This window comes from Ascaphus truei, chromosome 5 (assembly GCF_040206685.1).
Source record: "Ascaphus truei isolate aAscTru1 chromosome 5, aAscTru1.hap1, whole genome shotgun sequence".
Lineage (NCBI taxonomy): Eukaryota > Metazoa > Chordata > Amphibia > Anura > Ascaphidae > Ascaphus > Ascaphus truei.
Genome location: NC_134487.1, coordinates 179,883,777 through 180,027,955, shown reverse-complemented (window position 1 = coordinate 180,027,955; position 144,179 = coordinate 179,883,777). Strand labels below are relative to the sequence as shown.

Sequence of the window (144,179 nt, the reverse complement as noted above, 5' to 3'; positions counted from 1 at the left end):
ACTGATGCAGGATGTCTTAAAATTACCAGAGGTCAAGTCTGTTCGGACATCGGTCTACCATCCACAGACTGACGGATTGGTGGAAAGATTTAACCGAACTCTAAAAGGGATGCTGAGGAAATTTGTAGATTCAGAGAAGAGAGCCTGGGATGAACTTCTCCCTTTTCTGCTGTTTGCAGTGCGGGAAGTTCTCCAGGCCTCCACGGGATTCTCTCCATTTGAACTGCTGTATGGCCACCAACCCCAGGGTATCCTAGACCTCCTAAAGGAGTCCTGGGAGGAACAGCGGTCCCCTTCTAAGAATACCCTGCAATATGTATTGGACCTTAGGAAGCGCCTAGATGTGGTCGGCCATTTTGCTAGGGAGAATCTTAGATCAGTCCAGGACAGTCAGGAGAGACACTACAATCAAAATGCTCGTAAGAGAGTGTTTCACCCAGGAGATCAGGTGATGTTGTTGTTACCCAGTTGTGAGAGCAAACTCCTAGCCAAATGGCAGCGCCCATTTTGAAGTACTCCGCCGCACGGGTGATGTGGATTACGAGATCGCTCAACCAGGGTCCAGGAAGGGTAAACAAATTTACCATGTGAACTTGCTGAAACCCTGGAAGATGCAGCGGTCTCTATTCATCCACCCGGTGGATGTGGAAACGGACTTGGGTCCTCAGCCCCCACGAGAGAACATCGTGGGTGACGATAAAATCCCAATGGGTAGACAGTTGTCCTCTGAACAAAAAGGGGACTTGTTAGAAATACAGTAATTACACAATTCCATGATGTTTTTTCTGATTTGCCAGGGCAAACTAATTTAATTTCACATGTGATCGAGACAGCACCTGGGGTAAAAGTACGTTCCCGTCCTTATAGGTTGCCTGAAAGTCGTAGGGCCCTGGCAGAGAAGGAGGTACAAGAAATGTTACACTTAGGAGTGATTGAGGAATCATGCAGTGAGTGGTGTAGTCCACTACAGTAGTTATGGTCCCTAAACCCGATGGGAAGGTAAGATTTTGTGTGGACCTCCGAAAGGTCAATGCGGTATCCAAGTTTGACGCATATCCGATGCCAAGGGTGGACAAGTTAATTGACGCCCTTGGTAACGCGGAATATATATCCACGCTGGACTTAGCAAAAGGATACTGACAAATACCTTTAGAGGAAAAGTCCAAGTGCAAAACAGCCTTTGCCACTCCCATGGGTTTATACCAGTTTGTGACAATGCCATTTGGACTGCATGGAGCCCCAGCCACATTTCAGAGACTCATGGATAAAGTGCTGAGACCCCATAGGGCTTATGCCGGAGCCTACCTAGATGACATTGTCATTTATAGTAAACACTGGCGGGCCCATTTAAATAGGCTGAAAGCGGTCCTCAAATCTCTAAGAGAGGCAGGGCTCACAGCCAACCCTAAGAAATGTGCCTTAGGTAAGGCGGAAACCAAATTCTTAGGGTATGCAGTGGGAGGTGGAAAAGTAAGGCTGGCAAGGTAGTTGCCCTGAAAGAAGTTCCGAACCCCCAAACAAAAACCCAGGTACGCTCTCTGTTGGGTTTAGCAGGGTACTATCGGCGGTTCATTCCCAACTACTCGGAAGTTGCAGCCCCATTAATGGACATCACAAAAAAGTGTGCCCCTTCACAAGTGGTATGGTCAAGGGAGTGTCAGAGAGCCTTTGAGGACATAAAAAGGTGTCTATCAGAGGGTCCCGTCCTTAGAAGCCAAGACTTCAACAGGCCTTTTGTAGTGCAAACCGATGCATCAGAGATAGGGCTAGGGGCAGTATTGTCACAACAGTTTGAGGGAGTGGAACATCCGATCCTTTTTCTGACTAGGAAATTGTTCCAGAGGGAAAAAGACTACTCAGTGATTGAGAAGGAGTGCCTCGCAGTAAAGTGGGCAATCGAGGCTTTGAGGCATTACCTGGCAGGAGTCCATTTTACTCTGGTGACGGACCATGCTCCATTAAAGTGGTTAAATAGTATGAAGGACTCCAATGCTAGATTGACCAGGTGGTATATGGCCCTGCAACCCTTCTCATTTGAGATTCAGCACAAGCCTGGAAAAGAAAATGCAAATGCTGACTTCTTTTCTAGAGAAGGGGTGGATGGTCATGCTTCAGCCGTGTGTGACCCCAGCCACACACTAACAGGGGAGGAATGTGACAGGGTGAATGAACGTCACCAGCCATATACCTGGCAAACCTATGTTAAGGCTTTCAGTGCAGCAGTGATGAGGTTAAGTTTCAGTTGAGAAGGGTTGCTTAATTATTCTGACCCCAGCTGCATAATCAAGGTGTTTTAAAACCCCCATGCTGTACACACATGCAGGCTAGCTGGTCAGGAGACAGGACTGTAATACTGAAGAGATTACTGATATAAGGTCTGTTTTTCATAGTCCATGTGTGATGAACTGTCTGTGTCCTGCATGCTGAAGAAAAACTGCCTTGTTTTTGTATGCTGAAGAGAAGCTATGTTGTTTTTGTGTGCTGTATATTTTTAAGGCTCAATAAAGAAGCCTTATCAAAAGAACCCGCGTGTATGGTTGCATGTACCTTGCAACGGTCCCCTAACCCCTTTATCACCTTAGCTGTTAGTAACTGCTAGAATAATTAAGGGGTTAACACACCTGGGTTAGTCCACCCACCCCCACTACCAACCTGGTAGGCCTAACCACCCATCCTTGGGGACAATACCCACTTCAACCAACCCCGCTACCCACAATAAAAACTATACACACAACAGCCCCACTACCCACCTCTTAGGCCCCAATAAACATTACCGTATTTAATAAACATCAATACATAAATGCCCCCACATAAAAAAATGATTTATTATTTTACATGCAGGATTAATACCCCATGCCGACGGGGGTCCCCAGTGGGCCTGATGGGTGTCCGCAGGTCCCACAGTGCACCCCGGGGGGTGCCCACAGGTGTTTGGGGCATCCGGGTGGTCCCCGCTAGGCGCTGTGGGCCTCCAGGTGGTCCCCGTGGGCCCCAATGGGATCCACGGTGGTCCCTGCGGGTTTCTGGGGGTCCCCAGGTCATCCCACATGTGTCTAGGGGCCCTCAGGTGGTTCCCATGGGGGTCTGGGGGCCCTTAGATGGTTCCCTTGGATGGTCTGCAGGTGGTATCCGTGGGCGTCCGGGGGTCCTTGGGTGGTCTCCAATCCTGTATGTAAAAAATAAAACATGTCCTACATTTAAATCAATACACCCGCCCCACCACCACCACCACCACCAAAACACATGCAGTACATTAATGTGCAAAATATATGTTACCACGTCATAAATTCTTCCCAGAGAGGCCACTGGCGTAGAAAAGATGAAAATTGATATCTGATCCAAAAAACACACCTCTGCTGAATTCTAAGTTCATAACTCTTTGGTAAGACCTACATACCATTGTTCTCCCATTGAAACAAACATAATACAGTACCACTCCTGTCATCAATCAGCCATTTGGTTGACATTGTTTTGGTTTAAAAGAAAACAACAACTTTCCTAGTGACTTTTACGTTTGACTCAATATATGAAAGACCTCATAACTTTATTCCTATAATACGTGGAATAACGTGATTCATATCAATAGGTTCAGGCGAGTTTGCCACCTACTGTTGTAGACAGGTCTCCCATTCCTCCCCCTTACCTCCGCTGATGCGAGGGATGGGTAGGGAGGTTATGCAGGGCGAGGGAATCGCCGGAGCTCCGTGGGAAGCGAGCACTCAGGGCGCCGCCATATTGGTTATGCGCGCACATGCGCAGTTAACTACTGGGAGTTGCGGCAGCCATTACACAGTCGCGCAAGTGCAGTGGAGCACTCAGGAGGCGGCCATTACACACACAAGGCTCTGCAGGGACTACATGCCCCACAATGCACAGGGGCAGATGGTCAGGTGCAGGGAATCAGCCAATAGGGCTGCAGCAATCCCCTGCTTCAGGATTAGATACATTTCGTGCGCTCTCACCACGCTGGCAGTCGATGCTGGGACAGGATAGGGGTAAGGGGTATGTGCATGGGTCTGTGACTCCTGCACTAGGCCAGACATTCCCCGTGGCCCTAGCTAGGCCCCGACTCATATACCAAGATTGTGGCTGCTACAGGGACAAGCCCTTAGGTAGGGACACTGCCCCATTAGCTGCTTGAGTTTAGGGACACAGCTGCAACGCTGCACAACCCTGAGGATTGTGATCTGGGACCAGATCACTCTGCAAGGGATAAAGACTATCCATACGTGGGACACTCCAGCTGGATACCACCCACACAGAGACGGACACATCGCGGATGACATCGCTGGATCGGCGGATCCCATTGGTCTCCCAGTCAGTGCGCCCGGGTGCTGGAGCATGCGACACGTACCTACATCACTAAGTTCACCAACCAAGTAACACACACCATAGTGGCAGCGCTGACCACATATAGGGGTGGAGGTTAGACTCTTGTGGACACCAGGGTGGTTGGGTGCCCGAGGGCCCTGTCAGGTACTGTGGACATGGTGTGATGTAACACGGTGGAGGAAAAAGGCAGTGCGAGGCTGTATGGTAGGATTGTAACCAGTAGTATTTTTGTTATCATTGTTTGTCATTGCATATATGCCCAACAGTAAAGTGCTATTGTTTTATTGCATCCTGCGAGCCACAGGTAACGCATACACACACCGTAGATGCCTTATCTCCCAGGGGGTAGGGGAAAGTGCGCTACACTGTATAACAAGATTAATTTTGACCGGCTTGCTCCTAAGTTTGAGCGACTCATGGATATATGTCTCTTGCCGTCTCCTAAACATGAAGGGTTTGGGCCTTATTGCATTCGTCTCATCTCAACTGTTACGAATATCTATTCAATATTATTCAGAATAGGTGTCAGGCCAATGATATATTCATATTTAATACATTTACTCTTTTTGGAATACGTTCTTAGCCCCACCCCCTGAACCCTTCAAGGAATATCTTTGAAGGTGCATTTAAAAGGGCCTTGTTTATTTTAGTATCAGGAAAGTCATATTTTAATCCCATCTCTAGCAAAACAGATGTTGGCTTCAGATAACCTCAATCCTGTACAACACAGGCCTGTCTTGACAGGCCATAAAAACAATTCTTGTCTTTTAAGGCGCTTATTGTGCGATTGATTAAATTACTCAATATCTTTTGCCATATTCATTTCACATACATACTAAGATACAGAAATGCTTAAATAGGTTATATAAAGCAGACATTGTAGTCTGTGCTTATATATATTCTACACCACTTATATGTTATTTTTTATTATGTCCTAAGTGGTACTGTCCCCTTTAATATTCCCAGTCAACTACTGTAGGTAGGATAATCTAGCAGATAACAAGCAATGACTAAATACATTTCTCATCTCTTTAAATCACCACTGGCATTTTACGGAGATTGGCCTCATCATTTTCTCTGCAAGCACCAGTTTATACAGCCTGATCCTGCATACTTTTTATTTAGCTGTATCATTAGGCGAGCAGCGGTGATATAACAGAGAGAGAGAGAGGATAAACGGCAAGCTGAAGAACATCAAATAAGAAAAATGATGGTCATCATTCAGTGTTTCCTCCAGAAGACAAGAAGATTGAACTTCGGTTTGCAAATACGTTAAAAAAATGTTCATTTGTTTGCTCTTGGAAAGCAGATTTTCAGGTTTATACTACTAATACTATTTTTCTCTCATAGAGCACTGCATTTTGCTCGCATAGTTAATCCCTGCCCTAAAGAGCTTACAATCAATTTTTTTGATGCCTGACACACAGTGAGATAAGGTGACTAAACAGAAGCAGATGCTGGGATGTTACTTCAGCACAGGTCTGTGAAGGTTAATCTGGTGGTTATAGTGTACTGTATCCCTTTCTTTTTTAGCATGTCCCAAGTGGCCATATTCGTGTGCAAGTCCCCTGGCAATGATGGGTCACAGAGAAAGAATAAACCATGTCTTTTACCAGCTCTATGTTGAATATAAACTCAATTTTAAGCAGTGATCACAATACTTCAATGAACATGCTTAGAAATGAACTAGAGGTTAACATTCTAAGCAGATACACAAGGAACATATCTTTCCCTGACAATCCAGCTTAACATCCTCTAAAAAAACATGAATCATTTTTTTTTCTTTGGCTTAGTTTCATCTGATTATTAAATACCACTTGTGTTTTTTTTTACCCTTTTCTCTGGAGAATTGGTTTCCAATTGGATATTGATGTAGCCACAGAAAACAAGGTTTCAAGAGTATATCGGGTTTATTACGTACTCTAAATAGTAGTTATGGGGACTATGTATCAATGCTCCAATTTTTGGAGTCGAGGCATATGCATGAATAGTTTCTTACATTTGATGCAGAATTGTATTAACAGAAAATAGAAGGGAAAATGATTGGCACACAGAGGCACAAAATGTGATATATTTCATTATAATATGTTTAAATTCCTCCAGCTGCTCACTTTTGTCTGATGTCAATGTGTATTCAACAAGAGTTAGCACAGGCAGAGCCCCCTTTCTCTTCCTCTCCCTTATCTTTATTGGCTCTCTAATAAGGACAGGGTGGGATAAGATTAAAGAAAACATTTGGTTGACAAAAAAGTCCCCAATCAGAAACCCCAAAGAAATGCAATTTGTCATTAACTTCCAGAAAACGCAAGAAGCCAAATCTTTTCTTTTATCATGGTTATTCGTTTAAGGAAACCCGTTAGATTGTTAGATCGTTTATAAAAGATTGTTTTTGTTTTAATAACTCTGTGGTGTTTTCTGACGTATTAAAAAAACAAACGTAAACAACGTTGGTTACAGAAAAAAAAGAAAAGGGGAATGATCAGAAGTACATTTCCTCTTTGAACAAGGTAAAGCAGATGCTGTTCCATTGTAAATCATCATAAACACTGAGCAAAAAGAAATTCAATAGTAATCATATATTATCTTTTTTCATTTTGTACTTTTTTTCTCCCCTACAGTATGTCTCCCCAGGTACAGGAATTTAAAAGGTGAGTAACAGGGGAGGAGGAGGGGTTCAAAGGGAGGCCTTGAAAAGGAACAAGAGCTTTTTGGAAAAGACAATCTGTAACATCTTCTTTCCACAAAAATATCTAACATTCGGATACTGTGCAGCAGAGGGGTCTAAACACAAGAAGTGTTAAACAGATTTTATTTCCATCAGAATCCCAACTTGTTTTGTTTATTTAGATAATAAAGGTTCCCATATTTTTTCAAATCTGTGTACAGAGTCGTTAATATAGTTGTTAAATAGTCATTCATATAACTTGTTAATTTCTCCATCATCATGTAGCCACCCCTTTCAAATTACTATGGCCTTAATGGGTTAAATGGAACAGAGTAATGCCCCATTCCCATCACATGGTGCTGCTTAACTAGGCAGAATCATAGCCCTGTCCTCTTCTTCCCAGTGATAGTGACGTCATGGCAGGATATATATAGAGGGGAGAGGCTTCTAGAAGGTCAGGTCCTTGGAGAAGAGAAATAGGTGGGACCTCACTGTGTATGATGTATAGAGTGTATGTTGAGTGTATAGATAGGGCTAGAATAAGGATCCCCTTTATCGTTTTCTAGTGAAGGACAGTGCCCTTAGCTTTCCATACATGGCTTCACACTACTCTAAAAGATCACATAGAGGCAGGCTATGCCCAGAGGGTGGCTCCACAGACCACAGACCTAAAGCATATCTGGACCAGCCCCATCAGAGGAACCATAGTTGACTCAAACCCAGAAGGCCACATGCTGGCTCTCAGTACTCATGATGGGGTTGCTGATCATAGACAGTTAGAGAGAAGTACCAGGCCCACCAGGGGCCCAGTGGATATGGAACACTACTGATGATATAGAGCAGAGGGATCCAATAGATAACAAAGAAGTATAAAATCTCACATCCCTAGTGGGCCAAGAAAGTGGCAGCTAGGGAAGCGGCATAAACGGTATAGTCAAAAGTATGTAATATATCTGAGATTGTGTCTAATAATAAGGATAATAAAGCTGCTGTTGGAATGAATAAAGTTCCTGGCACCTGTGACAAGGTGAAGTCAGGTACAAGCAATTATGCCTGGGAAACATACATCTGAGTCCTTGATCCAGCACTCAGAAGGTTAACCCAGTAAGAATACTTAGACAATCAGGAAGTAAGGTGAGACAGCTGACACACAGCTTGATAAGGAGGCTACTGCTTGTAGTAAGTAGCTGACTCAGACAACAGAGCTGTCCTGTGCAATATCCTATCGAGAAGGATTTCCTAAACTCTCTCTAGGGACAGAGATTCCCAAACAAAGATACAGTAAGGACTTTCATATTGTTCCATAAATATTGTGGTATATGTTTAGGGGTTGGAAACTGGACACAGACTTCCAGCCAGCACGATAGATAGGGCCTGGAATGTTTAGCAAGATCTCCACATGTGGAGTATGTGTTCTTTTTATGAGTTTCATTTTGCCTTGTATTGTATTGCATGTCTTTATTTATATAGCGCCATAAATATACATAGATCTTCACAGTAGTAATACATGTTGTAATCATATAAATAACAAATAATATAAATAACAGGTCATGGGAATAAGTGCTTCCAACATAAGAGTAACATTAAAGAAGAGGTGTCCCTACTCCGAGGAGCTTACAATCTAATTGGTAGGTAGGAGAACGTATAGAGACAGTAGGAGGGAATTCTAGTAAGTGCTTCTTTAAGCAAATGTGTCTTAAGGTGGGTCTTAAAGATGGATAGAGAGGGTGCTAGTTGGGTATTGAGGGTAAGGGCATTCCAGAGGTGCGGGGCAGTCAGTGAGAAAGGTTTAAGGTGGGAGAGGGCTTTAGATACAAAGGGGGTAGAAAGAAGACATCCTTGAGAAGACCGCAAGAGTCGGGATGGTGCATAGCGAGAAATTAGGGCTGAGATGTAAGGAGGGGCAGAGGAGTTTAAAGCTTTAAAAATGAGGAGGAGAATTGAGTGTGAGATGCGGGATTTGATCGGAAGCCAGGAGAGGGATTTCAAGAGGGGAGACGCGGAGACAGATTTAGGATAGTGTGCCCAAATGTTTATTTGTGTTTTGGAGAAATAAAACCACTGAACTTTTTGTTTACCCTTAAAATGCATGTGTGGACTCTTGTATGACCTCGCCTAGAGGCCTTCCTGCCTTCCTGCCAGGTGTCAGAAGTGGGATTTGGACGCCATCAAAAGGGCCACACATTGAGAAAAAAATTTTTTCTCAGTTCCTGGAGCAACAGGTCCAGCTAGGAGAGAAACAGACCCAGCGAACAGAATGGCTGATTAAGCAGCAAGCAGAAAACCAGGCCCAGCAAGCAGAAAAGCTCCTCCAAATTCTGGATCCAGGTCCAGGCTCAGGCAGACCAGAGATTCCAAATAACCCACCTGTGATGCTGCCTAAAATGAAGCCAATAGAAGACCCAGAGGCATTCCTCATCACTTTTGAAAGGGTAGCCACAGCCCATGGCTGGACAGTTGATCGCTGGGTAACGACTGTGGCTCCACTACTCATAGGAGAAGCTTAGGCAGCCCACCAGGCTTTTCTGGCAGACGAGGCTATGGATTATCAGCGACTAAAGGCTGCTATTCTGGATCACTCAGGCCTCACCCCAGAGACCTACCGACAGTGGTCAAATACACAAACAGAAACAGACCCGGGTCATAGCCCACCGCTTAGTAGACTTATGTACCAGGTGGATACAACCAGAGAAGCATACCAAGGCAGAGATCCTTGAACAGTTTATGCTCGAGCAGTTCATACAGATACTGGCCCCTCCTCCCACTCCTGAGTAAAAAGGCATGCTGTAACTTCCCTAAATTCAGCGGTCCGCTTGGTGGAAAACATTATTGGGGAGACAGTCAAGAGGGTAGATGGGATCGGCCTGAACAAACACCAGCTGTTTCCGGTGATGCCAGAGGCAGGAGTGCAGACAATCGAGGGATCTACCACCTGCCAGCTCAGGATGTCCAGTGAACCCCATCAGAAGACCCTTTCCCATCCCGGAGGGGTCCTGGTACAAACTCTCGCAGAGACACCCATCCCGGATCTGAGGTCATTGGATCACCAAAGTGAGGACGCCACTCACAGTATCCCATGAGACCTTGAACTTCTGTCACCCATCCGGAACAGAACAGAAGGGAGAATCACTTCCCACAGCAGAGATGTCTGAACAACGATCCCCAGGTGAGGATGAGATGGACTGTTCCTATGGCAGAACCACTGCCACGGCTTCTCTCCAAGGGGACCATGATCTGTGGTTGGTCCCAGCATTGGTGGAGGTGAAAACAGTAAATCCCTGGTGGACTCAGGATCTGGAAAAACCCTGATCCTAGAGGGCCTACTCCCAAACAACCGACAATCCTATGACTCTACATGGACTATTGAATGTATCCATGGGTACACAATAAAATACCCCACGGTGAACATCCTCCTCCGCATCAACAATCGAGAGGCTAGACTGCTAGTAGGAGTTTCACCCTACCGAGCTGCCCCTGTTCTACTTAGCCGAGACTGGCCTTACATCACAACATTGTGGCCCCTACTCACAAAATCTACTTCTCTGGTACCGGAAAAGCCTGGGAACTTTTTCCCGTTTTCCCAAGAGCTCTTTCTCCATTGACACCGCGTCCCAAAGATGTGTAAACAGAGACATGTGGAAAAAGAGGACTGGTTAAGAAAAGCTGTGACTTTAGGTAACCTTACCCAGCCCAACAGACAGCAAGTCATGGTGGGATATGACCAGGATGGGGAACGTGCAGATGTGGGAATTTTGCCAGACCTGGCTCTTCCTGACATCCATCAGAGGAAGAGTGAACAAATCGAGCAATTAGAAGCTCCCAATCCGGTGCTCTAGAGAACTCCTCGTGTGTGTGAGTAGTGTAAATATCACAGCATAATAAATTTCCTCTGGAGATGTCAGCAGGAGAAAGTAGAAACATCATATAGTCCATATATAAGCAGTCTCAGTGTAAACAGAACTCTCAATGTTAGAGTTAGAGATACTCATGTCTGGGTGAAAGAGGGGTGTGTGAAGTCCCGTTGCACCACGACCTGATGCGTCCCCATCACCCTGCAATTAGAGTCTCAGGTATCAAAGTGACAGCAGCAACTGGCTAAACTTAAAGCACAATAATGTTGAAAGCTGTATAAAACTCACGGAACCGCTGGACCATCTCCTACTGCGCGTGCTCACCAGGCGAAGTTGAAGTAGAATAGAAGAGATTCCAAATAAGGAAAAAAATGCCGGTGCACTGATTTCTCAAAAAAGGAAATGCTGGGACATTATGACCAAAGTACTGGCACAAACACTCTTACATGTTTCACACGCAGGGTGCTCCGTCATTGAGAAGGAGTGCCTTGCTGTAAAACAGGCAATTGAGGTCTTGAGGCATTATGTCGTGGGGGTGCATTTCACCCTGGTCACTGACCACGCACGCTTGAAATGGTTAAATACCACGAAGGACACAAACTCGAGGTTAACCAGTGGTATAAGGCCCTCCAGCCCTTCTCTTTTGATATCCAGCATAGGCCTGGGAGGAGCATGGAAATGCAGATTTTCTATCGCGAGAAGGAGTGTAGGGTCGGGCTTCAGCCGTGCGGGGCCCCAGCCACACACAAACAGGGGAGGTATGTGACAGGGTGAAGTTAGGTACTGATAATTACGCCTGGGAAACATACATCTGAGTCCTTGATCCAGCACTCAGAAGGTTAATCCAGTAAGAATACTTGGACAATCAGGAAGTAAGGTGAGACAGCTGACACACAGCTTGATAAGGAGGCTACTGCTTGTAGTAGGTGGCTGACCTGTGTCGTTTGTACTGCCCTTGGGATGAATAGTTCTTTTGAAAGCTCCTTGTATTGTCCCCAAATATATTTGTATATAGTTATCATATCCCCTCTTAGACGCATCTTTTTTGATGTAAACAAATCTAATTTAGCTAGCCTCTATTCATGAATAATATTATCCATACATTCTATTAATTTGGTAGCACTTCTCTGCACTTTCTCTAGTTCCATAATTTTTAAAGGGGCATATATATGTTTAATTCTCTTCCATTCATTGCCTGATAAGCAAGATAATATCTTGTTTGCCTTTGCTGCTACTGTTTTTGCTTTGGGCACTGTTAGTAAGCCTGCTGCCTACAAGCACTCCTAAATCCTTCTCCATCAAGGATTCTCCTAATTTATCCCCATTTAATTTATCCTGTAAATTATCTGTTTATTCTTGTTTCCTAAATGCACAACCTTACAATTATCTGTATTAAACCTCATCTGCCATTTACCTGTCCAAGTTTCCAGTCTATCAGAGTCCTTCTGGAGAGAAATTACATCCTGCTCTGATTCTACTTCCTTACACAATTTAGTGTCATCAGCAAAGATGGAGACTTTGCTCTCGATCCCAACCTCAAGGTCATTAATAAACAAATTAAAAAGCAGGGGTCCCAGTTCCGATCCCTGAGGTACTCCACTCACAACTTTAGCCCAATCTGAAAAAGTTCCATTTATGACAACTCTCTGTTGTCTATCGTTCAACCAGTTTTCAATCCAGGTGCAAATATTTTTACCGAGTCCAATTTGCTTTATATTGTACACTAACCTCTTGTGTGGAACCGTATCAAAAGCCTTGGCTAAATCTAAGTAAACCACATCAACTGCATTACCCTGGTCTAAATTCCTACTTATATTCTCAAAGAAATGAATAAGGTTAGTTTGGCATGACCTATCTATCATAAATCCATTCTGACTATTACTACTAATTTTGTTCTCCATTAGGTATTCCTCAATATTATCCTGTACTAAACCTTCAAGTAGCTTTCCCACTATTGATGTCAGACTTATAGGTCTGAATTTCCCTGGTTGTGATCTAGCTCCCTTTTTAAATATAGGCACCACATCTGCATAATGTAAATCTTGTGGTACTGAGCAAGTGGAAATTGAGTATTTGAATATTAAAGGTAATGGTTTGGCTATTAATGAACTTAACTCCTTAAGAACTCTTGGATGTATGCCTTCGGGGCCCAGGACCTTATTTACTTTAATTTTATCAACCTGCCTATGACGTCTTCCTCAGATAACCAATTGTTCGTTAATGTAGAGGTTGTGGCTTCCTCCTGCGTTATTACTATTGCAATTGATTCTTCACTGGTAAATACAGAGGCAAATAATTTGTTTAATACTTCTGCTTTTTCTTTATCTCCAATAATCTGCCTACCCATCTCACACTGAAAGGGTCCTATATTTTCTTTTCTACTTCTTTTGTTATTAAGGTACTCAAAGAACTTTTTTGGATTGATCTTACTTTCTATTGCAATCCTTTATTCATTATCGATTTTTGTTAATTTGATTGTCCTTTTGAATCTTTTGTTACATTCCTTATAATTCTGATACGATACCTCTGTCCTTTCTGACTTTAAGAATCTAAATGCCTGCCTCTTCTTTTCCAATGTTATACACTGATAAGGCTAAGGCCCCACTTCACTTCATGCCTGCCTTGCATCCTGGCGGCGAGTGCACATCGCTTTGACACGATCTGGAGTCTTTAGGTAGCTTTTTTTAGGTGCGGGCGTGGCCGTGGCCAAAATGGGCCGGGTGGGCGTGGCCATGGCAGGGGGCAGGGCCATGACAACTGATATGAAACTGCAGAATATACTGTATGCACACATACTGTATTAACACACACACACAAACACACACAGGGCCTCATGCAGTAAGCGACGATTATGTGAAATCGGCAAGCTTATCGATTAGTCATGTTATTGGCGTTTTTCCCTCTCCGTATGCAGTAAGTGCCGAATACATTCAAAATCAAGCCGAAAACAAATCCGCCCACTCTCACGATGATGAGCCGATCACACACAGGTGTATCGGCGTGCGTGGCGGGGTGCTGTTAGGTTGCACAATCACAAATCTTGCTGAATCAGGCGAAACAAGCATGTTTTTGATTGCGCGCCATATTTAAAGGCAACGTGTACTGCTAATCATTCTCTGTGTTGTTGGGAGTGAGAGAGAGAGAGAGACGCACAGAGCTGGACGATTGAAGATTTGCATATTGACTGAGAGACTTGTTGTGTATTGGGAGAGCTTTGTCCTTTGTTGTTTTGTTTACATCTTTGTCTTGTTTTATATGTGGAAGTGGGTCGTGTGATTGCCTGTACATTTCTTGTCTGTTTTTTGTGAGTGCTGGAAGTATGCCCGCAAAGCGTGGGAAGAGTGATGCTGGTGGGAGTGGGAGTGCTACTCGTGCGAGTACGCGTCGGAGTGAACGTTCTGTTCAGGGGAGTGATGTTGCTGGTGCACCGAGTGGTGTTGCTGGGAGTGGGAGTGCTGGTGCTGGGAGTGGGAGTGCTGTTGTTGGGAGTGGGAGTGCTGGTGCTGCGAGTGGTGTTGCTGGGAGTGGGAGTGCTGTTTTTGGGAGTGGGAGTGCTGTTGTTGGGAGTGGGAGTGCTGTTGCTGTGAGTGGGAGTGCTGGTGCTGGGAGTGCTGGTGCTAGGAGTGTGAGTGCTGGTGCTAGGAGTGGGAGTGCTGGTGCTAGGAGTGGGAGTGCTGGTGCTGGGAGTGCTGCTGGTGGCGCAGTTGCTGATGGGGTGTCTGGTGGTGGCGTGCTTGCTGGTGGCCAGCTTTTGGAGGCTCTTCCATTGGAAGAAGGAGAGTCCAGTCAGCACCAGCCAAGCTCTGACCCTAAACCTGCTCGGAAGAAACGTGTGGAGAAGCCACGTAATCCTCGCTTCAATGACCAGGAAAATAGGGCTCTTGTCACTGGCATTCTGGAGCACTATGACAGTCTCTATGGACATTTAGTAGGTAAGTGTACCTTTACATTTATTATTCAAATACATGTGATCCTAGGTCATCTGAGTTTTGTTCATATGCAAATATGGGTACACAATATCTTTCTATGTTCATTAGTGTGGAAACACAGCTTTTTATCATGCCTTACAAGGACAAATAAACACAGGCGGTCAATTTGCCAGAACTGCATACAATATGAATGCAACCTTGCTTACATGTATAGGTTTAGTAGTGAATGCTCATGTGCTTCACATATTACACATAAAACAGCATGTTTGCTATCTCTTGGAACAGCTAGCAGTGTAGGAAACTGGTGCTTATATTATTATTAATTTACCTCATATCTTTTATATGTTTTTCAAGGGCGGACAAGTGCAGCAAGCAAAAAAGAAATGTGGGACACAATAGTCATTGGTGTCAATGCCTGTGGGAATAGTGTCAGGGACAAGTATCATTGTCGGAAAAGATTTGATGATATTAGGTCCAAATTGAAAAAGAAAATACAAGACCAACGCGTGCATGCTACTGGCACTGGAGGTGGGCCCACACCACAACGTCTCATATTGACTCCATTGGAGGAGCTGCTTCGGCCAAAATTACTTACCGTCGTCGTGGAAGGCTTGGCTGGTGACCGTGACATTGGAATTTATCCGTCACAATTTCCAGCAGGTGATAAATATTACTGTACTAGGCGTGTCGTTGCTTACAGTTATTTTGCATATTTACACTGCTTTTTATACTGTCTTCACAATATAAGCATACCTGCATCTATATATGTATATGTCTGATTCTGTATATATATATATATCTCAAAATAGACATATATGTAGTAGTCCTACTAAAAGCAGTAACTAATATAGCACGTGCCATTGCGTGCTCATTTACATGTGAATTCCCAAAATGCATAGCTGCAGTGGAAGCAATTGATGGTGGGCGAAGATGGGGAACAACAGGGTAGTACACATGTGTAACACATGTTCATGAGAAATTATTAGTAGCTACAGGTACAGAACAGAAATATGTATCATATTATTGTGTATTTTATTTATTTTACTCCGACAAACATGACATTACTGCCTATTTTAAGCATGCATCAAAGAAATTGCATGTAACGGCCTACAAACATCACTGGCACTAACACATCTATAGTTGCTTATGAAAAGGTCCATTTTTGCTTTATGTCATATACAGACAGCATAATGAGGCACACGTATCATATGTTATGTCATTGTTTTCATAACTTAAACACTGCAGATGACTACTTAGCTCATCTACCATTGTGTTAAAGCAGCTGCAATTAATATCTCATCACAGCATACACTTCAACAGAGGGGGTGGGGTTCAGCACACACACTAATTACAGCCTCATTTCACGGTCAACTTAGTTCACACCATTTTCACCTGTTTCAAGTAATTGAAAGGTGTGGCTGATTAGGCTTTTTGGGGAAGGGAATACCTTTCTTACAACCTGAATAGCACAACTGAAGTTAATCACACTCATTTGAAAGCTTAACTCTAGCTACTAAATGCCCCAACAACTCATTACTTATCAAAGCGTACGTCACACATTAGTTCACTCATATCTATAGTTGAACTACTATCAAAGACACATTATCACACACTGCATGTGTTGTCTTGTTGAGTCACAGCCACATTCAGGTGTGCCACATCTTCGATTAATGTACCACACATATCCTCTACCAAAAACAACACTTTTTGCAATATGACCACCTTCATGATAACCATTGTGAATGGTCATCTCATGATAGTTATGTACATTATGATACTGATATCACTACACAACATATGATTTTTATGTACTAATTTAATCTATTTATCCTCACGCATTACTGCAGAAACATAGTATGTTGTATGTTAGGGAACTCAAAACTTCTAAGTACACAGGCATGTACAGTGTTATTACAACTATTTATGTTCACTTTCACACACATTTTCGGTTAAGGAACTGATGTTGTTAGTTAATCATAAATACAGAACATACAATAAGTGTTTGTTCAATATTTACACATGTAAATGTAAAACTTATGTTATTGTTATATATAGTTGCCCCTGGAGGACATGTGTCACCTGAGATGGAACAAGTGTCTTCACCTGGGTCAGCCAGCTCAACACAACTAGAAGGTGAGTGTATCATTTGCTGGCCATATAATATGTGCTCTTCTATATGTTATGTTGTCATGTTCATTATTTGTTTTGCACATCTTCTTTAAATAGGATTACTTAGTGTCAGTGCAAATTAAGTGTAAGGCAACATGTATTGTGTTAGTGATGTGAACTATCATGTAGGACTTCTGAGTTTAGAGCAACTTTTCATTCATTCATATTTCATACTGAGTCCAAACATTATTCGTAAGTCAAGGTAGTTTTTAATGTGAGGTTATAAAACGTATGCTAACATGTTAGGTGTTACTTAGGACACAGTACAATTACATAGTAACACAGCATACATTAACATGCCATTTAATAATGTGTACATTTCTTTTTAGAACATCATGGTGATGAGGATGATGAGTATGATGAGGATGACGCCGCAGAAGAGACTGAAATACAATCATGTGACCATGAAGAGGTGCCAATAGAAACTGTTGTACCGCCAAATCGTCCATCAACTTCCACATACGATGCAATTGTAGCTTCAGAGGGAAAAATAGTGGACGCAGAAAATCGTCGCCATTCAGACATGATGACAGTGCTGGAAAGGATGATTGGACTGCAGGAAGAAACAGTATCACAATTGGCACATCTCCACAGAGTCTTCATTGAAGTGCCTAAACAGTTGCAAAAAATCAACACCTCATTCGAAGCATTAGTTGTTCTGCAAACCCAAGCTAATTACTTGAGAATGACTAATGTACCCCAATTCAACACCTCACAGGCTGGATCATTATATGCTGGCAAATTCTCACCACATTCATCTGATCTTCAGTCACCAGGTCCCAATGTTACCGGTCAAGTAGCACACATTGGTGTGCATGTTCCTGACGACATCCTACCGCTGCCATCTGTACTACATCAGCAGCTGACACCTACAAAGGAGGCCACAAAAACAAAACACAAGCAGTTACTACTGACCAGTTTTTGGTCAAAAACAAAAAAAGACTCACATGAAACAGACCGACCATCACTTGTGCAGTGTCTACCAACTTGCTCACATGTGTCAGTGGGCACAAGCTCTGTCGGTGAGTCACTTGCCACAAGCCCTGTCCGTGAACAGTCAGTACCCACAAGCCCTGTAGGTGAGTCACTGCCCAAAAGCCCTGTAGGTGAATCGCTGCCCAAAAGCCCTGTAGGTGAATCGCTGCCCAAAAGCCCTGTAGGTGAATCGCTGCCCAAAAGCCCTGTAGGTGAATCACTGCCCAAAAGCCCTGTAGGTGAGTCACTGGCCACAAGCCCTGTAGGTGAGTCACTGGCCACAAGCCCTGCCCGTGAAGTGCCAGAGGCCACTCAAAGTGGCTCTGTTGTGCCTAAAGTTGGTGGCAAAAGAAAAAGGAAAATTCAAGAGACAACAAGCAGGCCTGTTACTCGCTCGCAAAAGGAACAAAAAAAATAAATGTTATAATTCAGAAAATATGTCTTTGGCCTTGTTTTGTTGACTTCAGATTATCTAATTACTATTGTATGTATGCTGAAGACTGTGTTGTTTCCAAACTTTCAACTATGTTCTTGTACACGTGAAGTTTTGGAAATGTTAACACTCATAATTAATTGTGTTATAAATATTTATGTTTTAATCGTCTGTTCAGTAATGGTCCACCAGGAGCCAGTTGCTAAGTTTAGAGAAGCTGCCATTGACTTTGCAGCAAAACATTGCATTTGGGTGTGTTAATTGATGTAAGAATTGCATATGCATATTAGTCACATGCAATTATAAAAACACCTAAGTAAGTGCAAACATCTTTCTTGTACGTGTACAGCAGGATTATGTGTAAATTCTTACTTACCTTTGCCTTGCTTGGCCATTGTAATTTTGTCCTTTAATCATTTGTGTGTTCGTTTCAATAACATCTCAGAATGTATAATAATATATATACACACACACACACACTGAGTGTGTGTGTGTGTGTGTGTGTGTGTGTGTGTGTGTGTGTGTGTGTGTGTGTGTGTGTGTGTGTGTGTGTGTGTGTGTGTGTGTGTGTGTGTGTGTGTGTATATATATATATATATATATATATATATATATATATATATATATAGTACTATATAAACTGGTATACATGTATTTTACAAACTAATACACTTCATGCTTCCTTGTGAAAACACTATTTTAATAATACAGGCCTAATGTTTGAGAAATATCCTAAGTATGAGACTCTAACAGTATTGTGCTTAAACAAATGTTTATTACTTAATTCAATCATGTTTCTCACCATTTAAATAGGTTTCATACAAGGTATACTTAATGCCATCAATGTTGTGTGTACTCCTGCAATATTAAAAAAAATAAAATATAATATATAAATATATATATATTTTTATAAGAGAGATATATTTATATATATATATATACACACGTATTTAAACTCATGCAGACAGGGAGTTAACCAGACTTTCACATACACACAGAAATGTAAGCGGGGAAAAAACATTTCTTTTTGCAGGTGTGTGTTTTTACTGATATGCCTGGCTAAGAAATATTTTCACACAGTGGTCTTTGTTAGTTTTCAAAAAAACACTATGTGAACGCATTCAAAGTCTAGGGATGTTTTTCACAAACGAGATAAAAGAAGGAGAAATGTTTCTCCCACAGTCCCATATCACGAACCACAACTGTTAACCCAATTAGACAAACAAATCCAATTGGCGTTTGAAATAAGGAGTCAAAGTAGTTAGTTTTGTTGACCTTGACAAGGAAAAACAGGAGTTTGTTAGCCATTCAGCACATTCATTTTGATGAGCAAATAACACAGACCTGCACACAGCTTTTGTGCTACTCAGACATGGCTGATGAATTCGTTAACAATATTAATCCCCTTTTAGGGTATAAGTACATGATCTGTGAAGCCATCTTGAACAGTCGCGGACAGAAAGCAAGCACACGCCAAATCGATGATTTCATTCGAGCAAAATATCCTTATTACCAAGACCGTAAGCATGCACGGAATTTTAATTCCTCAATAAGATTCACTTTATCAAGTAATGACTTTTTTGAACGTGACCAGGATAAGCTACAACACACCTATGGTTTCTGGAAGATTGCCCCGGAAAAACAATTTCTCCTGAAAGACGGCACTTATATTGTCGTGAAAGGCATATTTATTCCTAATGGCAATAGCAATGTATCCGCTACTACTGATCCGTTTGAATCGATACGTGCTGCAATATCTGCAGCCTCCATTCCTGAAACCCACATTGTACAAGAACAAAAGTACTATGATTATGTACCAAGCCTTTCAGCTGAAAATGCATTGGAATGGGAACCCGAAGAAATGAACCTACCTCCCGACCAATTATTTGAAGAAAGCAGTGGCGATTCCTATGAGCGCATCCTGGAGGAGATATGTGTCATACTGGATTCAGCGGTTGGGTCAAGCGTGGATGAAAATGCCTTGCATTTCTGGAGCGACCAGTTGCAGCCAGGCGAAGAGTTAATTCTAGAAGAATGGTAAATATAACAATCGTTATGCGTTGACTCTGCGTTTAAATTTTTTTTTTTTTTGTAACCACCATTTTCACTTTCAATGCGTGGATACAGCGTAACATTGCAGACTGCATAACATGTAGCGATCACAAACAAATTGTTTCCTAATACAATATAGTAGAACCTGAAAGAGTAGTACACATTGCTGACGGAATAAATATACGTACTTTCCTATCCCTTTAAACATATTAGCAACATTTTTCCATTACTCTAACACATACCTGTTTTGTTATCATGCAACATCTACAACATTGAAAACCGGGTCCACCACGTATGACGTGGGACCCTTGTCATGGGCCAAGGCGTCCTTAAAAAGGATTACTGATGTAAGTCCCGCCCCCAAGCGACGTGCGCGCCTCAAAGCCTATTGGCTGTCATGTTTTGTTATAGTAACGGTAACTGCAGTGTGTGATGCGTGCGGCTCAGTGTTTGTAGGCGTACCCTGGGCGTTAGCCGAATGTTAATTGAGTGGGAGGAGTGTTAGCGTGTGTTTCACGCTGGCTTAACATGACGTCACACGTATTGCATTTGCGCATTGTGTTATCGGCCGTGCTTTCTGTTCAAACACGTCTGTTTAAAAAGAATACAGATGTACTCGTTTAGAACGAATGTAGTTTCGTCTTCATTGTATTTGAAATAAAGATGTTATGTTTACTGGTATTTTCAACATGTATTGAACGCACAACGTACGCTTTGTTTTGCGCATGCGCTAACAGTTAGTGGAGCCAAGCGTGAAGTGCGTGCGCACACAAAGATGTGCGCGCACATCTTTCAGTATACAGGCAACGTTCACTTCTTATACATAGTTATGCCTGCTACAAATTTAAAGAAACATTACATACTGATGAACAGTTTTACTTCTAACATATAAGTGAGTGACGTGTGTATCTACACAATCATATAGAGCTGCGTAACGCGTTGTCACGGATGCATATCTAGTAAGGTGCCATCTTTGACCATCATGTGTTTGCTGTATTTCAGAGATGTCGGGGAAAATACAATCGGATCAATGTATGATTTCAGAAGAGTCTACCTTTATATGAGATGATTGTGAGGAGGAGCCACCGACTACTATACTACATATGGAACTAATTTTATATTGCTTGCAGCGCTTATTAACAAAAAAGTAAAAATGTGATACCCTTATGCCTATATTGCATAAGCACTTAATTAACATAATGATGTTGCAAAAGAGTGCCTCATGAATTTTTATTGAGTGTTCTTTAATGACTACTAACATTTTATGACATGGTGTGTTTTATATATAACAACCATTCCCACTCTGCTAACACATTTGTGTATTCTAATATGTAATGGAACGTATGACTGTCGAAACTATGTAACAATAATAATAATAATATGAGCATGTTCATGTATAGGGCTGCTAGTTGTACGCAGCGATTTACAGACACATGTTTCAGCCTGAGGTCCCTGGCCCGTGGAACGTACAAATGTTTTTTTGCCGCATGAGGCACAGGGCGATAAAGTGACTTGGCCAAGGTCACAAGGAGCCCACACCGGGAATTGAACCAGACTCCCCTGCTTCAAACTATCAGTGCCAGTGTGTGTCTTTACTCAGTGAGCCACTCCTTCTCCCAATGTAAAGGACACTTACAACCAAGTAGCCATTTATTTTTAAAATCTCTTGTTACATGGGTATGTAGATAAAATGGTTTGGGACTGTAGCAAATAATGTTACTGGCCAGATGTTATGGTCCCCTCCAATGCATGATGTTCTGAATATGACATCACCATCATGTTACAGTATGAAGTACGTTTCTGTGTATATTTCATTAACCTAACTAACTATAGTTTACTGTGTTTATTAATCGTTTAGAAATACATAGTATAGTCAATATGATGATATAAGCTACCATAATAAAGCTGGTGTTATCATTTGTCGGTGTTATACATGGATCCTACACCAATTGATACACACACAAACAGTTGTCTTAAAAAGTGTGTCTATGCTAGTGATGAATGTGCTCCCGTAAGTAAACAAATAAGTACAGTTATCCCCTTTTCTCCAAACACCTCTATATTACATTAATGGAAATTATAAGGAAACATACATAAAATGTGATGAAATGTGAGTAATCATTTTGTAATACAATGCACATGAAACCTCAAGAGTAGCTAAATGCATATACATGATACAGAAAGTACATATATGTAACATTTGTGTTTAAACCAATATGTTGGGTTTTTAGTTCCAATAATTATAGGAAGATTGAGGTAGCCACATCTTATGAGAGATGTCAGCAAATATACATACCATGATCAGTCATACTGCAAATATACCTATAATGCAAAGGAACAATATATAAATTGCAAACATTGACATGCCATCTTCAGTACCGTAAAGAACACATCAAAGTGTGTATTTGGTGTTAAATGTGCAACACCATGTATATTTAATGACATTCAAAATGTAAATCAGCCTGGTGTACACATCATCTGGATGTACATGTTACACTGCACCAATAACATTGTATGTAAGCATACTAGAAGCATGAATGATTATGGGCATAATATGTGTTTTGTCTTAGCATAAGGAATAACACAATGCTAAAATATTATTGCTTTGTTACCCAAGTTGTATTCACATACACACAACTAAAGTACAATTGAAGAGGGATTATATAACCTGTGCAACAATAACATACCGGTGCCACATCCCTTTGTGCACACAGCAGAGAAAAGAAAGGTGTGCAACCCATATTCATCTGTGTCCTAACAGAAGGTTATATAAAGAAACATTATTGTTAATATAACATAATTAAACTATAAAAGTAGTACTAGGAACATATGAGTTTGTACTTACAAGAAAAAAATGAATTGATGAGATTCTGTCGTGTCTGGCCACCACTGGCTGTTTGTTCATTTTCAGCAGCTACATGGGTGGGATGCTCGTCTACCAAAGCCTCAGCTAGGTCTGACTGTACATTGTGCCTGAGTGCAACATTGTGCAAAATGCAACAGGCAAGGATAATATCAGACACTTTTTGAGGCTTGTATAGAAGAGCCCCACCAGTTCTGTCCAGACACCTAAACCTGGTCTTGAGTAGGCCAAATGTCCTCTCTATAACAGATCTTGTAGATATATGGGCTGCATTGTACCTCTCCTCTGCTTCAGTTTGAGGGTTTAGCACCGGAGTCAAGAGCCACGGCCTAATTCCGTATCCTGAGTCACCTATAATGAATGGAGCACACATAAGCTGACATTAGTGATCAAATTGTACAATGCCAACATTCCTAAATCAAAATGTGTTTTGTGTTAGAGCATGTAAATGTGTACTCACCCAGCAGCCAACCAGGTTCAAAATGACCCTCTTCGAACGCATGGAAGACTGAAGAGTTCCTCAGGATAGAGGAATCGTGACTGGAACCAGGGAACTTGGGTACCACATGCATTATCCTCATCGTGGCATCACATACCACCTGTACATTGAGTGAATGGTAGTGCTTCCGATTGCGGTACACATGCTCACTCTGACTAGGTGCAATCAAAGCAACATGTGTGCAATCGATTGCACCCAGCACAGATGGTATCCCTGCTATATTATAAAAGCCAGTCCTGACTTCCAGCCACTCTGTTGCCTCTGTAGGAAAATGAATATAATTCCTAGCGCGTCTATTGAGTGCATAGAGAAACTGGGACAAGGCCCGCGAGAATGTAGATTGCGAGACCCCGCCCACTATGCCCACAGTTGTCTGGTATGACGCGGAAGCAAGATAATGTAATGAGCACAGCATTTTAACAAGCCCAGGGACTGCACGACCTCTGGCTGTGAAAAAATCTAAATCCCCCCTTATCTCCTCATAAAGAGATAAGATTGCTGCTGAACTCAAACGATAGCGACTTACAATCTCCTCCTCACTCATCCCATCTAACAGGGTTCTCTCCCTGTACAGACGCGGACGAGGCACAAGTTGTCTCCTCTGTCTTCTCCTCTGATCTCCTGTCCCTCTACCTGTCCCTCGGCCTGTCCCTCTCCCTGTCCCTGTCGTATCCGCGTCACTGTCACTGTCCCTCGGTGTGTCCCTACCTTGCCCTATATCATTCTCTTGATCAGCAAGCATGTCATAGAAAAGAATGTTCCTGCGTCTCCTAAACATTCGCAACATTTTGAAATGAGTAGCTGTGAATGAGCAGGTAATGTGCGTCCTTTAAATAGGTATGTGATGATGTCAGGTGACATAGTAAAATGCAAGGTGTTACATTAACATAATAAAGTACTTCTGTGGCAAGCTGTGTGCACTTGTTGTTCTAAGTATTTGTTGTGTGTATTCTGCAGGGAATGATGATATTTGGCAATGATGTGACGTGAAGCTTTGTACAAAGATTGCTTGCAAATAAATAGTTGCATGTGCAATGCATGTAACACTTGTGAACGCAAGAGTCAGTCATGTAATGAGACAAAAAGGCTGAGATTGACGTGGGAAAAGTTTTGTGTAACATGTGTAATTAGCCATGTTATTGTCACATGTTGCCAACAATGAATAGTCGTGTGCATATGCATGCATTTCTGTAATGAGGATAGTTGGTATAGAATGAGTTTACAAGGTGTCCCAATGATGAATTACTGTACATGTGTGTATAAGTTAGGTTGAAGTGCTTGTAATGCAACGGTTACAATGTAAACATGCAATGTGATTGAGCGTCCAATAAGTGACGTCATGAAAATAGGGAGGACCCAAACGTAGATGTAAACATGAGAATTTAGATGTACATGAAGGTTTAAAGATGCGTGACACATTACAAGCATTGTGTAATGTAAAGGAACATGAATATACGGTGTATGTGTGACATGTGTGACATCATGTAAATAATTGTCGCTGAGTTGAGTAAAATGTGTGATATGATGTGAGGTTCTCCTTTAAGAGTGTAGTATAGTATTTTCCCTTGCCACATCATCACATGATGAGTAATGTGACCCGCAAATGCTGAAAACATGTAAAAGTCGAATGTTATGCAAATAAGACACATCAGCTGTGACACAATGCAGGGAATGCCCCCACACTGTAATGCAAATCCCCCTTGTATTGTGAGCAATGAAACGTAAACAGTACTATACTGTTATACGTCCCCGCTCCATTGACTTCCATTGATGTACAGAAGATTTTTTTTTTCTAAGTGCCGTTCCGGCAGCCTTAGCGATCGTTCTCCCGTCCAAAATGCCAACTTTAGTTGGCGGGAGAAATCGGCCATAACATCTCAATTTCGTAGTGCCGATCAGCCCCGATAAGCTGTTTTTTTTTGTTGAATCCAGCCGATTTAAAAAAGTGGCGATCAGTGTCGAAAACAGGCTTATCGGCAGGCGACTGGCCATAACCAAATTATCGGCTCCGAAACCTGGCGATATGAAGCACTTATCGGCGCTTACTGAATCTCAAACCCAATTTTGGCTATAAAATGGCCATATTTCCCTTATCAACGCTTACTGCATGAGGCCCACAGTCGTTTTTATATGCACGATATCAGTGTGACCAATACATATTTTACCCGATCAGAAGGATATGTATCTGAAACTGCCGCTTTGCTCGCACTGGAGCACAACGTTTGTAAATATAATCGGAATACAGTTCTATGTATTTTAGTTTAATACAATAGAAAGTGTATAGCTTGCAACAATGATACCAGAACTCTGAACAGAATTTTTTTACAAGTATATGCATTTTTTAAGATCCCTGCATAGACTAACTTGTGAAAGTTTGTTAGACAGGTTTTGATACAAAATAGTGCTGCCGGCGATCTCCCGTCTTCATTGGCTCCCTGCCGCACAATGTGACGCGTCGCTGCACGGGAACACAATTCAGTTGTCATAGTATGCAGTGAGCCAGGAAGCAAGGAGTCACCGGGAACAGCTAGGGAGGATGTAAGGGGCTGGTGAGAGGTGCGCATGCTGCCGGATTCAGCAGGGACCTAGCCTAAGAATGCTTTTGTAACAATGTTTTAAAGAAGGACCATTTATCCCACATTTTTCCCTGCAAAATAATTATCCCAATTTATACTTTGCTGATTAGTCCTCAGTTTATTCAAATCTGCCTTTCTAAAGTTTCAAGTCTTTGTTGAACCCAAGTAATCTGTTTTTTGATCATTTATTTCAAATGAGACAATGTTATGATCACTGTTATGTTCCTGTACTTGAATATTTGTTATTTCTTCTACATTGTTTGATATTACCAAATTCAGAAGTGCCCCTTTCCTGGTTGGTTCTTCAATCATTTGGGTCATATAATTGTCTTTAAGCACCACCAAAAACCTGTTTCCTTTTGTTGTAATGCTAATCTCATTGCCCCAGCCTATGTCTGCATAATTAAAATCACCCATAATGCAAACATGACCTAGTTTTGATGCCTTCTCCATTTACAAAAGTATTTTGGCTTCGTCAATCTCATAGATATTTGGTGGTTTATAGCATATCCCTACAAACATTTTCATTGTATTTTTACTTCCACTACAAATTTCTATCCACAAGGTCTCTACATTTTCATCGTTCCCTTCATAAACATCTTCCCTTATAACACGTTTTAGATCCGGTTTAACATACTCCACCTCCTCTTCCATTTGCTCGATCCTTACGGAAAAAGGGAATAACGCTCTAAATTAACTGCCCAGTCATGGGTTTCATCCCACCATGTTTCAGTAATGCCTATGATATTATACTGCTCCCTTCTAGCTATTAATTCAAGCTCCCCCATTTTATCTGCCAGGCTTCTTGCATTAGTGATGGTGTTTCTCATCATTATTGTAAGTTATTGTTACGCCGGTGCTGCCCGCAGACCAGACTCGACCCTTATACTGAGGTGGGGACGTATATGTGCACGCACCCGCAGCAGAAGGAGCGTGTCCGGAATGTGGTGTTTTGGCGTTGCCAGGCCAGGTGTCAATAGGTGTAGCAATACTTGCCGGTACCGGTACAGAAGAGGCGAAGTCGTTGCCGTTAGCCAAGGTCGGGGAGAGAGAGATCCGGGAGGTCGAGGTCCAAGCTGTGGTCGAGGGATGAGAGAAGCTGCAAGGTCAAGTGGGAGCCGGGGTCTAGAGCCAGATAGGAACATCCGCCAAGCCGGGTCGCAACCTGAATAAACGAAGACAAAGGAAGAGTCAGAATAGACGTCTGTAGCAGAGACTATGTCGAGCAATGTGGGAAAGGCAGGACAGGCATTATATAGTGCGGCTGGCGAATAGGAAGAGGGGGCAGACCTGGAGGAGTGCTTGGAGCTGTCCTGGATAAGCTGCCTAAGGAAGAATGCAGGTGAGCAGTCTTGTGATATGATTGACGCCTGTGTGTGTGTGTTGGGGGCGAGACCTCACTGCAGGAGCAGTGAATAAATTAACTAGGTCCGGCGCGCGCTCCGTAACGAGGGGGAGCGCGCCCGTGAGACAACACCTCCACCGGAGTCCCAGCCACCCGCGGGACAGCGGCCACCCACCGGGGATGAAGGAAGAGTCTCCCAATCGCAGGAATCGGACGGGACCGGCGAGGGGGGCGTCCAGCAGCAGCGGGTACATCAAGAGGTAGGAGGGGTCACGTTGCGACCGCCGTGACCCCCGAATCCTCACAGTTATACTGTATATACACACGTTATTCATTATTTTTTGTAGCACTGTTACTTTTTGTCTTTTTGTAATATTATTGTTTTATTGCATCTATCACATTGTATGTGTTTGTGTGTGCAACCTCTAATTTTGAGGTTGTTTTAATAAAGATAATTAGTGTTTGCTCAGTGCGCTTTCTGCCTATGTTTTTCACTGTTTTGTGAGCTTTCTGTAAAGGAGCTCAATTTTCTTTAGGGGGTGTGGAGTCCCTCCGGCAGACAGCTGCAAGAGTGTAACCCTATCAGTGCAGCATTGCAGAGTGGCAGCACCAGTGCAGAGCATTATCTGTTTATATTATGTTTACACAGTGTAATATGTCATGTGTTGTTGTTCATCTGAGGTTCTATTTACCTGTTTGGCTCACGGAAGACCAGAGCCTCCGCTGATGGGAACCTGGGGTGTATCCTGGAACGTCTGCTCGTAGCGCCTCAACCTGTGCAGGATTCTAGTGTGTAGAATAACCTCTGACACAGGACCCACATACAGTAACCAATACACAAGGTTATGGATTAAACAGTTTACTATATGCAGAACAAATATAACAATAGCATCACTCTTAACACTAAGCCTCGCAGGGCCATAACCAAACCCTATTCCCCCACACCCACCCAAGTGTGAGACAGCGCTGCCCACTAATTTGAGTTGATGGTTGGTGCACGTGTTGTGGTGAGGTACCAGCCGGGTGTGTCCACACCCGGGCATGCAGATGCTGTACTTGGGATCCGCTGATCCAGAAGGGTGATCCACGACGCCTCCGCCTCTACGTTGGATGTCTCCCACGTGGAGTGGTCCACCTTTAGAATGTCTCTGACTTCTGATACTGCAGAGGGTGATCCAGTCTGAACACCAAGGACCAGGATATCAACACTTCCTGGCTGTGACCCTCACGTCTGCTAGTTATACAGGGCCGTGTCCCTATCCTATGGACAGATCCCTGCAGCATCCACAAGCTGAGGGGAGTTGGGGCCTAAGGGGGATCTCTGGCCTAGTGCAGGGGCTACTGGCTCCCTGCACATACACACCCTACCTTTACTCTGTCCCAGCTCCGACTGACTAGCGTGGTCTGTGTCTAATCACTATATCCTGTCAGCAGGGAAATCCTAAAGCCCTATTGGCGGTCTGGCTGCATGTTAACGCCCCCGAGGCTCATGGGATATGTAGTCACTGCGCGCGATTTCTCCTGCGCATGCACGACTTCCTGCGCAGGCGTGACTCTCGTGCCAATCCCAATATGGCCACCGGACTGTCTGTATCCTTCTGCGCATGCACAGACAACCAAAATGGCGGCCCCCGCTACTCGGATGCGCCGTGGAGCCTCCGGAACGCTCCCTGTAACTGACCCCCACCTTCCTGATGAGCCGGTGGATCTGCCGCAGGTGCCTTCGGAGTCCGAGCAAACCCCCCACAGCGGAGGTAACGAGGGGGGCCAGGGGAAACCCTGCTACACGTATATACAGTATAGTATATATATATATAGATAGATGCGTGTGTTCAGATATACTCCTCATATCCTCCGCACATTTTGGTTTGTGTCCGATCTTTATGATCAGCTGTTAACGATTCAGCATGGACACACACCGACCAAATCACGATCGGGATTGGCGCAATGGTCACTGACACGCCCTTTAAAGAGTATTTAAGAATAATGACTAATCCACATACTTGACTCCTCCACCCCTGAAGAAGTGAGCGTCAGCACATGAAACGTGCGTAGGGTTGTAGGGCGCCACAACGGTGGCGTCATCGAGGTAGGCAGCTCAGTACCTGGAAGTATCCTGTGCCTAAACGCCCAAAGATACGGCTGTGTAAGTGGTTTCCTGCAACTGAACTGTGATTTATTACAATCAGTATTGCTGTTCATTGTCTGACTGAACCTCTATTTGTGTCAGCAGGGTATTTGCAAACACACTTGACACACATAGATATACACTGTGTCATACAAGTTTATGTAACCTATTTTCCTTATAGACTCATTAAGGCTGGTAACTCTGAGTAATCTAGTCACTCGACTCCTCTCTCACATTTTCCCCTCACATTCAAAACATTTCTAAAACCTGTCGCTTTTTCCTCCGCAATATAACAAAGATACACCCTTTCCTCTGTTGCTCGACTGCTAAAACTCTGACTCAGGCCCTCATTCTCTCCCGTCTTGATTACTGTAACCTCCTGCTGTCCGGCCTTCCTGCCTCTCACCTGTCTCCCCTACAATCTATCCTTAACGCTGCTGCCAGAATCACTCTACTCTTTCCTAGATCTGTCTCAGCATCTCCCCTCATGAAATCCCTCTCCTGGCTTCTGATCAAATCCCGCATCTCACACTCCATTCTTCTCCTCACTTTTAAAGCTTTACACTCTTCTGCCCCTCCTTACATCTCAGCCCTAATTTCTCGTTATGCACCATCCAGACTCTTGCGTTCTTCTCAAGGATGTCTTCTTTCTACACCCTTTGTATCTAAAGCCCTCTCCCGCCTTAAACCTTTTTCATTGACTGCCCCTCACCTCTGGAATGCCCTTCCCCTCAGTACCCAACTAGCACCCTCTCTATCCACCTTTAAGACCCACCTTAAGACACACTTGCTTAAAGAAGCATATGAATAGCACTGTGGATATTCTGAACACATGGCACATAAAGCTTGGCCCCCTGCAGATGCACTTATCAGAACTCCCTCCTACGGTCTCTGTACGTTCTCCCTACCTACCAATTAGACTGTAAGCTCCTCGGGGCAGGGACTCCTCTTCCTTAATATTACTTTTATGTCTAAAGCACTTATTCCCATGATCTGTTATTTATATTATCTGTTATTTATTGGATTACCACATGTATTACTGCTGTGAAGCGCTATGTACATTAATGGCGCTATATAAATAAAGACATACAATACAATACAATGTGGCTATAAAATAGCACCTACCTGATTATTACCTAATCTGTCATGATCCATACAGGTCAGAGCGTCAAACCAAAGATACTTAAGAAATAACAATGATCTATTTGGTTACATATCTATATAGACGCTGTAATACCCCTATGTCACTATTTAGCTACTGATTTTCCCAAATATCGGTTAGCTATTACCTGAGAGACATCTTTACAGGTTAGCATTACTGCCAATTATGTAGTTTATTATGTGATCGGTTTTTATTACAGTATGCTCATCAATAGACAAGGCTATATGGTTACTGTATGGTTGTACTGTAGGTATAATTATTACCAGTCTTTATCTAGCTAGTACTTATGGCTATATTATCATACAACTGATATTTAAATGGAATTGGACTAATACTATATATTAGTATCTTTATGTAGTGGTATTATGTGGGTCGTTTATATTTTTCCTATTTAAGGATCCAGACAATCCCTATTTACCAGTACATTAATTGAGCTGCCTACTCTGGGGGTTTCACTGTAAATATGTTAATCACTTGCGTCGTTGTTTCTACAAATGAATTATTAAAATTGTATTATTTTTCTTAACTTTACCGTACTCTCTCTGTCAAGTGTCATACTAAGGGGGTTAACTGTTACCCAACCAGTGGGAATATTGGTATTCATTGACTTACTAAGTCACAAAACATGATATACAGTACTATACTCTGAGTGCTATAAAAATGGATCTAGTGTAAGCAGTTTGCATTTCACTTTTTGTTGTTTCTATACTTTGAGTATGTAGTTTTATTAACGTTTTTTTTTTTATTATTACTTATTTTTTATTAACCATTTTTCAAAAGTAAGAGGGGTACAAAAAGAAAAAAAAGGAGGGGAACAATATAACGGTACAATATTGCAAATAGTCTGATTACACATTAGGAGGGGAGGAGAGTATGGGAAGGGGGGAAGGGGACAGCATTTGAAATCATGTAACATATTCAATAACAGGTTAAATACAACATAAATCATAAATCACTCTGTTCCAAATAATCTAGTCTAAATATGGGGATATACCTGCATGTCTAAACCAAGGAGCCCATGTCTCTGAGAATTGTGAAGTGGAACCAGTTAGGTAGGCAGTGAGTTTTTCCATGTAGACTATGTGCCAGATTTTGTTATTGATTTGGTTTAAGAATGGGGGAGTCAGTTGTTTCCAGTTTTTGGCGATGGTGCATCTAGTAGCATTTAGAATTTTGGAGATAACTTTCATTTATTTTTTGTTACAATTGGCCATTGGCTTTCCCAATACTATATATTGGGTCCTGGGGGACAGTGATGCCCAAAACCCTGTGTATTAAAGCAAACACATCCCTCCATGTTTGCTGAATTTTTGGACACGACCAGAATATGTGCAGTATATTCCCCATTTCGCCACAACCACGCTAACATAAAGGAGAGACACCTGGGAGAAAAGAGTTCAACCTGGTAGGAGTCATATACCATCTATATAATAGCTTGTAAATATTCTCCTTAATCACCACACAGGAAGAATTTTTGGAGGCGGCTTCCCAAACATCTTTCCAAACATCAAGGTCCAAATTGGTATTTAACTCCTTCTCCCTGGACACCATATATTTATCAGGAGTTTGGCTATTTTTGACAGGAGTCAAACTATGGTATAGCCTGGAAGTAATGCCCTTCATAAGAGGCTGACGTACACACCAGTCTTCATATAGCGTTAACACATGTGGTTGGTTTGGCTTGTAAATGGATTGGATATAGTGCCTAACTTGGAGAAATCTGAAAAATTCAGAAGACGGAATTTCGTGGCTCGTTTGTAACGAAGTGAACGGAGGGACCTTACCTTTGATGAGAATATCATTAACTCTTAGGAGTCCTTTTTGGACCCAAAGGTTAGATTGTTGGTTATTAGTGTAAAAAGGGAGGGATCTGAAAACAGGGGTTGCATGAGGGATGGGGTACCCGTAAGTTGGAACCTAACTTTAAGGGAGTCCCAAAGATTACATGCGAAAGATAGCACCGGGTTTGTGTAAACCGCAGATGGTCTGGATTTTCTATTAAGCCAGAGGAGAGTCTTAATTTCGAATGGGGAGCAGATCAATTCTTCTAGTTCGACCCATCTTTTTTCGGTTTTGTTTGAATGCCAACTAACTAGTTGCACTAGTTGTGCCGCTCTATAGTACTTTTGTAGGTTTGGAAGGGCTAAGCCTCCTAACTTAGATTTATAAAGGATATCTTTGCGGACTCTAGGGCGTCTATTTTGCCATACAAATTTCAGAATTTTATTTTGAATGTTATTTAGGTCCTTCTGACAAATCTTTACTGGGAGAGTTTGGAAGAGGTACAGTATTCTAGGTAAGATGTTCATTTTAATAGTGGCGATCCTTCCGAACCAAGAGATAATGTATGGATTCCAGGTGGACAAGTCCTTTGCAACTTGGTCGAATAAAGGTTTAAAGTTTATTTTGTATAGGGATGAGTAATCTTTTGTTATTTGAACCCCTAAATATTTAATGTGGGTCTGATTCCACTTGAAGTCAAAATTAAGTTGAAGTAATTTTACCATATCCTTGGGAAGGTTTAAGCCAAGAGCCATAGATTTAGAGTGGTTAATTTTGTATCCTGAAAGGGAGCCAAACTCAGATAGAGCTTGGAAAAGGTTGGGGAGTGAGATAAGGGGATTCGAGAGCGTCAGTAGTATGTCATCCGCATAGAGAGCTATCTTAAATTCCTTCTGTCCAACATTGATACCCGTGATATTGGGGTTCATTCTTATCTGGCAGGCTAATGGTTCTATTGCCAAAGCAAACAACAAGGGGGACAGTGGGCACCCCTGTCTGGTTCCGTTCGATATTGGGAAAGGGTCAGACAAGGAGTTATTCGTTTTTACTATGGCTGTCGGAGCCGAGTATAGCGTGTTTATGCTGTTTAAGATTTTGGGAGTAAATCCCATTTGTGAGAGTGTGGCGTTCATAAACTGCAAATCTAGCCGATCAAAAGCTTTTTCAGCGTCTAGTGAAAGTAATAATGGTGGGCGTGTGGTTTGTTTTGCTACATGTATTAAGTTCACCGTCCTCCTTGTGTTGTCAAGGGCTTGCCTGCCCAGAACAAAGCCAACCTGGTCCGGATGGATCAATCGTGGAAGAATATTGTTTAATCTAGTGGCCAAGATTTTTGCGTATAATCATACTGAGGGGTTAACTGTTACCCAACCAGTGGGAATATTGGTATTCATTGACTTACTAAGTCACAAAACATGATATACAGTACTATACTCTGAGTGCTATAAAAAGGGATCTAGTGTAAGCAGTTTGCATTTCACTTTTTGTTGTTTCTATACTTTGAGTATGTAGTTTAATTAATGTTTTAATGTTTTAATCATTTTTAGGTAGATATGTTTAAATGCTGTGTTTATATGTGATACTAATTGTTATTTGTTCATGTGAGAGTAATTGTCCAGTGACTGAATTTTCAGTGAATATGTCTGGGCTAATAGAATCAATCCTGTCTTTTTATAGAGGGCAGTACCCAGTACACAAGATACCTCTTCTGAAGAAGCGTAATGCGAAACGCGTAGAGGAAGCTTATGTCCTTGCGGAGGACATTGTGACATCACACATCAGGACGTGGCCTCATTCCCTCCCCCCGGCGACTTGCGAGATCATTGCTCTAGCTGGGCAGTTGCTCTCGCGTGGATCTTGGGACAGTCTACTCCGGTTGCTTTCGGTTTGGCGCAGATCTGTGTTCTCAATTGCCACATGACCTGTTCTTTGTTGCTGTGTGCCACACACAACTATTTTGGATATTCTCTGGAGTCAGGACGCGGGTGCACGCCTGAGGACACACAAAAGAACACAGTGAGTACTCTCATTTATTATGGGCCATCCCAAGGAGGAAAGGAAGTTATGACATGTTCACCCCATATCCCCAGGGAATTATTGAGCCAATGCATGTGAAGATTGAGAACTACACTATAATTGAATATATTCCTCTTGTGTGGTTACCTCTATATGGATGAATTTATGGGACCAAGCATGTGTGCTCCTGCAAACACCTATATACGTAACTGTGCTAAAGAAATCTCTCTCAAGTGTCTCACATGAAGGTCTTTCACAGAGCACTGATTAGTCCAGGTGGAGACTGTCTAATTGAGTGGCTACAGTTAACCAGCTCCATGCTGAATTCAGAGCTCTGAGGCAGCTTTTCTCTAAAACAGGGATAATTCCCTGTTACAGAGATGATAAATTGACTTGTGATGCCAGGGTGGTACTATTTATTTCAAATTTTGATAATCGTTGGCTACCAATTGATACCTCTTGGTTTATGATTGTCCAAGGTAATTTAATAATCTCTGAAATTAGAAATGTTTACATTTAACAGTGCCACTTATAGGACAAATTTATTTATTTATAAAATGTTTTACCAGGAAGTAATACATTGAGAGTTATCTCTCGTTTTCAAGTATGTCCTGGGCATAGAGTTAAGATGACAAATAATACATGGTTACAAATACAGTTACATAAGTGAACAGGGTATACATTATATACAAGACATTTCATGCACATAGAGATAATACTGTATATACTATAGGCGTATGTAACAGTTACAGACCAGATTAAAATGTGAGACAGCTTTAGTTTTGAAAGAACTGGTAAACTGGTGGTGGCTGTGAGAGTCTTTGGTAGATTATTCCAGTTGTGAGGTGCACGTAAGAGAAGGAGGAACGGCCGGAGACTTTGCTGAACCTTGGGACCATGAACAGTCTTTTGGAGTCAGATCTCAGATGATAAATGGTGTATTTATTTATGATTACATTTTTTAAATGATCTGGTTCTATAAATTGTCAATGTGTGTCAAACTATTAATGGTGACTAATGTTACCATAATCATTTAGTGTCTCTTCAGTAAATGCTACACTAAACAACTGACATTTGGCATGTACATTGTAAAATATGTTTAGTTTTCTTTGTCTTCAGAGATTATAAATCACGTTGACATTATGACAATGTATGCAATGACTGGGTAGACAATGTCAGAACAAATTAGTTATAAACGTGGATAATTTGTAATGGCTGGTGTATTGCTTATTTGAAATGTGAACAATTCAACAAAATTGACACAATATTTACCTACATATTTGATAAACCTATTTGTTTTATATCACTCTTCATGAGGATATTAATTATTTACCAATAACATTGTATATACTCAGGTTTAGTGTAGCATACAGAAGGCCACTACACAGCTACTGTAGGTAAAATGTAAAATGTTTATGTTAAACAGCATAACAAATTGTTATAATCTCCTTCAAATATTTGTTACAGTATGTAGGCAAGTGGGGAAGTTTTTCTCTATTAGGGAAAGCCAGAGAATAAGTGAGAAGGGACCATCGCCATTATAGTTTTTGCTGAGACTTATTTTTCCGCTTTATAGAAGCAAAGAGGGGAGGGGGCAAGGCTTTGTCTATTCTACGCATCCACCCAGTCGATAGTGTGGTCCAATCCCAGCACTAATGTAAACACGGCATGATGTCTAATTTAAGAATGAACCACTTTCTTACGATTTGCAATGATTTGCATTTACAATGTTTTTAGTTATGTGAACCATACACAGAAGAAGCGCGAGTCCCGAGGAAATTATTTATTTATTTATTTATAAAATATTTTACCAGGAAGTAATACATTGAGAGTTACCTCTCGTTTTCAAGTATGTCCTGGGCACAGAGTAAAACAAAATAATACATGGTTACAAATACAGTTACATAAATGAACAAGGTATACGTTATATATACAAGACATTGCGTGCACAGTTAAAGAAAATATATATTATGAGAGTATGAAATAGTTACAGACCAGATTAAAGTGTGAGACAGCCTTAGATTTGAAAGAACTTAAGCTGGTGGTGGATATGAGAGTCTCTGGTAGGTTGTTCCAGTTTTAGGGGTGCACGGAAGGAGAAGGAGGAACGTCCGGATACTTTGTTGAGTCTTGGGACCATGAATAGTCTTTTGGAGTCTGATCTCAGGTGAAATGCCGTTGGGAGTGCGGAGGATGGTAAGACGGGAGTTGGCCGAGGGCGGCATGACTCCCGGTTCATTACACTTGTCTTGGAGATGGTACTCCCAAGAGACGGATTTGCCTCAGGTCTGCTACCTGTCTGAGATATTTCCGCAATAATTTAAATTCGCCAAGGTCACCGAGTTAGCCAGGTCCTGATCGCCTCTAAGGGTTCTAGTCCAGGGTTTTGCTGGAACTTGTCCTTACGTGTCTGTTGTGGCCATCTTGGTTCCTGGCAAGCCTCTTCCTGAACTTGGTTATTGGATGCACCTGTTTCAGGGCTTAAATAGCAAGTCTGTGCTTTAAGATGGTATGCTATTCCATGTGTTTTTAGCCCCCTTGAGTTCCTGAGCCTGCCCTGTTCCTGATCCTGCCCTGTTCCTGATCCTGCCCTATTCCTGAGGCCCTACCCTGTTCCTGAGGCCCTACCCTGTTCCTGAGGCCCTACCCTGTTCCTGAGGCCCTACCCTGTTCCTGAGGCCCTACTCTGTTCCTGAGGCCCTACCCTGTTCCTGAGGCCCTACCCTGTTCCTGAGGCCCTATCCTGTTCCTTAGGCCTACCCTGTTTCATTAGGCCTACCCTGTTGCTGTAGCCTTCCCTGTTGCTTTGGCTTCCCTGGTGCCTTGACCTCAGCCTGTATACTGACTTGCACCTTTGCCGACTGCCTTTACCTCTGCCTTGATCCCGACTACAAAAAGAAGAGCGAAGAGAAACAACCGTGTCAGAATTAATTCACTTAATAGCATTTAGTACAACTGAAAAACGTACATATGTATAGTATAAATTACGTAGATGGTGCGCTTCCCCCACACCACTGATGGATGGAGAAGAGGGACCCAGAACATGCCCTCCAGGACATATTAGGACATATTTCCTCCAGGAAATATTAATTGAAGCTGCATTAAAAAAAACGGTGGAGGGTACAACACTCTTACGCGTTTCGTGCTGTGAGGCACTTTATCAAGGAGTTGATAAAGTGCCTCACAGCACGAAACGCGTAGGAGTGTTATACCCTCCATCGTTTTTTAATGCAGCTTTAATTAATATTTCTCAATTGCCACATTACCTGTTCTTTGTTGCTGTGCTCCACACACAACTACTTTGGATATTCTTAGCACAGTTACAACTGGGCTAACAGAAGGGGAGGAGAGTCTTGAGAGCACAGGAGGGCTGTGTTTCTGAGAGCAAGACACAAGGGGACCAGACCTCTATGCGTGTGCCCCCAAGCAGACAACTATGTGGACACCACTGACCTGAAGGGCCACCTGCTTTAAAAATACTGGTTTAGACTTTGGTGTAATAGGTGGGTAATGGGGCTTCCCTTCCCCTCCAACCCCCCAGCCTTGCAGAGAGGGACTGGGGAAGTAAGCTAGCCCTTGTTTATTCTGTTTGTATATTTTTGTTTGCTGTGCTGTTAAAAGGGACAGGCTCAATAAAGCCATATGTTAATTTCACCCTAAACGGTCTCCATTAGCATACATCTGCACACATCTCTTACATATGGTGTCAGAAGTTGGTATGAGAGCTAGCCCTTGAATTTCAAAGGGGCCCTGGAGACTGCCTGTGAATTTTTTCGTGCTTTGTCTGAATACAGTTCCTGCAACAGTCTGAGCAACAAAACAAAGAATCACGTGCAGAAGTGACCAGAATTAAAAGGCTAAACATCCAGGCAGGAAATCTACACTGCACTGGAGAAAGCCACAATGCCACAGTTTCTGGGAGGACTGCAACAGATGGTGACCCACACAAGGTACTGATGCTGTATCCCATGCCCAGCAAAGGATGAGCTCTTAGATGAGTTCGCAGGGGCAAAGTATCTGACCACCATGGATTTGTCCAAAGGGTATTGGCAAATCACTCTGACCTAGGAGGCTAGGGAGAAGTCAGCATTTATTCCTCCAAGTGGTCTCTATGAATTTTTGGTTTATGCCATTTGGGATGAAGAATGCCCCGGCTACCTTCCAACGCCTGGTCAATTGGTTACTGGAAGGGATGCAAAGTTTAGCAAGGGCATACTTGGATGACATTTCTGTGTTCAGTAACTCGTGGGACTCACATTTCGTGCATGTAGCTGCGGTTCTGACAAGGATAAGGTAAGCAGGGCTGACACTGAAGCCTGCCAAGTGTCTAGTGGGTATGGCGGAAGTGTTTTATCTAGGGCACAGAGTGGGTGGAGGGCACCTTAAGCCGGAACCAGCTAAAGTGGAAGCTATAGTGCAGTGGCCGGTACCTAGGACCAAAAAGCAGGTCATGGCTTTTTTAGCCACCGCAGGCTACAATAGGAAGTTTATCTCTCAGTATAGTGCCATTGCAAAACCTCTGACTGACAACACAGAAGCGACTCCCAGTTCTGGTAGCCTGGTCTCCTGCCTGTGAAAAAGCTTTGCTGGCACTGAAGACAGCACTGGCTAGTGCTCCGATTCTGGCTGCACCAGATTACACCAAGAAATTCCTGGTACAGACCTCCGACTACGGTATCGGTGCTGTACTCAGCCAAGTAGGGGAGGAGGGGGATGAGCATCCTGTGGTGTATTTAAACAGGAAACTTTTACCCCGCGAAGATGCTTATGCCACTTTTGCAAATTTGCCAATTGGCCATTGTTTGGGCTCTGCAGAAACGGCAGCCCTATTTGTATGGCAGGACATTTACTGTTATCACAGACCACAACCCCCTAAGTTGGCTACAAAGGGTGTCGGGGGAGAATGGCAAATTGCTCCACTGGTGTCTTGCACCGCAAGAATTTGATTTCACCATACAGCACAAGAAAGGCAGCAAGCACGGAAACGCGGATGGACTTTACCAACAAAACATTCCTTGCGAGCAAAAAGCCTCAAGAGGTGTCCGGTAGTGGCGGTTGCAACCGAGCCTTCATCTTGAGGGGGGAGGTGTTGACCGTGAAGGGGTAACCAGGCCATAAAAAAAAGGTATTATGCCTGGCTGGTTACCTCTGACCCGGTTTTAGAGTGTCAGCTCTTCAACCTGGGTATTGGACCTGCAAAGAATGTAATTGTATGGCAATAAAAAATGTATGTGTGTTTTTACTTTTCCAGGAGTGCTAACCAGTGGAGATCCTCAGGCTAGAGTTTCAAGAGGGGTTTTGTGGTAAAAGTATTGTCAGATTGTGTCTAGGTAGCAGGGGTCCAGAGTTGCTGGCTGCCCCAAAAATGTATCCGGGAATCAGGTCATATCCTGGGGACATATAGACACATCAATCTGGTCAAAATCCTCCCTTGAAAACAGTTACGCGACTCACCGCCATGTTTCCGTGCTTCAGCACAGACCAGAAAGGTAAAAGGGGGCATAGGGATTTGTGTATCTTGGGTAAAGTCAAGGGTCCCTATGTTGGTAAGGGTTCCCCACTATATGCCCAGGCACCCCAGAATCAGTATAGAAATTCTGGGGTTCTCCTCCAACTATATATTAAGTTGCGAGAAGTTTTATGAAACCTAAGTCCGAGTTTCAGTAAAGGAAAGAGATACAGCCCTGGGAGTGTGCCTAAGCCTTTTTTGGTTCTAAAGAAAATTAGGTTTCCTTAAGGGAAGTAGCTACAGCTCTGGGATTACGGCTAAGCATCTTTTCATTTCACTTCAGGATTTAAAAAATATTTCCAATTGTTCTTCTATATTTCATAAAATGTTTAATAGCCAATGTGGTTTTAAAGTTTTTACAGTCTAACTCAGGTTTACAGTGTATGAGGGATATGGCAAGTGGGAATAAAAGTATATAGCCCCATTCTACCCCTCATAGCCCAAAAGCTTTATACAAAGTAAAAAGTATATTATTATTAAACTGCCATGTTTGTAAATGTATTATACTTATAAGCTGGGACTTTCAAAGACGATTCTCTGAGGGGGGCTAGTGGGCTACCAATTTGTGGTGCCACTAAGTCTGCCCTATGTCCGTACTTCAAAGTCACAAATGCTGCCAGAGGTGTTAAAGCCATTTGGACAGGATGGTTAGGTGGAGTACCCTCGTCCGGTAAATAATGCCAGCCATCGCAGCCAGCATTTGCCTCCCCAGACTTGGAGGCACCTAACCCAGTGGGTGGCTTCTGAATAACAAGTGCATTGGGTGACAACCTCATGCATGCCCTCGTTATATTCACAGGAACCGCTTGCCCGGCTTTGGAAGACTGGCAGCCCTCTGATTGGCTGGTTGTAAAGTCCACGGTGTAAATACCAGATATATAAATGTGGTTCAGTCAACCATTCGGTACAGGTAAGCAATCGCTCCCAACATTGTGAGAGGACGGTTGCCACTAAAACGCTATGTGGCAAAAATAACAAATCATTTATTAGTATATAGCTAGACAAACAACATAAAGCGCACACTCTAAACTAACTTAAAACCAATTAAAATGTGAATGTAACGGGGGACAGTCAAACTGTCAAGTGGTTCATGTCTCAATACACTGGATAGACATATATCTGCTGTTTATGCAGCAATATACTATTGCTTGGATCTTCCTGAGAAATAGTATCAGCCTCTCCACATGCAAGAGCACAGTTCTATACAGTATCAAACTAGTACGAATTGACTAAACCCATAAAGGGGATCCATGGTATACAGTGTAAATAAGCATACGCATTTTGCTCAAACAAGGTGCTATATATTTCAAATAAACCTACCAATATGTTTATGCATGTACTATGTCTACATATATACTTACCAGCAACAATATACTGTGTGAGTACATCACAAAGTTTATGCATGACTACTATTAACCCCGGTAATTAACCTGCTTGTATCATCAATTAAACAACAGCAACGGACATATACTGCTGCGGCCGAGTTTATTCGAGCATTTGCCCGTTCTCGGCCGCAGCAGTTACCTGGCGCGCACCGGAGGGTGCCGGGCGCGCGCCGAAGCAGCGGAGGAGAGGCCCGCCGATCGCGGCTTCCCCCTCTCCTTTCCGGGTCCGCCGGGTCCCCCGGAACCCCCTGCCGCCGTCCCCCACATCGCGGGACACCAGGGCTCCCTCGGGGAGCCCTGGAAGCGCGTGCAGGGGGCGCAGGCACCCGATGACGCATGACCGCGCATCGGTGACGCGCGGCACGCCGAGGGGATGCCACTTGCAAGCCGGGAAATCTCCCGGCTTGCGGAACCGGCCGCAGTGCAATAAAGTGTGTCGCCAGTGTACAGGTCTCCTGGAAATTAAGACCCAATACACACAGGATTAGGGCCCTGCAATTAAATATGCGGACCCCTATTACAGCCTTACAACCTGAATTGCCTTTGATACATGGAGTATATGTATTTCTGTTACTATGCAAAACATGGGTCTGGGCAGTAATCAAGCATAAGCATCACATATAACCTGCCACAATACGCATTAACAGATTGATCCAGTGATAGGTAGGCAGGCGAACTGGAATTAACACACTCACTCCTCATCCCACTCAAAACATTCAATAAGTAGACACTTCTTACTTTATTGAGGTTCAGAATAGCTGTCTATAGCTTTAAAAGGGAGGTATAGACACCCCCCACCGCTGGTCTGTACTGGCACCTCCCACCTTGAGAAAGCGCTGGTCCCCTTACGCGCGAAACGTACGTCGGCATGACGTCATCGCGTTGACGTCGTGGAGGAGGCAGTAATCGGGTGAGATCAGTCCTTGCATCGGGCAGCTGCAGGGAATGCATTACACATGTTCTATCTATTGATTTGTATCAGAATTTACGTGTGCGTGCCCTGTGTTATATTAGAGCTGAGGGTTACCTGAGATTTGATATATATTGATTATCCACGTATACACTGTGAGCTGCAACATGTGTAGATGCCCCGCTGTGTGAGCGACCAGGTGTGTGCAGCTCATATCTCCGTCTGAGAGTTTGTGAGCAGCATGGTGTCACAGATATTGTGTAAATTTTCCAACATAACTAGAGGGACACCTGAGTGTTTGGTTACAATTAGAAGCCCACGCGATTGATATTGTGGTATCAACCTCACAGCCTCACCTGCACACCATAGCTACCATCGTGAGTAGAGATTAACTCTACAGCAGTCATTTACCTGACCTCTATTAACTATCTGTGTGCTGTATATACTCACCTATGATTTAGATGGTAACTATTCCTGATCGCTACACTTGTGACTGTCCCCCGTTACATTCACATTTTAATTGGTTTTAAGTTAGTTTAGAGTGTGCGCTTTATGTTGTTTGTCTAGCTATATACTAATAAATGATTTGTTATTTTTGCCACATGGCGTTTTAGTGGCAATCGTCCTCTCACAATGTTGGGAGCGATTGCTTACCTGTACCGAATGGTTGACTGAACCACATTTATATATCTGGTATTTACACCGTGTAATTTACTCCTAGCCTTGTGTGCTGCCAATGAGGATCTTTGAGGAGGATTCTATGCCTCCTTTGTATGTTTTTGTCTGTTAACACTATCCTCTTTGCACCGGCAGGTAAAATATATATATACCCTAACTGACATATACATTATACATCAGGGTGAGCGGTAGATCACAAGTTATGTATACATGGTTGTAAAGTCCCCAGGCTCAGATTGGTTGTAGTATTTCATGAATTAATCTGAAATACTATATAGACCCAGCAGCCAATCCGATGTCAGTGAGCTGGCTTCGGAAATTTCAAGGTGAGAATTTTTCTAAGTCCCACTTTTCGGGGCCAAGTTCTCAGAATACTTTGTAGCAGTCGTGGCTGGAACTGCATGCCGAAAAGAGTACCATGATGTGGTGGCGTCAGGAACCTCATGCCGATTTCAGTTCCTGGACTTTTCGAGCATAGTCCCGGTCATCTGAAAGACTTTGTAAAGATTTTGTTTTCTGTGCTATTTCAACTAGGAAAGGTTAGTTTGGGAAACCAGACACCCAGTAAGTGTGTTTTCTCTTGTTTACTGTAATTCACTGTGTGTACGTCTGTTTCAATGGGCTAAATTACAATTTGTTTTACTTCTTGGTTTTGCTCTGTGATATGATCCCTGTATAAAGGTGTAGTAGCTTCGATGAGTTTGCTGCTATCTCACAAGGTTTGGCATGTTCCCACCGAGTGTTTTGTAATTTGAGTTATCACGGTATTCAGAAAGAATCTGAACCCGTCTCAAACCATGCGATAGGAAAATGCCAAAACTGTTCGGCGTAGCAGCAAAATCACCTGAGATTTTTTCCAAATTCTCCCCCTGCGATTTTATTGCAATCTGAGTGGCACAGGAAGAACCGCCTCTCCCTGCACAGATCTCGCAGGTGATCGCCGTGTTTTTATTCAAATTTGAATACTAGTGTGAGTGAGCAGGAGGTCTCCGGAGCAGAACAGCATTGATTTCAGGTCCAGGGACCCCCTGCTTCCTGACATACAAGCCCAGGTATGGGGTGCCAGTATCTCCTATGCCTTTAAATGTCCCGGTCACGTGACGCGGGACATTTAAACATTGCATGGGGATACCAGCACCCCATAACAGGGCATATATCTCGGAAAGCAGGGGGTCCCCGGATCTGAAATCAACATGGTTCTGCTCCGAAGACCCCCTGATTGCACACAAGTATTAAAATTAAAATAAAAACAGTTTCATTACCTTAGTGGTTAGGCGCTAAGGCAATGAAGGATTTTAACTTAAATAGCCTGTTTATTGGGGGTAGAGGGGACGGATGAAGGGGGTAGTTGCCCAGGGTGGTTAGGCCTGTCGGGAAGGTTGCGGGAGTTGTTAACCACTTCACTACCATAGTGGTGGGAACCAAGGGATTAACCAATCCTGCTACCCACCCGGTAGGTCTAACCACCCACCCTTGGGGCAACTACCTCCTTCACCCAAAGCCTCTACCTCCAATAAACATAAAAAACACAACAACCCTAAAACTCACCTCCTCTACCCCTAACAACCCCCCCCCCCCAACACATACAGCACAGTAATGGGCAAAATTATTATTATCCAGATGTGGATAATAGCTAATTTGCCCATTAAAAATAAAATATTATCCAGCCAGCATAAAGTAAATAAAACTTGCACTTACCCCTGCCAGGATGAAGGTCATCCTCATCATGATCCTCTGTGTCCATGTCCTCCGCTGGCAGGAACACAACAATAAAAAATACAATCTAGTGGCCCCAAACCCCTTAATCACCGTATCGATTAGTAACCGCTATTGTAATTATGGGGTTAATCCACCTCCCTTGCTACCCATCCGGGCGGCCTAACTACCCACCCCGGGGCAACAACACCCCCACCTCCCTCTACCCATTGATTGGCACAGTGGTACATCATGCCCATATAATATGGGCATGATTAGCCACTATAGCAGCAAATAGGCAACCTAAACAAAACAACTGCACCAGAACAATAAAATAAATCAAACCTCTAAACACAACAATAAAATAAATCAAACCTCTAAACAACACAACAATAAAATAAATCAAATCTCTAAACAACACAACATTAAAGAAATCAAATGCCAAAACACCAGAAGAATAAAAGAAATAAAAAGCTTAAAACCCACATCAATAAAAGAAATCAAATGCCTAAACAATCTAAACATTTATTGAAAACAAGCCCTACAAATACATAACAAATAATTAAAAACACCAAAATGCCAAAAAATGCATTGCTTGTCAAAGTATTTATCTATATCCTAAAGGGGTACAGATTAGCAGTCAATAGACAAGCAAAAAAATAAAAATGTAAAAATACAATAAAAAAAACCTGAAAAACAAAAATGACATATATTCATTTATTCAATATTTTTCTTACCTATAGATGTCTTCACCCTCTGAATCCCGGTGTATCTGGAAGCTCAGCGTGCACGACTCCATCCTCAGCAATCCTCCGCGATCCTCAGCATCAGGTAAAATCTTCTTTCTTCAATGTTCTTTCTTAAATCTTCTTTCTTTGTAATCCATCGGGCGATGTTGTCTCGTCGGCTTCTTAAGATAAAATGAGACGGAACAGGCCTTATATAGGTGAGATACAGTGAATAAACCTGCATAGAATAAATCCTGGACATAGGTGCTATACAACCTGTGATATACAACCTTTAGTTGTCTGAAAAGATGCAGAAGCAGGATAATGTAATTAGCTCATCATTTTAACAAGGCCAGAGACTGCACGACCTCTGCCTGTCAAGGTTTCTAAACCTTCTCTTAACTCACCATAGAGTTCGAAAATAGCTGCTGAGCTCAATCTGTTCTGACTGATTATCTCATGCTTGGTCAGGCCCTTCAAGGTGGTTTGGCCGCGATCGGATCCCCATCAGCTCCAGGCTCTCCTCCCTCTTCTCCCTCTCTCTCTAATTCAAAATGAAATCCTGCGACGCATCTCATCTCAATCTCGTAGAAACCCACTAACTGTAATGCATCCATGTTCGCAATGAGCAAGTGTTTACTTGGTGTCTTTTTAAGTGGCTAGCGAAAGACTCATCATTTGAAATTAGCCCAGTTGGGATTTAAATAAGCAATCCAAGCAATACATATATGTTTTGAAAATAAATCCGTTCTGTAGTATTAGATAAGGATTACAACCTTGTTATTACTTTAACAGCAATCCAAGCAGTTATAATATTTTCTTTATTCATGTTGTCATACAGAATTGAAGCAGGAGGTCTCCGGAGCTGAGCCCCATTAATTTCAGCTCTGAGGACCCCCTGCTTCCGGAAATACTTACCTCTGAAGGGGGTGCTAGTATCTCACACAATTTTCAGCTTCCTCTTCACATGGGCCATTAGGATGCCGATCCGGGTGACGTCACAGCTTCCTATGGGCCTGCAGTGCCCAGCAGCTTTGAAATGCACATATATAGTGAACCCAAGAGTTGCTACCAGCACCACCTAGGAAGATAAGTACATCCGAATGCAGGGATGGAAGTAATAGTGCTCAACTTCGGAGACCCACTACTTCAATACTATGGGGGCTATGCACTAAGCGGTGAGCTTTTGCGCTGGCGCGAAAAAATAATTTCCACGTCCGCTAAAAAGTGAAGCCAGAGGCACGATTCACTAAGGTGTTCAGCGCATTCGGGATCGGACATGCTCAAATCTGCCCGATCGTGCGTGCTTTTCTTCCCCCCCTGCTATGGTGCTTAAAGTTCAAGTGTGATAGCTGATAGAAAAAAAAGCCTCTGGAACATTTGAATGGAGATTCTGCATCTCCATGCACGGCTGTTACAGGCGACCGTGCATTAAGAATATACATGTTAATAATAATGTACATAAGCAGGGGGTCTCCGGAGCTGAACCGCATTGGTTTCAGGTCCTGGTACCCCCTACTTCATGAGATACAGGCCCCGTTAATGTGGTGCTGGTATCCCCTGCACTTTTAAAGCTTCCGCATCACGTGACCGGGGGATTTAAATTCTGCAGGGGATACCGGCACCCCATAATGGGCCAGTATCTCCTGTAGTAGTGGGTCCCCAAGGCTGGAAGCAATCCGGTTCAGCCCTGGAGACCCTCTATACATGTACACTACTGTCAAAACACACACAACAATAAACAATAATTCATTACTGTAGCGGATAGCCGCTATGGTAATGAAGCTGCATTAATGTAAATTTTAATAATAGTGTCCGGGAGCAGGGGGTCCCCTGAGCTGAACCGCATTGATTTCTGGCTCAGAGAACCCCTACTTCCCGATTTACAGGCCCCAGTATCGGGTGCCAGTGTCGCCACCATCTTTATAGCGTCCAAGACGCGAGTAAAGATGAAAAAATATTTCTTGCAACATGCACTCCTTGAGAAAGACCAGTTGTTGGTTGAAACGCGTGGGAGGTATTTTATTGTTCACCATTGTATGTTGCAATAAATATTTTTTCATCTTTACTCAACTCTGGGACCACAGTTTTTTCATTACACTCAGAAGAGACTCAGATCGTTTTGGAGTGCCCTGGAGCCTGTTTTCTATCTTGCGATGCTGAGTTAGGCTGCATGGTAATGATATACTTTTTTTTATTGCATGCGGGAAGTGTCTTTCTGATTTAAAAACTTGGTCAAAAACTATGTAAAAGACAGCACCAGATTTATTTTTCCGAAAAACTCAAGGGGCGTATGTATTAAGATTATATTTGAATGTTTTTTTTAGTACAAACCTTTACAATACGTGCATAGTACAGTATATATGTTCTGTGTGTATGTATGTATATTTTATTTGCATAGTGCCATCTATTTACAGTAGTGTAACCGTCCTTACCTGGCTCTTAAGGAGTTTAGATCACTTGACTATATACAGGGGCAAGAAAAAGTTTCTGAATCCATTAGGATTTGTACATAAACCACAAACTAACTAATAACGCTCTCTATCAGCGCTTGATCCAATTAGGCTAATGTGATATAGATATCAAACAAAATGTGCGTGATATAACAAATATGTGAAACAGCTGCCAAGGGGACAGCAAACAATAGACAGTCCCAAATCTAACATAACATATGAAAATACAAAAAGCTAGGTCCCGGCGCTAATGGGTTAAAGTCCACAATACCATGATCCAAGATACAGTCCTTGATGGAAAAGACAGTCCTGGCAATGGGTGGGTTAACCAATGCAATTTCAGAGTGGCTTTGATGGTCTTCAGAATGGCCCCAGATGTTCTCTGCAATGAATAAAAAAGAGACACACCAATTGCGCAGTATATAAAGAACCACAGCCCCAACTAAGATGGAAATAACCCTAACTTACGAGATAATTTCTTGTACATTCAGGGGAGAGAATCTGTGCTACGTCGCGTTCCAACCTCAATATCCACGAACCCCACGTGGTTACAGTCGGATAGTTTCTCTTGTACTTGGTAGTGCCCTCAGGAATTCAGCATAAGCCTCCACAGCAAGCGTGTAGAGAAATAAATACAGCCTAGTGTAAAAACGTACTTACACTTTTATTACATAAAAACAAACATACTACCAATACTTACAATTTGTATTGGTAGCAAATGTGACCAACGGATGCCGTCCGCAACCTGCTACAGTCCGGCTGGAACAAGGGACCCACGCAGTCGTGCACTACTCGCCGATTGATGATGTCAGCAGCGCGGGTCAGTCTCAAACGCCGGAAGGTACAGCAGTGGAGAGGCATACACGTGGGATACTAAGCTCCTCCTCCCTACGCGTTTCGTGACGCAATGTCACTTCCTCAGGGGAATGGGAGCTTGGTCACTGGACTCTATATATAAGCAGTGTAATTGATAGACATGCCCACTAATTGGCGTGAACTTAAGTTTGACAGATCAAAACGGACACTAGCTAGCTGACAATGTTACCTGAAAGCTGCTGGGGTTAAGGTGTACCTTTATTGCCATAACTATCCTAAAACATATTTTAACATTAAAAATATATAATGAACAATAAAATGATATTGTGGTGGTCACTTATTGCACTTAATAAGAATACAAGATGAGAAAAAATGTGAAAAAATTAGAAAAAATGTGCTAAAAGCCAGACATCCTAATAGCTAAGATTCTTTCAAAAATGCTGCTAAATCGAAGTCTATATTAAGGCCTAGGGGAGACAGAGTTTTAAGAACATATATCCAATAACTCTCACGCTTGGATATAATGCCAAGTCTGTCTCCCCCACGCCAACTAGGCTTCGGATTGTCAATGCCCATGCAGGTTAGGCCCTCCGGATTTTGATTGTACTTCAATCTGAAATGATTGGAGACACTATGGGTTTCGAGACCCCGTTTGATGTTATAGATGTGCTCGGAAAACCGCCGTTTGAGGGGTCTCCCTTTACGGCCAATATATTGTAACCCACATGGGCATTGCAGCAAATACACACAAAAATCAGGGCAGGGATTTCCTTTCCTATTGTGTGATTTTGCTGCACTTATTGTATCATTTTAATTCCCTGTACTGTATTCTTTGTGAAGCGCTGAGTACACTTTTGGCGCTATATAAATAAAGACATACAATACAATACATTAGTCTTACAATTAATAAAGGTTTCTATATCATAAGAAATTCCAGTAACGTTGGATTTAAAACATTTGCTTTTAACGCTATGTTTGCATCCAATACACTTTGAACAGACATAGTACCCTTTTAAATTATTAAGCCAGGTGACATGGCGGTCTCTAAGGTTATCGAGAGGGCAACTGGGGGACAAACGGGATTTTAAATTCCTGGCCTGTTTATATACTATTTTAGGTTTTTCTGGGAGATGGTTCTTAAGGATCGGATCCCTTTGAAGGACGCCCCAATGTTTTTTGAAAACCTGTGATACGATGGGAGCCAAACCACTATATTGGGTGACAAACATGGGGAACTGGTCCCTTCCTTGGGGTTTAGATCTCGCTGAGTCCTTACAAATAAGGGTTCTCCTGTCTATTTTGTCAACCTCAGTTATAGCTAAATCTATACAGTATCTCGTTTCTTGTAGTCTCGCTCCAAGAATCTCTCCCTAAGTTCGCTAACCTGATGTTTATATAATAAAAAAGAATAAAGTGCGCAACCCAAAACACAACTAAACCGTGTTAAAACAATGTCTAACAGTGCACCATATAATTAATCCTTATATAATATTATTGTATATAACAAAAAATCGTGCTATATAAGGCACTACCCTACTGTGGAAGTGATAAAAAATGTGTAAACCATACAAAACCGTTGGTGTCAGCGTATACAGCTATAATTATATACTATACTATAATTATAGAGTGGCTCATCACTCCCACGCACTAAGAGATAAAAGACAAAAAAAACGCAAAACGCAAATGGTGAAGTATATAAAAATGAATGATTTAGGAGACTTCCGGTGACGTCACGGCAGATGGTTAGCTAGGAGGAGAGCTCCCGTCACCCTCGCACTAAAGCTATCAGAAAAAGCAATTGCCCAAACTTCCCGAATTCGATACCCACCCCTGCCGCTAATATCAGAGAGATGTCGGGGAAGGGTCAAAAGCGAAACCAAAACCCGGTCACGAAGTTCTTTGCCCCGGCCCCGCGCCAGGCATACCTCAGCCCTGAAGCACAAGATGGTGTCGAGGAGGAGCCGGAGCATGCGGTGCACAGCGGCCAACACGACCAACCTGAAATGGACCCCCCGGTCCTAAATAAAGAATTCTTTGACTCCTTCATAGCCAAGATGAGAAGGGGGGTACAGGAGGACACAGAGAAGGCCCTACAGATCATTCGAGCAGAGGTGGGAGCCCTCACAGAAAGGGCCGAGGATCTGGAGGCCAAAATGGAGGGAGTCTCCAACGCCCAGGCCGAGACCCACGAGGAAGTCTCAAGATGTGGGGATGTGATCCGCGACCTATAAAACGCTCTCGAAGACCTCGAGAACAGGGAGAGGAGGCAGAACATCCGCCTCAGAAATATCCCAGAGGCCGTCTCACACGAGGAACTACAACCCTACCTCCGCAGTCTATTTTTACAACTGGTGCCTGACCTATCTGAGCACGAATTACATATGGACTGTGCCCATCGGGCTCTGGGCCAAAAATCATCGGACCCCAACCGGCACAGGGACGTGGTGGTCAGAATGCACGCCTACTCCGCGAAAGAGCGGATCATGGCGGCCGCCAGAGATCTGCGTACCGTCGCGATGGATGGAGTGGACATCCAACTCTTTAATGACCTCTCCCGACTGACGGTGAATAAAAGAAGCGCAATGAGACCAATTACCACTTACCTTCGTGACCAGGGGGTTAAGTATCGCTGGGGGTTCCCCTTTAAGCTCGTGGTGCTCCGCAACGGACGCCACTACACCATATCTGCCCCTGAGGATGCGAGGGACTTCCTCAAAACTTTGGGGATCCCCCCTCCACAGAAGGACAACCGCTCCCCCTCGTGCGGCTGCAGGATCGGACCCCCAGGACACCCCTCGTGCGTCGGAGAGGCTGGCTAGCCAAAGACTTCGTTAATCGACCCCCCTCCCCCACCTTGATGGTTCCACTGTCCCCCGGATTCGAAGAAAACTGGGGGCGCCCTCTTCGGCGCCCTACGCATACCATGCCCCAAAGGCAATATCCCTCCCTCAAACATACCATGCAGTTTCCCTTGAACTCGCACGCTAAGCCCAGCCGAAGGCGCAGCCAGACCCAGAAGAAACCCCCACTACAGTAAAGATGTCGGCAGGGGATCCTTCCCTCCCCCCTCAAAGTCTCTGTCCCCCCAAGATGGTCCGATCACTGAAGACGACCCCCCGGACCGCTTACCCCCACAAGATATGCCTCCACCTCCGTCTGCCCTCAAACAGAGGCGGTGTCCAGAATCAGCTTCCCTCGCCTTCCTCCCTGGAACCAGGCGCTTGTGGACATAGGGATTCATTAAAGATGGCCGCCACGAAAACATCACGCCTATTGGTCCAAAGGCACCATGACACTAAGCACCCATCTCCCTCCCCTCCACAACCACCCATATACCCCCCCTCCACTCCCCCCACCTCTCCATCCCCCCACTCCCCTCCCCTCCCCCCCTCCAGCCTCCCCCACCACCCCCTCTCCCTGACCCCCCCCCTCCCGCTCCCCCCCTCTCCTCCCTCCCACACCTCCTTCAACTCAGGAAATCTCTCCACTTACCCCACCGATCTGCCTGACGTGAGTGGAATCTTCCCTGCACCCATTGAAACCAAGCAGCCTGCTTCGGAAATCATCTAACCTTCGCCGCTTGTCTCGCCCCGTGGAGGTCGTCCACTCCAGGTTCCAGATGCTCTGCTCTGCTCCCGGCCTCCCTCCGGTGGGACTCGGATCCTGCTGCTAGAGCCCGTGGGCGCCCTGAACTTTCTCAGACGCTCCTTTTCCAGGGATGGATACCCGGTGCCTCTTTCCCCTCCGAACCGCGGAGGACAGGTTGTATGCACGAACCCTGGCTCCCCACCTATTTCCTCCTCCTCCCCCCCCCCCCCCACGTTAGGCCCAGATTCTCCCCAATCCGCAATGAGAGGGGCCCATGCCCCCTTTCTCTAATTAGGCTGGAAGCACTCTTCTGGCCTTCCCCCTGCCACCCCCCCACCTTCTGCCCCCGAATAGATCCCAGGCAGCAACCCCCTCTCCCCTCTCCCCCCCTCCCTTTCCCACAAGCCGGGTCGAGGATCAGTTCAGCTTGCCCTCAACGCACATGAGGGGTCTCCATTATGCCCCAATAGGTCCTATTATCTTCTAAAATGGACTAGAGTTTACATAATAGTTTCCGCATATCTGTATTGCTATTTATACATGAACCCTACCTCGCTCTATCTCCCCCTGTGATAAGGTCGGCTCCCCTCCCCCCTAACGTTGTTCTAGTAATGTGATTTATGTCTCCGGTTTGTCTCACTACTGTAATGCAATGGGGTCGGGACCCAGAACATGTATGTCTAGCACTATACGAACAAACCCATTTTTGGGCCCATGTTATACGACTGCTTTGTTGAGACATATGAATCCTGAATACGCGGGAACAGCCCTACTGTGGGAAACCCAATCCGCAGCCCAAATATGCTCTCCCCCCCCCTTTTTTTTTTCCCTCGCCTCCCTCCTCCCCCCACCTTGCAGGCTGTTCGAGGGCTTCGGTTTAAATGTAGCCGGTATGTGATATGATTTGCAATGTCGCTATGTAAAGACCTAAAATATACTTGAATGTCTCTACATGCACAAACCCAGAGCCCGTCTCAACTAAGACCTTTGCCCCCCCCCCCCGCTGCCTGCTTGAGCCACTGATGTTGATGCTCCCCCAGGGCAACCCCCGCCCTCACCCCCCTATAACCTCCCCCTCCCCACCTCCCCCCCCTTCCCCCCCTCACCCCCCCCTCTCCCCCCATCACCCCCCCTCTCCTCCCCCCTCCCCCCCCACCCCGCTCCCTCTCCTCCCCTCTCCCCCCCCTCTCTTACCCCCTCCCTACCCTCCCCTCCTCCCCCCCCTTCCATCTCCCCCCTTCACCCCCCCCTATATATATGCAATACTGTCTATGCAGGATTTAGGAACAATGTATGAGCACTATATAGGTCTGCGAGTTTGTCTATTAAGGTGCCCCCCCTCTCCCCCAGTAGCTGGGAGCACTGTATAGGCACTGTATACGTTTGTGATTCCGCTGTGCTCCGAGGTGTACCCCTCCCCTCCTCTCCTCCCCCCCCCTTCCCTCCCCCCCTTCCCGTTCCCTCCCCCCCCTTCCCCTTCCCTCCCCCCCTTCCCCTCCCCTCCCCCCCTTCCCCTCCCCTCTCCCCTCCCCCTCCCCCCCGATATCCAGGGCCAAAAAATCGCCCAGATCCCGGTACCTCACAAAACTGACGAGTTCCCTTCCTCATAATGTTATGTACTCTTGTCTATGAACCAAACACAGCCTCCCATCCAGGACCCCCTCCCCTCCATCAAACAGCGAGGGTGTTGGACCTCGTTCGCTGGCCCCACCCTGTGTTTGACGCCCCGGAAAGGTCTCCAGGGGTTTTTGCCCCCTTCCCTTGCCACAATGGTGTCAAGCGGAATCTCTTTTGGGCTCCCGGATAGCCCACTTTCTTTTTTGCCCTTTTGTGTCCTCCCCCCCTTCCTCCCCTCCCACCTCCCCCCCCAGACCTCTGTCAGAGGCCCCCTAAGGGATTATCTGAAGTCCCCGCCGCCCCCGTGCTCTAAGGTTCTACTCACCCCCGACGTGGGAACAACTCGGGGCCAGGGGTTTACCCCCTGGATTCGCCCCCCCCCCCCCTAATGGCGTCAATTAAAGTCATCTCCCTCAATGTTAAGGGCCTCAATTCGGTCCGAAAATGCAAATTAGCCCTACAAGAACTAAAAAAAACTAAAGGCGATATAATCTGTATCCAGGAAACACACTTCAATACCCCAGACCCGCCTAACACATTCAGACATATGTTCCCCCAAGCGTTTTACACATCCTCCCCCACCAAAAAACGTGGTGTGGCCATACTAATTAAGAATAACATCCCGTTCGCCCCAACAAAGGTAACTAAAGACCAAGAAGGAAGGTACTTACTACTCCAATGGACACTGTCAGGATCACCTATAGCCATCCTAAACATACAGCACCGACAAAGTTTATTGCAGCAAATGCCGCCGGTTCACCGGGATTTACTACGGCTGGTGCTGAGGAAAGTCAGCACATCAGCCGCATCCAGCCGCGTCCCCTCCGTTCCCCCCCCCCTCCAATCCGCGCGCAATTTAAACATCTTCCCGACCCTCTAGCTGCGCCTGCTGTGCCCCTCTGCTTCCCCGCTCCCCCGCTTACCTCACTTCAAACCTTCAGGGGAGTCGGGGAAGCCGGGGAAGCCGGGGAAGCCGGGGAAGCCGGGCGCTCGCTTGACTGTGACGTCACCGACGTCACGCGAACGAGCCGCTTCCCAACGCTTCTCCACGCTGCCGCCACGTATCCTGCCGAGCGGCATTTGCTCGAATAAACTTTGTCGCTACTGTATATGTCCCCAATGAAAATCAGACCCAATTCCTCCAGAACCTCCTTGGAACATTAGACCAATCAGTGCTCTCCTCTCTACTACTAGTCAGAGACGCAAACATGGTCCTAAGCCCAGACCAAGACAAATCCTGTCAACTAGCGACCCCGCACTCTGCCCAGATACAGAAAAAGGCCAAAAAGTTTTGAGAAATCCTGAAAAACTATTCCCTGTTGGATATCTGGAGGGCCCAGCACGTGGGCCAGAGGGACTACACCTTGTTCTCAGCCCCCCATCAGTCTTACTCGCGGATCGACTACTTTCTAGGTGCCAATAATGTTCTCCAGGCATCCTCCCACTCTAACATAGGCCCAATTACTTGGTCAGACCACGTCCCTATCGAACTCACTCTCTCTCTGCCGTTCGTCAAAACCTCTGCGTACAAATGGAAACTCAACGATTCGCTCCTTAATGACCCGCAGGTGGTCAAAACGATCAAACAAAAACTAAGCACTTTTTTTCCAAATAAATAAAGGCTCGGTCTCGGCAGCAGCAAATGCTCTGGGAAGCGCACAAAGCCACCATCAGAGGAGACCTTATCTCTTTAGCCTCCTATAAGAAAAAATTGAAACAAAAAGCACAAAAAGAACTCACTGAAAATATTCTGGCCCTAGAACTCCAACATAAGCAGTCCTCCTCGAAAAAAATGCTTAGAACCCTTGATAAGACAAGATCGGAACTAAAAGTACTGCAGCTTGACGAGGTAGAGAGAGCGTTGAAATGGACTAACCAGAAGTTCTACGATAGGGGCAATAAGGCGGATAAGCTCCTGGCCTCGAAATTAAGAGGCGTTAGGACCAAGGCCCAGATCACGAAAATCAGGACAAAAAATGGTCAGATAACGTATAACGAAAAATAAATAGCGCAAGAATTCGCAGAATTCTACACTGACCTATACAATCTCGACCCCCCCAGTCAGAAACACGATAGCGCCAAGGAGGCCTCGGAGTACCCAACCCAATGTAACCTCCCAGCCCTCTCATTGGAGGAGCTTGAGTTCCTGAACCAGGATATAACTCAAGAGGAGCTATCTAAAGCCATCTCTTCACTTAAAATAGCTAAGACTCCCGGGCCAGACGGGTTCTCCAACGCTTATTATAAGAAATTCGCAGCATCCCTCTCCCCTTATCTCCTGGAAATGTTCAATTCCTTCCTCCAAGGAGAACCGATCCCAAGCACAATATCAGCAGCCAACCTTGCCATCATTCATAAGGAGGGTAGGATATCCCTACTCACTCAATACTGACCTCAAGCTTTTCAGTAAGATCCTGGCAAACAGACTGAACCCTATTCTCCCCAGACTGATTCATATAGACCAGGTGGGCTTTGTGTCAGGAAGACAGGCCTCTGACAATACCCGCAAAATTATTAATATTATAGACCATGTGCATCTCAAACAGTCCCGGGCCTTGATTCTAAGTCTTGACGCCGAAAAGGCTTTCGACCGAATCAAATGGTCCTTTCTAGACCAAACTATGCTCCGGTTTGGTTTCTCAGGCCCATTCCTCGAAGGGGTGCGAGCCCTCTATATCAACCCTACCGCTCTCTTAAAACTCCCAGGTGGGCTCTCCAACCCAATAACGATCAAAAATGGTACCAGGCAAGGTTGCCCCCTATCCCCCTTACTATTTGCCCTGTCCATAGAGCCACTAGCTGCTAGGATCAGAGCTGAACCCAGCATAAAGGGCATTCCAATCGCAGACAGGGAATACAAAATATCCCTGTTTGTGGATGATGTTATTCTAACCTTGACTGAACCGCACACTTCCTTCCCCAACCTCGAGAAACTCTTGGACCAATTTAGTCGAGTGTCTGATTACAAAATAAACACGGACAAATCAGAGGCCCTCAACATCTCCCTCCCAGACCCTACATGGAAACTCTTACAAAATAATTTTAAATACAAGTGGAATAACTCCCATATCAAATATCTAGGGATAAAAATAGCGAGCTCGTACAGCTCACTGTATCATGCCAACTACCCCCCTCTCTTCCGCCAGATCAAGAGAGACCTGGAGGCCTGGCATGCCCATCAGATCTCTTGGTTTGGAAGAATTGTGTCCACCAAAATGAATGTCCTCCCCCGACTACTCTACTACTTTCAGACCCTCCCTGTCCCACTAGCGGAATTGCGAAATATCCAAGCCCACATTCTCCGCTTTATATGGCGGCAACGAAGACCTAGGGTTCCGAGATCGGTGCTTTTGGCGTCAAAGACGAGAGGGGGCCTGGGGGCCCCGGATGTAGTCAGATATTACCAGGCGGCCCAGCTGAGGCAGGCGGTGGTATGGAACAACCCCCCGACCTCTAATTGCTGGTTAGAAATAGAGACGCACCACGCGTCCCCCACCCCCCTCTCGGCTCTACTATGGTCTCAGACCCACAAAAGCAGAAAGCCCCTGAGATTCGACCTCGGGGCAATGAGGTGCACATGGTCGACATGGATTAAAACCAAAGGGAAACATGGCCTAGCTTCATCCCTCTCACAACTCATCCCCATTTTCGGGAACCCGGACTTCCCACCCAGCTGCTCCCGTACCCAATTCGGCCAATTCCAGGGCCTAAATATCAGAGTGATTGCGGATCTGCTGTAAAGTGATGAGGTCTTGCCCTTTCAAGAATTTAGGAATAAATTATCGTCCCCTGACCTCCCCATATTTCAATACCTGCAGATTAGGCACATCCTGAGAGCCGAATCCCCTAGCCTAAAATTCCCAGCGCGCTCCAGATTCGAGACCCTATGTCTCAAAGGGGAGTATCAGAAGGGCCTAAACTCTGAGGTATACAAAATATTGGAGGCAGCTCAATCCCCCCCCACTCACTCCTATATGCAAAAATGGAGCGAGGACATGTACACCCCCATAGACCTGGAGGTCTGGGAGGATGTCTGTGAGGCTGCTACCAAAACATCAATTTGCTCAGTCACGAAGGAAAATATCTACAAAATCTTATTCCAATGGTACCTGACCCCGAGTAGACTGAGCCAGATCTACCCAGGCACCTCAGACGTGTGCTGAGGGGATGTGGTCAAAGGGGTGACACACCCCACATTTGGTGGACATGCCTGGAGATCCAGAGGTTCTGGATCCGGATCCAGAGCCTCCTGATTGAGACTTTGGACGTGGAGGTCCCCTTGGACCCCCTGACCTACGTGCTGGGGAAACCAATTGAAGACCTCACTGCCCCTATAGCCAGACTTTCATCGGCGATCCTTACAGCCGCCAGATGTTGCATCGCTGCGGCCTGGAAACAAGTTAAGGCCCCTTCCAGGAGAAAAGTAATTACAAGGATAGACAGGGTCATGAACATGGAGAGACTGACAGCCATGCTGAAGCAAAGAATGCCTCAATTTTATAGAACCTGGGAGCCTTGGCCGGGGTCAGGGGCCCCGACACTGATGCAAGCCCTACTCCAACACTAATACCCTTGCGGTCGAGGGCCGATGCGCCCCTCCCCGCCACAATCCCCTCCCCCCCCCTCCCCTCACCCCTCCGCTTTTTCCCCATGTCGCTCCCAACTATCCACCCGCCCCTCGTCATCCCCTCTCTTTTCACCACTGTAAATGGAAAAAAGGTTTATTGTGTGTCTCCGAATACCGCCCTGTCATGTGCCCGTATTTTTTTTTTTATAAACTGTCCTGCCATGTTGTGATTGTTATACCTGTCAGTGCATCAAAAGACAACAATAAAGGAAAAATATTAAAAAAAAAAAAATTAATGATTTAGTGAAAGAGAGGTAAGTATTCTGCGTACATCATAAATGAACATTAATCGCATTCACGTGTGATATTACACGAAGTTACCGCACAGTTGTCATCAGAATTGGTGGTCTCAGAGATGTAGCCCCAATGGATCGTTTCCTGCTGCTATTCAGACGTCATCTGCATCTCACACGACGGCGTCCTGTAGTCAGCATCTAAGGTGCTCCAGAGATCTGAATCGACACACCACTATAACGTCCTTTCTGTACTGTGTACACGTCACAGCAAAGTGTCTCTATTGCAAGGCAGAAGTCTCTGTAGCTGGTAACACGCACCGGTGGAGATGTGCACTCACTGTAGGGAGGCGACCGGCACACACCAGTAGTGCGCAAAGCAATGCGGAGCACACTCGAGCAGATAAAAGCACCGTGACCGGGCAGATAAAAAACGTGAACACAATAGCGCTCAGATGAGCATAAGAAATCAATACTAGTACTACAATTTAAAAGGTACCAAGTGAATAACAACAATTAATCCAACGCGTTTCGAAGCTGTAGACGCTTCTTCTTCAGGGATAAATTTAATGGCACTGACCCCAAGCACTAAATACACACACCGCTATCATTATTGGTCAGACAATAAAGGCCAATGGCCAATCGGTGTATCCGCTTGGCGCTAGGGGCGTGACATTGGATCGAAATATATATTAAAATATTTTTATTATTACACATCTTTAATCAATAATCTCTGCAACGAAATAAAAAGATAAAAAAAGGAAAACATGTTAGAGTTTATTTATGCAATGCATGTCTCTAACTTAGCATCAATACTAAAACAACATATAGAATATACATAAAATTAGAGAATAATCCCTCCAAACGTTATACCTGGAGGTAATGACTTGTTCAATGGAATTACATGAATAGAGCATAGAGATTTTAACATCCATAATTTCTAACATCTAATAGGTCTAAACCCCTAGTAGAATGCCCACACATACAGATCTTCATTTAACCCTTTGGGGGCAATGCAATCTAGTTTATGAATCCAGATAGATTCCTGGGCAGATAGTGCTTTTAATCTGTCCCCCCCCCTCCTATTTCTTGGTACATGTTTGATACCTATAAAAGTGAAAAGGGAGGGGTCTTTCTGATGGTGTGTTAGGAAATGTCTTGAGACACTATGTTTCTCAAAACCATTCTTTATATTACGAATATGTTCCTGTATTCGTATTTTAAGGTTACGTTTTGTTCTCACCACATAGTGTAAACCGCAGGTACATTCCAATAGGTACACTATGTAATTTGAATCACAGGTTATAAAATCTTCTATAATAAAAACCTCTTTTGTTCTCTTAGAGAAGAAAGTCTTACGATTCGTATGATATACTTGCACTCAGAACATTTGGCACAATTAAAATTTACCTTAGGTTTATTGTCCAGCCAATTTTTAGTAGGAATTGGATATGTCTGGTGCCCAATATCACTAGGAGCTAAAATGTTTTTTAAATTTGAAGCTTTTCTATAGATGAACCTAGGTCTCTTGACCAAATGTTCACCCAAGATCGGGTCATTGCTCAGAATATCCCAGTGTTTAGAGACCACTTTCTCAATTGTTTTATAGGCTGTGTTGTAATTTGTCACAAATGCTACATCAACTTTCTTTGTTGTATCCCTATTTGTACCCTTTGATTTTTGGGTCAGCAAATCATTACGGTCAATGAGCTGAACTCTTTCTAGTTCCCTTTTCAAATGATCAGAAGATCTGGATGTGTGGGCATTCTACTAGGGGTTTAGACCTATTAGATGTTAGAAATTATGGATGTTAAAATCTCTATGCTCTATTCAGTTAATTCCATTGAACAAGTTTGTAGGGATTATTCTCTAATTTTATGTATATTCTATATGTTGTTTTAGTATTGATGCTAAGTTAGAGACATGCATTGCGTAAATAAACTCTAACATGTTTTCCTTTTTTTTATCTTTTTATTTCGTTGCAGAGATTATTGATTAAAGATGTGTAATAATAAAAATATTTTAATATGTATTTCGATTAAATGTCACGCACCTAGCGCAGAGCTGATACACCGATTGGCCATTGGCCTTTATTGTCTGACCAATAATGATAGCGGTGTGTGTATTTAGTGCTTGGGGTCAGTGCCATTGAATTTATCCCTGAAGAAGAAGCGTCTACAGCTTCGAAACACGTTGGATTAATTGTTGTTATTCACTTGGTACCTTTTAAATTGTAGTACTAGTATTGATTGCTTATGCTCATCTGAGCGCTATTGTGTTCACGTTTTTTATCTGCCCGGTCACGGTGCTTTTATCTGCTCGAGTGCGCTACGCATTGCTTTGCGCACTACGGGTGACGTCACTGGAGTGCGCGATCATCAAGGCTGAACACTACCGCTGTGTGCCGATCGCCTCCCTACAGTGAGTGCACATCTCCACCGGTGCGTGTTACCAGCTACAGAGACTTCTGCCTTGCAATAGAGACACTTTGCTGTGACGTGTACACAGTACAGAAAGGACGTTATAGTGGTGTGTCGATTCAGATCTCTGGAGCACCTTAGATGCTGACTACAGGACGCCGTCGTGTGAGATGCAGATGACGTCTGAATAGCAGCAGGAAACGATCCATTGGGGCTACATCTCTGAGACCACCAATTCTGATGACAACTGTGCGGTAACTTCGTGTAATATCACACGTGAATGCGATTAATGTTCATTTATGATGTACGCAGAATACTTACCTCTCTTTCACTAAATCATTAATTTTGATATACTTCACCATTTGCGTTTTGCGCTTTTTTTGTCTTTTTCTTTTATCTCTGATGTTTATATACCTTATCATTGGAGCAATTATGCTTAATTCTTAGTGCTTGGCCCTTGGGAATGTTTTGTAGCCACTTGGGGTGATGGTGGCTGGATGCCAATAGATAAGTGTTGGCGTCTACTTCCTTATGATAGGTTTTTGTTTCAATGGTATTCTTATCAATATACAGAGAAAGATCAAGGAAGTTAATACTTGTTTTATCGTGACTAAAGGTAAACCTCAGATTTAATTCGTTGTTATTAAGATATTCCTTAAAACAAACAAGTTCTTCAGGTGAACCTTTCCAGACACACAGCACATCATCGATGTATCTTTTCCAAAGCACCAGGTTTGCACCAAATGGGTTGGAGGTCCATATATTATCCTCCTCCCATATGGACATGAATAAATTCGCATAACTTGGTGCAAACCTGGTTCCCATCGCGGTGCCGCATGTCTGGAGGTAAAATTCACGGTCATGGCAAAAATAGTTGTGGGTCAAGATACATCTTATTCCATCTAGAATAAACAATCTTAGTTTTTCATCCACAGTACTGTCCCTTTCTAGAACTCTCTTTATGGCACTTAGTCCCATCTCATTATCTATCACTGTATAAAGTGATTCCACGTCACATGTAACCCAACAGCATTCCTCAGTCCTCACAAGTTCTTGAAGTGTGGTCAATACATGTGACGTGTCTCTTAGATATGAAGGGACCTGTATGACATACCTCTGGAGGAGAAAGTCCAGAAATTGAGAGAGATTTGATGTAAGGGAACGGATCCCAGAAATTATGGGTCTTCCGGGGGGTCTAGTTAAACTTTTATGGATTTTCGGGATGAAATAGAAAACTGGAATCCTGGGTTGTTCTATAGTCAGGAATTCCAGTTCTCGTTTGGTGATAATCTCATCCCGAAATCCTTGATCTAAATATAACACCAATTCCTCTTTGAAGAGATCTGTTGGGTTAATCTTCAATCTCTGGTAAGTGGTGCTATCATTTAGAATTCTCAATGACTCCTCTTTATAATAGGAGGTGTTCATCACAACTACCCCTCCCCCTTTGTCCGCCGCCTTTATGACAATATTTTTATTGCCCTCAAGGGATTCGACCGCATCTTTTTCTTCTCTACTCAAATTTTGCCTAGGACATTTAAAATTCAGGCTTGCCTTCTCTAGATCAGAGATCACCATCTCTGCAAACGTATCAATGTAATTCCCCTTCACCGCTTTTGGATAGAATGTTGACGGTTTTATGAAGGGTGTGATTGGTGGCTTAGCCGTCAAGTCATTAGGACCCGGCGCAGTCACTGATCTAGTCACAGCATCCTTCATGAAATATTTTTTCAGGGTAATTTTTCTTAGAAATTTGTGTACGTCTACAAAGGTGTTGAACATATTCGGTCCATTTACAGGGGCAAAATTTAGGCCCCTAGAAAGGACATCAAGTTCTACTTTTTGGAGGTGGGTATCACTTATATTAAATAAGTTACTTTTTACCAATCCCTTCCTCTGTCTGATCTTTTTCTTTCTCTTTCTCTTCCTTGACCCTCCTCTCTTTCCTCTGACTCTTCCATTCTTGACCTTTTCTTTTCTATTCTTACAGGATTTTGTCTCCCTGATTGGCCCCTGGGGCCTCTCCACCGTTCTTGAAATGGTGCTCGGCCCTGGCGATGGTCTAAAAAAGAATTTTGTCTAGAGTTAGTTGAATCATGGGGTCTATCAATCGGGGATCTATCCCTATAATGATAATTTGTGGGGTGACGGTCAACGGGGTGGCTCCCATTATCGCTAAAATTAGTCTTCTCATACCGAGTGCCTTTCTTTTTATTCCTATTGGGATTAGGTGTTGGATTAGTGTTGGGTTTGTCTTTAAGAGGCTTTCCACCCTTTACCTCCTTTGCTTCAACGTCAGATTTTTCACTTTTAGTGGAGTCAATCCTCTCTCTAGGATTGGTTTCAACAGGAACTACCTCGTGCCCTCTGATCTCTACTTCACTAATTGTAATCACTTTTTCTGTTTTCCAATTTCTCTGTCTGTTCTCATCATAGTCTTGCGATTTTTTTAAGTTTTGTAAGCTTAACTTCCTTTTCAGTTTTATCCAATCTTGCAAAAAGAGGGGGAAGGGGAACACAAAATGAATGAGTCCCCTAAAGAATTCACTAACTGCACACCTACATATTATAAAATCTAACTTTTAATAAATTTACTTAAAACATATATTACCAAACGTAATGTACTAAGTGTTTTTTAAAAAATGAATTAAATATTCAATAACGTGCAACCCTGTCAGATGAATGCGCACTAGGACTAGGGGGTTCTGCTTCATTTACTGACACCCTGCACATGCGCAGTGCAGTTCTAAACAGCGATTTTATAGGTGAGTTATAAGCACTAAAAACAACTGTCCAAATATAATAAAAAGCCACTTTATCATCAGAATTTGTAGTTAATTGTCTTTACTGTTGACTATGGCTATATGTGTGTTTAGGAGGTGTATTTAGGTTTATGATGCACTGTTTATGTGCAACAGCTGCTAATCATTAATGACCAATTAAGGTACTGCTAGGGTATAAAAGGTTTCAGTCCCCTCTCCCCCAGTAATAATAATTTGTCCCTGAAGAAGCTCCTTTGCTGGAGGGAAACGCGCATTGGACGCGCAGTTGTGTCAGTCTCCTACTTGGAGCTGTTTTAATGTAGTGCCTTAAGTCTCCTGGTTTTATCTATGCAGACAGCATTAGCTTGATAAATATAACAACAGGCAGTGAGTCTGCTTTCCTGCTATACATAACACATGATATATACACAATCTGAGCCTCTCTGCTGGGAAACTCTATGTCAATGGCACTGCGAGTTTCAGCCTAACTATACTGAGGGTATTGTGGATTGATTGTGTTTGTATCAGCGTCACTTCTCAAGCATATGCACTTAACACATAGGTGTTCGCTGCTATATATATATCATTGCAGGATTGCTGAGTCGGTGACCAGTTAAAGGCTCACTGGGCAGTGAGTCTGCTTCCCTGCTATACACAATACATGATATATACACAATCTGAGCCTCTTTGCTGAGAAACTCTATGTCAATGGCACTGCGAGTTCCAGCCTAACTATACTGAGGGTATTGTGGATTGATTGTGTTTGTATCAGCGTCACTTTTCAAGCATATGCACTTAACACATAGGTGTTCGCTGCTATATATAACATTGCAGGATTGCTGAGTCTGTGACCAGTTAAAGGCTCACTGAGTAGGATACGGTTACCTACAGTCTGCATATATACTCCAGAGGGGTTAACACCCTGACTTTCAGCATCCACTGTCCTGTCAAACCCAGGAATATTACATTTGGGTTTGTACAATCATACATTCATCTGACAGGGTTGCACGTTATTGAATATTTAATTCATTATTTAAAAAACACTTAGTACATTACGTTTGGTAATATATGTTTTAAGTAAATTTATTAAAAGTTAGATTTTATAATATGTAGGTGTGCAGTTAGTGAATTTTTTAGGGGTCTCATTCATTTTGTGTTCCCCTTCCCCCTCTTTTTGCCTGATTCACTTTTCAGTTCACAGTTTGCACCCACATTTACAATTACCATTATTATTATTTACCTTCTCACTTTACTCAATTAGTGTGGCCCTGTGATCACTCCCTAACCCTCCCTTTGTTTTATCCAATCTTGAAATTACCTTATCCTCTAATAATTTATATTCTGCCATCTCCATAGAAGGTTCTAGCTGTTCCTTGATAAGGTTAATTTATTTATCCAGACTCTCTAAAGTACTGGCTCTCTGCTTAATAAGTAATAACATAAGGTCCACAGAACAAGTATTCAATATAAAATTCCACTCCTTTTAAAACTTCTCATCGTCTTGATCTGAGGTGGGGGGCTTTAACACCCTGAGCCCTCTAGGTATTCTCTTCTGTCTCATTTCTAGTGTTAAAAGTTTCTCTAATTTAATGAATAACGTGTCAAGACTCTCCTTATCAGGATCCATAGGATCATTGATAGTAAAAAAGCTTTCTAAATTAAGACCTCTCAGATCTCTATTAGTGAAAAGTGCCATTGTGAATCAGCTGCTGAGAGAGTGATAGAACAATCGAAATAAACCACAAACTAACTAATAACGCTCTCTATCAGCGCTTGATCCAATTAGGCTAATGTGATATAGATATCAAACAAAATGTGTGTGATATAACAAATATGTGAATCAGCTGCCAAGGGGACAGCAAACAATAGACAGTCCCAAATCTAACATAACATATGAAAATACAAAAAGCTAGGTCCCGGCGCTAATGGGTTAAAGTCCACAATACCATGATCCAAGATACAGTCCTTGATGGAAAAGACAGTCCTGCCAATGGGTGGGTTAACCAATGCCATTTCAGAGTGGCTTTGATGATCTTCAGAATGGCCCCAGATGTTCTCTGCAATGAATAAAAAAGAGACACACCAATTGCGCAGTATATAAAAACCACAGCCCCAACTAAGATGGAAATAACCCTAACTTACAAGATAATTTCTTATTGCTTGGTCCCATGAGTGCAGGCGTCCTCGGTGGTTTCCATGAGTGTCCGGAGGCCCCATCTGGCCTGCAGTACCAATCCTGGGCCCAATAAAAAATGTGGCCAATACTTATGCTTCGGACATGACATTTGTCACTAAAAGCGCTGAGCAGCGCTGACGCTCATGCTCTCCTGCTCAAGCAGGAGCTTTTTTTGTGTCCCTGCATGAGCGTCAGCGTGCGTGCTTGTCATCCGGGTGGGAGCTGGGTGGGAAGCGGGGCAGGAGGCGGGGCTAGCGCGCCACGTCACGGCGCTGACGTCCCGGACTGCCATTGGCTTTTGGCGGTCACGTGACCGGCCCTGCGCTTCCCTCAGCGGGAAAACTTAAATTGTGCTGTCGGCTGCAATTCCACACGCCTCCGAACGCCTTCGGAAGCGTGCGCAAGCGCCTTCTAAAGCCGTGCTCATTAGGGATGATGTTTCCCCTCAGCGTGACTCAGCGCGGCTCAGCAAAGTTTTTTTTACCATGGCCCTGGCCTTAGAGATAAATCCCAAATTCAACTCATTGTTATTCATATATGCAAAAAACCTATTCAATTCACCCTCATCATCTTTCCAAATTAAAAACACGTCATCAATGTATCTTTTCCAGAGGACCAGGCTCACTTATCATCATTTAGGATCACATGTTAGTTTTTTCTAGCATTCTTTTTAAGTATAAAATAATTTTGTGTGTTACATTCTAGTTTGTTATTTATTGCTTTTTGGGAAATTTGGGATGTTCCCTTATCTGTTAATATATACTTTTACACAGTCCATGTGTGTTGATTGATTAGCCAATTAGGTTGAGTTAGGGTATAAGTAGTAAGCCAAACCCACTAGTTTCCATGACTCCTGACGAAACTTTACACAAGTGAAACGCGTACAGTAATTTCCGTGGTGTTTCCAGAGGACTCCCATCCGCACCACCAGAGCAGAGCTTGCAGCCAAGATCCTCCTTCATCCGGGAACATCCAGGATCCAGTACGCGTCACAGGCCAGAAGTGACGCGTCACGATGGAGAGGTCTGAGACGGAGGCAGCAGAGAGTACCTGAGCTGGATACACGTGTATTGTATGTGTCTTATATCCTATGACACTATGTAAGTGTTGATTTTACTTCTCCATAAAGGTTAATATATTTTATACTGGATTACACTATTGTCGGCTTCTTTTCTACTTATGCCAACACCATCATTGATGTTACCATCTGAGTGAGACCGCACTACACCTGCACCATATCCTAGTGGGGAACTGCATTCATATTCATACAGAGTCAAGAATTTGCCACCGTTTTGGGGGTGCTTTTTTTTATTTCTGATACCATATGATTTTCCATCTGTAAGAACTTCTTTAAGCACATTTGTCCCGGTTTAAAAACTTTATTTGCACTATGTTGTTTTTTATTATTCCTTTCATATATAACACTGATATCTGCGCTCCCCTATCTTCTGAGAACCAATTCTACTGAGTGGAGTCTACAGACCATCCATTTAAGGGTTTTTTGAGCTGCATTTTTTATACACCTTTTGAATATTGCACAAATTTAACTTATTATGGCATATTGAATGTCAATTATTGTCACTACAGTATATTGCCCTTATTATTTTTTTGCACTTTAAAGCACTAATTAGTGCTCATTATCACAGAAGCGCCCACCCTTTGTTTTGTCATATAATATGGGCATGATTTAACACTATGGCAGTCGATGGTCAACCTAAAAAATAACCAACAAAATTACCTTGCAATCAATTAAGCAAATACCAAATAAACACCAGAATTAACAATTAAAACACCAAAACAAAACCATCAATAAATAAAGTAAAGCTCCAAATAAACACCATCATACAAAATCAAAATAGCAAAAGAAACCACTTTTAAAAAGCAAACACAAAACAGATACAGAAATATACAATTGTAAACACAATAAAAAACACCATAATTCAAAATCAAAACAGAAAATATATAGCATAAATATTTTAAAGCAAAGAACAAAAATGCATTTAAAAGAAATACTTTACGAGCAAGCATTTGCCAAAAAAAAAAAGCATTGCTTGCACTGTATGTATGTATAGCCCTAAAGGGGCATACATCAATGGGCAATTAATGGGCAAAATTTTGTTTACAATAAAATACAAATACAATCAAAAAACATGTAAAAGATGCCGCTAAGGTAATAAAGCTGCTTTAAGGTAATTTTTTTTAATAGTGTGTGGGAGCAGGGGGTCTCCTGAGCTGAACCGCTTTGATTTCTGTATCAGGGACTATCTGCATCCCGAGTTACAGGCCCCGGTATGGGGCATCAGGTGCCAGTACTGCCACCATTTTTAAATCGTCCGCGTCACGTGACTGGGGGATTTAAATAATGAAGGATATACCGGCACCCCATATCTGGGCCTGTAACTCGGGAAGCAGGGTGTCCCCGAGGCTAAAATCAATGCTTTTTATCCCCTGCTCCCGCACACTGTTAAGAAAAATTACATTAAAGCAGCTTCATTACCGGTAATTGATTATTTGTTATTGGTGTTTTCATACTTATGTACATGAGCAGGGGGTCTGCCGAGCTGAACCGCATTGGTTTCAGCCTCGGAGACCCCATACTTCATGAGATACAGGCCCCGTTATGGGGTGCCGGTATCCTAGTGCAGGATTTAAATCCCCCGGTCACGTGACACGGGAGATTTAAAAGCACAGGGGATACCAGCTATCTCATGTATCTCATGAAGAAGGGGGTCCCCGAGGCTGAAACCAATGCGGTTCAGCTCAGGAGACCCCCTGCTCATGTACCCTTATCAAAATAAATATTTTTCATGCACGATTGACTGTAAGAGCCGCGCATGGAGACGCAGCGTCTCCATGCAGCTCTTACAGGCTGCTTTTTTTCCTATCAGCTAATCACGCTAGAGAATTTATAGCACAACAGGACGGATACAAAAAACAGCGTGCAGGATAGTGAATTTTTTATCGGCCTCAAAAAAATGGCCTTCACTTCTTAGTGAATCCCGCTTTTTGCTTCAGGTCTCTTACAGTGCGATAAAAAAAAATGCATAGTCGCAGACAAAAGCACTGATTTTATCACTGCTTAGTGAATCGTCCCCAATGTGGGTTACCACCAGAACAGGTGCGATAACCCGTACCAGACCTTGATGCATGCGTCCCACTATTTGTTGCTTGCCATTCATTTTGATGTACAGTATGCTTGAATTGATTGATACAATTGACATTAAAACGGACTTATGTATACTTTTTTTTATTTATAACTAGTCTAAATATAAATTGTTAGTCAAATATTATCTATAATAGTCTTTCTGTGAAAATAATACATTGTGTTAACCTATATAATAAGGTTATCATTCTTTTTAGGGTTTACTCCAAGTTCAATTTGGCAGACAATTTTAGTGCAATTTCTCCCTTATTTTTTTTGATGGGGGGGGATATCAGTTTGTGGCGCAGATAGAGACATTTTAGGTTAGTAAATAGGTAATTTAAAGTAAGATTTCTGTGCAACAATTTTTCCGCAAAAAGCCGAGTGCAATGCAATGCTTCAAACCGGGTTAGGACCATATTTACTAAGCAGTCTTCTATCGTAAAATACCATTCGGAGCTGGAAGGCTCTGTACAATCTATTCATAAGTCAGTAGGCTGCAAGGTTTCTTATGGAAGAAGACTTCTTAGGAGACATGAGCCTTACTTAATAGGAAATATGCATCGTGTTCTATGCCACTGGCATATAATTCTAGGGAAGGCATTTTCTGTTTAACTAAACATGGCAGATCTCTCCTGCGGCTAAATGAAAGTTGGCTGCTATTTCAGTAACCTCTTAAACTAATAATCTTCCCCTCAGTGTAATCTCAGGCTCCAGCAGGGGTTTGTATGCTTAAACAAGTATAACATGGAATTAAATTGTCTGAGCTAATGGAATCTATCTGACCGCCGATCTCCATGTAGAACACAAGGTGAATAGCATGACACAGACCGCGGAGCGGTTGAGGGATGGATGCACGGAAAAAATATTTGCAGAATGGGAATTGATAAAACAAGCAATCATTTTAAAAAGCTTTTGGGGGGTGAGATAGGAAATTCTGAGGCTGGGGGTTTTGTTTCTAAAGTGACATTAAAAAACATTATTTAGAATATGCAGAGCAAGGAGGATCAGCAGGTCATAATACCACAGAGACAGATGTAATGCAAAATGCCTATGTGTGTATATATATATATATATATATATATATATAACTCCCTTACTGCCTGCAACGCAGAGCACAGATACATAGAATTTGATGGCAGATAAGAGCCACTTGGCCCACCCAGCCTTCTCATGTTCCTGCCTGCTGTAAATCCTCAGACCCTACTAGATCCCTTGGTTTCTTTCCTATTTAGGATATTCTTTTGCCTATCCCAAGCAGTCTTGAATTCCCGTACTGTATTAGCCACCTCTGCTGGGAGACTATTCCATGAATTTCCCTTAGCCTGACACCCTCCAATATGTTGCTGTATTCTAGCATCTGAAGGTATTTATTACCGACTTTTCTTTTTAGTGTTTGTTTACGAAATGGTACACATCTTACAAAAATAACGATACTTTTGTTCCCTTCAGATTTTAAGTGCAAACAAAGGGATGATGGTGGGAGTTGTTCCATATCCGCAAAAGTGGCTGTTTGGGTCATTTTCAGCTGTAAATCTCCATATTCTTCAGAGGGGAATTTCAGATGAAAATGGCCTGGACAGCCACTTGAGCATATACAGAAAAAAAAGCTCTAAATAGTTGCAGGACTGGCATCTCAGTGTGTCAATATAAAGTCAAGTTATTAATAGACCCCATGACAACCGGCTGCAAAACGAGGACAAATCAGTGTGAAAATAAATGTGATTTACTGTTTTGGGGCATGTTGCAGGTTACATGCAACTACACACGTGGGTTTTCTTGACAAGGCTGTTTTATTTAGCCTTAAAAGATATACAGCACACAAAAAAAATAGCTTTCCATCAGCAAAAACAAAAATGGCTTTTTCTTCAGCAAACCAAACAAAACAGTTTCTCTTTAGCAGACAGTTTATATATAAGGCAGCTACCCTTTTTCTATGCAGGGGACAGACAGTTCACAATACAACTGCTTTGCTACTCAGACCTTGTTTTCAGGAATCTCTTTACTTCTTACTCCTCTCTCATCAACAGCAGCCTCCATGTGTCTACAGCCTGGGTTTTAACACACCTTGATTAGGCAGCTGGGTTCCAACTAATTGTCCTGAGGTTCCCAGCTGAAGTTAACCTAGTCAGTGCTGCACTGCAGACTAGACTTAGGTTTTCCAGGCATATAGCTGGCGGCTTTTATTTACCCTGTCACAGGGCATAAGAGAGGGAGTGGCTCAGTGAGTAAAGACACTGACTGGCACTGAGAGTTTGAAGCAGGGGAGCCTGGTTTAATTCCCGGTGTCGGCTCCTTGTGACCTTGGGCAAGTCACTTTATCTCCTTGTGCCTCAGGCACCAAAACCATAGATTGTAAGCTCTACAGGGCAGAGACTGTGCCTGCAAAATGTCTCTGTAAAGTGCTGCGTATAACTAGCAGCGCTATACAAGAACATGCTATTATTATTATTATTATTATTATTATTATTATTATTATTATTATTATTAATGAATTACCCCATGGAGGGAAAGGTATCAAACTTTCTCGGGGTATAAAAGTGGATCAAAACAAGAACTAAAACATTGTACCAGCTTCTATTTCTACTACTACTAAGGAAAACATCTATAAAATTATATTTCAATGGTACTTAACCCCGAGTAGGCTGAGCCAGATCTTCCCTGACCTGTCTGCTGGAGGGGGTGCGGTCAGAGAGGAGATCTGGTGCATATCTGGTGGACGTGCCCTGGAATCCAGACCTTCTGGAGTATGGTCCGCTCACTGGTTGAGGAGATCGTGGGGTTGGGGTCCGGATGGACCCACTGGTAATCCTTCTCGCGAAGCCTATCGAGGATATCTCAGCCCCTCTTAAGAAACTCTCCTCATTCATCCTTACTGTGGCACGTTGCTCAATAGCAGCTAATTGGAAAAAGTTAAACCCCCAACTAAGCAGATGGTGCTTCGCAGGGTGAACGAGGTCAAGCTAATGGAATACCTATCCACGCTCCTGAAACAGAAAACCGATCAGTTCGATAAAGTTTGGGTACTGTGGCTTTATAATTAAAGCTGTTAAAAATGGGGCGAATATGACCCTGTTGGACATCGCATCCTGCCCCTAGTTTCTCTCGGTCGGGGGTTTTGTCTGGGGGGGGGGGGGTCGCCAACAGGGTGGAGGGGGAGACACCATGCATTTGGTGGGTATGCGACTCTCGGAGGAAATTGAGTGCCTCTGACGTAATACCGGGCTGTGCCTCTTCTGTGGTGAGAAGGGGTATATAGCTTGATACTATCTGAAGAAGCCAGAAAACGCCAATATCTAGAGACTGAAGGAGGATCTTCTCTGGGCACATCTAATTTCTGTCCTCCTTCCCCCTGCCATCTGATTTTACCCATATGCCTCTCCTGTGAGGGGCGCTCCATGTCAACCCTGGCTTTTCCTGATAAAACATCATCACAATTTATTCATTGTAGATTATTCCTGTTTATTGTATTAAAATCTGCCTTCCTAAAATATTAAGTCTTTATTCAACCCATATAATATGGTTTTTGATCATTTATTTCAAAAGACCCTGTTATTATTAATGTTTTCAAAATCTTCTCGGACTTGAATATTTGTTATTACTTCTACATTGTTTGGTATTACCAAATCCAGTAATACCCCTTCACTGGTTAGTTCCTCAATAACTTGGGTGATGTAATTGTCATTAAGCACTCCCCAAAAACTATTTCCTTTAGTGGTAATGCTAATCTCATTGCTCCACTGTATGTCTGTGTGACAGGGCCTTAACCCATGTCTAAAAATTGCTTCATATAGAAAGCCTGTATCTGGCTGATGAGTACAGCAGGGTGCTGGTTAATTGCAGCTACAGACAATTAGCCGTCTCCACCTGGCTCATCCGTCAGGAATAAAATCCTGTGGCTTAAACTGCAGGGGATCTCCCTAGCACTAGGTAAGTGTGCTGCCAGTGAGAGATCCCAGGGAACTAAACCCTCTTTTCCAGGATGCAGCAGACCTTGGAACCTGTCAGAGGAATCACCCCTGGAACACAAACCCAGACTCTGGACTATGGGAAAGGGCACAATGACCCCAAAGTCCAAATAGCTACCTGGTATCAGAGGTTGTCAAGAGGTCTAGCCTTCCAGTACTGCAGATAGGGACTGTGAAGTGTGAGTTAGCCCCTACAAAGGGATAGTAAAAAGAGTGTCTGGGTGCTCAAGCAACTAGATCCTGCAATACCACCAAGTACTATGACTAGAGAGCTCCACGTGGGTTAATAAAAATAATATACACCTACACTCATCTCCCAGGATTTGGAATGAAAGTTGGCCCTTTAATCTCAAAGGGTCCCCGGAGACCGTCTTGGAAAATTGTTGTGCTTTTTTATGCCTACAGTTCCTGCAACAGCTTGACATCCAAACGAAGGAGAGATGGAGCACAGCTGGAAACAAAATGAACTACTAGGAGAGTGGGACCCAGATAATAAAGTTAGTTTATTGGATCAGTGCAAAAATACAAAAAACGGAGCCCTCAGGCCCCCACCAACGCGTTTCGAGCCGGTGGCTCTTTCTCAAGGATGTTGAGGCTCTTTCGTTTGGATGTCCGGTCTTGTGGAGTAACGGCAGCACGCACCCACGGAGGAATTCCCACAAAAGACCCTACAAATGTGAGTCACTCCAACCTGTTTATTTGTATACACCCATACTTACCCAACCGATATTTATGTCTGGTCACTAGCCAGTGAAGGTCCCACATCATTGCAGTGGGATCTTTTCCAGCTAATCGGTATCTAGTGGAAGTGGTTTATTGCAAGGGTTGGAGTATTTTGGTCTGGACTGTCTGGGACCTCCAGGGACACAATTTATATGCTTATAGTCTTGGGCTATTTAGCCAGTGGTTCATGTTGGAGCACCATACAGTTTCTTGTGACTGTCTGCAACAGCTTGAGCAATAAAACCAAGAACAAAACGACCACGTGCAGAAGTGACTTTAATTAAAGGGCTACACAGGAAAGCTTCACTGCACTAGTGAAAGCCATTGGCTGACTGAGGGAACTGCGACAAATCGTGACCCACACAAGGTACTGATTACTACACCGACACATTTTATTCGAGCAAATACCCAGTATGTACCTGGCAGATACCTGGAATGCGCCGCTCCTCACCTCTGACAAGCCCCGTTGCGTTTGCCTTCCCAGCCTGGGTTCATGCCTGGCTGACGGGCGGCTGATCTGTTAAATTATAATGATTAGGATTTAATAGGCTGCAATGCTTCGCGTGTCTACCAGATGGCATAAATTCATGAATTGTAACGCAGTATATATATATATACTGTGCAGTATTGCAGCCAGCGGGAATAAAATGCTTCAATCCCTGCCTGGAAATAACCCAATGCACTCGGGCAGAAAACAGTCACAAACCTCAATACACCCGGGTATACCCGAATTCGTGGGACTAGCCGAGCTCGAATAAAGTGTGTCGCCAGTGTATGTGAGAAAAGACTACCCCACCATGTTCACAGAAAAAAAGTAGTTTTTTAAAATGTCAAATCAGAAAAATATTAAGTCTTTGAGAGCTACGTATGAACTCTGCAAGCGAAGTCTGTCCACCTAAAGGACTACCAGCTGGGGTTCTAACATATATGAAGAAAATCCCTGCAATAGCACCTCCCAAGGTTAGGGGGAAGAATACACCTGATACCGCCTAAATGGAGGGCAAAATGTGGTGTTCCCGTAATTATCCCGGCCACATGGAAGAGTATCCCATCTGGTCCTATGAGGATACTGATGATGATGATGATGTCTCTTATGTGGTCCCAGAAACGCTATGCACCCACAAAACATTGCTAGCATGGTGGAGTTGCCTTAACCCTGTATGCATTGAAAAGACAGGTCTCCACAACCGTGAAGATGATTAATGGCAGCAAGAGCGGGACAAGTTGAACGCCGAATATTTCCGCTAGCTAATGCAAATGCAAGAAAAGCATGGTGGATGCAGTGAAACTTCTGAAGTTTCAAACAAAAAAGGAGACCCCCGTATCCTTGATGGGATGGAGTCGTCCAAAGCAAAACGGCAAAAAAATAAACGAGGTTTTCCGCTTACCATGGAAGGGTCAGAGACAGCCACAGATCCTGCGGGGGTAAAGAGGGGCCGACATGTCCTGCAGCCTAGCGCAAATGGAGGATTAGTCCCTGGAATGACGGAATCCCCACAGGGCTCAAGGCAGCGATTGTATACCAAGAAAATTGTCTCTCCGGTCCTGAGTTTCTCAATCTCAGCACAGAGCCTCAGTACGGAGCTCGAAGTCTGTCGGAAAGAGATTCAGTCTCCGTGCCGGACTGGAAATCTCCCAGAAAGACTTTCCCATTCTAGGTACCGAGCAGAAGATCTGTCAGAAAGAGGTCCATACTCCCAATATAGAGCTGGATGTCTCTCGCCAGGAGGTCAACAGTCTCCAGACAGATTTGGACATATTGCAGAATGAGGTTAATACTGCATATAACTGGATGCCTCACACCAAGAGATCAGCGGTTTCCGTACAGAACTGTAAAGCTCTAAAAAGGAATTTCACAATCTAACGGCAGAGCTGAAAGTATCTTGAAAAGATGTCTACAGTCTGAGTACTAATCTTGAAGTCTCTCAGAAAGAGCTTCAAGCCCTCAACATAGAGCTAGCAGTTTTATGCAAGGAAACCCAGTTGGATTTGGAGATTATGGGCCTCATACCCTAAACTCAGATAAAAAAAAAAAATCATCGCCATTGTTTTTAACTTGCCATTTTTGACAGCGTTGCTATCACGTTATGCAGAAAGCCCCGAATACCAGTTATAGCAACATTTGCAAAAATGGTGAGTAGCTGGCGACGTGAAGATCGCCCATCTTAAAAAAGGGCTCACCCGGCGAGTTCTATCTGCTGCAGAGAGAGAGTGCCGCCTCTGTGCAAATCTCGGCTGAAAATAGCACCCTTCAGGTTAGCAGGGGTAAGTAGAACAGTTTTTATTTACTTTATTTATGCTGCCTGGCAAATGTTTGATTTTATAATGGGCAAATAAGCTATTATCCACATTTGGATATTAGTTATTTTGCCCATTACTGTACTGTATAAAGTGTTTAGTGGGGGGAGGGCGAGGTGTATTTATTGAAATGTATGCCATCTTTATTTATTATACAACAGGGTTGGTAATGAAGGCCTGCGGGGACCCGCAGGGACCACCCAAAGACCCCCGGTCACCCACGTGAACCACCCGAGGACCCCCGGACAACCATAAGGACCATCCGGGGACCTCTTTGGGGCCTCTGGACACCAGTGAGAACCACCCGAGGGCCCACAGACACCTGTGGGAACCATCTGAGGGCCCCCAGACACCCATGGGAACCATCCGAGGGCCACCAGACACCCATGAGGATGACCCAGGGACTCCATGTGGGGCCCACGGACACCCACAGAACCACCTGGAGGCCCACGGACACTCGTGGGAACCACCCGAGGTCCCCTGACACCTGTGGGAACCACCCGAGGGCCCCCAGACACCAACGGGGATGACCCTGGGACCCCCAGACACCCACAGGGACCACCCGAGGAGCCATTGTGGGGCCCACGAACACCCGTGGGAACAACTTGGAGGCCCACGGACACTCGCAGGGACCACCCAAGGGCCCACAGACACCCGCGGGTGCCACCTGAGGATCCCCAGACACCCGTGTTGACCCCCTGGGACACCTGCCGGCCTATGTTTTCAATCCTGTTTTAAAATAAATAAGAATGGTTTTATGTTGGGTACGGGGGGTGGGTTATGTATTGGTGCTTATTACATATTGTAATGTTTACTGGGGGCAGAGGGGGTGAGTGAAAGGCCAAGTATCCCCTTAACTCACCACACACCACCATCACCCCTTGCACATCACACACATAACCCCCACCCCATGCACATCACACACATCTAGCCCCCTGCACATCACACACATCACCCCCAGCCCCTGCACATCACACACATCACCCCCTGAACATCACACACATCTACCCCCTGCACATCACACACATCTACCCCCCTGCACATCACACACATCACCCCCACCCCCTGCACATCACACACATTACCCCCAACCCCTGCACATCACCCCCCTCAGCACATCACACACATCACCCCCTGCACATCACACACATCTACCACCTGCACATCACACACATCTACCCCCGTGCACATCACACACATCACCCCCACCCCCTGCACATCACACACATCACCCCCACCCCCTGCACATCACACACATTACACCCAACCCCTGCACATCACCCCCCCCCCTGCACATCACACACATACAGCCGCGGCCGCTTTTATTTTAACACTTCTCGGATATTTTCCGGTGACTTTTTCCGAATGCCACGTGCTTCACCGCATTCATGCCGTATTCATGTCACAATCATGCCAGCGTCACCCGCACTTGATCTGTTTAATGAGAATGGTTCGGATTTAATTGGTTGCAATTCTTCGCGTATCCGCCAGGTGGCAGATATTCATGAATTGTAAGGAATTCTAACGTACTGTATGCGCATGCGCTTCAGTAATGTGTCAACTTGCAGGTGTTTAAAAAATACCACAGTGGTCCTTTGTGAATTGACCTTGGTACTGAAGAAGTTACAACACTATCTATTTAGGTGTTTCATATTAAAACTAAATGCAAAGTGTCTGGTGTTCTATTCCATTGTCCAGAGAGGTCCATAGATGACTACACCACTGCAGTCCGTGTTCAAAAAACCTGACATAACGTACGCTTATTTAATATGGTCAGCAATTAGTTCGGCAGATGATAAGATGGCCACAGTTGGTCAAATTTATCAATATTTTATTGAAAATTATGACTTTTACAAATTTTCACCAGATGCTAATGTGTGGAAGCGTTCGATAAGGAAAAAGTTATGTATCGATCCGAGTTACAGGAGGAGGGTATTGGTGTGTTGCCCCTGATTTTTCCAGTATCTTTGATCATGGAGAGTTCAAAAGGCGAAAGGTCATGTAAAACCAACTAAGAGTCATCAGTCCCAGGCAAGCAATGCGCCAGCGCCAGCACCGGCTTCTAATAACGGTCCGACCGTCAGTGAAAACCTGCTGACCGGCAACCCTTGCTATCTGCCCCCGCCTGGATACATGCAGCCTAAACAGGATTTCACGTACAGATACCAGCAAGCTTGCATGTACCAAAACGATTTCCAGCTTCATCAGCTGTCAACTACAGATGTAGCAGGCCCGCTGTCACCTGTCAACTACGTGTATAATCAAGACTATGGGACTGGCAGTGGCTCAGCGCCAACCGAATGGCAACGTCTATGGTGGGTACAGCTGCCGTATGTAATTCTTTTTTTACCATATCAATATCAATGCACAGTTAAGCGAGTCTCCTGTAATCAATCGCTTTGCTTATGGTTATTTAGTTCTTTTATTCACAATTTGCCATAATGTAGTCCAGCAATATCATTGGCTGAGCAGCTTCTACAGAAGATACTGAACAATTGGTGGACAGCTAGGCGCATGCGCATTGGAAGCTTGTTGAAACGCATATGCGTCTCATCACATCTAGGCGCATGCGTGTATGTGAACAAGAGACGCCCCCCGAGAAAATTATTGTTGGGACTGACCGAGGGGACTGCGGGAACTTCTTTAGGGGAAGACTAATTTGAACCAACTATTACAGTAATACTTGTATTTTTCTTCCTCAGAAAAGAAACGTTGTCATCACGCTGAGAACGGCAAATGGAGGCATTTCTATTGATATCACTTTTTGTAACGATGCTTGCACACTGCTGAATCTGAATCAGTGCCATTTTTATTGATTTTCATAAAGTATACAATACTTTTTTACATACTGTACTGTATAATATACCCGAAAATAAAAAGTATGCATTTATTCTGTACATGTATTACAGTATGTGTGTTCTAATAATAATACTAATACTAATAATGCGTTTTAATACTGTTTTAATGTAATGCGCATGCCTACAGTATACAGTACAGTACTGTACAGTATGCCTCATGCCTCATTGAAATGCTAAATTATTGTGTTTACTACAGTAACTATAGTACAGTAATCCTGCACACACTTCGACAGTACCAGTTAAACACCCCCCCCCCCCCAAAGAAGACACAATGAAACAATTATAATTTAAAACAAGCAGCATTTTTTTTATTGGTGGAGTTAGCAAAAAAACATTCATGGTGTACTGTAAGTAAAAACATTTACTGTAAGAATACAATTTAAAACAAGCAGCATTTTTTTTATTGAAGTACAGCAACTGAAAACATTTACAAGTGTATGGTGTACTGTAAGTAAAAAAATTGAAAAATACAATTTAAAACTAGCAGAATTTTTTTTTATTGGTGGAGTAAGTAAAAAAACATTTATGGTGTACTGTAAGTACTGTAAAAAACATTTAAGAATACAATTTAAAACAAGCAGCATTTTTTTTATTGAAGTAAAGTTACAGCAAGTGAAAAAATCTACAGGTGTACGGTGTAAGTAAAAACATTGACAGTATGAATACAATACAATCTCGCAGCGAATTTGATCCCCAGCAGATTGTCCTTCCAGGGACGATGCCTTGTATGCCGCAAAATGCCATTTATGGAGTCTCTCACGATTGTCATTAAATGATCGCTAATTGTAAAATAGCGCCGCAATTCCTCCACAATAGTCTTTCTTAAATTTTCAGGAAGAGCCTTTTTGGCACGATTCCCTTCGTAGTTTACATTGTGGGCCCACCCGCAGTACATCACGTAGGGCACGTGGTGCTTGAAAATGTACATGGCATGTTTCAAGGCTACACCACCACTTGCAAACCTATACTTCTCCCTGACTGGCTGGGACAGGTAACGCAAGATGATGTCGGGCACCGTCTCAATGCAAGCGTATGTGGGTGGGATTCTGGGAGCGGGTGTGCTTCTGGGAGCGGGTGTGCTTATGTCGGAGGGCGAGGGTAGGTTGTCTGGGAGGATGCTTTCCTCCTGTCTTGGTCGCCTTGTCTGTGTTGTCTCCTGGTGTGGTCTTGACGAGGTTGTCATGTCATCCTCATCAACGGCATACATGAATACATATTCTTCTGATGGAGGGAGTGCGCTTGATGATGGAAGGTTGAAGGTCCCATTCATCCCATCCATGCCACCCTCCTGCTTCTGCGTCAGAGATACAGGGGCATGAACTCCAAGCAACTTATGTATCCCCGCTATGTCAGCCTCTATCTTCTCCATCCGTTGATCCATCTTCTCCATCCGTTGATCCATCTTCTCCATCCGTTGATCCATCTTCTCCATCCGTTGATCCATCTGTTGATCCATATTTAGCATGGTCTCTAAAAGAAGATCTATCTTTACCAGCATAGAGTTCCCAGGGATATCGACACTTAACCCATTCAGCATGCGGTCTAACGAGCTGGATCTTGTGCATGGGGTGCTGTGGACATCTGGGTGGATGGGTGCTGAAGAGGATGAGATGGGGGTTCCCTGGAGAGAAGCGGCAGCATCGGCGAAGAGTGATGGAGAAGGTGACATTTGGATTTCCAGGAGAGAAGCGGCAGCGCTGTCGAAGAGTGATGGAGAAGGTGACCTGTGGATTTCCGGGAGAGAAGCGGCAGCATCGTCGAGGAGTGATGAAAAAAGTGACCTGTGGATTTCCGGGAGAGCAGCAGCAGCGTCGTCAAGGAGTGATGGAGGAGGTGACCTGTGGGTTCGATTAGTTGGCTTCCATTTGTTTTGCTTTGTGTCTATATCAGCGAATTTCTTCTTGACATAATAAGGCTTCTGTAACAGGGGAGTAATCCCTGTTCAAGTAATGTGCCTTTAATCTAGCAGTCTGGTGGTTAACTGCTGGTAGTCAATTAATAAACACCACCTGCCTGATTTGATTGCTTACAAAAGCCTGTCTGTTAAGACAGGAAGTAACTCCTTAGCTCTGACTGAGAGCTGAACTTTGGAGACAGAGCAGTGTTCTTGAGTCTCCCAGGAGAGACTGACCAAGAGAACACACATCTCTGGAGCTGACCGGTCTTGAGCTCTGCCCAGCATAGCTGATTGCAAGAAACCAAATAAGACTTCTAAACCTGGATGCTGATTTTCTGTGCACGCACGGGTGCGGTTCCAGGAGAGCAGAGAAGCTTACTCTACAGCAGCTAACAGATAAGACTTTCATTATTAAGAGACTGCTTATATCTGCTTATTTCATGCTATATGTTTTGGGGCTGCGAGACATGCTTGACTTAGGGAGTTGTGAATTAATTGCCTGGTATTTTCACTAGAGATATTCCCAAGTGAATAGAAGCTTTGTTCCCCCCCCCCTGTGTTTGGATGATTTCCTGATGAAAAGGAAAAGGCACAATAAAGCCTTATTATAATTTCACCTTATAAAAGTCTCCAATTGTGTACCTCTGTGAACGTCCATCTACAGCTTCTTAAAAGCCTTAGCCTTTGGAGTCGTCAGAAGGTTTTCTTTATTAGTCATAGCCTTTCGCTTTGGCCTTGGCTTGGAAACGGCATCCGCCTTTCGCTTTTTCGGCACGAGAGGCACGGCAGAAGAGAGTGGGTTCCTGCATCCATAGAATCGGGGTTTATCCATGGAAGCAGATGGCACAATGCAGTATCTGGACAAGGGCAAGCTCAGATACAGATCATCGAGCGGGAGGCTATACAATGTGTCACCTTTTATGCATGGCACCGAGGTGCAGGTGTTAAAAGTGGGCGTACTGTAATGTGACTCATTAAAGTATAAATACACCATCCGTTTTGTGTATTCACTGCACATTGAATACACATCGACTAAACATCGAATATACATTCTTGTGCTTGTATTTCTTTCAACACGCAGCGATGCCTGTTAAAAAGATTTCTAAGGATCTCAGCATGAGAATAAAGGAGATGTACACGAGAGGACAACGAATTGCAGATGTTCAATGCTGGTTAAGTACTTCTGGCCTCGTTGTACCAGCAGCCACCGTGAGCTATCATGCCCACGGTAAGACCAAAAAAGTCACGAGGACAGCAACGGTAACTACCGCGTAAGTACTGTAAAGTATTTTGAATACTGTATGTTTTCTGTACCGTGCAGTACTGCAATAGCGCTTTTATTGGTTAGATGGCTTATTGTTTTTAACAGAATCATTTTCCTACCAATTATTAGATAAACTGTACTGTACAATTATTTTTGTGTTACACCTCCTTCCTCTATTATCATAATTTCATTCCTACTATACATTCTTATAATCATTTCTATTTGAAAGTGAGTTGCACCTCTTTAATAAATGATCACTCCATTATTACTCATTATGACTCACGCACTCACAACCCCCTCATTATAGTACACAGTTTACTCACATTCTGACACACACACGCACACACACACACACACACACACACATTAAGTACCGTTAATATTTATATCTGTTTTATATATTATATACTGTATATCTGTTATACTATATATATATATATATTGTTATATTGTTATCGCTGTATATTTATATAACTCTATACTATATCTATCTATTATTATTATTGTTATCGCTGTATATTTATATAACTATTATATTACAGTATTATATATATTTAGCTAAACTGTAGGCCTGAGCATAAATTATGTACTGTACTTATGGGCTACTCTAACGTATTGTTGTTTCCTGTAGGGAGACAACTCTTCTGGTTGACCAAATAAGTGAAGAGAATGATGAGAAGAGTGCCTTAAGGGTCAAAGACACTCTGCATAAAAATCACAATCAAACCGTATCAGAGTCCAGCATCAAGAAGATGAGACGCAGAATTGGATGGAAATATGGACGTGTGAGGTTAGTACTGGACAGTACAGGAGGTAAATGTGTTGTTTAATAAACTGTACTGTACCTATAAAATTATTCCTTGTCATTACAGAGCATACCCTATGATAAGGGACGTCAACAAGATCAAGAGAGTGGTCCAGGCACAGGCATGGATTGACAGTGGCGAAACGTTTCAGGATTGCATCTTTACTGACGAGTCTACTGTATCGCTGGAGAGATTTGCAACCTTTGCATTCCACAAAAAAGGACGCATATCTATGAAGCCGCGTCCAAAACACCCAGTGAAGATGCATGTGTGGAGTGCCATCTCTAGGCGTGGACCAGGATGCATCGTCATCTTTGACGGTAAAATAAGGCCCAAACTCACACTCTGTTGCCTTATGCACTGTACTGTACTAGTGTGCATTATTTTGAGCACTTTTCTTTTCTTGTTACCGGAATCATGAATAAAGATTTTTTTCCAAGAGCAAATAGTGCCAGAGATTGTGGAATACATCACACGTGAATTCCCAGATGGTCACGTTTCTACCAGGACAACGATCCGAAGCACACCGCGTCAACTGCGCATATTTTTGCCTGCGGTATCAACTGGGTGAAGACGCCAGCGGAGTAAGCACGGTAACAGTGTCTCATTTATTCCCACTGTTTACTGAGTATCTCTTTAACTCATTTTTTTCCTTTTTTCCCCCTCCAATGACAGATCGCCAGACTTCAATCCTATCTAAATGATCTGGCATCAGCTAAAGGATTATATCCGCAAAGTGGTGAAACCCTCCAAAAAGGATGAGTTGTCGAAAGGCATACTGAGTTTTTGGAACGATGTACTCACTGTGGAATGATGTAATAAATATATTGACCATATTGCGAGTGTGTTGCCCATTGTGATATAGCATAATGGGCATGCATCAGGAAGGTAGTATGGTACAGTACTGTTCTGTAGTATGGTAAGTACAGACACACCAAGTACAGTATGATACAGGTAAGTATGGCACAGATTGATTTACAGAATGCACCATGCACTTCACTGCACTATTTTTTTCTTTTCAGAGAGAGCTGCACTCCCAATCTTGTTACAAAGTATTTTACAGTAGTCATACAGTAGTTCCAGTATACAGTAGTTTGACAGTAGTAACTGCATAGTTCAATATGGAGTAGCAATACTGTACACAATGCCATTATATGCAATTACTGTAACTGCACTATTTTTTTCTTTCCTTTTCACAGAGAGCTGCACTAAAAAAGGATGGGCGGGGGGGGGGGGGGGGGGGTATCATGTGTAAATTGTGTGAACTGTGTGTATATTGTATCTACAGTACACACATTTACACAACCCCCCCCCCCCTCTCAATGAACTACAGAATGCAATGTGGCCATGACAAAGAAGAGAAAGACTTAAATTTGTATTACTGTTTTTATTATTTTAATTGTGCATTATTCATGATTATTTGTATTTTTTATTCTTCCATGATTATCCACCGGCCCTCAATTTTCAACTGATGGAAAAACTACAGTACATGTACAGTACAAAGAAGATAAAGACTGAATTTTGTATTATTCATGATTATTTGTATTTTTTATTCCTGATAAAATAAAATAAATATTTCATTACATTCACGATAATCATAATCATTGAAATGTGACACCAGGCTCTGTACGTTATACACGCAGGAATATGATGACAGGTTCGGGAAGATTGAAGCCAGAAAGCCATAAATTCCAAGGAATGGTGTGGGAGATGTGTACTGTAGATAAGAAGTAGATAATAAGTTGAAATAGTACTTTAGCCTTGTGTGCGCGCGGGGGCGAGAGGGAGAGCGCTGTATCCGCCGAAAATGGGATACTGTAACACGCCTATGCGTTTCATTTTACAATTGCAGTACAGTACTGCGCGCGCACACAGACTTGCAGAGAATGTACGGCTGTACTATACGGTAGATTGAATTGCTATTAGACTTTTAAGACAACAGCTCGCGAACGTCAACCTGTGTTTTTAGACGGTATTGCAGTATAGCAGACAGCGCTAAAAATCCGAGCGCTCATACCGAAAACCGCTACGAAAAAAAAAGAAAACAGACCGCATCTTGCCTCATTTGGCCGCGTCTTGTCAGAGCGACGCGGCTACGGCTGCATTAGGATAAAGGCGGCCGCAGCTGTAATACTCCCCTGCACATCACATCCACCCCACGCACATCACATCCATATTACTCCCCTGCACATCACACACATCACCCCTACTCCCTGCACATCACACCCCTACACATCACACACATGATACTTCCCTGCAATTCCCCCCCGAACAACACATCCCCCACTTCCCTGCACATCACCCCCCTGCACATCACCCCCCCCCCAAACAACACATCCCCCACTCCCCTGCACATCACATCCATAATACTCCCCTGCACATCATATGCGCACCTCTGTGCCACGCAGTCCAGCTGCCGAACTTCCGAGGTGGGGCCTACACGGGAGGCTGCAACAACAGCGAAGAGATGCCTGCTGCAGGGGGGGATGCTGGGGCCCGACATCTGGATGCAGAGCTGGCGGCCCCGGGATAACTGGGGTCAGTTCAGAGGTCAGGCCTAACTCAGCACCAGCCGGCCAAGCCCCCTGCACCCTCCGAGCCCTAGAACCTAGTCCCCATGGCGGTCCCACATTTCTGTAGGAAAAACTCTCATCAAACCAAATGTTGTGCTCTCAATTAAAACCCCTTTTGAACATAGTGGTTTCACTGTCATTTTCTAGGTCTTTCTTGATTGCTTTACAACAAAATGATTTATTAGAGGTCGAATATAATAAACTTGAGAAACTACTCATAAAAGAAACTAAAGTGCTGGGACCATACATTTAAAAAAAAAAATATATAGAATGTGGAAGAGTCCCAAGAGGTCTGAGACTTCAAAAGGACCCATCCTTTGATTTAGAGGATGAGGAATTTTCTCAGGGTCTTATGAATCTGATAATTAAACAACAAAAGAAACATCTTAAGGATCTGGATGGGGAAATCGGACTTTTGGAAAATACTGCTCAGTTAAAGAGTAGAGATAAAAACCTAGAGAGAAAGCTAGATGCATTGGAGAAGGAAATAGTTGCTATTAAAGTTAAAAAGTACAGAAGAGACGAGGAAGATTACACTAAAGGTTCACAAAGGAATTGGAATAAGTATAAAACCATTCCTAGAGAACTGTACCAGGGGAATGCTACTGTGCGTATACAAATGGCAAATGGTAGGAAATACTCATATAAACCTCACTGGGAAAAGAGAAATATTTGTAATCATAACCATCAGATAATATCTCATGATGGGAATGGATATCAAAATAGCAAATATGAAAATCAAAATACATATCAAAACGGTTTCTCTTCACATAGAGGCAGACATTTACAACACAGGAATTTCCAAGAAAACAATCATTTTACACCAAATGAAAAGCAAGGTGAAAGAGAATTTTTACAGGAAAGAAGTGATTATAATTTCTCTAAAGAGTCCCCGGATCCAGTGATTTTTTTAGGGGCTCAGGGGGTCTTCCAATTTTTGGGAAACCTCAAACAGGTTTTTACCCGTAACAGGCAGAGAATCACCGATGGGGAAAAAAAGAGGAAGAAACCAGAGGAAAAACGGGGCAGAAGAAAATTTAAGAAAATTTAAGACAGTCAAAAAGACCAAACAAATAACTAGGAACATCTTTAATCTACACTGGCGACACACTTTATTGCAGTGTGGCCAGTACCGCAAGCCGGGAGATTTCCCGGCTTGCAAGTGGCAGCCCCTCGGCGTGCCGCGCGTCTCCGATGCGCGGTCACGCGTCATCGGGTGCCTGCGCCCCCTGCACGCACGTCCAGGGCTCCCCGAGGGAGCCCTGGTGTCCCGTGATGTGGGGGACGGCGGCAGGGGGTTCCGGGGGACCCGGCGGACCCGGAGAGGAGAGGGGGAAGCCGCGATCGGCGGGCCTCTCCTCCGCTGCTTCGGCGCGCGCCCGGCACCCTCCGGCGCGCGCCAGGTAACTGCTGTGGCCGAGAACGGGCAAATGCTCGAATAAACTCGGCCGCAGCAGTAAGTACAAAAGTTTTAACACAAGCCAAAGAAAATCTTTTTTCTAGAGGGTTAACGTTTGCTCAACATCTGGTCCTAATAGTTTTGCAGAAGTATAATGTGTGGTGCTAAGAACTGTATACAGCTATAATGATAATATTAAGAAGATAATGATTCCTATATGAGGTCTGGGATATATTCTTGATTGTAGGTGGGTACTGGGTGTGGTATCCTAGTTGGTAAACCACCATAGATGGCACTCAAATTGTCCAGGAACCCAAAGGCTAATGATCACCCCAATGAATAGTACCCTAATCCTTTTGTGGAATAATGATATGACCATGAAGCAAGCAAGAAAACTCACGAGTCTGCTGCAGACGTTGATCCCACCAGACCTCTGGGTGTGCCTCCGTCCTTGGAGAGGGATGCAGATCAGAGAGAGAAATGGCAGAGCACAACCGGAATCATCCGAACAAGAAATTAGGAGGAAAGTGCATTATCCATGAAAAATGTAATAGTCATGGAAGGAAAAAGGGCAAGGCATTACCCTACCAACATGTTTCATGCTACACAGAGCACTTTATCAAGGCAATAGTTTTGACCTATTTTTAGATGCCAGTAGGTTCCTGAGGAAACTTACAGTTAAAAGATTCTTTTTTTTTAAATAAAGAAGTAGAGATCTCAGAAACTAGCAAAATCCTATAGTCGATAAAACACCATCCCCAATGTAACAAGTGAAAACTTAATCAAAAGTAATCTACAGCCCACAAAGATCCATAGTATATACCCAAAAACCTCTAAATGGAATCATCTGGAAGTTTTTTTTTCAAGATAATTAGAAAAGATTTCAAAGAATTAACTTATCAGGAACCAAAAATACAACATAGGGCCTCATGCTATAAGCAGCGATAAGCCCCTTATCGCCACTTATCGCCAAAAAAGCCTACAGCTATTAAGTAAGCCCCGATAAACTGGCGATAAGAGAAAAAAACGCTGCTTTTTTTGTCGAAAAAAACCCCTGCTAAACGCACGGCAATAAGCCGCTTATCGCCAGCTTCTCAAACTCGCTCAATTCTAGTTCCACCGATCAGCTTATCGAGGGTGATCGCTGCTCGAGAATGGAGATTTCCTCTCCAAATCGTCCCTTCACAAAAAGTTGGCAAGAAGGTGGGGAGAAGCTGCCGAGAAACGGCGACATGACACTTAGAAAAAAAAAATGCTTTTTTCCTGCATCGGATTGATGCGGGGAGACTCAAAAGCTGATAACCATTAATATCAGCACCGGAGACCCCCAGAATGAATCATATGCATGAAAAATGCATAAACAGGCAACTTCATTACCTTAGCGGCTAACCGCTAAGGCAATGAAGGGGTTAACCAGCAGTGCCATGCTTATTGTGGGTAGCGGGGGTGGGTGAAGTTGGTATTTGGCCCTTGGTGGGTGTTTAGGCCTTGCGGGGGGGCTTGCGGGTGGACGTAACCCCTTCATTACCGTAGCAGTTAATACCGCTATGGTAATGAAGGGGTTAACCCCTCCCGCTACCCACCCAGTAGGTCTAAACATCCGTACTTGGGGCTAATACCCCCTTCACCCACCACCGCTACCCACAATACAAAAAAATACGCACACCAGCTCTACAGCCATCTTCTAGGCCACCAAAAACCATTACAATATTTAATAAACAACAATACACAACCCACCCCCTGTGCCCCCACATAAAACCATTATTTATTTTTTACACACAGGATTAATACCACAGGCCAGCGGGGGTCCCCGGGTTGTTCCCACGAGCGTCTGGGGGCCCTCGGGTAGTCCCCGCTAGACTCCATGGGTCTCTAGGTGGTCCCTGCAGTTGTCTGGTGGTCCCTGGGTCATCCCCACAAGTGTCTGGGGGCCCTCAGGTGCTTGCCATGGGTGTCTGGGGGCCCTCAGGTGGTCCCTGCGTTTGTCTGGGGTCCCCACAGGGGTGTCCGGGCTGTCCTTGCAGGTGTCAGGAGGTCCTCAGGTGGTCCCCGTGGGTGTCCGGGGGTCTTCGGGTAGTCCCCGTGGGTCCCCTCTGGCCTGCAGGACCATTCATCTATTTAAAAAACAAAAACATGGCCTACATTTCAATAAATACACCTCCCCCACACCAAACACATGCAGTACAGTAATGTGCAAAATAACTATTATCCAGATATGGATAATAGATTATTTGCCCATTATTAAACAACATTAGCCAGCCAGCATACAGTAAGTAAAGTAAATAAAAATCGTTCTACTTACCTCTGCCAACATGAAGGGCGTCCTCGTCAGCAATACAATCTAATGGCCCCTAGCCCCTTAATCACCTTAGTTGTTAATAACTGCTATAGTAATTAAGGGGTTAACACGCCCTCCTCCATTACCCACCAGGGAGGCCTAAACACTCACGTCGGACCCACTATACCCACCCTGTTCCCATTGAGTGGCATAGTAGTACATCATACCCATATAATATGGGTATGATAAGCTACTATAGCAGTCAATGGTCACACTAATACAAAAGCATGTATGTCAAAAATACACAATACTAAAACAGATACAACGAGCACCTAAACACCCATACAAAAAATTAAAACCAACCAAGCCAACCAAGCAATTAACTACATGAAACCACTAGCCAATCAATTAAATGTTTGATTTTGTGACATCATCTTAAAGGGAAATGGAGCACAGCCATTCTGATTAGCTGGCTTTAGTCCCTTTCATGATGTTACATGGAAAAAAAAAGGGCACATGGTTTTCACAGCCAATCAGATGGTGTGGGAACCATGTAATGCCCAAATGTGACGTCACAGGCAATATTTAAGGCCGTGATGTCTTATTTGAGCTCAAGAAGCCATTGGTATCGTTGATTTAACATGGGATTATTGGATTAACAGATGAAGATAAAGACAGAAGATAAAAAAAAACAAGAAAGAATCACAGATGAAGTAAGAAGAAGATGATGGGATTAAAGAAAGAAGAAGATGAGAGAAGATTAAAGAAAGAGGAATTTTGTTACCCGTCCTTGATCTTCACGGTGGATGGTGTTGGATTGTGATTTGTGACGTCACGGTACGAGAGCTTGCTGACTTCCCAGGATTCTGAGGGCCAACGCTTCTAAAGGTAAGATAAATATTGAATAAATGTACTTTTATTTTTACAGGTTTTTTGATTGGATTATTTTTTATTTTTTTATGTTTCTCATTGCTCATTGACTGCTAATGTATTAATCTGTGCCTGTTTATGGTACAGATGAATACAGTAATAGCCAATGCATTTATTGACAAATGCATTTCTTCTATTGACTGTTTTATTTTGTATGTCTTTTTATTGTTTAGATTAAATTGATTTGAATTGTCATGGCTTGTTTTTTTCTTTTTACAGATTGTTTAGCGATTTTATTTAATTATGTATTTTGGTGGCTACTGGTTTTAATTAATGTGTTGCCTAGTGGTTGTATGAATTAATTGTTGTGTTGATTAATTTTTTTAGGTATTAAATGTAATATTTGGCTAGTGGTATGATTTATGTGTAATCAGGTCCCCTCCGGTCCTCCTGTTTTCCGTTTCCCCCCCTTACCTCCACTGTAGCGAGGGATGGGCCGGAGGATTGGCAGGGCAAGATCATTGCCGGAGCTCCGTGGGGAACGAGCGCTCAGGGCACCGCCATATTGCTTATATGCGCGCGCATGCGCAGTGAGTCGCGCATGCGCAGTTAGGTGCTGGGAGTTGCGCTGACCATTACAGAGTCTCGCATGCGCAGTGCAGTACTCAAGAGGCGGATATTATCCACACAAGGCTCTGCGGGGACTACAAGCCCCACAATGCACAGGGGCATTTGGTCAGGTCCTGGAGATGGAGATTGCGCTCGTGTGGGATCTTTAGGGAAATTCCTCAGGAAGGTCTCCTCTCCCGCTGCTCCCTCTCCCTCCGGTGATCAGCCGGCCAGATAACAGTCCAGAATGCAAAAAAGAGATGGGAGGTGGAGCGCAGAGAAAGAAAATACCAGGGTGAGATAGGGTCAATTTATTGTAACAACAAAACACAGAATTACTTACAATTGGTAAAACAGCAGCATGTAGATACTCCCACAGAAATCTGGTCTGCGTCTATTTGGTTGCCCCCGTCCTGACTACGACACACTGCTTCAGTCACACAGGGTCCCTGACCCGGAACCGGAAGTGTAGCAACCGAGTGATAGGCGGGCTCTCTCAGGTTGTGGCAAAAGCTATAGCAATAGCAACAGCCACTCCAGACTGACGGGGGGATTTCCCAGCAAATACAGAAAATAGGGAGATTCTACTGTGCTAAAAAATGCACTCCTACCCAGGAGTGCAACATAAAAGTATTCAAACAACCCTCTACGCGTTTCACTCGGTTGCTACACTTCCGGTTCCGGGTCAGGGACCCTGTGTGACTGAAGCAGTGTGTCGTAGTCAGGACGGGGGCAACCAAATAGACGCAGACCAGATTTCTGTGGGAGTATCTACATGCTGCTGTTTCACCAATTGTAAGTAATTCTGTGTTTTGTTGTTACAATAAATTGACCCTATCTCACCCTGGTATTTTCTTTCTCTGCGCTCCACCTCCCATCTCTTTTTTGCATTTGGTCAGGTGCAGGTAACAAGCCAATAGGGCTGCAGCAATCCCCTGCTCCAAGAGATTTATACATTTCACGCGCTGGGGGACCACGTTAGTCGGAGCTGGGACATAGATACAGTAGGGTAGGTTGTATGTGCAGGGCGTCTGTGGCCCCTGCACTAGGCCAGAGACCCCCTATTGGCCCCAGCAAGGCCCCGACTCCCATATTAAGATTGTGGCTGCTACAGGGACTGGCCCTTAGGCATGGATACTGCCCGATTAGCTGCTTGAGTTCACGGACACAGCTGCAACGCTGCACAACCCTGAAGATTGTGGTCTGGGACCAGATCACTCTTCAAGATATAGAGACTATCTGTATGTGGGACCCTCCAGCTGGATACCACACACGTGGAGGAGGACCCATCACAGAGGCAGACACCATCGCTGGATCAGCGGATCCTGCACAGCTACCAGTTGGTGTGCCCGGGTGCTGGAGCACCCGGCAGGTACCTATACACCAAGTGCACCAACCATTGTTTCACATCATCTAGTAGGCAGCGCTGTCTCACACATTGGGGTTGGGTGTGGGACTCTTGGGACACGGTGTGGGGTACACAGTGGTGGGGTTACGGCCCTTGAGGCTTTATCGGGTAGCTGTATCTGGTTAGCAATTAGTAGTACATTAAGATATATATGCTGCCAGTAAAGGTATTGTTGTTTTACACTGCATGTGATTATTCTCATTGGGTCATGTGAGGGGCTCCTCCCACTATGCTGGGATCCCTCTCAGGTGGAGGCACTGCACCAAAACTACTATTAAATCACCCCGGGCTCTCCATGGCGGAGGCTTAGGCTTCCTGTGAGCCAACAGGTAAAGGCAGCACCAGAAGCCTCTTTGTTTAGGGGGAAACAGGGCTACATATGTAATTGATTACATAGTGATTTTAAATATTTTATTGAATGCCTAATGGTTTTATTTCTTTAATTGATTGGCTAGTGGTTTTACTTAGTTAATTGCTTGTTGGCTAGTGGTTTTACTTAGTTAATTGCTTGTTGGCTAGTGGTTTTAATTTTTGTTTAGGTGCTTGTTGTATCTGTTTTAGTATTGTGTATTTTTGACATTCATGCTTTTGTATTAGTGTGACTATTGACTGCTATAGTAGCTTATCATGTCCATATTATATGGGTATGATATACTACTATGCCATTCAATGGGTACATGGTGGGTATAGAGTGTCCGGGGTGGGTGGTTGGGCCTCTCGGGTGGGTAGTGGGGCAGGGTGGGTTAACCCCTTAATTACTATAGCGGTTATTAAACTCTAAGGTGATTAAGGAGTTACTGCACCGACACACTTTATTCGAGCAAATACCCAGTATGTACCTGGCAGATACCTGGAATGCGCCGCTCCTCACCTCTGACAAGCCCCGTTGCGTTTGCCTTCCCAGCCTGGGTTCATGCCTGGCTGACGGGCGGCTGATCTGTTAAATGATAATGATTAGGATTTAATAGGCTGCAATACTTCGCGTGTCTACCAGATGGCATAAATTCATGAATTGTAATGCAGTATACACTGGCGACACACTTTATTGAAGTGTGGCCAGTTCCGCAAGCCGGGAGATTTCCCGGCTTGCAAGTGGCAGCCCCTCGGCGTGCCGCGCGTCACCGATGCGCGGTCACACGTCATCGGGTGCCTGCGCCCCCTGCACGCGCGTCCAGGGCTCCCCGAGGGAGCCCTGGTGTCCCGCGATGTGGGGGACGGCGGCAGGGGGTTCCGGGGGACCCGGCGGACCCGGAGAGGAGAGGGGGAAGCCGCGATCGGCGGGCCTCTCCTCCGCTGCTTCGGCGCGCGCCCGGCACCCTCTGGCGCGCGCCAGGTAACTGCTGCGGCCGAGAACGGCAAATGCTCGAATAAACTCGGCCGCAGCAGTATATATATATACTGTGCAGTATTGCAGCCAGCGGGAATAAAATGCTTCAATCCCTGCCTGGAAAATACCTCAATGCACTCGGGCAGAAAACAGTCACAAACCTCAATACACCCGGGTATACCCGAATTCGTGGGACTAGCCGAGCTCGAATAAAGTGTGTCGCCAGTGTAGGGGCCATTAGATTGTATTTATTTATGTATTGTTGCTGGCATCGGAGGACATGGCCCTGCAGTATGCTGACGAGAATGCCCTTCATGTTGGCAAAGGTAAGTAGAATGTTTTTTATTTAATTTATTTATGCTGGCTGGCTAATGTTGTGTTTAATAATGGGCAAATAATCTATTATCCATATCTGGATAACAGTTATTTTGCACATTACTTTACTGTATGTGTTTGGTGGGGAGGTGTATTTATTGAAATGTAGGCCATGTTTTTGTTTTTTTACATACAGAAATGGTACCGCAGGCCAGCGGGGACACACGGACACCACCTGAGGACCCACAGACACCAATGAGGACAACCCGAGGGCCTTCAGACACCCACGGGGACAACCTGAGGACACCTGGACACCTGCGGGGACCATCCAAGGATCACTGTGGGGCCCCGGACACCCGCAGGGACCACCCAAGGGCCCCAGACACCCATGGGAACCACCCGAGGGCCACCAGACACCAATAGGGATGACCCTGGGACCCCGAGACACCCGCGGGGACCACCTGTGGACCACGTTGGGGCCCACGGACACCCACGAGGACCACCTGGAGGCCCATGGAGCCTAGCGGGGACCACCGAGCGCCCCCAGACACCCGTGGGAACACCCCGGGGTGCCCTGAGGGGCCTGCGGACACCCGTGGGGACAACCCAGGGACCCTCGCCGGCCTGTGGTATTAATCCTGTGTGTAAAAAAATAAATAATGGTTTTATGTGGGGACACGGGGTGGGTTTTGTATTAATGCTTATTACATATTTTAATTAAAGTTTTATTACTAGTGTAGATTAGCAGGGCGTCTCCGGAGCAGAACCGTGTTGATTTGAGGTCAGGGGACCCCATACATCCTGAGATACAGGCCCCGTTATAGGATGCCGGTATCTCCTATGCATGTAAATGTCCCGCGTCACATAAAGGTTTTTATGTTAAAGCTTGTCCCTGTCACATTGGATTTGAATGTTTTGGTTTTTTTACTGTGTTTACATCCAATGCAGTTGGTACATGTATAATAACCTTTGAGATCATTTAACCATGTTACATGGCGATCTCTCAGACCATCTATCGGGCAACTAGGAGACAAAGAGGATTTTAGATTCCTAGCCCTTTTAAAGACAATTTTTGTTTTTTTGGGGAGGATGGTTTTTAAGATCGGATCTCTTTGGAGAATATTCCAATGTTTGTTCAGTGTCTTGGATATGGTCGGAGCTATACCACTATATTGGGTAATGAAGAATGGAAACTGGGCCTGTCTTTTTTCAGGTGTCTTCTCCTTTTGGCATAATAAGGATGCTCTATCGATCTTATTGACCTCTGAGATGGCGAGATCTAGATCTTGGTTTTTATATTCTCGCTCAATAAACCTTCTTTTCAATTCTCTGACCTGTTGCTGATAAACAGAATTCTCTGAACAGTTCCTCCTGATTCTAAGCGCCTGGCCCTTAGGGATGTTTCTCAACCAATTGGGGTGATGGTGGCTTGATGCCAATAGATAAGTGTTGGCATCTACCTCTTTATGGAATGTTTTGGTGTGAATTATGCCATTCACTACATAGAGGGACAGGTCGAGAAAATTTATGTCCGTTCTACTCTGGCTGAATGTGAATTTCAGATTTCAGGGGGGATTTAATGAAGGCGAATGCCGGGGGTGGGACTTAGAATGCCGGCCGGCCTGCAGGGGATTGGTCGCAGGCATGTCAGAGGAAGCCGGGGCGGGGCTTCCGCTTTGTGCAGAGCACACGTGTGTGTGTCTGTCTTCCCGCTCCTGGCTCCACTGTCGGCTGCGCAGTGTGTCCCCCTTCTGTCCCGGGTCCCAGCCAGGGGGGGGTAATAGGAGGTGGTAGCGGGGGTGCACCTGCCTTTGTACCACCTACCTTGTACCATCTTGCACCTTTGCCCCCCGGCATTCCCACCTTTGCCCCCCGGCGCTCCCACCTTTGCCCCCCCCCCCCCCGGCGCTCCCACCTTTGCCCCCCCGCGCTCCCACCTTTGCCCCCCGGCGCTCCCACCTTTGTCCCCGGGCGCTCCCACCTTTGTTCCCTGACGCTCCCACCTTTGCCTCTCCTGGTGCTCACTTCCCCCCGTCCCCTTGGTGCGGGAGATGGGCTTGGGGGCGGGCAGTGGTGGCTGAGCGGTCGCTGGTGGGCGGTGCAGGGGCTGGCGGGCTGTGCAGGGGGAGGCGGGGTGTGTGTATCAGTGTGTGTGTATCATTGTGTGTGTATCTGTGTGTGTGTATCAGTGTGTGTATCAGTGTGTATCAGTGTGTGTCTGTATGTGTGTATCAGTGTGTGTGTGTGTATCAGTGTGTGTGTGTGTATCAGTGTGTGTGTGTATCAGTGTGTGTGCGTGTGTATCTGTGTGTGTGTGTGTATCAGTGTGTGTGTGTATCAGTGTGTGTGTGTATCAGTGTGTGTGTGTGTGTGTGTGTATCTGTGTGTGTGTATTGTGTGTGTGTATCAATCAGTGTGTGTGTGTGTGTCAGTGTGTGTGTGTATCAGTGTGTGTGTGTGTGTGTGTATCAGTGTGTGTGTGTATCAGAGTGTGTATCAGTGTGTGTATCAGTGGGTGTGTGTGTGTGTGTCAGTGGGTGGATGTGTATATCAGTGGGTGGGTATGTATGTCAGTGGGTATGTGTGTATATGTGTATCAGTGGGTGTGTGTGTGTATCATTGGGTGTGTGTATCAGTGGGTGGGTGTCTCCCTCACCCTCTCTGTCTCCCTCACCCTCTCTGTCTCCCTCACCCTCTCTGTCTCCCTCACCCTCTCTGTCTCTCTGTCTCTCTCACCCTCTCTGTCTCTCTGTCTCCCTCACCCTCTCTGTCTCCCTCACCCTCTCTGTCTCCCTCTCTCTCCCTCATCCTCTCTGTATCCCTCTCTCTCCCTGTCTCCCTGTCTCCCTGTCTCCATGTCTCCCTCTCTCTCCCTCCCCCTCCCCTCTCCCTCTCTCTCCCTGTCTCCCTCTCTCTCCCTCCCTGTCTCCCTCTCTCTCCCTCTTTCTCCGTCTCCCTCTCTCTCCCTCTTCCTCCCTGTCTCCCTCTTCCTCCCTGTCTCCCTCCCTGTCTCCCTCTCTCTTCCTCCCCGTCTCCCTCTCTCTCCCTCTTCCTCCCTGTCTCCCTCTCTCTCCCTCTTCCCCCCTGTATCCCTCTCTCTCCCTCATCCTCCCTGTCACCCTCTCTCTCCCTCATCCTCCCTGTCACCCTCTCTCTCCCTCTTCCTCCCTGTCTCCCTCTCTCTCCCTCTTCCTCCCTGTCTCCCTCCCTGTCTCCCTCTCTCTTCCTCCCCGTCTCCCTCTCTCTCCCTCTTCCTCCCTGTCTCCCTCTCTCTCCCTCTTCCCCCTGTATCCCTCTCTCTCCCTCATCCTCCTGTGCACCCTCTCTCTCCCTCATCCTCCCTGTCACCCTCTCTCTCCCTCTCCCTCCCTGTCCCCTCCCTCTCCTCCCGGTCTCCCGCCCTCTCCTTCCTGTCTCCCTCCCTCTCCTCCCACCCTCTCCCTCCCTGTCTCCCTCCCTCTCCTCCCTCTCCCTCCCTGTCTCCTCCCTCTCCCTCCCTGTCTCCATTCCTGTCTCCCTCCTCTCCCTCCTGTCCCCTTCTCTGTCTCCATCTCCATCTCTGTCCCCCTCTCCTCTCTGTCCCCCTCTCTGTCCCCCTCTCCCTCTCTGTCCCCCTCTCTGTCTCCCTCTTTGTCTCCCCTCTCCCTCTCTGTCTCCTCTCCTCTCGGCTCCTCTCTGTCTCCCTCTCTGACTCACTCTCTGTCTCCCTCTCCCTCCCTGTCTCCTCACCCTCCCTGTCTCCCTCACCCTCACTATCTCCCTCACCCTCACTATCTCCCTCACCCTCCCTGTCTCCCTCACCCTCCCTATCTCCCTCGACCCTCACTTTGCTCCCTCACCCCCCCTGTCTCCCCCCCTTCACCCACTCCCCTGTCCTCCCTCACCCTCCCTGTCTCCTCACCCTCCCTGTCTCCCTCTCCCTCTCCCTCCCTGTCTCCCTCTCCCTCCCTGTCTCCCTGGACCCTGTCTCCCGCTCACCCTCCCTGTCTCCCGCACCCTCCCTGTCTCCCTCACCCTCCCTGTCTGCCTCACCCTCCTGTCTGCCTCACCCTCCTGTCTCCCTCACCCTCCGTCTCCCTCACCCTCCCTGTCTCCCTCACCCTCTATGTCTTATCTTAACTGCTGTATACCTACATTGAAGTAACCTACCCTGCTTTCTTCCAGATCTGACTCAAGTTTCATGCCAGAGACATCGGACGACAGGTAGGGAACACCTCCCCTGCAGTATAGTACAGTACCTTGAGGGACTGCGGATCAGGTAAGATCCCAGGCGGGATTGCTGCTTTAGAAATTGTGAAGAGGGGGCATCCTGACACTGGTTAAGAGGTTCAGAATCATTAACATCTGGCTTTTTTTGTTTGTTCGATTAGTGAGGTCATCCGACACACACACACACACACGTAACTATGTAACAAGGTCTCCCTCTCCCTCCCTCCCTCTCCCTCCCTCCCTGTCTCCCTCCCTCTCCCTCCCTGTCTCCATTCCTGTCTCCCTCCCTTTCCCTCCCTGTCCCCCTCTCTGTCTCCATCTCCCTCTCTGTCCCCCTCTCCCTCTCTGTCTCCCTCTCCCTCTCTGTCTCCCTCTCTGTCTCCCTCTCTGTCTCCCTCTCCCTCCCTGTCTCCCTCACCCTCCTGTCTCCTCACCCTCACTGTCTCCCTCACCCCCCCTGTCTCCCTCACCCCTCCCTGTCTCCCTCACCCTCCCTGTCTCCCTCACCCTCCCTGTCTCCCCCTCCCTCACCCTTCCTGTCTCCTCTCCCTCACCCTCCATGTCTCCCTCTCCCTCCCTGTCTCCCTTTCCCTCCCTGTCTCCCTCACCCTCCCTGTCTCCCTCACCCTCCCTGTCTCCTTCACCCTCCCTGTCTCCCTCACCCTCTCGGTACCCCTCTCCCTCTCTGTCCCCCTCTCCTCTCTGTCTACCTCTCCCTCTCTATCACCCCTCTCCCTCTCTTTCCCTCTCTCTGTCTCCCTCTTTGTCCTCCCTCTCCCTCTCTGTCTCCCTCTCCCTCACCCTCACGCTCCCTGTCTCCCTCACCCTCCGTGTCTCCCTCACCCTCCCTGTCTCCCTCACCCTCCCTGTCTCCCTCACCCTCACTGTCTCCCTCACCCCCCCCCTGTCTCCCTCACCCTCCCTGTCTCCCTCCCCCTCCTGTCTCCCTCACCCTCCCTGTCTCCCTCTCCCTCACCCTCCCTGTCTCCCTCCCTCACCCTCCTTGTCTCCCTCACCCTCCCTGTCTCCCTCACCCTCCCTGTCTCCCTCACCCTCGCTGTCTCCATCACCCTCCCTGTCTCCCTCACCCTCCCTGTCTCCCTCACCCTCCCTGTCTCCCTCACCCTCCCTGTCTCCCTCACCCTCCCTGTCTCCCTCACCCTCCCTGTCTTCCTCACCCTCTATGTCTTATCTTAACTGCCGTATACCTACACCAAAGTAACCTACCCTGCTTTCTACCAGATCTGACTCAAGTTTCACGCGGGAGACATCGGAAGACAGGTAGGGAACACCTCCCCTCCAGTATAGTACCTTGAGGGACTGCGGATCAGGTAAGATCCCAGGCGGGATTGCTGCTTTAGAAATTGTGAAGAGGGGGCATCCTGACACTGGTTAATGGGTTCAGAATCATTCACATCTGGCTTTTTTTTGTTGTTCAATTAGTGAGGTCATACGACACACACACACACACACACACACACACACGTAACTATGTAACAAGGACTAATGGTAGTAAAATATAAGTGTACTACAATAAATAAACTATTATGTAAAAAAAAAAATGTGTCCCGGTTTTTCATTTTCAAAATCTGGTCACCCTACCTAGTTTGGATACCTTCCCCATTTGCAAAAGTAGTTTGGCTTCCTCAATTTAACAGATATTTGGTGGTTTATAGCAGGGGTGCGCACACTGGGGGCGCAAGATTTTCGGGGGGGGGGGGCACAGTGGTTACATAGGTCTCGCGCACTTCCTGAAGGTATTTAAATGAAATACCAGGGGACCTGCGAAGGCCTCTGTAACTTCCCTTACCCTGGCTCTGGCGGCATCTGGCATTGCATCACCATGGCAACGCGGCGGCAGGGTAACGTGCCGTCAGAACGCCGGTGGCAAGGTAAGGAGGGGGGGGGGGGGTGCGATCAGGGGTGGGAGAGCCGGCAGGGGGGCACAGGGGAAAAAGTTTGTGCTCCCCTGGTTTATAGCATATCCCTACAAACATTCCCGCATCTATTTAAATCTATTTATAATACATAATACTCATATTGGAAGCCTGTAATTTCTTCTATATATGGTCGCTTGTCACCTGCCTTATGAATGGGTTAATACATTGGCCTTTAGTAGAGATATATTCTGGGAAATTTCACACAGACTAATATTGGCTATTCTTCTGAGAATATCCTCATCACGGCATGGCAGATATAAAAGCCAGATGGCACAGTTGGCTAACAGTATTTCCTGCTGGGGAATGTGCTCAGCGTTTCGCCATACTTTCCCCCCAGACATTTTTTTTTATAGTATATATGTATCTGAAAAAGAAGGAACTCTAACGGTACTCTGAGGAGTCACACACCCAAGTGATGTCAACAAGCTCTATGTCATTGCTACGATTGACACCATGAGGAAGGAGGTTAGATGACGTGCTCACTAGAGCCCTACGTCCGAGGATGGAAATAGCGGCTAGAGAAGCAGAGACGGTTTTATATCATTATTGATGCTTATAACATAAGCACACTTGTGAGTACACTTATTTTAATAGTAAGACACCGTTTTTAATATTCCACCATTGGAGATGCTTTGAGCTTTTTTCCAGGATATATGTTCTACAGTATTTGCTGTTGAATAGGATCACCTTCTAAAAAGCAGCAAGTGCCCATACATCCATATTTCGACCTCGCACATACATCTACAGAGGACTATCTTACTAAATATTTATTAACAATACCTCTACTGCTGCTCTCTTGAAGAACAACATATACTTGTATATGTTTATATAGTGCCCTGCATACTAACCTGGTGGATTTTTTTATTTGAATTTTATCATCTTCTGATAAATATTATATTTTTACATGTCTAGTGTCCGTCATTCTAACACATTTTTATTATGTTCAGTATTATACTTTGTTCTTTTCATATATTTGCACCTTGTCTACATTTGCTTCATACTGTATTCTAACGTATATTTTTCCAAAATATTGTTCTAATATTTCAGGGTTTCTTATTGTACACACTATCTTGGCATATATATATATATATATATATATATATATATATATATATATATATATATGTAACCCATATTCCCCCCCCCCCCCCCCAATCGCTGATAGGGTGCATATGAGGAGAATCTCTGAGGGCTATGCACTAAACTCCGAGCTTAATTAGCACATCCGATAAAAAATGAAGCCGGCGGCGCGATTCACTAAGGCCCTGAGCCCATTTTCTATTGGACGTGCCCAAAACTGGCATATCGTGCGTGCAAGCTTTTTTCCCTCTGCTATCGCACTTAAAGTTCCCGTACGCTACCTGATAGAAAAAAAGCCGCATGTAACATTTGCATGGAGATTTGCCATCTCCATGCAAGGCTGTTACAGGTGATCGTACACTAAATAAATACATTTTAATAATAGTGTACATGAGCAGGGGGTCTCCTGAGCTGAACCGCATTGGTTTCAGGTCCGAGGACCCCCTACTTCAGGAGAAACAGGCCCCATTATGGGGTGCCGGTATCCCTTGCACTTTAAAGCTCCCGCGTCACGTGACAGGGACATTTAAATTCTGGAGGGGATACCGGCACCCCATAAAGGGGCATGAATCTCCTGAAGTAGTGGGTCCCAGAGGCTGAAACCAATGCGGTTCTTCAGCTCAGGGGACCCCCTGCTCCCGCACACTATTATTAAAATTTACATTAATGCAGCTTCATTACCTTAGCGGATAGCCGCTAAGGCAATGAAGGGGTTAAGGCACATTAGCATGTTTATTGGGGACAATTGCCCCCAATAAACAACACACATCCCCCCCGCCCCCTAACACATACAGTACTGTAATGGGCAAAATTACTATTATCCACATACTGCTGCGGCACAGTTTATTCGAGCATTTGCCCGTTCTGTGCCGCAGCAGTAGCCTGGCGCGCGCCCGAGTGTGACGGGCGCGCGCCGAAGCAGCGGAAGGGGCGCGCGCCGAAGCAGCGGAAGAGCGCCCTCCGATCGGGGAGCTCTCCCTACCGCTGCCGGGTCCGCCGGGTCCCCCGGAACCCCCTGCCGCTGTCCCGCGATCGCGGGACACCAGGGCTCCCTCGGGGAGCCCTGGACGCGCGTGCAGGGGGCGCAGGCTCCCGAAGACGCGTGACCACGCGTCTATGACGCGCGGCACGCCGAGGGGCGGCCACTAGCAAGCCGGGAAATCTCCCGGCTTGCGGATCTGGCCGCACTGCGATAAAGTGTGTCGCCAGTGTATGGATAATAATGCATTTGCCCATTTTAAATACATATAAATTACAATAAATACAGGCAATATATATGACACTTACCTTTTACAGGCACCCACGATGAAGGCCGTCTTCATCCTCATCTTCATCCTGCCCATGCCCCTCCGATGCTGCAAAACATGCACAACAATCACAATAGCCAATGTAATGTCCCCTAACCCCTTAATCACCATAGCGGTTATTAACCGCTATAGGCATTAAGGGGTTAACCCACCCTCACCCACCACTCGGGAGGCCTACATACCCTCCCCCACTAACCCCCCACCCCGTGAGGCCTAACCACCCTCACCCACTACCCAGACGGGGGGCCTACCCACATACCTTTGGGGCCAATACCCCCTCCCCCCACCCCCAGTACCCACAATAAAAACAATACACAGCCCCACAATAAACATCATTCTATTTATTAAATACATTACCCACCCCCTGTGCCCCCCCATAAACACATGATTTATTCTTTTACATACATGGTTCATACCCCAGCCCCACGCGAGTCCCCGGTGGGCCCGGCGGGTCACCTGACAGACCTACAGGGTACCAGCAACTTGTTTCATATAGTTCTGGAGGCCTGTTGGTGGGTCCCGCAAGGCGCCATGGCCCACCAGGTGGTCTCTGCGGGTCACCGTGTGCCACACTTGGGTCCCCATGGTAGGCCCGCGGATGTCTGAGAGCCCCGGGTCAGACCCACAGGTGTCTGAGGGGCCTCGGGTGGTTCCCACAGGGGTCTGGGGATCCACGGGAGCTCACTACGGGTCCGTGGTGCCCCCACGGATGTGAGGCCACCGGTTCTTCCCCGCACACTACGGGTCCGCGGTGCCCCCACGGATGTGAGGCAACCGGTTCTTCACCGCAGACTACGGGTCCGTGGTGCCCCCACAGATGTTTGGCCACCGGTTTTTCCCCACATGTGTCACCCGTGGACCACTTAGCCTGGTACCCGTGAGATACCCAAGGATACCTCAGGTGGTCTCCAGAGGTCTCACGCAGAACCAAGGAACCAACCCTGAATGTAAAATAAATAAACCTGACCTATACATTCAATACATACTGCTGCGGCCAAGTTTATTCGAGCATTTGCCCGTTCTTGGCCGCAGCAGTAGCCTGGCGCGCGCCCGAGGGTGACGGGCGCGCGCCGAAGCAGTGGAAAAGCGCCCTCCGATCGGGGCGCTCTCCCTACCGCTGCCGGGTCTGCCGGGTCCCCCGGAACCCCCTGCCGCCGTCCCGCGATCGCGGGACACCAGGGCTCCCTCGGAGAGCCCTGGACGCGCGTGCAGGGGGCGCAGGCTCCCGAAGACGCGTGACCGCGCGTCTATGACGCGCGGCACGCCGAGGGGCGGCCACTAGCAAGCCGGGAAATCTCCCGGCTTGCGGTACCGGCCACACTTTAATAAAGTGTGTCGGTAGTGTACATCCCCCCCCCCCAACACATACAGTACAATAATGTGCCCAATAACTATTCTCCAGATATGGATAATAGATTATTTGCCCATTATTAAACACATAAAACATGCATAAATCAAAACATGAATTTTTAATCTTAAAATCACCACATTGCATGTTAAAATAAATCCAGCAGCCATTGTAAATATAACCCAAGAAACCAGCAGCTACACAAATGTATATGAAATGTAACACAATTGCATTGAGTGTGTACATGATGCAATTAATCTGTGCATCATGTAACACTATGCAAAATATATGTAACAATAAAATACAATATGAACAATGTCCCCTAACCAGCAATGCCATCATGAAAATCAAATATAAACTAAGCATCATCAATACAATTAGCATCAATCAGGTTGGGCTAAAGTCGTGAGTGGAGTACCTCAGGGATCAGTACTTGGACCCCTGCTTTTTAACTAGTTTTTTAATGACCTTGAGGTTGGGATCGAGAGCAAAGTCTCCATCTTTGCTGATGATACTAAATTGTGTAAGGTAATAGAATCAGAGCAGGATGTAATTTCTCTTCAGAAGGACTTGGAGAGACTGGAAACGTGGGCAGGAAAATGGCAGATGAGGTTTAATACAGATAAATGTAAGGTTATGCATTTGGGATACAAGAATAAAAAGGTGACTTACAAATTAAATGGAGATATATTGGGGGAATCCTTGATGGAGAAGGATTTAGGAGTGCTTGTCGACTGCAGGCTTAGAAATAGTGCCCAATGTCATGCAGTAGCTGCAAAGGCAAACAAGATCTTATCTTGCATCAAACGGGCAATGGATGGAAGGGAAGTAAACATCATTATGCCCCTTTACAAAGCATTAGTAAGATCACACCTTGAATATGGAGTACAATTTTGGGCACCAATCCTAAGAAAAGACATTAGAACTAGAGAGAGTGCAGAGAAGAGCCACCAAATTTATAAAGGGGATGGACATTCTAACTTATGAGGAGAGACTAGCTAAATTAGATTTATTTACATTAGAAAAGAGGCGTCTAAGAGGGGATATGATAACTATATACAAATATATTCAGGGACAATACAAGGAGCTTTCAAAAGAACTATTCATCCCACGGGCAGTACAAAGGACTCGGGCCATCCCTTAAGGTTGGAGGAAAGGAAATTTCACCAGCAACAAAGGAAAGGGTTCTTTACAGTAAGGGCAGTTAAAATGTGGAATTCATTACCCATGGACACTGTGATGGCAGATACAATAGATTTGTTCAAAAAAAGGTTGGACATCTTTTTAGATGGGAAAGGTATACAGGGATATACCAAATAAGTATACATGGGAAGGATGTTGATCCAGGGATTAATCCGATTGCCAATTCTTGGAGTCAGGAAGGAATTAATTTTTCCCCTTAATGGGGTTTTGTGTTTGCCTCCCTCTGGATCAATAAGTAAGTATAGATATAGAATAAAGTATCTGTTGTCTAAATTTAGCATAGGTTGAACTTGATGGACGTACGTCTTTTTTCAACCTCATCTACTATGTAACTATGTAACTATGTAATTGCTTAAGCAAATCTAACTACACTAGAAACAGAGATGTCGCTGATTTTGTTTCTCTGGAAGTTAATCTTATGGTCCTCTGTTTGTCAATCAAGCATTTTACCACCCTGTCTTTCATTTTTGAGGGAGTCATAGATTTTATTCATAGATTCTCCTGATGAAACCTTCGATAAGGTGAAACGCGTAAAGTGTGTCCAGTACCCAGTGAAGATTGAGTGGGAGGCTCCACGCAGTGTTACTTGCTCATCCATAGCTGTTTCTGGTCTTCCATCCGGGGATTCAAACAGTAAGTGCGGAGGACAGACGGCGCGAGTGCTGCAGTGTACCGGAGCAGAGAGATCGCTCCACAGCTTCAACTGTCTGCGTTGATTATTTTGATCTAATTGTGCATATTGTTCTAACACCATGTGTGTGCATTATAAAATGTTTACTGCAGATAAAAGTTTTTTTTAGCAGTCTGTACTATGGCCGCCCTTCTTGTTACATGCTACGAGGGTTCCCATATATGCGTTTCCTAGATGTGCTGACATCACTGATACCATACAGCTGCATTACAAAGAAACCTTTATACGCACCATAATACAGAGAAATTTGTGAGAGCAAATTTCATTGGACTACATTTCATTGGACTACTGAAAATATTTATTCATTAGATTCGCTTCAAGACATATTGCACAATCGTCTGTGTGTTTTCTTGTTACATGTATTCGCGCTCCCTGAACATCTAAGAATTACATGGATTGGGAAAGCAATCCATACTAACGGTTGAGCTGCATTTTACTGAGTTGTTTGTATTTAAATTTTACTTACTTTTTACTTATCACTTAATCACTATTAAATAATTTATTAAGCACTCAGTGTATATATACACTGGCGACACACTTTATTCGAGCTTGGCTAGTCCCACGAATTCGGGTATACCCGGGTGTATTGAGGTTTGTGACTGTTTTGTGCCCGAGTGCATTGAGTTATTTTCCAGGCAGGGATTGAAGCATTTTATTCTCGCTGGCTGCAATACTGCACAGTATATATATATATATACTGCATTACAATTCATGAATTTATGCCATCTGGTAGACACACGAAGCATTGCAGCCTATTAAATCCTAATCATTATCATTTAACAGATCAGCCGCCCATCAGCCAGGCATGAACCCAGGCTGGGAAGGCAAATGCAACGGGGCTTGTCAGAGGTGAGGAGCGGCGCATTCCAGGTATCTGCCAGGTACATACCGGGTATTTGCTCGAATAAAGTGTGTCGGTGCAGTATATATGAAAAGAAAAATTCAGTAGCGCCACTTGTGAAACAAAATAAAATGATGTGAATTAAACCGTGCAAATACTGTGTATAATATTAATCAAAATAAAATATCAATCTAGCAATACAAAAAACAATAAATGTGAAAAAATGTTACAAATGGGAGACTTTGAGAAAGTCACTGTCGTGACGAAACGCGTCAGGGTACGTTATCACGACACTACGTCATCACGCAGTGCGCGCTTTACGGCCGGAGAGCGCATGGAGCTGATCTGAGGCTGAAAAAATCTCTAAATTGCACTGACGCAGAGAGACATTGTTCCAAAGCACCCGACAACTGCTGGATGTGAACCGGAGGGACAATCTACCATCTGATGTGTTCCAGGACGGTGTGGCCTTGTTGGTGGTGATTATATATCACAAATTGCCTTTTTATCTTGTACTTTTGTGAGTGTTCTTAATCCCCTTGTCCTCTTTTTTATTGATTAAATGTACTGTTTTACACTATGGGACGTGCGCTCTCTGTTCTCTCTCTCTCTCTATCTCTCTAAATAGTAGCGCTAGATAGTGAATAATATATAGTGGAGTGTGCAATACAATATAGTGTTAAAACAATGAATAGTGTAATTGAAATAAGACATGTATGCTGTGAAAAAAGTGATAAAGTGATAAAGGGTCGATTGATGTTCAAAAATAATGAAAAACAGTCCAGTATCAGGAACAATCCTTACGGGGGAGGCAAAAGCTTCAGCAGTAATCAAGCCTGACCACAATTAATGCAAAAAAACAAAAAGAAAGAAGTGCCAGCTACGTGATGTAATAGAGAAAATAAATGAGATTTATTGAGCGGTAGAGTCACTCCAGAGGGAGACATCCCATCCAGTGGAGGATATTGTTGGATCGGCGGATCCCCTGCTTCTCATTGTTAGCGCGCCCGGGTTTGGACACACCCGGCAGGTACCGTTCACCAAACGTGCATCAACACCGGTGTAATAAGGCGCTGATCACGCCTAGAGGGGTGGGCATTTTTGGGGACACGTTGGGTGAAGTGACCAAAGGACACCTCTGGTACTGTAGACACGGTGTGGGGATACACGGTGGTGGGACAACGCCCCGCGAGGCGAGGTATAGCTGTAACCACTAGTATTGCTATTTCCTGTATGTGGTTTATGGTTATTGCTCACAGTAAATGTTATTATTGTTATTCTTATAATCTGTGGACTGTTATTAATAGCTCCTGCTCGGGTTATCCCCTCCAATTGGGATCCCGTGCAGGTGGAAGCGCTGCCACTCATTATATTCGTTACCCCAGGCTCCCAGTAGTGGAGGCTCAGATCCCTGTGAACCGACAGGTACCGCCAGCACTAGTAGACCCTTCACATTAAAGGGAAAAAGGGCTATATATACATATATCACTTCTCACTACATATACATACACATATATCACTTCTTTGTTAAAGAAACAACACTGGTCATATCCTTATTTACAGCAATATCACTTTATTAGATTTAAGCGCTATTTCATAACACTTTTTTGGTTTTCACATTCATAGATTCGTACCTGGTTGACTGCCTAATCATTCAGTGCACATAATATGCGTTCACGTGACCTGTAGGGGACTAGTACGACTGCCTCCTTTTGGGAATTCAGCTGTGTCTTCATCTGCAGTATATTACTTTGGCCGATACAGCACCAAAACCTACTGTGTGAGTCGCGGCAGTGGAGGGGGGGGGGGGTTAACCCCTTCATTATCATAGAGGTTACTACCGCTATGGTAATGAAATCGTTAACTCCTCCCGCAACAATCCCGGTAGGCCTAACCATCCACCCTGAGCCAAGTACCCCCTTCCCTCACCCCCTCTGCCCCAATAAACCTGCTATTGTGCCTTAACCCCTTCATTGCCTTAGCAGCTAGCCGTTAAGGCAATGAAGCTGCTTTAATGTAATTTTTAATACTAGTGAATGGGAGCAGGGGGTCTCCTGACCTGAACCACTTTGATTTCTGTCTTAGGGACCACCTGCTTCCGAGTTGCAGGCCCTGGTATTGGGTGCCGGTATCGCCGCCATTTTTAAATCCTCAACATCATGTGACCGGGGGATTTAAATACTGGAGGAGATACCGTCACCCCATACCGGGGCCTGTAATATGAGAAGCAAAGGTTCCCCGAGGATGAAATTAATGCGGATCAGCACAGGAGACCCCATGCTCCCGCACACTATTAGTAAAAATTAAAGCAGCTTTATTATCTTAGCGGCTAGCCGCTACGGTAATAATTTAAAAAAATTTTGATGAAGGTTTTGATACCAGTGTGCAGGCGCAGGGGGTGTTCTGAGCTGAACCACCTTAATGTTAGCCTCAGGGATCCCCTACTTCCTGAGATACAGGCCCCGTTATGGGGTGCCGGTATCCCCTAAAGGATTAAATTCCCTGGTCACGTGACGCAGGAGATTTAAAAGCACAGGGGATACTGGCACCCCATAACAGGTCTCAGGAAGGAGGGGGTCCCCAGGGCTGAAATCAAATCAGGAGACCCCCTACTGATGTACGCTATTATTAAAATGAATATTTGAACTGTACGATCTCCTGTAAGAGCCATGCATAGAGACGCAGCGTTTCTATGCAGCTCTTCCAGGCTGAATTTTTTTCTAGCAGTTACCATGCTATAGGATTTATAGCATGATAGCACTGATGGTCATACGATAGTGCATTTTTGTTAACAAGCTTTAAAAAAATGGCATTCATTCTTAGTGAATACCATTTTTGCCCTCATGTTATATTGCATGTGTAAGAGATGTTTGCAGAGGTATGCAAATGGAGACGTTTTAGGGTGAAATAAATATAAGGATTTATTGCCTGTTCCTTTAACAATGTAAACACAAAACATAAAAGAAAAACCTGCTCCACTTTGGAGAATAACTAGACAGTACTGTATATGCCCTATCTAACTGGGTGGGTAGCTAGGCTGATTACCACCCCAAACAAATATATATACACACACACACTACAGTCCAACAAGAACGTCTCTTATCTGTTTCTGTTGTTCTTGTTGTAGGGACAGACCTCTCTCTTCTCCTGGGTCTGCATCCTTGTGTGCTATGGCACTCTCTGTGTCCAGGTATAGAGTTATTGTCCCCTTGTCTTGCTGTCAGCATAGAGTCCTTCTGTTTGCATCAAGCCATCATATTTTCCTCAGGTCAGCCCAGTTGTGGGCTAAGGACATCTCTGCTCTGTATTCCTCCTTATATCAGCCCAAATGTGAGCTAAGTAATCCCTTTCCTATGTCTCACATGAGGCTTGTTACAGAGCTATATAAAGTGGCTGTCTGGCACACGTTTCCTGTATACAAAAAATATATCACCTGCCATGCTCATTGAGGGAAGGGAATCTCCTGAGAGGTACCAAAGGAATGATATGAGGAAGGAAGTAATCCAAGCACACAGTCTTCTGTTCAGAAAATTTATTCAGCAATGAAACCAACGTTTCGACTGCCACACAGTCTTTATCAAGGTGAGGGCTGACACATATCAATAAAGTCCACATATATATCCCGACTCACCCATCGTGAATCACAGCAGCTGGTAAATAGCGTGAAACCATCACGGCCGCGACGGGGTCCGCGCATGCACACTACATTGCTCACGTGCATGTGAGCCTGGCGCCAGCGTGCAGCTCACCATAATGACGGCCGTGTACCACACTATCCCAGCAGCCCCCCCTATGTTTGATTTGGCAACAAGACGTCGAACGCAGCACTCATGATAAAACATGATGCTGTGAACGGGAGTTGCACCAACACACGGGTGCCTGTGGCTCACTACTGACATAATACCTAACAAAAGGAACAGGCTAAAGAACCAAATCCCAGCACACCAGTACCAAGTGATAATCCCATAAATAAAGGGTAAAACATACCCATAAAACAACAGTACTCTACATGTACAACTAAATAGTGTATATACAAATGGAACAGTGAAAATCAATGGACATGATACAGTAAATGAAACCCATAAGACATGACATACAAAAAAGACTAACTAACATAAAACACACACAGACAGAAGTGTCACAAAAACTCAACTATAATTAAACCATCATCAATGATAAATCTTCCAGAATACATATAGATAGATAAACAGCCGAGACGGAAGTTTAGAAGCGCAGGTCCATCATAGTAGAAGCGCAATCAACGCCTGTCAAGGAAATATTTAAGGTTTTATTGCTCGTTGAGACCACCTTCAGTACTTGTCCTTAAATGAAATATCCAGTACGCCTCCCTCCTTAAAAGAACTGTATCCCTATCCAAAGCTCCCTTTAGTACAGTCTTGATACTGTAGCCCCGGTAAGAAATGGGGGCTATATATCTTTCTCCTACTGGTGTAAGTCCTGCTAAGGGCAGGCCGCCAGTAGTTATCATGGGTTTCCCCCGCTTCAAGACCTGCCGTGATTGGTGGAGGTAGGCACCTGACTCTGTGTGCAGGCATGAGACACAGGGGAGGGCCTGCTGACTTCCTGAGGGGTGGGGCTGAGTAAACTTAGTCCTGCCTGTTCCTATAAGTGACAAGCAGTTCTGTCCTGGGAGCAGAGAGTGCTGGAGTGTCTGACCTGAGAGGTCATGATTAGAGTGACACCTGTGCTTGGAGAGGAGGCAGAAGACCAGTCTGTTTAGAGCTGATAAGACTATAGGTGTGGACCCATGCCCCTCACCCTGCTCAGGGGGTGAGGGGGGGATCTTGCCTCACCCAGAGGGTATACCCTTGGGGTGGGTGTCGGGGGTATTGAAGCCCCATACAGCCCATCCTGCAGGGGTACAGCCTGGAGGAGAAGGAGAGGAGGACAAGACCCTGTACACTGCATATGAACTGTTGCTGTGCATGAACTGCTGCTGTGTGCTGCTACTGATCTGCTGTACAGAATAAAGAGACATTGCTGCTTTATTACAAAGACTGTGTGAGACTGAAATCTCTCGCCCTGAGACCAGGGCTTCTCTGGGAGGATTTCACCTTATCCCTAAAGGCTCGCCAGAGATGGAGGCGCTGCACCACCGTTGCTAAAGAAGATGCAGGCATATACCCCAGAAGCCTGTCCCTGTTATCCCCTATACCACTGCGGGAGACTCAGGCCCTCCTGTTCCTCAAAGGTACACACCACCCACATACACATAGCCAGCCCTCACTACACCCTAGGGGTCCAGTCTGCGACAGGGGGGTGGGGGGGAACATGGGTTACAATACCAATGACCCTCATAGCTGCTATGGGGTGCTTATGCTGGACACAATGCTGTATCATTATCGTGCGGTCAGTACCTTTCCTAATGATGCTCTTATGTTCGATAAAACATTGTTTCAACATCCTCGTCGTCTTTCCGACGTAAAGTAACCCACAGGAACATCTAAGGAAGTATACTACATGTGGAGATCTACACGTAATGCGATGTTTAATTTTTATACTTTCCCCATTAAACGGATGACTGAATGTATCCCCTGTGCATAAACTATTGCATATGGAGCAAGTGCAGCACCTAAAATTACCAGGTTTACCCAGACTTAGGAAATTTGTACTCTGATAAAAAATGTTATCATCAGATTTAATCAGTGTGTCTGAAATATTCCTCCCACGTTTAAAAGCCAACATGGGGGGTTCTCGGCACACCTCTGATAAGATTTGGTCATGCTGCAAAATATGCCAATGTTTTCTTTCGGTAGGCCTTAGGAAGTTACTCCCTCTATTGCAAGTAGTAGGGAATATTATTCTATCATTGGAATTTCTCTTTTGACCAATGTGTAACGATGCGCGGAACACGCCCCCTGCGGCGTGTTCCTTCCTTACCTGTTTACTTCTGATCGCCGCCCTCTAGCTGCGAGTCAAGATCCTGTGTCTTTAAGGATTCTGAAGCAAGCAACGCCATCTTGCTTCCTGGCAAATCCTGCCCTCTTCCTCCTGTCAGGAAGTAAGCCTCTCTTTGACTTTCTCTTTGCATTTAGTCTTTTGCTGCCTGCCCTGGTGCCTGCTAGTACCCATCGCATGCTGATCCTGCCTGGACCTCCTTGGGACTTTACTTATCTTCTTTGGTTTCCGGAAGACTGGGACAGTCATTCTTATACTACTGAGGTTAGTTTACCGTCGGGTATTGTAGGTACCTGCTTAGTAGGGTTCACCTTGACGTGGTAGCAGGCTTATAATTCCTTGGCCAATGGATTAGACTAAGAACCCTTATGTTATGTTTAGTTTCACTGCACCTTGCTGTTTCTGGCACTATGCCTTTAAGGAGGCTGGACGTCCTCCAAGAAGCAATTCCCTTGTGGATGTTACCTTGTGCTCTGGACTCTACCTCCCATGTTCCTGTTCATGCTCCTAGTTCCATGTCCATGTTCCTAGTTCCTGGTTCCCATTCCAGACTCCCGTGCTGAAGCGTTGGCTTCAAAGAAACCCCTGTGTTGGTGCCTGAGAACGTGCGCACTTCCGCTCTGCAGTCAGAGCATGCGCGCACATGCAGCTGGATCACTCGTGTCTCTGAGCAAGGCACCGCACCTCCGGACGCGTCGCGCATTCTCATGTGCGCGGCGCGGTCACGTGACTATGTGCACCGATCCCTAGCTGCGCGGTAACTTACTAAGCTTTGTATCCCCTGCGGCCTCCCCACCTCGCTAACGGGTCCTTCCCTTTCCCTGCGCTTGTGTGGAGAGCACAAGCGTGACACAATGCCTGGTACATTCCATTCAAATGCCTCCTCTAACAAGGATGGTGTGTAACCTCTGGCCATAAAGCGTTCTTTCAAATCCAAAAGAGCAGGGCCCCCAACCGTTCAGGTCTATCGATTATCCTCGAGATTTGCACCTTTTGTGAATAGGGGAGCACTTTAATAAGGGCCGGTGAATGATAACTATCGGCCCTGAGCATAGCATTCCTATCAGTAGGCTTCCTGTATACGTCCGTGTGGATTACCCCATTTTCTAAGCTTATCAGAACATCCAGAAAATATATTTCTGTACTGCTCCACATATTGGTAAATAGTACCAGTGTGAACAATAGATTAAGATAATCAAAGAATAAAATCAATTGGTCTTCAGTTCCCTTCCATAGAATGAAAATATCTTCTATGTACCGGTAATAGCAGGGCATATGGGCAAAATGTACCGAACCATAAATATGCTCTTTTTCAAAATGTGCCATAAATAAATTTGCATAAGCAGGGGCCACGTTACTGCCCATTGCAGTTCATTTGACCTGCAAATAGTATTGCTGCTCAAATTTTAAATAATCTTTGTACAAAATAAAATGTAAGAGCAGTATAATATACTCTGTAGGGACGGTATCTGCAAAATGGGAAATAAATGCTGCCTAAACCACCTCCAGACCATCATCATGGGGTATGATGGTACAAAGACTAGTTACGTCCATGATAACCATGATAACGCTATCATCAAACTTTGGAAATGCTCTACATTTTTAAAAGCAATCTGAGGTATCCTTAAGATACGAGGGTACCATATAAACCACTGGCTGTAAAATGTTATCCACATAAATCGCCAGTGGCTGATTAAGAGAATAAGTAGCAGCAATGATGGGTCCCCTAGGGCATCTAGTCATACTTTTATGAATTTTAAGCAGCGTGTAATATACCGGACATTTTGGATGTTCCATATAAGGAAACATTTTTATCAGAGTACAAATTTCCTAATTCAGGGTAAACCTGGTAATTTTAGGGTCTGCAATTGCTCCATATGCAATAGTTTATGCACAGGGGATACATTCAGTCATCCGTTTACTGGGGAAAGTATAAAAATTAAACATCGCATTACAGTACGTGTAGATCTCGACATGTAGTATACTTCCTTACATGTCCTGTGGGTTATTTTATGTCCATAAGACGATGAGGATGTTTAAACAACATTTTATCGAACATAAGAGCGTCATTAAGAAAGGTACTGACCGCACGATATTGATACAGCATTGTGTCCAGCATAAGCACCCCATAGCAGCTACTGTATGAGGGTCATGGGTATCAAGACTGTACCTTTATTAAAGGGATCTTTGGATATGGACACTGCTCTTTTAAGGAGGGAGGCGTACTGGATATTTCATTAAAGGACAAGTACTGGAGGTGGTCTCAACAAGCAATTAAACCTTAAATGTTTCCTTGACAGGCGTTGATTGCGCTTCTACTATGATGGACCTGCGCTTCTAAACCTCCGTCTCGGCTGTTTATCTATCTATATGTATTCTGGAAGATTTATCATTGATGATGGTTTAATTATAGTTGAGTTTTTGTGACACTTCTGTCTGTGTGTGTTTTATGTTAGTTAGTCTTTTTTGTATGTCATGTCTTATGGGTTTCATTTACTGTATCATGTCCTTTGATTTTCACTGTACCATTTGTATATACACTATTTAGTTGTACATGTAGAGTGCAGTGATCAGTCTTTAACTCTACAATCTACTTACCTTGGACTGAAGCACGCCACGCCGAGACCGCAGAGATACCGCTATTGTGAGTGATTATTTACTTTCACTTTCTACCTTCTCCGACAGCCAGTGTGTCTCCACATCGCTCTAGCCGCCTATGCCGCTGGGATAACGCCTGTGCATACCATGGTGTGAGTGCTGCTGTATTCATCACTTACCCTTTACTGCGCAGTGTTAGTTTCCCCATATCGGCTCTTTAGGGGCTTTATTGTGAGCAGGACTATGTTGATTATACATACATTACCCACTGTGAAAAGTTTGGGGTACATTCTTGATGACATACATTGTCTCGGTTCTACAAATGATATTTTGTCCGTGTTGGAAAACCCAGTAGCACCAGTCTAGGAGTTATCCCTCATTTCTCCTAGCTTTACTCAAATCTTCAGTGATACTTGTATGTATGTGTCTTTATTTATATAGCGCCATTAATGTACATAGCGCTTCACAGCAGTAATATACGTTACAATCATATAAATAATATAAATAACACATGAAGGGGAGAAGTGCTTCAGACATAGAAGTAACATTTAGGAAAAGGAGTCCATCCTCCGAAGAGCCTACAATCTCATTTGTTGGTAGGAAAAATGTACCGAGACAGTAGGAGGGCATTCTGGTAAGTGCGTCTGCTTGTCTGCTAGGGGCCAAGGTTAATGTATGAGGTGTTAATTATCAGCCATGGAGCTACTCATATGCTACCTTAAGCAAGTGTGTTTTAAGGTGGGTCTTAAAGGTGGATAGAGAGGCTGCTTGTCGAGAAATTAAGGCTGAGATGTAAGGAGGAGCAGAAGAGTGTAAAGCTTTAAAAGTGAGGAGAATTGAGTGTGATACAGGATTTGATAGGAAGCCAGGAGAGGGATTTCAGCAGGGGAGACGCTGAGACAGATTTAGGAAAGAGTAGAGTGATTCTGGCAGCAGCGTTTAGGATAGATTGTAGGGGAGACAGGTGAGAGGCAGGAAGGCCGGACAGAAGGAGGTTACAGTAGTCGAGACAGGAGAGAATGAGGGTCTGTGTTAGAGTTTTTGCAGTCGAGCAACAGAGGAAAGGGCGTATCTTTGTTATATTGCGGAGGAAAAAAACTACAGTTTTCTGCTACCTTTTGAATGTGAGAGGAGTCGCATGTGATCCCTTGAAGAAAGTTCCAACATATCTCTCTCTGCACAATGTTCTTGTACATTCATCCTGAGCATTCTAATTATTGAGCCAGAGATGCTTGTGCTGAATGACAGGCCAATCTTTAATGCACCAAAGAACAGACACACACACACATACAGTATCCTGTTACAATAACAAGGGGCATCTTTCCAGAGGCTTTAATTCCAAAATTAAAGTAGCAGCTGCCTAATCTAAGCCATAGCCTTCTGCGTGAAATTAACAGATAATTTAGATACCCCAAATCCTAATTAAAAAAAAACATCTTCAACACGTGGATGGTGCCATGTTTTCCTCAGATGTATTTCAGGAAAGCACTTAAAAGCTTGTATACATTCTACATCTGTGAATAACTTTTATATTAACCTTTTAAACGGCATCCCCATTTGTATTGAACCGGCACTCCTCCGGGATTGATATAGCTATGAGCATTTTATGGAATTTCCCCAGTGAATATTTCTTTATCCCAGTCTGCAAGAAAGTTTGGGTTTCCACACCAATTAGGAGTCGCATGGAAAGCAATGTTGGGAAAATCATGTACCACTTTACTGGCGCACTTTTGCTATAGATCTATATGACCTCCTTATAGTTTGCTGATGAAACTATACTGTTTCTACTTTTTCCTTGGTTAAAGTTCCTTTAAGGAGAATACGTAATCATTGCTGGATGTGCAGTGATGATACTGTCATGAAATATTACATGTCACATGTCACATATATATAGTGTTATAAGCCCTTCTGGCAGTAAAGCGGTTTGATCATCAACTACACCACCTTTCTTCCCAAGAGCCCATAACTTTAGGACAAGTTCTCAAATACATGAGAAATATGCCTGAGGATGAATAGCATGTCAGTCACCTGTCTGATGTGATTAGTCATTCTTAATGCAGACTGTATGATTCCTAATGACCTCTGCTCAGAATGTTCTGCTGAATGCCTCTTCTTTCCTTCTATGCTAAATAATGGAACAGCAAACATCAAGAAGACTAGTTTCTTTGCAGGATGTGGTGGCTACCAGAAGGCCAGCATGAAAGCTTCACAAAAGTCCCTTGTGGAAGGAGCTTTAAAGTGTACTGAAGTTTGCAATTAAGATACGCAAAGCCTGTCACCGAACTACTGTGTCTTAAAAGGTCCTTCACGGTGGGGTATGTGTATAAAGGAAATATATGGGGCAGGTTTGATGCAGAGTGAGGCATCTTCCTGTTGTGTCTCACAGGGGGTTATTTACTAACCAGAGCAAAATCACTGCATTAGATTTATCAGAGGACAAACTCCTGTTGTTTTCTATGGGATACCTTTTCTTTGATCAATTGTGTGCTGGTTTTGCCCCATTTATGCAGCTGGAAGACTTATACTAAATAAGCCCAATGAGCATCAAAGAACAAAATCCATTAAAAGCAATAAGATTTGTTTCTTTGATAAATGTGATGTTTTATTTTTTTGGCCCAGTTCACCAGCCAGGAGAGTTTGATATATAACTCCCATAGTATCACACAGGTGTTGGTGGGTTTGCCTAAGCTACAGTATGAATCATTTTAGATGCGGCAACAGCAATATTTAAGGACTGCAAGTACACACTTTCCTTATTGTGTGCACAGCGAAATCAAATGACTCTTCAAATAATTACTGCAGTTCAAAAGAATAATAATTAGATACTTTGATCCAAAATGATGTTTTTTTATAGTTTCTTTTTTATCCTATGGAAGTGTCTTTATGCCCTAATTTCTCACTTTTATCATGAATGTCTTCTTAAGCGCGTACACTGACCCTTTCTTGTAACACTCTCTTGTTCACTATTATTGCTATTATTAGTTATTAGGATGCCAACATATTCCCCAGGGCAGTACAGTGAGTAACATAAAGTCGCAATAGAGCTTGCAAACCATAGCATTAGCAAACAGACCACAGTTTTTATTAAAAAAAAAACACTATATAACAATGTAACCAAATTCAAAACCGAATGACCTTGCAGGGTCCTACTACCTAAACCCACGTCCATAGTTAGAGCGATGACGTGCGCGACATCGAGAACAAAAGGCCTTACCTCAATGAGGACGGCCATAGTGCACGCGCATGCACGTGAGCTACGTCGCGGTCAATTTTTCACGCAACAAAATTATTTGATTTTGACGTGCGACTGCCGGGTCACGTGAGCAGCTCAGCCAATGAGTGTGAACCGCTCACGTGATGTCACGGGCACGCCTCCAACATGCCTCCCCGTCGCGTCTCCAGATCCCACAGACTAGGGATCACCTCTACAACAGTATATACCAGGCCTACAGCAGTCGGCTGCCAAGCTAAATAGTTTACTTGTAAGGAATTAAAAGATGCCACTGTCACATAATGGCCATGACCTACAGTAAGGTACCACAAAATATAGGTGACCAAAAAAGTCCTTACATGCATCTGGGTCCTCCGACTGGCAGGGAATCCAGAGCTGAGTACACAAAAGAATCACAAAACAAAATACATGAACTTATTCCAAACGGTAGCGGCCACCACCCAAAGGATACCCAAGGGCACCGCTCTTATTCTCTGGGGTACCTCACCCGGTACAGGGAACTACACTAACGTCCTAAAGGCCAGATGCATTCATCTCCATTAGGCTATTTAACCTAATTATAACCAAAATGAACATCAGGTTATTCATAACGCCTATCCAGTAAAGAGAATAGCCTAACATTAACCCAGTGCTACTCCTTGAAAAAATGCAAAAGAGGCATTCCCCATATCATCACATATCCACCACAGGTTGCTCAGGGTAATGCAGGGATTTCACCTGACGTAATTTAGGTCATACCTAAGGGTGGCGTTCTCCCCATCCAGACCCTTTCTCTCTCCTTTTTTCATTTGAAGCTAACTCAGGGCAGTGTTAACCTTCGTATTGACTATGCTAATGAGTTAAACAATGGCTTACGTTTTTGCATATAATTACTTTTGTGGAAATGTGTTGAGCTTATGGAAAATAATGTCTGTTACCAATTTAGGTAACCTAATGTTATTTGCCCAGATTTACTGTAATAGAGCTTAGTGCATTTGGCCTCTAAGCACTATGACCACTACAAAAAATCTTTTGTGTGGCCTGCACCCAGAATGGTGCCTCCATACAGTTCTAGGTCTAGTTTCAGGTATCTCGGAGAGGAAATATGTACAGAAAATTCAAAGTGGCGCTCAACGCTAGTGATAATAAATGGGATTGAGAGGTCCTTCAAATGAAAGGACTCCAGGGAAGAAGTGATAGTGGTGTCTATTTACAACACAACAGTGCAAATAAAAGTGTTTGACAATGCAAAACACAATAAATGATACCAATTATATAATAGAGTTTAGTGCAATATATGTGCACAATTCATGAAATAGATCAATATACTCCTCCACGCAGACCCTGGAACAAGATATGTCCCACAGTAGCCACAACGACTCGTATTCACAAAGCAGGGTAGAGGTACTGTACATGTACAGATGCAGTCACGAGTATTAGAACTCTTGCCTTGGAAATTTTGGGGCAGTCTCACAATAAGTGCCTCAACATTTCCGTGAGATTCTTAATGGCCCATCGGATTAACACATTCAGTTTCAATGGGACTGCAGGGACCCCCCACTGTGTTAATCATATGGGCCATTAAGAATCTCACAGAAATGTTGAGGCATTTACTGTGAGACTTCCCCAGAATCTCCAAGAATTTCCCAGGTACAAGTGTTCTAATACTCGTGGCTGCATCTATACCATTGAGAAAGAGGAAAAATCTGGCATAGAGTAGCACAGCGGGGATAGGTGTGTATTCTATGAGGTAAGCCTTCAAATGTTATACTCACTAACCAACAATATCATGGGGCATATCCAAAACTGTGGCAGGTGTAGGTAACAGTGTAGTACACTCGTTCCGGTAACCCAGAAAAGAAAGGCAATAATAGCGCAGATTGTACTATAAAAGTAACTTATAAACCAAAAGATGTCCCTCCAGATTCGAGGCTTACATCAAGACAGCATAAACAGGCAATATTGTAGCTCAATCGGCCACTCCCGCAAGTGAGTTGAGTTGCATTCTCACTACACTTCACAAGACTGTATCTGCCGATGACATCACTTCCGGATCCGGTAGCGGCTGCTCGGCAACCAGGATGACGCTCTCTCCTGCACTGATCCTCTCTCTTGAGTCTCCGATGGGGCTGACAATACACTCAATGGGTTTCACTATCAATCGGCTTCATCAGGAGTTTCTGGCCCCTACCTACAATGCTCAGCTATATACCTCATCTCATTCCTAATTGTAAATGCGTCACAGTTGTCTTGAATCAATAGGATGAGGAATCAGAGCATCTGACTTTTAAATGTATTATGTCTAATCACAATCTGGCAGACAATCTAATATACAAAACAATGTTACTATCAAACTTTTATACATATACATGATAAAACCACAGTACTAGATCAATATACACAACATTGTAAAAAATGAAAATAAAATATCAAAACATACAAAAGAGACATTCAAATATGTGTATACTGTATATTGTATTGATGTCAGGAATCGGCATTCTCCACGCTCCCCACTCAGAGCACTCCCTCCCTGCAGGGAGCCCCTGGACACACACTACAATTCTGCCTTACCGGCCTCCACGGCTCCCCGCCCCTGCCGCCGTCGCTGGATCACTCCCCTCGGCGATTCCTCTGCTCAGCGCCGGGCATGCCCACGCCCTCCTGCACGCACACCTGCACCGTCCACTGGCTTGGTTCACGCGCGTACACGAGTTACGGAGCACGCTCAGTCTGCACACTCTTCTTCCCGTCCCCCGGACCTCAGGCTCCGCCCCCGCACACTGCACAGGCATACTCAGGTTACCAACAAGACTCACCTGGCCTGTTATGCCTGCACCAATCTGCAGTGTTTCCCTGTAGCCCTTCCTGTCCCGCCTCCGTTCCTAATTGGACCTCCTTGCTTTATCTAGTTCCTCTCTGCTCTCAGTCTTTGCTTGACATAGTCTCTGTATAGAAGTACTTCTGGATTCTCTCAGTGTTTTCACAGGTTCTGACGCAGCTCATACGACTACCTCCTCTGGCTCTCGATCTCGGCACTCCTTGGACAACGCTCACTCTGGTAACCCCTTGAACACGGCTTGGACTACGACCGATTTCCACTCTCCACTCCCTGACTTCGGCAAGGCATCCTTCACTCTATCTCTACAACCGGTACCGGCAAGTATTGTCTACCTTACTACACCTGGCCTGGCAACGCTTCATACCACACTCCGGACACGCTCCCTTTGCTGCGGGTGCGTGTATTACCACTTCCCCCTTCAGCTCAGGGGACGGGTCTGGTCTGCGGGCAGCACCGGCGTAACAATTGAGCACCATAATACTGTCGCGGCCGAGTTTATTCTAACATTTGCCCGGTCTCGGCCGCGACAGATACCGGGCGCGCGCCGAGGTGTCCCGTGCGCGCGCCGGAGCCTCGGAGGATCGGTCCTCCGATCGAGGCACCCCCCTCCCCTCTCCGGGTCAACCGGGTCCCCCAGAGCCCCCCACCGCCATCCCCCACATTAGAGGAACCCAGGGCTCCCGATGAAGCGTGACCGTGCATCGATGACGCGCGGCACGCCAAGGGAAAAAAATGAGCAAGCCGGGAAACCTCCCAGCTTGCGGCTCTAGCCACGTGAGGATTAAGTGTGTCGCCACTGTATGTCAAAATAAATAGACTAATATTTATAGGGCTCAATCCTAACTATCTACACTAGCTATGCTAATAGACCCCCAAATTAGGAGTCAAATTACCAGGAAAAGCACTCTGTATTAGATTTGTCACAATCAAACTGTAAGCAAACAAGATCCCCTGAGAGTGGGAGATGCAATGGAGTGAGCTTTTAACCATTTAAAAGTGGGCAGGGGTAATGTACAGGTTAATAAGAGCTTCAATCAGACTTAGAACTTTGCAACTAATTTTGACAGATTTATTATAAATCATTCTTCCTGGTAATGCACAGGTTATTAAGAATTTATATTAGTGTTAGGGACCCTTGAGATGTGGTCTGCCATGTAGTGGCTCAGGGGCTTACAACACTTTGGCCAAAATGTTAAACTAAAAGACCATTTTATTCAAAAGATATCTATACATATATATTTAGGCACTGTACCATGTATAAGTTTCATTGGATGTGCACTGAGCTCTGTCTGTGTTTCATGTTCTGTCTCTGGTTTTAAACACCATAGAATACACACTGATCCCTGATGTACTACTCTATGCCAGTGTTTTCTTCTTCCTCCATGGTACATGTCCCCCACTCCCCTGCTTTGTGAATACATCTCGGGGAGGGAAGTCAGAGGGAAAAAGTCCTTTGTTGCAGGGAAGAGTTATTTTCCAGCACCCAAGAATGCAAGGGTTTAATAGAGTTTAGGTAACATATAAAGTACTTGCATAGGCAAGAAGGAGGACCCCTTTAGAACAAGCACTCGTGAGGTGATAAAGGGTATGGATAAATAAACCTTTAATAAATAGTTAAGGTTACCCTAACTATTTATTAAAAGTTTATTTATCCATACCCTTTATCACCTCACGAGTGCTTGTTCTAAAGGGGTCCTCCTTCTTGCCTATGCAAGTACTTTATATGTTACCTAGTTGCACTTACCCCTGGCACCGTTCCTAGGACAGTAGCAAGAGCTTATCCCCTCACTCCCCCCCCTCCCTATTTATTTTAATAGAGTTTATACTTAAACTAGCTAATCGGGTGGTGTATTGTAAAATGTCTGGGGCATTAAACCAGGCTGGAGCAGCAGTGCACCCAGGCATGTTTCCACCGGCCCAGGATTAAACACTAACCAGAAGGGGGAGAGTTTGGAGCTTTATTGTGCAGCCAATTGGTGAGCATCCACGCAGACTATTCAGAGGTGCCAGGAACAGGCAAATCAGGACACTAAGCCCTTTACACTGTCAGCCAATGTCATTTCCCTGAAATTTCAAATACATATAGGGTTTCAACAAAGTACAAGAGGGCAACATATTTCCGAGAAAGAGAAGTACTGGCACAAAAGATCATGCTCTGAAGCTGGAAAGCGGCAGCCAGAGGGGAAATGTGAAGTACGTATTAACAGAAAGCTTGGGAGACTCGAAGAACAGCCTCTCAACAGAGGTGTCTGGCGGAAGGGGCAGCATTGCACTCCAAATAAAGGTTAAGCCTTCATGCTGCTTTGGCTCGTCAAGATAGTGACCTACTGTAAGGGTTAATGTTGCCATCCTAGGATTGGAAAGTGTCCCAACTTGTAACTTGTGTTTATGTATATGTTTTACACTGTATAAGTATATCTGAGTAGCCATTGTGTGGGCCTGGTACTATGTTCAGGGACAATGGGGAGCTAGGGAAGGACATGTCCACCTGCTGGGAGAGTACACCGTCCAAACATTGTTCTCTCCACAGCAGCAGGTGTTTAACTCCGTGGGATGCCTGGAATTGATCTCAGAACCTTAGCCCTATCAGACTCTGCATGCTTGCTATTGGTCAGTTCTAATTTCCCACGCTACCAGGCTCTGCCATCCTTCCACACTGGCTCTACCCCCTCTCTGGATTGGTCCATTCTGGATGCCCCCCCTCACTCCAGATTGGCTCAGCAGATTAAAGGGACTCAGCTGATTGGATCTGCCCCTCTTTATCCATGTTTCAAATGGATGCTAGGAAACTATAGAAGCTGACGCTGATCCGAGCTCCACAGTTGTTCCAGGTTAGTCTCGGTGTCGTGAGACCAGCTTTATCATGCATTGTATATACCTGGAGCAGTCTCCAATTGTGACTAGAGACTGGGATATTCGACAATAACTTTTGAGGCAGTAGCCAGTGTAAGCTAATGTAGGCAGCGCCTTGTACCTAGAGAGCTAGCATTCCCCCATAAGTCTCTGTTTTGTGGGTTATTGTTCTGGTTTGTACGTGTTGCTTACTGTTGGCTCTGGACAAATAAACTAACATTTATTAACCTTTGTTTCTGCCTGGTATTTGCCGCTGTAGTAATCTGGTCAACCCCAAGCATGACATGGTGGCAGGAGCTAAAATAGTACAGTAATTCAAACGTGCTCAGGATAGACATAATTTTATCCTAAATACAAAAGGAAGCCATGGATCAAATAGGGTCTCCGCAGGTAGGAAAATGGGTAGGCTACGTGGGTCAAGTGGTTCTTATGTGTCATCAAATTCTATGTTTCTATGTTCATGTGGACTACATCAGAGTAGACTGGATACATCCCTACGGTTCCGCAGCTACCTGTTTTCCGAAGAAGATAACAGACACAGGTGACCCAATCAGTAACGAAAATGTGGCTACGATACGCAACACTCATTAGTGATTGACTGAGACTATCTTGCCCTCCCAAATGTAAAAAATTGCCCTGAAGTATGGATCAGGAGCCATGTGGTAAAGCTACTCATGACACAGTACATCTTGTAGCTATACAGTGACACAATCCTGCTTCTACATGGCACTGTTCATTATGACATCACAATGCCTGAGGTATTTAAAAAGGCAGCAGATCAGGGTCACTCAGTCAGATGAATAAAGGCCCAGAAGATCAGCCAGAGAAATCAGCTTCGCTTTGTGTTTTTGTTGTTGCGTTGTAAAGTACATTAGTGATGCCATTGAAATCAGTACGAGGTACAGGGGGTATATGTGTTTATATAGAGGCATCTGGTCTGTATAACCGTGCAATCCCAAATTTTTAGAGAATGATCTAATTGATTCTAATTTTGTGGCTTTAAATTATGTGTTAGAGGGTGGCCTTGGCTTTCAGGATAATGATCTCACTGTTTAAATGGGGGAAATGATTTAAGACGGCAATCCTGAATTTTAAGAGAGTGATTCCATTGACTTGTATGAATTAAATTAAGTTTTTAGGAGGTGAGAGCAAAGGGCTGATTAAAATAGCCCTTTAGATTTGATTGCCTCCATGTCATGTATTAAGTATTTTACAAGGAAAGATGTATTGAGATAACGTTCATTTTCAAGCATGCCTTTGGGTACACAGTACTACAAAAGGACTAGACGTGACACATTTTTGAGTTCTCGAGTTTGTGAACCAGACACATTTTTCTTTTTGTGTGCAAATATGTTCATAAAACAAAAGTTGTCAAACATTAAAAGTCAATTTGCAGGTCAGATGAGCCTTAATTCAGGTCAATAGATCTTTATTATACTGCCATTTTAGCAAAATTTGGGGCGAAATTGTAAAACATTTTGAGCACTATCACTTTCGCAACATTGTTGCAAAAAATTAAACCTTGAAGAAAATCGGTGAAACATTTAAAGACATTTGCACACCACTGAAGGGAACCAACTCAAGTATTTCAAACAGATCTCAAGTGAGAAAGTGCTAAGGTCTTGAATGCTCTGATTTTATTGGGTGTTTTATCTCGGCCTCCCTGGCAGTGAAAGGGTCAAGGTAAATAACCAGGTACCATTCCAGAGGAAAGGGACACTGTCAGGGAATAATCGCTCCTTTAATAAACCATGGGAAGGAAATGGTATGCACTTGGTTGTGTGGGACTTAGTATAGGCTACCTAGGTAACTGATTAACATCTACAAACATGGACAAATAGAAACCTACAATGTCAGTGTTGCAGCTGTCTAGCGGCTGCCCCTGATCGCGCATGACCAAGATGTTTTCTGTTCAGGAAGAAATATTCTCTCCCATCCCCCCAGCCCCCAATTGCAGAAAGAGTAATATCACGGATCAGTTACCATAATTAACCCCCCTTCTCCCAAACAAAACATGGCCAGTGCGTATTGCTGCCTTTAGTAGCTTAAAACAATGCGGCAATGATTCCTAATGTTGCATATCAGAAGATAAACTCAACTGTGATCTTAGAATATATTTAGATTTGCCAACCAAGGGTCAGAGTTTATCGAACAAGACCTCCCCTAGCATTGAATTTAACTTGCTATTGATGTGGCAGGAAAGTCTTTCTTTATTACACCCCTCTCTGTCATGTAAATCAACATCTGGGTCGCAATTCTGACACCAAAAGAGTTAAATTTGGAATCAGTACATTTGTCTGATGCATTATTGGGATATAATCCAGTCGTACCCTTTCCGAAAGAGAAAACAAATGACTGATGCTTTTTTTTTTTTGAGTCTTAAAATATTCATGTTAATGTACGACTGTTGGAAGCAAACACATAAATGAGTTATTCCAAGCAATGAGTAATGAGGCTGAGAGTTCAATAATTCAGCTCGGATATATTACATGGCTCAGTGTCAAGGATTGGTGGTCTTGTTTTGGGAATCAGTATATTATAATCCATAACCTCTAAATCAGATCTTCCCAATTGATCCGATCTGCAGGTGCTGCCCCCCTGGCTTTTATACGCTGTAATAAACTGTACAGAAGCCCCTCGGAAACCTTTCACTGCCAGACTGCCCAGCAACACACTGCACAGCATAACTACTTGTCCAATATCTACGACATTGCTCTAATCTGATTTGTGTACAGAGGACATCTACATTTGCATACAACACAACACAAAGTGCTGGTCATTTTTAGCATGCAATTAATAATCTGATGTTGCAGAGAGCACATAGGGCCATATTTACTATGCAAGGTGTTATACCATAAGACACAGTATGGCCCGGCAGTGCTTGCTACTTCATAAGACATACTGTACAATGTCTGGTGCCTGAAGACACATATGAGGACCCTATGATATTGGGGTATATTAAAGGCTCGGTCCCACCTAGGTCAAAAGTGAACTAAGGAAGGACGGTGACAATTTTAATGAGCTATGTGTGACTGCATGACACTTTTTTTTTCTATAAAAAGTGGACAAGTATAAGTATTTCTAAATAGTGTTAACATTTTCATGGTAAACACAAGCTGTGGAGGGTTTTTACAATCTGTAGCTATGCTTTCCAGTGAGAAGACTGTCTGTCAGTCCTAAAAGCCCCAGGTATTTTGTTTCCGTGTGCTCTGCTCTGTGTGGCCAAAGTATTTACAAAGCTATATACTGTACACACAAAGAAAACGTAACCTAGTAAGAGCGCTCTCTCATCACCTGGTTGTTTTATGAATGAATTAAAATTAATAAGTTTAATAATATCCAATTAAAATAAAGGTGATTAAAATGATGATTAAACACAAACGTTGACCCTGTAATGCAGACACTGAGTATGGTGTCCAGGATACAAAATACGTGAAAGGATATTTTAAATGCAGTCACTTGCTACACAAAGGATACAATTATCCATAATCAAGCAAAGTGGAAACGCATATCCACTGTCCTTAAATTAAGAACAAGAAAAATATGGTTAGTAATTAATGCTGAAATGCTGCCTAAGAGTATTGGCGGTTCCCTATATAGGGCTTGTGTGTAGTAAGTCAGGGACCCTTGTCAGGTCTGCCTGATTGTAACCCTATAATGTATACCTCCTAATCTAATCACACCACTAGGTATGACTTGATACAAAAGATGTCTTGTATGAAAACAGTGTGGATAAAATAGTTGTCCACTGGATAGGTGTACTAAGGTACGCTATAGGTGTGTGACTCCTATGTGTACTGAAGCCGCTGGTTGCAAATGGCAGAAATACTCGCAGCCAGTGCTAAATATACTGACGTCCTGGATATATGTAACCCAGAATAGTATCTAGTGGCATAACAATGTATGCACTGATGCCCCCAAGTAAATGGCTGTTAGCACAGGGGATGAAGTACATACATATTAGCAGGCAGGCTGGTACACAGAAAGTGATAACATGTAAATAACCTGTAGTGACCCCAAATGAACGGCTGATTACCTAGGGAGCACCACCATCACACACTACAGAGTTAGCTGTTGCGTGGGTTACCCTTTCAGTACATATTTACAAAGCCAACAAGTACTAGTAAAATGTGGGGAGGGAGGGGAGGATAGGGAACAAACTACACTGATATACTGTTCATTAAATTAGTTACAAAATATTTTTTGATCCGATAAGTTGGGCTGCGTCTTTGTTCTGTGTCTGTGTTCCATCATTTTATTTTGCTCTGTTGGTCCCTGTGACATTGAAGGGGTTAAGAAGCAATTTTCCCCGCTGTTAAATGATCTATATTTAAACTCTCTTTAGATAGAGTCGCCAAAGTGAATTATCAGGCGTTTGGACAATATGAGGTCCTTTCTGTAACAATGATGAGAAACATCATTATGGGGCTATCTTGTATCATACAGGAACCAGATCAAAGTGATATGATTCTCAGGTGGTGCCCAGAAATATTCCCTCAGTGAAAGAGGAAGGATTTGGGAATAAACATATCAGATATTATTACATCCCTCCTCCTTTTTTCTTATCTCTTTTCCTCTTTTAATTTCCTTTTCCTTCTCAAACACCATGAGAAAATATGAATGCTGGAAGAAATAGTACTCAGTTTGTCACCTTAAAACTATGTATGATTTATTAGTATTTTCCATGATTAAATTGTGTATCCTACAGTATAACCACTCCCTATAACTCCTTCTTTAACTGCTCATATAACCACTCCTTTTCTAATTTATCCTATAACCACTTTCTATAACTAGTCCCCTAACAGCTCCCATAATCTCTTCCTGTAACTCCTCCCTTAATTGTTACTATAACTCTCTCTTCCTGTAACTCCTCCCTTAATTGTTACTATAACTCTCTCTTCCTGTAACTCCTCCCTTAATTGTTACTATAACTCTCTCTTCCTGTAACTCCTCCCTTAATTGTTACTATAACTCTCTCTTCCTGTAACTCCTCCCTTAATTGTTACTATAACTCTCTCTTCCTGTAACTCCTCCCTTAATTGTTACTATAACTCTCTCTTCCTGTAACTCCTCCCTTAATTCTTACTATAACTCTCTCTTCCTGTAACTCCTCCCTTAATTGTTACTATAACTCCTCCTATAAACACTCACTATAACTCCTCCCATAACTGCCTTTTTTAACACTCCCTATACCTTGTCCCTTATCTGCCCCTATAACCACTTCCAATACCCTTTCCCTTAACTGCTCCTACAGTATAAACAATCCCTAGAACTTTTCCCCTAACTGCTCCTATACTCTCCCTATAACGCCTCCTCCAACTGCTCCTTGAAACTGCCTTTAAAAAGCTTCCCTCAACTGCTCCTTTAAACTCTACAAGAAATGGGCACGTTATCCGCCTAAATCCCAATCAGTTACGGATTGATCAGTTCTTTGAGCTGTGGATTTTCACAGATCTGTCTCAAAAAGGGTGATTCAAATTAGTTTTTCTATTTTCTGAAAATCCGACCATCGTAATTGGAATCCGAACCTGCAAACCGAATCTGAATTCGACAAACGGAACCAATCCGATGTTGGATTTATGTTGAATCTGACATCGAATTCAATATAAACATGTTTAATGAACCGGATTTACGTTAAATCTTTAGTCAGATTCTTTCAAATCTGAGAATTTGAGCCCCATGGTTGGATTTGAAAGAATCCGAGTGGCCTAAAGTGGTTGGAATCCGACTTTGGATTTCAACGTGTGGATCCATTTTTGTCTAAACAAAACGGGTAAATACACTAATCGGATTAAGACAGGTTTGCTCATCTCTAAACACTACCTATAACTCCCCCCCTAACTGTTTCTATAGACAGTTCCTGTAACTCCACCAACTGCTCCCTATAACGTTCTCTAATGTCTCCTATAAACACTCCTTACAGTATGCCTCCTCCCCTAGCTGCTCCTTTAACCGCTCCCTATAACTTCTCCCTTAACAACTCCCTCTAAGTCCTTCCCTTGTGCTCCTATAACTACTCCCTATAACTCCTCCAACGGCTCCTATAACTCTGACCCTAACTACTCCTATAATCGCTCCATAGAACTCCTCCTCTAACTGCCCCTATAATCGCTCCCTAGAACTCCTCTAACTGCTCCTATAACCGCTCCCTAGAACTCCTCCTCTAACTGCTCCTATAACCGCTCCCTATAACTTCTCCCCTAATTACTACTATAACAGCTCCCTACAACTCCCCCTGAACACTCTCTATAACTCTTCCTCTAACTGCTCCTATATCCACTCCCTATGTCTGTGTCTCTAACTGCTCCTTGTAAGGCTGCGTCCATAGAAGGACAAGCAGCGCTGAGCCCCTGCATACTCAATGAGGATGCCTTGAGAGGGGGCTCACGCGAGCGTCCGCAGGCGTGCTGAGGCTTTGGAATTTTCAGCCAACAGCCAAGCTGTTTTTCAGCGCGCTGTCGGCTGAAAACATCCAATCAGCCTGAAGCAGCGTCAACGTCACGGCGCCGTGACGTCGGTGCCGTGACGTTGACGTCAGTGTGTCACGGGCGATTGGCCAAGTGACGTCACTGCCCCGCCTCCAACCACCTCCCCCCGGCTCCCTTCGCGCACACTGGCTCGCCTGCAAGTCCATGGAATCGCGCTGACTTCAGCAGGCGAGCCTCAGCGTCAGCACGCCACCGCTCTGCTGAACCCTGTATGGCCCCGGCCTAACTTATCCCCTAACTGCTGCTATAACTACTCCCAATAACTGTCTCCCAGCACTTCATAAAACTATGCTCAGCAGTGAAAGCGAGGCAAAGCAAAGCCCCTTTAAACATGACTGGAGAAGGCCCGATGAGCCTCTACTGCCAAAGGAAGACAACTGCCAGCTTACTGGAGAAATAAGGCCACAATGCAACATCATTTTAAACCCAACTCATACTGGCCCGTACCATGTCGAGAACCACCAGCTTTGCTGTGCTTGTGACCCCCTGTTACTGTCAGACAGCCGACACAGCAACCGTACCACGCCATCTACCATATAGGATGCTCCGAACACCAGTGGCCTGGGGCAGGCTGAACAATACTAACTTGGCAATATGCCCCCACCTGATACTTATTGGCCTTTATTATAAACAACTGCCCCACCCAACTGTGACAAACATATCATAATTAAACTCTCCCCATCATTGTTTTTCCATCTGAATATTTCTATATATTCTCTTTTATTATGGTATTATATGGCGGGGGAGGGGGGATTTTGTTGTTGTTAATGCTACTGTACTGTATAATAAACAAACAACCTTAAGACAAAACACACAAAACAACCATGGGAAACACAGGAGAGTGGAGTCCTGCACCTCTTCGGCCATGAGATCAGTGGCCCTTCCTCTTCCTCCCTGCCCCTAGTCTCCCCCTAACAAATGCCCCCTCTCCTAACTGACCTAACACCCGTACACATGTAGCATGAGCCAATGCCCAGTAGGGGCCGGCCCATTCGGTTATGTTACCTCAACCTCAGGTGCTGGGGGCTATGATTTGACACAGAAGGACAGAACACGATACTGATGCTCTTCGATCAACCTCCCGGTCATAACTCCCATTTGTGACTCTTTATACACATCCTCCACAATTAAGTAAACTGTTCATAATTAGATCAGCCTTCCAGCTCTTGGGCAGGTGCCAGGCTGCTGCCTGCATTACTTCTGCAGCATTGTACATTTCTCAGCTCACGTGGGATCTGGGGACACTTCCATTGTGTTGTCAGCAGAGAGAAACAAAGGAAAGGTATGAAGTCATGTTTATTATTACTGTGAAAAGTAAACTCAGGGTTTAAAATAATAGCACTGGCGACTTCAAAGCTTTCTTCTAGACAATGTTTAGACTTAACTGGCATAATTTTGATTTAATGTGTGTGTCTTTGCAGTCCCATACGGTATATGCCAAAACAAAATAATGGCAGGGATGTATGTATATCTTTAGTTGTATAGTGCCCGCCATGTAAACAGCGTTTTCAGATGCCACAAAATAGAAAAAGTAAACATTAGGAAAAAGAATCCCTGCTCTGAAGAGCTTACAATCCAAGTAATAGGTCTAAAGGTTTAATAAATTATGATGGTGATGCCTCAGAGCTAGAACCAGGGGTCTTCCTGGGTCATTATCAGTCAAATGTCAGAGATCTATGTACTGTATCAAGGACATCTTGTCACAAAACCAGGGTATTTTCACCCTGCCACTTTTCCACTTTTGCCTCGTCTGCCCCAGCTTGTGACATAGGGAGTGTCAGCAGGTGGAGTTGAGGAGGCGTTACATGGTGCACAGATTGTGGGAGCCATCCTACATTGCCTGATGGGGCTGTTTGATCGGTTTTCAGCTGAAAATCCCCATTGACGTGATTCAGGATTTTGAGCTGGAACGGCCGCTTCGCACAATAAAGAATTACCCTTGTTTGTAGTGTAGCCCTTTTTCTGAACCCTCCCAAAGGAACTACTGGTCACTGTACAACACCTGCGGCTCCAGGAGATCTGAGCCTCCGCTAGCTGGGAGCCTGGTGTAACACTCATACACTTACGTAGCGCAGCGCCTCCACTTACCCAGGATCCCCGTGATGTGAGATTCCCCTGTGCAAGAAATACAACAACACACATATATGATGCAACTAGTTTACTATAAGAGAATGCACGATACCTTATCACTCTATCTTATAGCAATATAACCCAACACATATAACCTTATACTATAACGGTATAACCTTAGTGGCTCGCCCACTTATCAGGAATAACGTCTCCGTCCCCTCACCGCATGCCCCACACACCGTGTCCATGTATAGTACTATTGGTATAGGCTCAGTTCTTTAACCACTCGCTCAATGTTCCTAAAGAGTTACGCCTAAGGCGGGATCAGCGCCTGTTGACCGGTGTTGGTGCACTTGATGTTATAGTACCTTCCAGTCACGGCGGTCACCGGTACCTCTTCGCAAAGGGTCAGATGAATCAGCGGTCTGTCTCCTGGGTCTCAATGTCCAGCCGTCTGGTCCCAGACGACTCGCCAGCAAACCTGCTCCGCACGCTTGTCCCTTTGTCCCTAGCTGTCCACACAGTAAGGGGTGATGCTCGCTATCACTATGGCCGTCCCTGCAACACAGCAACATTCAGTGACTTCAGGGAACCCTCCTAGGGGCCTACGGGGTAGCCTGTCCTTGCAGGTGGGTCACTGACCCCCTCCACCCACTCTACCTCTCCCTTCACCTCCCGGATCCCCTCTGGCTAACTCAACCTAAACCTGCAGCAAACACACTGCACACACAGAGTACCTGCAGCAACCGCACTGCACTCAACCGGTACCTGCAGCAACCCACTGCACTCACACACTGTGCCTACTTGTCAGCGCTCACAGCACTGCCAGCCTTGACACTGACAAGACTGCACACTCACACCTAAGGGCAGGGTCCCTAACCTAGGTGCCGTCCCTCAGTACCTACCCACTACCCTGGTGGGGATTGGGGCCTGCCTGGGATCTGGGGAACTAACTTACCTGTGTAGGAGCCACTTGCTCCCTACACACTTCCACCCCCTTCCTGCTCCCAGCTTCAACTGCCAAACGTAGTCCCCGCAACATTGTTGCCTTCCTCCACAGGAGAAGCTGCAAAACCCTATTTGCTGGCTGGCTGCACGTGATGTGGGTGAAAGGGCAATACCCAGAGGCTGCTGGGAATTGTAGTCCACTCAGGACCTCTTTAGCATTGGGACAGCGTGTGCTACCCTTACTGTGCCTGCACGATCCTGTAATGGCTACCGCGGTGGTTCTACGCATGTGCGACCTCACGCCAACCTTAACATTGCTGCCGGCACTCCTGGCACTGTACAGCGCATGCGCGACTACACTGCGCAACCGCAAGCAGAAACAATGGCGGCCCCCGCTAGCCGGGTGCGCCGCAGAGCCTCTGAGGGCTCCCTGCTCCGGCCCCACCTTCTCGGCGTGCCGGCGAGTCCATCGCTGCCTCCGGCGGCACCCGCGATCACTCGGCACGCTACAGAGGGTGTCTCTGGAGGCAAAATAAGACCGGAGCTACATTCTCCCCCTCGCAGAATCCCAGCAACAGAGAACATGGACGGTGATGAGGATGAGGACGGCCTTCATCGTGGCAGCCTGGCAGGGGTGAGTGCAAGATCTGTTTACTTTATTTATGCTGCTTAATGTTGTATTTTAAATAGGCAAATGCACTATTAGCCATATCTGGATAATAGTAATTTTGCCCATTACTGTACTGTATGTGTTAGGGGGCTGAGGGGGGTTGTATTTATTTGAAAGTATTGTTTATTTTTTGGGGGCACACGATTGGTACCGCAGGCCAGCTGGGACCTCCTGACTCCAGCGGGGATCACCCGAGGACTCCGGACTCCCGCGGGAATCACCCAGGGACAGCCACTGGCCTGTTGTATTAATGGTGTGCCGGAAAAAAAGGTAAACAATGCTTTTTTTACTGTGTGGCGCGTTATTCTGGTGTACTTTTAAAGCAAGTTTGTCTGATCGCTGCTTAGTAAATCCTGCTGAATGGCAAAAAAAATGGCGAATTTTGCCGGTTTTTGCCTGATCGGACGTTTTTCGCTCACAGGGCTGAAAAAATGCCTTTAAGGCCGATAAAGCGCTGTTATCACTGCTTGGTGAATCGCGCAGCAGGCTATATCAGCCTTAAAAGCCACTTAGCGCTCTGAAAAGCAGTTATCACTGCTTAGTGCATAGCCCCCATAGACCTTCAAGGAGGATACAGTGTAAAGGGGGAGCGGGTGTCACAGCTTGCTGAAACATAATGCTAGTTATTTTATTCTCCCATAAAATAATTGTGATTTGCCAAGTTTCTGCTTCACTTATTTTTACTTTTCTAGCCAGTACAGATTATTGGTCATGTTAAGAACACTGTTACCATTTAAGGTGTATAAAACGCTTGCCTTTTTTTAAAAATCCTTATGTAGCCAGAGTTGTCTGCATTGCAGACCCCTATTTGGCAGCAAAGGGGTTAAAGCTTTAACAATGTATTTACACACACACACACACACACACACACACACACACACACACACACACACACACACACACACACACACACACACACACACACACACACACACACACACACATATATATATATAGCATGGGTTCCCCCTGGTGCCCCGTGTTCCCTTACCTCCCGGTGTGGTAGCGCTTGACAGTGGAGGCAGGGACAGTGCAGGCGGCACTGCGGGGGGTATGGAGTGGCGATCGTCTCGTCAAAGGCTCCGGCGGCTCCCTTTGCAGGGCGCCGCCATTTTCTATGTGGCTATGCATGCGCAGGATGTTTCACGCATGCACAGTGAGGTCCGGTAGCGGTAGGCAATGCCAGAAGTTTGCCCATGCGCATTGTATGCGTGCGAATGGCATCTACGTGTAGGGAGGCATTGAGCAGGGACTACATGTCCCATGAGCCTTAGAGGGAGTACCAGCTGACCCAAGGCAGCCAATAGGGCTAGAGGATTTCCCTGCTCGCCGGATAGATACATTGTGCGCGCTAGGAAGCATGCCGGGGTGTGGACATGATCTTGGGGAGGCACGGTCTGTGAGGGTGTATCTTATTCTCATTATTGGTTTATGTTGTGTATAGTAAAACTGAAAAAAACAGAAATGGGGCGCCCTTGTAAAAAAACAGAAAAAAAAAGAAAATAGGGGCGCCCTTGACTTTTTGTATTCCTTATAGTGTTTATTATAGTGTTGTATTTTTCACTAACGCTTGAATAGCGCTGCACATCATTCACTTTTTTCTTTGTATAGTTAAACTGTTATGCTATTATTCTTTATTGTACTGCAATAGGGTCATTCCACATAGTAGAATTCCTTTACAAGTGGAGGCGCTACCGAACGATCACTCAGGTGCACCCCAGGTTCCAAGCAGCGGAGGCGTAGATCTCCTGTATTCCACAGGTATCGCATCACTCATATACCATAGCCACACATCTCCCAGGGAGTGGGGGAAAGTGCGCTACATATTATATATATATATATATATATATATATATATATATATATATATATATATATATATATATATATATATATATATATATATATAGTCATTGGTATGGAGATTTGCACTCACGTTAGTCAGAAGGCAGATGTTTGTCCCATAATGAAGGTATAGACACAGGTCCTCTATGAGGACCGAAACGTTGGCGGCCCTGTGTTCACAATACACATTTTTTTGGATTGTTACTGCTGTCTTCTGTTATCAGGATTTCCCTGGTCACTACATGTCTATATATGTATGTGTGTGTGTGTAAATACAACTGTATGCTCATCTGCATGTCTTAGGCAGGTCTGCAACCCCGCCTTTCACCATTATCACCCAGCACACAGCACTTCCATTGCAGCAAGGGATACTGGGAAATGACATGCAAATGAGCACACAGTGCCACTTTTTGCTTCAAAAATCATTTTTAACATGGTTCCCTATAGGCTTAAGCTTGCTGCATGGTCACAGCTTTGAGCACAGCCAGGGTTAAGGTGCATAGCCAGAAAACCCACACACAGACAGCTGTTTCAACCTTAATGGGTCTCATCAGTGTGGGGTTGGTTAACTGGGTATGCAAAGAAGCTAAAGGATGGGGTTTACCATACTGAGTTAAGTTATGGTGAGTAAAAAAAGTGACAAAAACCATCCACAGCAAAGCAATTATGCAAATACAACTGTATGCTCATCTGCACGTCTTAGACAGGTCTGCAACCCCGCCTTTCACCATTATCACCCAGCACACAGCACTTATATATATGCTTTTCAAAAAGGTTGCCTGTTAACTGTTCTTTTTCAACTTGAAATGTCCTGTCCTGTTGGATTCTTCCCCTAGTATAATCCTCCTGTCTGATCTTGGTATTATCCTTTCTCTGATGTTATCCTGTTTCCCACTCCCTCTCTGGATGAAATCCGTCTTTCTGACTTGATCTGATATCTAGTCTTCTTATACAGAGTAAAACCACATACAGCGTTTCTTTTCAAGTAAGGAGCATAGACTAATATCAGAAGTAATTTCATCATAGTCCTCAAATATTACAGATCATTTCTTACCAACAGTTTTTTGTAGTAACTCTAAGTCACTTCTCAGGTAGCCCAAGACTAGTCTGTCATATCATACACCCCAAAATCTCTATCTTGGAGTTAGCCACACCGCTTTACTTCAAATAACCTCTTTATAACATTCTTTACTATAAGGAATAATCTATGTAGCATCTGTCTTTATCAAACACACAAATATTGATTATAATTGAATAATTTAAAATAGTATCTAAAAAATATGTAAGCACCTTTGCCTTTGAAAAAAAAGTAGAGGTTCTGCAGAGCTGAACCGCATTCATTTCAGCTCTGGGGCCCCCTACTTCCCGAGATACTTACATCGGTGGGTTGTGCCGGTATCGCTAGGCAGCTTAAAGGTCCACATCATGAGAATCAATAGGAAGCTGCAAGAGATGATGTTGCAGCTTTTGATTGGCCCATGGGACCTTTAAACCTCCTATAGGGTGCCAAGCAAAAGCTGCTACCGGCAGCCACTTCCAAGGTATGTATGACTTGTTTACTTGATTGCTCAGTGGGACTAGTGATTTAAAACCACTTTGTATGTCATCAAAAATAAAGCAAAAACATAGGCACATTGATATTTCTTCAGACCACACAGAAAATCCCAGGGCAGACACATCAACATTTGGTGCAGGTACAGTACTTCAGAATGCACTCAGCTATGGTACCAAAGGATTTGTATCCTTCATCTTTACAAGTAATCATATCTGCAGCAGAACTTTTGAGACACTGTGTTCCATAAATATTTGAGGAGCAGAGCACAGGAGAGAAGCTAGACAGATGTTTCCATCTATGTGAGTACTTTTTGGATGAATGAGCTGATTTAGCAAAATAAGGTAACCTCAAGGGGAGACATGGGGAGGGAGGTAACTTTTTTTTTACATCTACTGTTGAGGTGTCACGTGTCCTAATTTAGCAGCATTGTACCAAATTTGTAAGTAAATTATCAAGCAATATATACTGAATGTGGGGACATACTGGATTTTTAATTATTAATAATAATAATAAGTGAGGGCAGTGACATCAGACTGGAATAGAAGCCTCGTCTGATTTAATCTGCAATGTTGTTCTATCTCATACTTCAGTGTTTTTAGAGGGACTTTTTCCCACTTAGAAAAGGCCAGGTGCTTCCACCTACATCTTATAACTTATTCTTTCTCAGAGGCTTCGTTACATTTAATGCATGATAAATGATAAAGAATATGTATGAGCACATTCACATCTGAGACAGGTCCCTTAAACTTGTCATACCCCATAATCACACAGCATATAATGCTTCCACTGCAGCTAGGGATTCTGGGTAATGATATGCAAATGTACACTCAAACATTACAGTACATTTTAACATGGACACTTATAAGCTTATGATTGTCGTTGCACACATCTTTTTTCAGCACAGTCTGAGTTAAAGAAGTGCATGGTAAGCAACCCTACTCACAAACCGCAGTGTGAGGCTAGTTACTGAGTACTGAGACCTTGCATTTAATGCATCAAAGGTGCAGTACTCTCACTACTGTATATTTCTCTAACCACAAATTGCTACCAGTAAGATTCTCATATATGAACAATGTTATGTTAATTAGAGTACCACACTGTTTGCTTGATTTCTTGATTGACAAGCCCCAGGTCCTGATTTAAATGTGTTTCATTATATTTCAAAGAAGAAATTCACTGTGCTTACATTTTTCTCACCAATGCTTTGCAGGCCCAGTATCCCCTTTTACCCCCTCCCCAGGCCCAGTATCCCCTTTTACCCCCTCCCCCTCCCCAGTATCCCCATTTACCCACTCCCCAAGCACAATATCCCCTTTTACCGCCTCCCCAAGCCCAGTATCCACTCGCCCACCAGGCCCAGTACTCCACACTAGGCATAGTACCCCCTCAACAGGCCCAATAACCCCCCCCCCCGTGCCCAGGTCCATTACATCCTTGTAATCCAACCCAGGTCCACTACCTCTTTGTAATACCACCTACCCAGTTTCATTACCTCATTATAATACTCCCCCGCCCCCCCACCCCATCAGGATGATTACCTCCTTATAATCCCCACCCCGGGTCCATAAATCTTTTATAATTTTTTAGGGCCCTCCATCTTTCTCTAACTTTGTCATTGGTGCCAACGTGTACCAAGACCGCCGAGTCATTCCCAGCCCCTCCCAACAATCTTTCTACCTGATCCGTAATGTGCCGAACACAAGCCCCCAGGAGACAAAAAATTGTTCAGTTCATGCAGTAATGGCAAGAGATTTCCCTATCTACCTTCCTAATAATGGAATACCCCACCACCACCACAATATTTCTTGGTTTTTGAGTATCCCGAGTCCCCTCTGAGCTGAAGGAGCTATTCCCCTGACTGCTAGAGGAATCAGTCTCTCACAGACTTGTCATTTCTGCCATGACACTCCCAATATCTTCACTAAATATGGCAAATCTATTAGGATGGGTCAGCTCAGAACTGACCTACCTCTTACTCCTGCTTCCTCTTTTAACTGTTACCCAGCTACCTACCTGCTCCTCACTCACTGCTCCACCATCTGCACCACTAGTCCCAGCCAGGGCCTGCTCAGTGAGCACCAAATTCCTTGTTTAGATTGTCAATGTCACTCAATAGTGAAAGTTTCCTGTTCAGATCAGCAATCTGAGACTCCAAAGAGACCACCTGCTTACATTTATCACAGCTGTATACTCCGTGGAACAGGTGCTCCAAGTGAACATACGTGTAGCAAGATGTGCATTTGTTATTCCCAAAACCTGGTTTTGCCAGGGAATAACAAGCAACAGAGAAGCCCAATGCTAAATCCAATATAACAAAAATACACAGTAAAATACTTATATATTCTCTTGAAAAAGGGCCATTTAGTTTAACCCTTTGGCCAAAGCATAGTAAGTCTGTGAGCCACAGCTAGGCAGACCCAGTTCACAGGTCCTAACACTACCAGATAAAATACTAATATACCTCTATTAGGTTTAAATTTGCCAGGGAATACCTCTATTTTTAAACATTTTTACAACCACTCTTCTGACCCATGTCTACCTTTTCCTACCCTGACCTAGCAACCTCCCTATATGACAGTACAGTTTCACCAGCCTTGGACAAGACAGCCCCTGCCACAACACATCACCCCCGACAGTCCAAACCACTACCGTGGTACATGCATTTTACATATACTTTACCTGCTGCCTTCAAAAGTACTCACGCACTGCAGAGCGTTACTGGAGGAAATCTCACTCTAAAGCAGACTTCCTCAACTATAAATTCATACTCTCGTCCTATAACACTGCCCTCTCCCTTGCCAAGTAACCCTACTTTTCTTCACTCATACAAACTCTGTCTAACCCTCAACGTCTATTTACCCCGTTTAATTCCATTCTGTCAGGAATCCACTCCTGGCTTTTCTCGTGGCCTTGCAGGGTGCTGTCGTTCTCACCAATTCCCTCTTTGCAATCAACAGCAGCTGTGTGGGCTATCACTGCAACCTAGCCTTGTACTCACTCATTGGAGCAGTGCCCTCACACCCTCCCTGCTGGTTTTTAAGTACTGCATTCCCACAATCCTTCTCTGCCGAGCATAATCCTTCTTGGATGTTCACTGTGTTTGCCACAGCCATCTGTTTGGCCGCCTTGTTGCTGTTTCCATGTTCATGTTCCTGGTTCTTAGTTCCTGTGCCTAGTTCCTGGTTCCTGGGGCCTGCTGCTCTCTCTCCATTGCAGTGGCCGTGTCCTGGTTCCTGTGCTGAAGCAGAGGATCTCCAGCGTAACTTCAGCTCCCTGTTTCCTGAGGCCTGCTGCCCTTCCCATAGCAAAGGCCTGTCGCTGAGTCCTGAGGTCTGTAGCTCTCTCTCCTTGCACTGGTTCGTTCTGGACTCCTGTGCTGAAGCATTGGTTTACACTGGCGACACACTTTATTCGAGCTCGGCTAGTCCCACGAATTCGGGTATACCCGGGTGTATTGAGGTTTGTGACTGTTTTCTGCCCGAGTGCATTGCGTTATTTTCCAGGCAGGGATTGAAGCATTTTATTCCCGCTGGCTGCAATACTGCACAGTATATATATATATATACTGCATTACAATTCATGAATTTATGCCATCTGGTAGACACGCGAAGCATTGCAGCCTATTAAATCCTAATCATTATCATTTAACAGATCAGACTCCCGTCAGCCAGGCATGAACCCAGGCTGGGAAGGCAAACGCAACGGGGCTTGTCAGAGGTGAGGAGCGGCGCATTCCAGGTATCTGCCAGGTACATACTGGGTATTTGCTCGAATAAAGTGTGTCGGTGCAGTACCAGTGCTGCCTGGCGGTGTGCCCACTCCGGTCTGCCTACCGCTTTCGGAGACCGGTACCATGGGCCATGGTCGCCGCACGCGCAGAACCCGCTTCCGCCCTGCAGCTACTATGCTGAAGCGGGACCTAGTTGACTTCCTATTACCGAAACTCTGCTTGGATAACGTTCACACTCATGTCTCCTATCCTGACCCTGGCTCGTCCACTGACTATGCTGCTCTCTCCAGTCCCGACCCTGCTATGTACGACTATGAACTACGCACTCCGGACCAGTCTGCGCAGTCTAAGGTCGGTGATTTCATAACCCAGCCTCAGCCACGTGGTCCGGCCCTTGTTTGTGGTGAGCACAACCGTGACATTATGCTCGGCCCCACAAAACCGGACCGCACTGTGGCGGGGGTTGGTAAAAATGTAACTGTACCTATGTCCCAGGCTGCGGACCAGTCCCTGTTTTAAGAACAGTATCTGTTTGAAAAACTGCCTCCGCCTAATCTTGCTTGTATGTATGAAGGGTTAACCCCTGCAGAAAGACTGACTCGTAAAGAAATACTGACTAAATCTCAGGAATGTAGAGAGGTAAAGAAGATGTTACAAGCCCAGTACTCCCAACTACTCCTTCTTATGTCTACTCCGGGTCTGGAAACTGCAGATTTTGGGGTACCGGCTCATGCCATAGACACCACCCTTAAATTATACCTGGAATTTGACAGGAGCATAAGTGAGTGTGCCTCTCCTTGCCGCCTACGCACGGACGATTCACAAATCCTTTTCTGTTAGTCCTGTTGCTAAACCTGTGGGGGTACCTCCCTCTCCAAGAAATGACCAAACTGTCCCACTATCCCTGCCCCCTAAGGTAGAAGCTGCCACGGTCTCTAGCCCTGATTGCACCTCCGGTTACTTAGACCCCAAAGATATGTCTACGTTAACCCCTGCCGAGCAGCCCTGTGAGGTACCCGTGGAGTATACGTGTATTTCCCAAGCCAACGCTATGGCTCTAGTGTCCGAGAATGAACCCCTTCTACCCTCTATTTCTAACTCGGAACCCCTAACTCCTGACCTTGAGCTTATTCCTGTCTTAACCCCTGCTAGTCAAGCCTATGAGTTCCCCACTGTAAATCCCTGCATTTCTCAGGTCAGTGTGTCTCTCCCAGCACCAGAATGTGAACCCTCTTTGCCCTCACTTTCTAACTCAGAATCTCCCATTCCTGCCCTTGAGGTTTTTCCTGCTTTAACCCCTGATAGGCAGCTCTGCGTGCTCCCCCAGTCAGAGAAGGAACCTCTTCTACTTCCACGTTCTATGTTTGAATCCCTTAAGTTCTGTTCCCATGGTCATTCCTGTATTAACCCCTGCGGGGCAGCCCTATGAGTCTCCTTTGGTAATTCCCTGTTGTTCGCCAGCCAAGGTCACGTCCTTAGCTCCAGAGGAGGAACTCCTTGTGTACCCAATTACAGAGGCAAATCTTCCTATTTTTGACTCTCAGGTACTATCTGCATTAACCCCTGTAAATCCTTGCTGCCCCCAGGCTAATGCGTCCTTTCTAGCATCAGAGAATGAATCCCCAAGTCTGACAGCAGAGGTTGCACTGAATGACTCCCCTAAGGTTGCGGAGTCCTTGGATATTCTTTGCTATAATTCCCCTGCTTCAGCTCAAGTTTCCGCTGCCATGTCCCCTGAGACTTCGGGCTAAAGTACTGATTCCAGTTAAATGTATTCAGGAACCAGGTTTTTCCCTAAGCCTGGTCGCAGAATCCTGACTCCCAGGTATTTCGCTGACCCAGTCTGTCACTCAGAGAACTGTAATCCCTGCTTCAGCGCATAGTCCCCTTGTCATGGAATCTGTAGTCGTTTCTGGTTTCCCAGACACTCCTTACCAAATACCCACTTCAGAGACCAGCACAGTTGTGGTTGCCCCCCTTGTACTGTCTGTGTTCTCCTCTTCTCAAATGTTAGGGTTAAAAGTGAACAGTGGTCTTTATGCCCCTCCTGAGGCTCAAGTTGTTGAGTTCCCAGGAATTTTTGTTGACACACTGCTCCCACTCAAAAGTCATGTTTTTTCATATGTGCGAGCTAGAAGCCTGTACACAGTTTCCCCCCTCTCTGAAATTTGCCTTGTCGGTCCCGCTACTCAGAGAGATAAGATCCTTCCTTCAGATTTGGAATCTCTTTCCATAGAGGCCGTCCTTGCTTTTGGTTCCCCTGATGTCTCTGCCCAAGCAACCCCTCCAGAGATCAGCGTATCTGTCGTCACCCCCTTAGTACAGTCAGAAACCACCCTGCCTACATTACAAATTCAGGTATTTAAATCTGAGTTATTTGGTTTTCCTTCCCTTGCTAAACCTCAGTTCCTTAGCACAACATCTAAATGTGTTCCAGCAACCGCTGGGTTATTCTGGGCTAAGATTAAAACTCCTGTGTTAAGGGGTATCTTCTCACACATGTCCATCAGACCTAGAACTTCCGTGATTGCTTCTAAGTCACTTACCACTGTATCTGATTTTCTCACTAGTGTAACCCAGACACCCACATCACTGACTAGCAGTTCCGTTATCTGAATTTCCGCACTAGTAAACATACCTATTTCTGTTTTTGTCATGTCAAGCACCCCTGTTGTTAGGGCCCTTGCAGTTTTGGATAAGACTCTTTTTTCTTCTAAGGTTTCTG

At 44.5% G+C, this 144,179-nt stretch overlaps 2 long non-coding RNA genes across 2 annotated transcripts; both read right to left on the bottom strand.

Moving 5' to 3' along the window:
• Nucleotides 1-16,861: 16,861 nt before the first annotated feature.
• LOC142494508 (uncharacterized) lies at nucleotides 16,862-20,805 on the bottom strand. The gene is made up of 3 exons (XR_012801495.1): nucleotides 20,226-20,805; nucleotides 17,696-17,815; nucleotides 16,862-17,499 (listed from the first exon to the last, which is right to left on the bottom strand). It is a non-coding gene; the product is annotated as an uncharacterized LOC142494508 (long non-coding RNA).
• A 12,040-nt stretch (nucleotides 20,806-32,845) lies between these two features.
• On the bottom strand, nucleotides 32,846-135,406 carry LOC142495634 (uncharacterized). The gene is made up of 3 exons (XR_012801779.1): nucleotides 135,316-135,406; nucleotides 90,365-90,462; nucleotides 32,846-34,754 (listed from the first exon to the last, which is right to left on the bottom strand). It is a non-coding gene; the product is annotated as an uncharacterized LOC142495634 (long non-coding RNA).
• Nucleotides 135,407-144,179: the final 8,773 nt, after the last annotated feature.